At 40.0% G+C, this 124473-nt stretch overlaps 3 protein-coding genes and 1 non-coding gene across 4 annotated transcripts; 2 read left to right on the top strand and 2 right to left on the bottom strand.

The window, feature by feature from the left end:
- Nucleotides 1–12613: 12613 nt before the first annotated feature.
- On the bottom strand, nt 12614–110538 carry LOC131989222 (uncharacterized). The gene is made up of 5 exons (XM_059354412.1): nt 109948–110538; nt 109725–109794; nt 22686–22730; nt 13425–13548; nt 12614–12803 (listed from the first exon to the last, which is right to left on the bottom strand). The coding sequence occupies exons 1-5, from the start codon at nt 110242–110244 to the stop codon at nt 12614–12616; spliced, it is 726 nt and encodes a 241-aa protein (XP_059210395.1). The 5' UTR covers nt 110245–110538.
- Nucleotides 110539–114033: 3495 nt separating this feature from the next.
- Nucleotides 114034–116881, top strand: LOC131990054 (stabilizer of axonemal microtubules 1-like). The gene is made up of 4 exons (XM_059355442.1): nt 114034–114441; nt 114856–115011; nt 115369–115520; nt 115615–116881. Exons 1-4 carry the CDS (start codon nt 114386–114388, stop codon nt 116514–116516), a joined length of 1266 nt encoding a protein of 421 aa, XP_059211425.1. The 5' UTR covers nt 114034–114385; the 3' UTR covers nt 116517–116881.
- A 148-nt stretch (nt 116882–117029) lies between these two features.
- Nucleotides 117030–122918, bottom strand: larp7 (La ribonucleoprotein 7, transcriptional regulator). Its single transcript, XM_059355441.1, has 13 exons — nt 122757–122918; nt 121527–121741; nt 121311–121411; nt 121096–121179; nt 120768–120932; nt 120555–120657; nt 120157–120465; nt 119832–119985; nt 119564–119706; nt 118840–118952; nt 118188–118347; nt 117832–117923; nt 117030–117479 (listed from the first exon to the last, which is right to left on the bottom strand). The coding sequence occupies exons 2-13, from the start codon at nt 121726–121728 to the stop codon at nt 117402–117404; spliced, it is 1704 nt and encodes a 567-aa protein (XP_059211424.1). The 5' UTR covers nt 121729–121741; nt 122757–122918; the 3' UTR covers nt 117030–117401.
- Nucleotides 122919–123474: 556 nt separating this feature from the next.
- trnai-aau (transfer RNA isoleucine (anticodon AAU)) lies at nt 123475–123548 on the top strand. Its single transcript has one exon. It is a non-coding gene; the product is annotated as a tRNA-Ile (tRNA).
- The last annotated feature ends 925 nt before the right edge of the window (nt 123549–124473 follow it).

Here is a 124473-nt window from a genome sequence, read left to right on the forward strand (position 1 = left end):
TTTCGAATTCCCTTGTCAACAATGGTCGTGACAGATGTGATCTACTCATGAGAACTGAATAAAAGAAGAAAGCATCAGGCCTCCTCCTTGTGAAGAGGAGACAAGGGTTTATAGCTGCATGCTGACTTTAATCTGAATCCAGAAACATTGACATATTGTCAGCTACACATGGTTTAGAATGTTATCCTCAAAGAAAAGCACTGTAATGGGTTCCACTGACTATTTTTAATCATACTTTTGGGGTACATTACTGAGACATATACATTTTTATTTCATTGCACTGTCTTGTAGGCCTGTCAAACAAGGTCTTTGATAGTGATGAGTCTTTAACAGGCAAATAGCATATTGCAGTATGTCTAATGAGACATGAGTTTGCAAAACACCTCCCCTAAACAGTGCTCGTCCAGTCACAGCTTAGCAACCATAACTAAGCATGTCAGGCCTGTTCAGCTAAGGTGGGGGTCATAACCCAGTGTCTAGACCGCAGACGTAACATCTGCAAATTTGTCCACGAATTTCAAAAAAGGAAAACAGAACAAGGGCCGTCTTGCTTAAAAAATGACTCCGAATTTCATGCTGTAAATCTTTAGATAGAAGGGCGACCTAATATGTATGTACAGTGTAATGCATAAAAGAAAAGCTTGACAAGTTCACCCACTAACTATTAAATATAAATGTCTTTAGCTTCAATGCTAAGTCTGCAGAAGAACATGTAGAGACAGGTTGTGCAGTGATCACATATTCTCTTGTTTTATTTATGCAGCAGGTTTTCCTTCACCGTAAATAACAAACTATATAATGAACTGACACAAATATTTCTCAAGGACTGGCACATATGCATAAATGTGCACTGTAACAGATCAATCTTACTCCATTTTCAAACTTAAGATAAAAATCTGGCCTATCCAAACATGGCTTTGGTGCCATCCCTCTGGTTTTCCACAGATAATTCAAAAAGCATGGCTCATTAAGAATATGGCTTTCAAGGCTAACTGGTTAAATTCAACCCTGCAGCAGAACAGACTCTTACAATGCAGACAATAGCCATGCTGTGTGTAACTGGGATTGAAGAGCAAATATTTCGCAAGTTATTTACAACCTCAAACATCTTGAGGACAAAGAAGGAAAACAAGAACTGGATTATGGTCAGGGGGGAACAAACTACGTCCAGGCATGGTGCATGTGCAGACTGGCACTTGTGACTGCTTTATATCTTTTTTTGCTTTTACAATTATTTTTATACATGTGCCTGGGGAGACTACCAAGTTGACAACCTCACTGCCCACTGTGTGATTGAAATGTGTAAAAAAAAAAAAAAAAAAAAAGAAGAAGAAAAAAACATGTTATCTGACCATAGTTTGATCTTTCTCTTCAGAAGATGAGAGAAAGTGGAGAAAAGCTTGGCTAGGTGTGGGTTGCCTCTGCACTGATGTCTATGTGTCAGAATGATAATGACACGGCGGTTGACAGAGAATCCTAACCATTCACAGATTGCTTTGTTTTGCTTTTCTCCTCCAAAACGGATGTTGGTTATTTGGTGAAGAGCGCTGATGCTATGTATTTGCCTGCAGCAAGAAGACTGCAACTGTAGTAAACAAAAAGCCAGATATGAGGACAATCAGCAACAGCCGTCATAGGACACTGGCCAGAACCAGCATCTCCCCGACCACACCAAACACACAAAACATCCCGACCAAATAGAAGCCGAGGCATTTTCTGAATATCTATATGTGGAGTGGGTTACCAGTTCTGTGCACAGATGGCTTTAATACATTTAAGAGAGGAATAATACGTTCAGTTGAAGCCTCAGATTTGGCATGGATGTGATAAATCTAATGTATCACAAGTGAATTTCATTTTAAGGCTTCTGATTTCATGTGCAAACAGTCGACTGTGAAACACTTATTGTTCACATTGTTAAAGAGTCAAATCCTGGTAAGTATACATGATCACAGCGTCTTTGTTTTGGAAGAACATTGCAAATTGGTCAAATCCCACAACGTGAGAAATCCTGACCAAACTAGGGCAGTTCTTTTTTTGGTGAAATCTTAGGAATGTTTCCTCTCGCTGACCCGGGGATTGACCAACCTTTGCCTGACACCTGTAGCCAGTGCCATCCCTCAAAAAGACCACACACCTTCCTCTGTGATGCAGAGAGCCAGTAACTCCTGGTGATTATATCCCACCAGCGGAGCTCCAACGGTGGCCACACATTTGTTTGTCAAAACTGGTCAATTTATTATTTGTTGCTTGGTTAACCTTTGGTGTTTGGATGTGACCTTTGACCTTTAGGGCAGACAAATGGCTGACCCTGACATGTGGGGAGCAGGCAGAGGAAGTGTGTGGCTGTGAGGAAATTCTGCCGGCCATGTGGCAATTCTCTCACTGTCTTTGGCCGCAGCGGCTGAATGGATTTGATTTGAACTTTAAGTTTACCCTAGAATACATATACACACATTGTATAAGCTTGTAAACAAATAGTCAGTCTCTTAAATTATTCTAAATTTAAATCTGTTTAGGTTTGATGTAATCTGGCAGGCTGTGGTGTGTAGAGGACAGATTCTTGACATGCTGTGTTGTTTACATGTACCTCCATATGGGTTTAATAGCCTCTCTGCACACAGTCAATACCGGGCATGAAATGAGCTTTCAATTCCCAGCCTGATAGAGTCAAGGTCAGGCAGCACTTGTCCTGTTATGCCTTCATTTATTAAGGAAATCTTTCTAATACTGTTCCACTACATTTACTTACTAATCTAATGTGCAAAGTCAATATGCCATTCCGAAGAAGGTAATATAATTTGCTGGTGACCTCGACTGCTTTCATGCCCCTGTAGTCCTTCATATGTGACTGTTAATTTGTACCTGTTAGGGGACAATTCTGCTGTAATTGGAAGTTAATGAAATGCTTTCTCGGAGTGGACAGTTTATTTATTTACTCTATAAGACAAATAGGGCTTGGCTGGTGCCTGTTACAACTCTGTCAGCCACACTGCTGTTCCCAAATTGTAAATCATTTAACTGATAGAGACAGATGACTCCATTTCCGAGGTTAAAAGGGTACAAATTATGGGCGAAACCCAAGAAATTCTATCCAAACGGCGATAGTTTTCTCCAGTCAATTCGGCTAAAAAGAAAAGGTATTTCCTTTCTGCCTGTTTGCCGTGGTTGCAACTATTATGATTATACAATACTTTTTATATCATTAAAAATTAACTAAGGATATCACTGAGCTGCAAATGTAACCAAAGTGTGAAAAAAAACTCTGTCATCCACATCTCTGTGAACATGGCTGTCATTTGAGAAGTGCCCCTATCACTTTGAGACCGCTAATCAAATTTCGCACGGAAGGTCATTTGTATTGACTTCCAAATCATAAGAAATGTGGTGCTTTGACATGCAGAACTGGCCTGGAGGAGAGCTGACAAAGTTAATTGGACAAAACTAGTAACGTCTGGTTGGGCGCCAATACAGAATTGGGATCAGATCCACTTGGGAGATGGCTGGTGTTCTGGTGACGAGACAAACCTCTGTGTTGTCGTGTTGTCTGTTGTCGTGCTGTCTTCATGCTCCAACCTCTACATGCTCTCTGCCCTCATGGAAATCAATTACGGCCATTTAGAGTGACTTTCAATCTACTCTTGATGATGACAGCAGATACAGAGGAAGTAAAGAGTTTGTATGCATGTGCACATGTGACCCCCCAGTTAATGCAATCTACTTTAAACAAACCTGTGCACTCATAGTCTGCTTTTCAAAGAGGGCTCATTTTTTAACCATTATTTGAGAAAAATGAGGGCGCGCTTGCTGCTAGTTGGAGATAGAGTAATTCATTTCAGAGTCTGTCGAGCACGGAAAAGCACTCACATCATCATCATTTAGGAGCTGCACTTTTATAGAAATGTCAAACTACAGAGCTGGAAATGATTAAAGCTCTGAATATGCCATGTCACGTCGAGGATTGAAGTGAATCACGAGTAATTATAGAGACAGAGCTAGTTGGCTTTTGATTATAGCTGAGTTTGAGCAGATATCATCTGCTGATGGGCAAAAGCGTGTACTCATGTTCAATTTAAAGACAAGAGGTAAAGAAAAGGTCTTTGCAATTCATGAAGTATATCACCTCGGGGTATCTTGCACATTTGCCTGCCTATTCCTGAAGTAGAAATAAGCAGTGCTGAAATACTTGTTGTATTTGGCCAGATGGGATGAACACTATCCCAGGAATTTCATGCATTTCAAACCTTTTGCCCACAATTCTGCTGGGGGAGACACACGCAGTCACATTCATCTACTAATCACAAGAAGTCAGAGTAAACCGCATACCCGTGGTCCTTGGTCGCCTTGATCCCCCTGCAGAAGGCAAGAAAAAGAATTTGTCTTGAAATGCAAGGGTCGAACACACTCTGAACACACACAGACACAAAGACAGTGCTAATAATAAGCTCAGACTCGCACCGAAATCACTGAGGCATAATTCAGAACACATTGATAAAGAAAAATAATACAGGAACCCTCAACTATTCATTGTGGTTGAGAGTAAAATCACTTATGATAACATGGACTGACATGAATTGAGTATGAGAGAAAGAGAACGAGAAAGAGCAGTGGTGTGAGGTTTGGTGGGTTTGGTGAGGGGAGGGAAAACTGCATTGCCAGGCCAGATTTTATGCCCCAGAGATCTTTGGCGTTTCGCCTCCTCTGAGGGTAGAAAACATTTGGTTTCAAATCAACCTGTATTGTGAAGGCTGTTGGTTTATCACATTAGAGTGAAAGTGAACCAAAAGTACACTTTTGTTTGAAACAACTGAAGGAAAACCAAATGTTGGACACTGAATTATAACCTTAATCTGTCTGGAATCAGATAACTGAACACCCTTAAGCCATCTCATCTCTCGCTCGGCGCTCTCGTTGGCTGACTTACAATATAGCCGCAGGAGTAAAATGAGCCGAACGACTTATCACACATGGATGGGAATTTTTCTCAAACAAACTTCAATGTAATGCCTGAGTGATTTCAAATAAAACAGCTCTTGGAATTTTTGTAATTTTTCATTGGGCAGTCATTCCAAAACCGGATTTAACAGGGAAACAGTTGTGAATGGCCACGCTGATGCACGCTGTATTCTTCTTGGGTGGGAGGAATGCACACAGTTGTTTTTCATTTCATTAAACTGCAGATGAAACGGTTCACATGAGAGACATGAACGTGCATCTAATCAGCAGAACTGGGCTTTTTTCACGATTGTCATTCACTCGGCAATCATCTAAATCTGGTTTTGTAAGCCATGCTTATGGGTTTTATTTTATGCTTTGAGGGGCACCAAATAAGAGATCACACTGTTGATTCATTACGTTGGTCGGCGAAAACAACCAACGTCATTCCACACCCCACATTACTAGAAATCATCTGCTATCAAAGAGTGAGACTTGATGCAGATGACAACTGTGAAGTGCTTCTCTGTGTTTAACTTTAGCTCTGGTTAGCCCTCTCACGCTATTACATTTTATGTCTTGTATTTAACAGCAAAATAATCCTTTAAACATGATGGGATAATGTCCATGTTGTCGCTCAATTTGAAAATAAATACTTCATCTATTCATTAATGGCCAATAAAGCAGAACAGATCCCCTCGTATCATTTTTTTTAAGTATGCACTTGTCTCTATTGTATGTGAATAAAGGGACTCCATCAACTTTGGTGTGAAACAAGGGATGTCGTGGTTTTAGTCTTTCAAAGCAAAGCCATGGGCACACATTTGTCCCAGAGTCCTGCAGACTTATAAAGAGACAGTGTGGTTATTTTGCATGCTCCACTGCTGTTTTATGGAGGAATGCTCAGTGAGCCATTTAAGGACTCCAACTTGGGCTCTGGCTTTCAGTCATTACAGTTCTGTGCTGCGGATTTGTAAACGACAGGAGAATTTAAATATTCAGAATGACATGAATGTGAATTATGGCCGCAAATGCAAAATTACAGTCTATGGAGAAATTAACAGCGAGTAGCGTAAAAAGAAAGATGACCTCTAAAAATGTAAGCTGTGTCAGATATTTAGGACTAAAACATATTTGCTTTCTTACTGAGAATCTTGGGAAAAGATTGATGCCAATCTCATGTTAGTACAGTTCAAATTAATCTTACTATAAGACTGAAAAAACGATGGAAACAGCTAGTCTAGCTAGACAGATTTTGTTACCTTCGGACACAACCAGGCTAGCTATTTCCCTCTACTCCCACTTCTTATGCTAAGCTAAGCTAAGCTAACCAATACCTGGCTCTCCCATAGCATACAGACTTATTAACTAACTCTCAGCAAGAAAGTAAAAAAACATATTTCCAAAACTATTGCTTCATTACATTGATATATCTGACGAGACAAAAAGTATACTAATTCATAATCAAACTAAAGGTAAAATGACTCACCTTTTCACCCTTGGGACCTGGAGAGCCCTACGAAGAGAAAAGAAAACGGTTTGTTCAAACATTTATACAACACAGGGGACAAACTATGGTCCATCTCAGTTATTTGTAATTATTCAAACTTTGTTAATACACAGTACAAAACAATATGGTTACCAATCATGTCAGTCAATAAACAAACACAGCTGCTTGAACACCATGAACTTAGAGGGCAAAGGTGAAATCAAAAGATTAGCAAATTTTGTTTTGATGAAACTAACATTGTGTACTTTTTGACATCTCTGTGAGCATTTGATTAAAATGCCCTGTCACAGAGTGGGAACTGGTACCTTATGCATTGTAGATGGCAGGGCTTATACAAACATACAATTAAAACCAAAAACAGGCCCAAATCAAGACCATGTTTACTTAGAGGATCGAATCCAGCAATCTCAGACCAAGTATTGGCAAGCACATTGCAAAAATGTGCCCTGAACAAGAGGAACACTTTTTTTTTTCTTTTTACACAGCAGTTTTTGTGAGGCAGCTTTTGCATCCAACTTCTGTCAGTCAGCAGGCAGGGGCTCCTGGGTGGGCTCTGTAAAAGATCATGAGTGAAGTTCTGGATTTGACAATGATGTGTGCATCTATATGCTGGAGCCTAATGAGCTTGTGCTCAAAAACACTATTTTTAACATTTGAGTTGAAGGATGAGGCCCTGTGTGCTGGACTCTGTTTCTTCCTCTGAGGTCGCACTTTTAGAAATAACTGGTTTTGGAAAAAATCAGTATTAGATCAGTGTCAGCAGAGTGACTAACTGACCACCCGCTTAGCAACAATGTTTCTCAGCCTCTGCAGAAACCAAGAAAGATTGATGTATTATGTATATGGATGCTAATATACTTTTTCCTGCAAAAAAAAAAGTTAGAAGAAATTAATACCTGAGAACAGATCTGTATCTTCTATAATCAATCCCAGGCTTTTGGGAAATCGTGTATCTCTTCTATCTTCATCCTTTATTTTGAAACTGCCAAAATAAATTATCCTCAGTGCAGGTAAAAAGAACAAGTTGTTCAGCTGTCGAGGGTACAACTAATAGCTCTGCAGAGGCAACTTTTCCAAACTAATACCGGTCAAACATGGTTTGCTTCCAAAGATATCACATACACATAAGAACGTATGCTGACACTAATCCATAGATTGATGACATTAGTAGAAGACCTCAGTGTTCGGTCCATAGGCTCACACGAAAAGCCTCCAGTGACCCAGAATAGCAGACTTGCAGACACAGACAGGCTGCCACTGCACTGGCACATGAAATCACAATCTAAAACTGAAATGCTTCAGAGGTAGTCCAGCGGTTTTCCTCGGCCAATTTCTACCACACTGCTCCGGGGGAAGTGAGTTGTAGCCTGCTCAGTGCCTTTGGACATTATTTTTAATGCAAAGTTAACTATCCGTAGCTTTTTGTTTATGTATAGTCCTGCATGTGTTCCAAACTGGATCTGCACTGGGCCCAGTTTGCCTCGGTCATGAGGTTATGAACCTGTACAGCGTGCTCTGTGTAGTGCATCATTCCATTTCTTCAATATGAGACAACTGTGTTTGCTTGTTGAAGCAAACACAAGCTGATGGGAAAAGCAGCTCGAATACGAACACATCTAAGGAGGTGGTCCTGCTGCTTGCTTGTCTGCCCATACAAAGAGCCACAACACACTTGTAAACACAAAATGCGCCATTATTAAAACAATGTTTCCGATTGCAGTTCCCTGGGGGCGAATAATGGAGGCAACATATTGGAATCAAATGTGACTTTTACTTTAACAATGATGTAGATGCATTCCAGAGAGGCTGAATAAGTTTCCAGCGTGTTGCTGAAAATGGAAGGCAGCTAAAGAAAATCAGTGGAGGCTTTTTGTTGTGAAGGAAAATTGCCCTTGGACAATAGAGGGCTATTGACAAGCTGTTACAGCAAACACATGAATGGCTGTAACAAAGAAATACATAAATATACCCACTGCAGCTTGTTGCACAAGCCTGCTTAATGCACTGGCACTGACAAATACAAATAGTTGGCACACCAAATTACTGGGCTAAATGACTGGGCACCACAAGTTTGTGGAAAGAAATGAAAACTCTGCTTTATATGATTTAGCATTTCAATAAATCCAGATTGTTTCATGATAAGTACAGCAACATCGTGAAACTTGATCATATCCATGTTGAGCCTCCATAACAGAGCAAAAAAGCATGTCTATATTTTGTTTGTGAGGGAATAAACAAGGAAAATGGGTCACAGGTGTTCGATGGTTAGAAGTATCCCTTCTTCGACAATGCCATTCATTACTTGCATCTATTTATAACCATGTATCCATTACTTAGCAGTTACAAGTACCTAAGGATGGCAATCAGGAAGCTAAGTAATGCTATCATATCATGTTTTTTTTTTATCAGTCTAGGTGTTTAGGTGTTAATTGCAGTGTTGGAGTTTCAGGCCTTTTCTCAAATATAATGGAACTAGACTCATAGTGCCCAAAAAAATGAAAAAAAGAAATTTGAGTTATGAACAGTTTCATGTAGGAACTACTTTCTATCTTACATTACATTCTTTAACATTAGGTCAGTGTAAGGTCAAAGTCGACAAAAACAAAACATTGTATAGATTATAGAAATTAAAAATAGATATAAAAATTGTATAGTGTAGAATACTACAGAGTTGACAATACTCAGCATTAAACACACAACAGTGACTGACAATTAACAATCAATGACTGACAAAAACAGATTTCGAGGTAAACTGACCCTTTAAGCTTCATGTGACTAATTATATACTGTAAATTATAAATGTTATCTTTGTGAAACATAACAAGCAGATAAAAAACCTTGTGAAGTAGAATCCACAGCTTACTCTGCTAGATACTTCACAAGTTGAATGCTATTTTTTGACACACCTTAAACCATATCTTGCACAAAACCCTTGTTCATTTAGTTCCTCCATCTGCTCGTAAAGCATGTGGAAATGATTTCGCGGCACAGTCTGCACCTGCTCATTATACGGCCCATCATTTGCACATCACTTGGACAGACAGCACCCACTTGAGCTTTTCCAAAAGGTTTAAGCCAGTACAGTGAGGGTATTTTATAGAGACTATTAAACAGCTCTCCTGCAAAGACGATTTCAAAAGGGAGCAAACTGTACTACAGTAGAAGTGCAGCGGGTGTCTATTTGTTGAGCAGCTTTGTGGTTTCAGTCTGCCTTGTGCAAGGCTTCTAATCAGCACCTGTGTGTGCTTTTTAACATCTTTTTACTGCTTCTGCTCTGGCTCTTTTTCAAAGGCAACCCTCCAGCAGGTGCTCCACGGCTCATCAGGCTGCTTCTGTTGGATCAAACTTGATCACTGAGCTGTACTTTGTTGAACATCATTAACCCTTCATAGTGTGCTCAACAGCTTCATATTCACTGTAGACTGGATTCTTGAATGGCCACATGCACACCTCAAAAACTGTAAACTATTTCACAATGTTCTTGGAAAGAATATTTAAAGATTTGGGGAAATACCATTATTGATCTTGCAGAGAGTTGGATGAAAAGACTGATACCATCAACATGTGGTTTAGCAGCTTAGCAGGGCACAGTAAGTTCCATTAGCTGTCTCGTCGGTGCTCTTTGTCATGAAATAGTCCACACGACCACCCATTTTTTTTTTTCAACATGTCTTGTCAGGTCTCTATTGTTTTTGACTTAACTATTAAGACATGTTGATTGGTGAGCTCTAAAGGTCCTTGTTGGACTTTTGGACAGAGCCAGGCTAGCGCTTTTCTACTGTTATCAGTCTTTATGCTAAGCTAAGCTAATTGGCTATGTGCTGTCCTGATTCAATACTCATCTAATGGCCAGCAGAAAAAAAACAACTTTTTCCTAAAATGTCACGCTATTCTTTTAACAGATTTCTATAAAGGGGCTAAGAACATGTGTGTGTTTTGGAATCAGTTGTTAATTTTTACACACATTTTTAATGTTATTGTAGGGGCAAAAACATTTATTTCCCAGACAACCTTTTTAAAAGATTAGTCCCTTTAAGTGACTAGAAAATTACCAAATATGTCAGTCATATGTGTGGTGATGAACCGAATGCAGTTGCCCTAAAGCAGAAGCACTATATCCACTTATTGAAAATGACACATATCACGTTGATGGTAAGCCTCACATCTTCTGCTGTTTAACGCTGGGCATACTTATGTCAAACTTCCATCATGAGATGATTTGTAACAGAACATCCTGTGTGCATGATATTGTCGAGTTTATGGTGGACCACTGGATCAGGATTAAGCTTTTTTCGATCCATATACATGTCTAGCTTCTCATTCTCAGCCAAACCATGACCACTGTCTCCTGCAATGGCCTGAATGAGCTGTTGGTATGAAAAAAAAAAGAGGAAACCTCCTGCCACCTTTAAAAACAGAGTGGGGGAGAAATATGGAAAGGTCTGCAGGGAAATATAAAAAGGCAAAGAGAACGGAGGCCAAACCCGCAAGCAACATGAATATTGCCATTCAAATCTGACAATGTAAGTTACTTCACTTCATATTACAAGGAAAGAGTAAATGATGTTCAATAAAATGATCCTGGCACTGAGTTACAGTTCACATGTGGCTCCTACAATGATAATTATCAAGATGTGAAAATATTGCACAACCAGATTTCCATGTGTTCTTTGTTGGTCTGTCTTCAATTGTATGAAAGAATAAGCATCAGAGTTTAATTTTGATTTTATTTAATATCTTGTAAAGCTTCTGTTTTTGACCTGGGACACTTTTGATCATTAAATAAAAATAAAAACACCTAGATATGTCATATATCTTCTTATAAAAATTATGTGAAAACTTTTAAATTCATGGCAAAATCCTGTTGCTCAACTCAAATACTTTTTTAATTGTGAATGCAGGCCGAAGTTTGGCAGTTTGAGCAAATTTAACAATTTTTGCAATTCTTTATACTGCGTATGTGCATTTCAATGTCTCACTAATTGCTTATTTTTCACTAGTTTGCACTTAAAATTGTTCTGAACATGAAAGAAACCCTAAGGACAATTTGCAAAATGTAAAACCCAACTTATAAAGATATTGACTATATCTTAAAATCTAAAGATGTTGTGTAACTCCTTCCATGTGAATCTTTGTAATAATGTAATTAAGAAATATTAATTACAACACTATTACAATCAGAGGTAAGATGTAAGGTCCCTTCTGTCCGCCTAATTTCACACCGTCTCACATAATGAAGACACTGAAAATCCTTTCTTCACATTCTTACTCTTCTATAATTTGGTGAAACATGGTGGATGAAAGCATGACAGTGCCCATCTGACTGTGTAGCATGAGGCGAGGGGCTGGCTGGCGTCCATGGCTTTAGCTGTTGTTGACATGAGCAAAGTCATTCTCGTGGGTTTGGCTGCGAGCTGCTGGTTCAGTCTTGTGAAACAATCTACCTAATCCAACTAGATGCAAAAAGTCAGGAACAGGGGATCTGCATGTAACCTCCGGCTATATTAGTTTTCATCACAGTGACCTGTTAAACATATCTAGGTCCAGAAAATCAATCCATCAAACGGAGCTCATATCCTTATTGTAGGTCCTGGGCCAAGGGGGCTGGCAGCAGTTTCTGTAGCCCGAACTGCCGGCCACATGGATCCAATCATCTCACCCTGGAGCACTGGCATCTCTGAGAGCGCAGGCCAACAACTACCACTTTTACAACCTCTCCTTTACGGGCATACGGTTTTCTCACACAGCTACACAGTATTAATAAACATGTGTGTACACAGGAAGTTAAGCAAAGCAATCCTGCAGGCCCCAAGTGTCGTCGGGCCTGAGTGAGGCAAGAGGGGGGCAGGTGAGGAGTGCTGCTCACCACAAAAGCAACCCTGACTTACGCACGTCACACAGTAAAGTGATGCATCATGTTTGCCACACTCTGAAACTAAAAGTTCAAGCTCTCATAACAGTCTGGATTAAATTTAACCTGCCTGCCTTAAAGCACTACAAGGAACTTTTAACTGGTTTTGAAATGCCTCTATATGACCTACATAAGCAAACAAGTGAGAAGACTGGCTATTTCTATGTAGTTATTCTAAATTCATGTCATCGTGCCACTGGGTCCAATTCTGGAAAAATTCTGGCAGATTAAATCCTGCAGGTTCATCAGAAACTCCTCTAGCTCAGACTCCAGCAGGCCATTGACATGCAGTCGGGGCTCTGCAGGAAGCTGAGAGCTAGTCGCCCTGCAGCAGCTGCTTCTTCCCGGCCAGTGCTTCGCCTCACTGCTCTGCCTGCTTCATGGGAGTAACACCACCACCACTCTGTCACCACTCTGCTGGAGGCCCACCGCGTATTGCTGGGCCTCCTGGAGGAAAGGGAAACACAGAAGAACCAGAACCAGAACTGAGCAGGGCAGACTGTCAGACCCTGCTGCAGTAAAATGAGAGGTTTTCTAACGGTAGCTTGTTGCTTATGGACATATATGAAGGGTTTTAGACCTCATGGGCCACCAAACTTATACAAAATAAAAGCTTGTTGTAGTAGCTTTAATGGAACAATTTGGCAGATTAGGAAATATATTTGTGTGGTTGTCAATCATAAGCCTGTTTCCAAAAATACAGACCTCTTCTCTTAAAAAATACAATTACAAACAAATAATGCTGCATTCATTCTCTCCTAAACATTTTTGAAATCCTCCCTACTCAACCAAGTTCAGATATCCCATCTGGGTACACGCTATTTTTAATGCATTTAACGCATTATCAATTGCACCAATACAAGACTGGAAATAGTCTTAAGTCAACAGCAAGATGCACATTTAGCCATTTGCAGCCAAAGGCCTGCTGTGGACATAATTGGAAGTAAAATCTATTCAATTTCAAACATGTGCAAACCTGGAACAGAGTTAAAGCCATCCAGTTAAAACCTATATCTATATGTACACCTCCAACTGTTAGTTCTGCATGGGAATCCACAGTCATATTACCGTGGGCTTGGGGGGAAGGTTTTTTTTTCAAGGCAGGAAACTAATGGAGGACAGGGATGTGAGTAATCAGAGCAGAATGGGCAGGAACGGACGACCACAAGTGGCTGGTGCTCGTCGAGGGAATCTGGACGCAGAGGTTAGGCAGGGATAGGAAAACCACACTGGAAAACTGACTTGGGAATGGCATCTGGTTCCCATATACACAGTGTATCACAATTAGCCGGCATAAAATGACTTTAAAGTGTGTGTATGTGTTTGTGAGTGTGTGTGCGCTTGTTGGAATGTGTTGGATGTTCTTGCGGGACACTGTGAACTGAAGAAAGTGATAATGTGACTGCTTAGCATTTTGTGTTGTGTACATAGCGTTAAGATGCACGTCAAACATGGAGGAGATACTAATTTACAATCCTAGTCAGGGAATGTCTTATCATTCCTGAAGAGGGGGAAACTGCACAATACGTGAGCAAAATTCTGACTCACAAAATTCTTGTCCTGGATATGAAATGTTGAATAAGGGACAGCGTTCCAGTTGGAAAAGTATTCCTTTCACTTTTTCTGTTGATTCAATTAGAACCACATAGTGGCAGCTCTACATTTCACATCATTTGATGTTAGGAGTTGGAGGAAAATTCCTCTCCATCAAAAAGCTGTCAAGCTTTTTCTCAAACTGCGATCATCGCATTCATACAGTGCTAATTCTCCTACCACGCTAAGGTAATGACAGTCAGTTTCCCCTGTGAGCATTCAGCCTGCTCAGCCAGCCAGCATGCACTATTGACTGCTTCAAATCACTGTGAGTAAAGCTCACCGTTGGCCTGAGCGCTGCCTCTCGTCATTTGCTGACAGACAAGTGCTGCTGATGGGCACAGCATGAGCAGAGGACTGACATCTAAAAAGGTCAAACTCTTAATGTTGTCACATCCAGTGCCAGTAGGCCTCTTCAGGCACCACTGCCCTTATGAGCCCAAATAAACACTGTCATGTCAGATAGATCCACTTGCAGCTCTCGGTGAGCCTCTTCAGTGCCAAAGCCTCTGTGTGTCTCTGCTCCGATGTGAAACTGTTGAGAGGCATTTTATGTTCCAAATTCAAAACATGCAATATCGCAATAATTCTAAGTTAAAGGTCCAATGTTGTAATCAGTGAAATTTCCATATCTTGTTTTATTAATACAGCAGGTCAAGGTGCTATAAGACTTAACAGAGAAATGCACATACCACCTATTCAGAAACTGTGGTCACTGGATGTCACCCATCTGTTTATGGACTCCACTTTTGAAGCCCCAAGACTGGCATTTTTGGTATCAGTATCTTGGTTTTTTTGCAGCAAGCACAGAACAGATCGGAAGCCCATAGGATGAAATGTTTTTAGCCAACTCTCCTGCAAGATAGCTAGCTTGGCCAGCAAGGGGCATCTGTTATTCTAAATTAACATACTTCTAGTCCAACTGAGCTTTAAACATCATATTCTTAAGCAACCAAACTGTCAACACACGGTGTGTCATTTTCTCATAGACTTTCATAAAACCACACTTCTATTTGCAACAAATGGAGTTGCTCCCTGCTGGCCAAATACAGGTTAAGTGCACTTCACTTTTCAGGCGATCAATCAATGAGTGATCAAGTTTTACGGAAAATAGTGATGTAACAGCTATACTATTTATAGATAGAAAGTGCCATGACAGTCATTTCCTGGATGCAATGATGGTGCAGAGATGCTAACAGCACAGATGCAGAAGACCCGAAGATGGCAGTGTAACGTACTGCTGTAGGCTAATCCATCAGTAAACAGTAGAAGAAGTATTGCGCGAAAGAGAAAAAACAACAACAAAAAAGAGGCTGAATATCGGATAACTTTGGCCACACATGAGAGAAAATGGAGAGAAGTCTTCAGGAATTAGATTCAATTGGGCAACTTATAGTTGTTCTTTCATGTCAGCTCGTCTTGACCGGGAGAGCGGAAACAGCTGATCAGTCATGTGGGTTAAACCTCAAACTTTTATGCACATTTCTGAAGGTTTTATCAAATTTTAATGTTTCCATCAAGCTTTTCTCATGCAAATCTTCAAAATGCACATAGAAATTCATTGATGAAAACATGGCTAGTAAGAGAAAAATGCCGTTTTTTGAAAATCAAAGAATGTAAACATGTTCTAGTAGAAAACGAAATACAAGTTTGAACCTAAAAATGAGCATATGTCCCTTTTAACCCAAGATCGGAGCATGCAGGGCCTCCTCAAACTTTAACCAGAGTCTCACTTTAGATAAACTGGTGCCTTCTCCACTTCCATAGGGCAAAAGTGATCAAAGTCCAGCTGGAATATGTTTTATTAACAGGTGTGGAGCTGTGGTGCATAACAGATGAAGGATGAAGGGTTGAGGGCGCCCGGGCTCCTCTGCTTCACCTCCACATTGCCTCTAATCCCAGTAACACAGCTGCATAATTCATACGTTGTGACAGATCATCCTCAACCTGCGTCTCTGGAATCTCAGCTTGTGAAGCAGGGAGGTGGAAACTACTTGTCAAATACAGATACAGACGCAACCAGCTTTACTTAACTCGTTGTTAACATAACTGAACTCCTGCAAGAGCTTATGTGCTGCACTGTAACTGGCCTGGCCCGAGAGCCCAGTGTGGTGCAGAGGCATGCTGAAGTGGGTTTGATATTTCCAACATTGTATCATTTTCAAATAATTCCCCTTCCTTCTAACCAGAATTCAGAGTAGGCTAGTTTCTTTCTCTGTCTGTATAATTTTAATTTAGTATGGCATACAGTCTGTGCTAAAAAGTACAGTTGGTGGTGGTGTTAGTGGGTACTCCAGTGCAGCCTCAGGGATGGTGTTTTATGCTTGATTGGTGCTAAATGGTGTGCACACACAGTGGTTGGTGCTTGGGTTGATGTTTTGACATGGGCTGCCCTGTGAGAGCCGCAGAAAGATGAGAAAAGAAGATTAAAAAATGTGAAGCGAAGACGAGACTATTCCTGCTTTAGCTGTCATTTCACAGGCTTTGCTAACCTTTATGTACAGTAAAAAATGTTTCTCTAGCTTCATTGGCAAAAAGAAGGAAAATACTCTTTTTGCTAATGCTGCAGAAGTAAAAAATCACCTCAACCCCATATCTCCATTAATAGCTTTCCAATCTGTCTGGAAGACAAGATGAGATCTCCAACGAAACATCACTCGACGACTGACCCTGTGATGCCGTGCATAATTGACACAAAAGCCCTAGCAGTGGAAAAAAGGAAATGAAAACAAAGCAAATCACTTTTCCATGTCTAAACGCTGATCGCAAGCCGCCAATGAGGATCTTTCCTGATGAGTTTTGATTGAGGAGACCTATTTTCTCTTCTGTCTCGGTAACCGCAGGTCCCTGTCCATTCATCAGCGGGAGTAACGATTAAGTCACAGAGATCTGTAATGGCTTCAGCAGTGGTTGGTTTGTTTGGCTCAGAGGGCTGTGTACAATTTACACAGTGTTCCCAGAGTTATAGCGGGAGCTGTTGAATATTCATAGCGACGTGTCCCCTGCCATCCCCCGGGTGGGCATACCGAAAGAGAAACCACATGAGATCACTTACTACTGTCTCTTTTTTAAGAATTTGGCACAGGATTTTTTTATTTCGGAAACAGATTTGGTGACCATTGAATGAGTCATTGACAGATCGCTGCATTTTTTTTAAAGTTCTGTCTGTTTTTAGAAAATGCTGTCAGCCTTTAGGTTTTTCTGGTCTGTCTTGTAAATTATAGCCTTTTTTTTGCTTATTGGTTCTGCTTAAACCTGGTTGTTTTTCCTACAGTGACCCCTAGCAAACATTTACAGCACCTTCTGCTTCCTATAATGACTTCATCAGAGAGTGATTTGCTGGCCACAACTGGAACCTTGTCAGGTACTCACTGTTTGTGTGCTGGATTTACTATTCCTCACCAAAAGAAGCAATCCCCAAAGTACCCGAAAAAACAGTCACCCCATACACAGTTACTGGCAAATCCAACCTTTCAGAGACAACTTTTCTTGAGCTTCAGTTGGCTCGTGAGACATCTCACAGTAAGATTTTATTTGTCAGATGTATGGCCTGGGGAGAGAGTCTGAAAAGTGAGACCACCTGCACTTACTTACATCCCAGAACTCCAGGAGTGAGTGTCTGAGAAGGCTCTGAGGATTAACTTACAACTTTTACAGCTCAGTCGGCACACGCTATTATACCTATTCAATCACACTTGCCTCTGGACTATAAATAATTTTTTACAGCGCACACACATACAATGGCCGCTTGACCCGCTTATACAGCGAACTGTCACAATCTCTGGCGCTTATGTATGTATGGGTTTTTTTCCTCATCTTTGGGGAAACTCTGAAGTTTTCCATCTGTTAAAGGGAGTGAATCTGTGATCACCCGGCAGTGTAATGAGGTGAGATAATCTGTTCGGGTGCAGGGAGCTGGCCCAGATGGAAGCTGGTAGCAAGGATATTACAAACCAGACTTCCCAAATGACAGGGACAAGGGTCCCTATTAGGTGAAGGCAGCCATGAGGAGATATTTTTAATAATAGAGGCAGACAGTGTGGTACAACAGAGATTTCTGGTAGCAAATTTATCATAATCAAATGTCTTTTACATCAACTGGAAAAACAGACAGACTATTTTTTGTTTGATATACAGCTTTTAACATTCTTTTCCCCCCATCATGCGTAAAGGAATATTTCAACATTTAGGGAAATGTGTTTTTTTTGGCTGTATATCAAAGCAACTGCTTATCTTAGCTCTACATTAAGACTAGAAAACAAGAGGAAACAGCTAGTCTGGCTCCCTCCAATGATGATAAGCTTCACCTAGTACATCTAAGGCCCACTAATTAACAGATTTTATCTCATTTGGTTAATCCATACAAAATATGTAAAAACAACAATTTGTTCTTTTATGGGGGCTTGTATGGGCGGGTCACTGACAGCTTCATTATAACAACATGGTGCGGCTTAGCTTAATTTGTTTCCATTGTTTCCTGTTTTTATGCAATAAGCTAACCAGCTGCTGGCTATAGCTTCTTTGTGGTGTCGGAATAGGTGAAAAAATCAGTTGACAAATGGAAAAATTCATGTGAACATTCCCTTAAGTTGGAACAACAACAACATTTTGGTACACAATTCACTGTTGACGTTATATTAAGCAGAAACATGTCAGACTAAATTAATGTCGGGTTGATTATAAGAATCTTTTTTATTTATCATTTTAGGTATTGCACACTTCCATACTCCAGAAACTGGACCATTCAAGGACCATATTTAACATACAGACACGAGAATGATGTCCATCTTCTGATCTAACTCTCTGTAAGGAAACAAATCGGTAAAATAATGTCCCACCAAAATGGGACATTATTTTATGCAAATATTGCCTTTCATGTCTATTGTTCTTGATTTCCATCAGTGGAAAAAGTGTTAACTGCACTGGACCATGCAGTCTTGTTTTACTGTTGTAGTTTTTTACCTTCACATGGTTATCACAGTTGGAGAAGATGGAAAGCAGGCATACTTACAGGAGGTCCTGAAAGAGAAAGGAAAAAATACTTAGTGTGTTTTCAATCAGCGATCAAACAGACTTGAATCATCAATGTTCCATTAAAACCACACAACCAAATAACTAAGATTGGAAATCCGGCTCTTGCTCAGATTTTCTCTTTGGGAGGAACATTTTATAAAGATACATCTCTTCCATGATGCATTTACTGGCCATACAGAACACACACATTCTACTTTCGTATAACTACCAAATACCACCTGTATTTCTACCTATGGAAAGATTCTCATTGATTTTCCATGCAGTTGAGCCAACAATGGCCACCAGGCCTGTCGATCACATTTTAGATTTGTTAGTTGCTCTAATTTCACTACTACAAGGGGTCGCATGCTTGTAAACAAAATCCTCCCACGATTTTGTGAGGTGACACTCGTCTTTTCCCCAATTACTGCTGCACAAAGGACTGTGTGCCAATGCACTTCAGGGCCCTGCAAATCATTTGAGGTCTTAAGGTTCTTATTAAAAAGGTACCCAGCTGCTTTTACCCTTAAAAAAAGGGATTATTTTTTCTTTACAACTCCTATGTCCTTGAACTGTTCTTCTTCATGACCAGGGGAAAGTGCAAATCATTCCAGCAGCTGGAGCATTTAAGGAGCCGTGTGTTTGAGGCTCGCTGGGCTGCACTTCTGTAGCGTTGTTTTATGGATCGTTGAGTTACAGTAGACCACTTAGCTTTTAATAAACCTGCTCCACTGTGTGTTTTTTTAACATGTCCTGCTGCGTCGAATGAGTTGGTACAATGTTTTCAACTAGCAATTATGGAAAATCAAAGAAATGATGTGATAAAAATGTTCACTATGCTACAAAGCACATAATAGCCACCTAAAAGGTATAAGCCTTCACATTCTTAAATTTAATAGCCTTAGTTAGACCAAAAACATTATTTGCTGAAATATAATCCATATAAAATTAAACAGTCTGTGACATTATGTTTAATAATCCACCCTTAAAGCTCACTTTGAGTTTCATTTTCTGTTCTCCCTAACTTCTCCCTGTTACTGAACTAACTGGGCAGGTACTTAATTGTTGGTAACACCATGGTGAAAGTATTTATTATGCACCACCACGACATAAAGGTCAGATAATAGGTGCAATGGAGCATACAGTGTCACCTTTTATACTGAAATAACTCAGTTATTTGTTGCAAAGAAAGAGGTGCTTTCTTCATGCTTGACACTAATGCACCACTGTAAGGTTAAACTGCCCAACCGGCACAATTTCAGCATCAATTCCTCCTTTTGTGAATGCAGGTTCATCAGTAAAACGTGCTGATTATTCCCATGAGGAAAATATGGGAGGAAACTTCCAACACTTTCCAACATTGACCACCTGCTAGAACAGTGTGTGAGTGTGAGTTTTGCTGCTACAAAAACGTTTTCATCCTAAACTGTCATGCCACACTTTTCCTTTCCATATGTTCCCCGTAAACAAACGAGAGATCCTAATGAAGTATCCCATTCATTTTTAACACATAGGTAAATATCAGCGTGTCTTTTTCCTATTTGTTCTCTCTGTCAGCTGCAGCCAAGTCTGGGAAAAAGCTTCCCTCCGCCTTTGTAGATGAGTAAACTGCAAAACACCTCGCCATGAATTTGTGGGAAACTTGCTGCCACTTACTTACTTTTGGTTAAAGAGAAGCATGAATTAAATATGCTTCCCTTCTACATCCACCAGTGCTGAGAACTTAAAAGAGGGAAATTGGAATCGCAGAAGGCTTACAGTGCAGAATGCAGCACGCTGGAATTTTTCAGTCGTATAAATAATGTCCCCTAAATATGTTATTTTTTAGTGTTTCTCCTGTGAAACGGGTACACAGCACTTCACACTGGGCTCCAATAATGCAGCACAATGCCATCATATTTATTTGTTTTGAATGTTTCTGTGAATTTCTTTCACACAGAGTATTGCTTTTTATGCTTGCCAACATATCCAACCAGTAAATGTAGCAGAAATAACAGCTATAATTGCATGCTAATATGGAACATCACTTTAAGAGCATTTTAAATTTTAAAGTATATTCTCTGTGCAAACATTGCTTCTGCAAAACCATTAAATGCCATGAATGCTTTTGCAGAATGTGCACATATGCAGAGAACATGCAGATAAAACCTGGTGTGAACACAGGTGCTTCACCATAAAAAGGTGAGGTATTCTTTCAGGTCTGTCCAATCTGACAGCATACTTGAGCCATGTTTGGTACTATAATTTGGACTATTATACAGAATGGAAAAGCCTGTCATCCCAATTGTTCCATATTGTCTTCCCTGAATAGACCACTGTGCCTCTCCAGTCCAGACATTGTGAGTGGGTTATGATTGCTCGCTTGTTTCCAATTGATTTGTCAAGAGGAAGCCATTCACATTCTCCACATTTGCTCTGGCTGACCAGAGAAAAAAAAACTGTCGTTACACAATGGTGCCATTTGAAATACGCTGGCATGGTGGATGTTTATTGGAAAGTTAAGCGCTGTATAAACAAAGGCTGGCGGCATTTCAGATCTGCAGCCAACCAGAACATTAAACTGTTGTCTGTCATTTCTCTTTTTCCCATCCTCCTTGGCTTTCAAGTCTTACACTTGGTTATTTTAGTATTATGTTAATCAGAAAAAAAGGAAAGGCAGGGAGCCACACCACACTGATCCACATCTCAAGATACTGAACATGGCCACAACGGGATTAAAAATTCATTTGGCAAGATCAAAAAATGAGGGAAGTAATAGAAGCTTTGATAGTCAAATAACAGCTGATTGTCTTTGACTCCTGTGACTTTAAAAAAGTAGCGGCTGGATTTGGTGGTAGAACCAGCAGTGTTTTTTCTCCCCTCGCAGACAGTGTGTTTGTTTCTTAGGCTGTGAAACCAAACCGCTCCCTTATTACTCTACCTCACTTCAAATTGGGACCTTGCTTTGCCCTGTCTCTCTAATTTCTTTTTACAAGGGCAGTACTTTTGTTCCAATGGGTTGGCTGCGCTCTGCTGCACTGTGCTCTCTATGCAGGAACGCTGCCACACTCCAGAGCCCATTATCACTTTCACTATCAGGTGAACGGAGTGTGGATGCAGCTCTTAGCCAAGTACATGTTCTCGCTGTGAATTCAATTTGTGGTGACACGTCTGTGGGAGTGTCGCTGCATAACATGTCATTCTCCCAGATACTCGAGGCCTCGGCCGCGCCAAGTTTGTTGAGTCAGCTCAGGAGAGTGTGTGTGTGTGTGTGTGTGGGAGGAGGGAGGGGAGATTGGAGATCCTGAACGTATTACGACAACTTGTTGCTGAATTTGTGGAGGCAAACAACTATTAAATATGCTGAACTCAAGTGCATCATGTCTGGGATCGGCACAGGAGGGTTAAGAGTGTCTCAAAACTTAGACACGGACGTCATCAGCTTCAACACTTTGACTTTGTCTAACTGCACTGTCTCCCACTTTTACTGTAAGAATCTAGTGTTTCTATAGTGACCAAAGCTGAAACAATCCAAGTGAACACTGAAACCACCAGGCCACAAATTACACATCTATAACCTATTTTGGCCTCCAAAGATATACAGTGTACTTTTACATGATTGTAACTGCAGTATGATTTGCTGATGTCCTCCTGAATTATTCCTTGAATGTTTCTGGATTGAGACTTCAGTGATCTCTGGCCACACACACACACACACACACACACACACACAAATGTACATACCAGGTTCTCCATTGCGGCCTCTTCTTCCTCGCTTTCCCGGAGGTCCTGCAAGACAGAAGAATATAATACATTTTAGTCAGTAATTTGATTGTCTTTCTGTTTGTATAAGTTTCATTTTCTTCAAGTATTCTCACAGCCTAACCACCCTACAGCAGGATGAGGAAGAGCCACTGAAAAATATTGCCTTTGGACGACAAACACCTCAAAATCTCAAGGTTCATTAAGTATTTAGGCTCTATTTATACATAACCTGAGGTGGAAAAAAGGAAACACACACTGCGTTGCCACAAAAGTGTGTTTCATGCTGTCGTCCCTGTTCCTTTTTTTCATGTTTTTTCCCAGTTTTTCCTTTCAGCACGGATGCCCTGCTTTTTAATTTGTTTATCTAGACAGTGTTTTCCTGTTTACCATTTTCCTGTCAACACTATCAATCTACGAAAGCTCAGTCGGAGGAGTAAAACAATTACACGCTTTGCCAGGTTTTACATGTTGAGGACTTGACTGGGACGTATTGTATGCAGGTAATTCTCAGTTTGGAAACTGGGAGCATCTCTCCCAAATTGACCTCTTCCTTGCAGCAATACATTCAGTCTTTTCCCGAGGTTGGCAGCTGGAAACTATTTTTCAGGCATTGGCATTTGTTTGGTTTCTGCCCAAAATAGTGTTTGCATTCACAATTTAGTCAAAGGGTAAAGCTGTGACTTTCACACGAGCTGGAAATCAAAAGTTGAGCTCTTATGATTACACAGAATTACACAGCGACTCAGCTCAATTGAGGACCTGTCAACTTCCAATGCAATGGATATTATCTAGGAAGAAAAAATTGCTCTTTCCACTCAACATGAAAGAGTTTGTCAGGATCAAAAAGATTGGAAGTTAATGTAAGCAAGAAGAACAATCTTGCCTGTCTGGTTCTGCATCACAGAAAATATCCAGATCCAATTTCAAGCAGCAACAATACTGCGAACAGTTATTATGCAAATCGCTTTGAAGACTCGTTTGACCCTCACACTGTCAAAGAATAGCATTTGGTCGTGATGTTCGAACTACAAGATAATTACAGCAATGTAATGGTGTTGGTGAAAGTTTTTGAACAGACTGCGAAGCTCACCAATAATTGCCTGGGTGTCAAAAGTTGCTCCAAGTGATGATTGTGTGACACTGGGCTTTTCTTAGCAGCTGAAGAACAGGGCTAAAAGTACAACACAGCACCTCTGTGAATACACCCCTCTATAAAGCACTTCATACTGCGTGGGCGTGATGGATTATGCCCCCTCGAAAATGACACATTATAACTACTGATACTGGCTGTGATGTGGATTTGCAACAATTGCACACAACACTCATTATTCAGAAAAAATGATAGAATCAAAGTAATTCCTTATTTTATTAAGTTTCGCTTTAACAATATGCTGTGACTGAACTTGAGTTCCCTCTGCTAAACAGTTTTGCAGTGTATATGTCAAGGGCTTTAGTGGATCTGGTATGCTTTGCTGTTGTCAAGGTTGGGAGGAGTAATAAATATCGCCTTCTTGGTTCGGACTACAGAGCCTATTGTTTTATAATCCTCATAACTATAGGCAACACTCATAAACCTCAGCTTCACTACAACAGTGCATGTTTTGATGTAATATCCTCTCTGCACAATTTGATTCGTTGATGCCTTTATTTGTGGTGCAAAAATGAAAATTAAGCTGCTTTTTTTGCCATGTAATAATCATTACTCAGTACTCATGATGAACACAACAGTTTGAAAATAATCACACACCCCCAAAAAACCAACCCTGGTGTGTTAAGGCCTGCAGGAATGGAAACAAAACAAATGAAACAAATACAAATCACTGCCTTTAACGCAGTGTTTGGTTGATTAAGGATACTCCAGATGTGTTACTGGGGTGTAAAATGAAAGATCATGTTGCAACTCTGTATGATGCTTAGTCCTCAATTTGATCCCACTGTTTGGCTGCACTTCAGCCTCCAACTCTTCTCCTGTTGGACTGTTTCCAGGATCATGTCAAGCACTACCAGTGAAGGGTCCGGGCTCAGTTTAAAATATGTAACCACAGGTGGAGTTTGACTCTCACTTTACAATGGTTCACATTAACCCTCTATAGGTTTGTTTTTTAAACTTTTAAAAGAAACAGAAGGGGGTTTTACTGCACTTGGCAGTCACTTCATTATTGCTCACTTTGAAATGACACTTGACACCTCTGAGAGGAATATTTTGTGTGATGATACGACATCATCCTGACTTTGGTGGTATTTTCTTGACAGCTGCTGGGAAAACACTCCACACACATGGGAGTTGGTGGTCCAGATAAAATACCCAACATTATTTTCAGATATCATCATGATTCACAATATTCATCACAATATTTGTATTCTGATTACAGACTGTAAGGAAAGATTCCTTTACAAACCAACTGTACCAGTAACATTTTAAACGTTGTAGAAAGCATGCCAACAAAAACGCTATAACGATTCAGTTTATGAAACACAAGTGAAAGAATAACTTAGAGTCTATAAGGACCAGTCAAAAGGAGTTTTCAGATGTTTTTAATCAATTAAGATAAAAAAGAGACCAAGTATTGTGAGGCGTCTGGTCGTAAATAAAACGAATTGGACTCAAATCAGTCCTGAAGTGCTGAAGGATCGTAAGCTGCCTGTCAAGGCAAAACATCACTCTTGCTCAAAAACATTGCATTTGGCCTGCTTTTTTCTCACAGAATCCCAAGTACTGTCATGGAACAGTGGTTTCAGAAAAAAATGTGGCAGGGAATTTCATGATGAGGGTCAACAACTATGAACAATCTGTTGAAACCTTTTCAACCTTTTCAACAGCTTTTCAGTCTCAAAGTGAAATAAATCAAAGTGAACTTGATGTTCATTCAAATGTTTGGTCAGACGGAGTTTTTGGTCAGACAAATGAAAATGGCCCCTGTGGTGTTGGTATTGTGTTTTCACATTGTGTTATTGAGTGGCTTTTGTATTTTAGAAAGTAAACATCAGAAAGCCACTTTATAGCTCAGAACCAGAGAGAAAGGTATCAATATAAGTGGTCTTTGTCTCCACTCTTAGCTATGCTGGTGGGGTGGCTCTATGGGTGGCAATGTTGGTCATATGGTCCACCACTTTGGTCCTGATGGAAATTTTTCTACATCTACTAAAAGTCTGAAATTTTGTACAGACATTCATATTTAAAGTCCCCAGAGGATGAATCCTATCCGACTTCAGCGACCCCCTGACCTTTACTTTGCCGACACCACAATATTTAAATTTGTGGGTCAGACTGAAATTGGATGTATTACCATGGAATTTAGTAGATTCCAAATACCCTCAAAACCAATGACATTCCCATCAGCCTCAACTTTGTGTTCAGCAAATGTTAGCACGCAAACACTCTAACAAAAACAGTGAACATGGTAAACATTAGAACTTGCTAGCCAGCATGTTAGCTTTATCATTGTATGGATGTTAGCATTTTGATGCCAGCATTGAATTCACAGCTGTGCTTAAGTACAGCCTCATTAGCTGCTAGCATGGATGGAGACTCTTGGGGTCCTATCGTATACAGAGCATAATCCAGGTTGTGTAAGCAGCAAATGTTTGCAGTCAATTGTATGTCCATTGGTCATAAATTAGTTAAAGTCAAATTATGTTATGGTGGCATAAAGCAAATGGGCCATTGACCAATGAAAACCTGGTCTAAAGTCAATGGCACAGTATTTTCCAGCTATTTATAGGGCACCCAAAACAAACCTAGGATTAATTAAGAGCCTAAATACAACCAGTTAATCCTTGTGCCTCAATTTGCACCCAGATTATGAGCAGATTAACAAGCAAGTGGAGTTAGACACACCCTAAATGCAGTATAGATCGTTTAAAAAGGGCCAAAAACATAACTATGTGGCAACCCAAACTCAACAAAGGGAAAAAAAAGGGATTTCTGCTCTTCAAATGATGCTGAACTACACACTTATAAACTTTAAGGATAGTGAGGGTTTCAAGCAGTGACTTGGATGCAAAGTTGCAAAGCAGTGAATTTAAATGGCTACAGACAAAGTTCACCATCACCACAAACACATCACAATTCAAATTTGAAAATTAACCATTGAATATGACACAACTGCTCAAATACAATGAGCCTTAGACCATCTCAAACACATAAGATGGTAATGTGAATTACACCAGACTAGCTGTAAGAGCAGCACTTAACCATCATCACAATGCTTTCAAGTCTCATAATTTATTCCTATTCTGTATGTTATTTATGAACAGTAAAATAACATGTGATTTCTTACATTCCCACAGAATGTTTTGTCCAGAATAGTGATAGGCGTTGTCATTTTAATGTTACTTGGCAGAAAGAAATCCCATGTAATTGGCAGTATTGTGAAACATGTAATTTTTGAGCCATGGCCTGTATTGTTTTTGAGTATGTTTGCTCATGTTGTTCATTACAGCATTATTTGAAAGTTACGCATTGCTTGATATAATAAACTCCGTGTTTATACTTCATGCATTTGAGACACAATCGCATTTTACCACTACCCATCAACCATGAAATATTGATTGGCCCTGAACAGCTAACAGAACTGCACCTCTGTTCTATTTCTCTTTTTCCTCTGAATCAATCAGTTTCAAGTCAAGCAGCGCCGGACTGACTTATTTACAATACCAGCATTGTTTCAGAGCTTGGTATACATAATCAGACCACTCAATGTTTCTCTTACAAAGTAATACAGCTATTCCTCAGAATAAAAGTGAGGCCAAAAATAGCAAAGTGGGTACCAGCTCCAACCTCCAAAGTAAATCAGGTTTGAAAAGAACTGGCTTTAGACTTCTCTGCAAACCAAACTGCACCTTTCTGGGTGAAGTTTTCTTCATAATCACGTTGTTGTATTGTCAATATGATATGATGATCAAATAGTCACAACAAATAGACAGCAAAATGTCTTTTTGATGTCTGTTGTGTGAGGATTCAGATAATGGTGCATGTACCTGCATAATGCCCAAAATAGAAGGATTCATGACACTTTTTCCACAGTTAACTTTAAGACTATTTTCTCTTGCTGCCATGCTAAATTGTAAACAACCAGTCTATTTCATGGATATCAAAAGCTGACCTTACTGTTTATATATGAGTCATAAAAATACAGTTCCCAGCAAAGTGTTTGGGAGAAATGTCACACATTACAATACTTCCAATACCAGTGTTTTCAGAAACTGTCATGAAATTGTTTTGCTGGCGTCAATTTGACACCTTTGCAGAACATTTTAAGACCCAAATCATTCAGTCATTTTGGAGTAGGCCTAAGTTAGCCCTTTTCTTTTGTATGCAGTTCTATAAAAAAGACTTTCCTTTCAATTCCAAAAAGAAATGTATGACAATGGTCAGGTTCCATTGTGGCGTAAAAGTGATTTCTGCTTTACCGTTGTCTTGGTAAACAGTTCTATATTCTTAAAATGACGGCAAATCTCATCACTGTCTATGTCTAATTTATTATCTGTCTATATTACTGGGCCATCTCAAGATGGCTCCCATCTAGGCTCAGAACCTGGACCTTTGGTTGAGGCAAATGTTCGGAATATTAAAAAAAAAAAAAAAAAAAAAATGCTGATAATGATCAATGTCTTTACAAGCATTCCAAGGCTTTAGGAAGATTTAGTTGAAACAGACTTTAATATAGTCCATTTAATCCCACAACATGGATGGATGAGTTTATTAAGCCTGGCAACACTTGGGTATCCAGGTCAACGGAACTAAAGCTGCACAAAAGCTGGCTTTCTACCGTACAATCATTTGTTACTTTACAAGTACATTTTTGTGGCAACGTCTGGCAAAGAGGACAACAATTTCGATCCAAGATCCTTATTACTCTGCATGACAATGAATAAATCAATACATAAAATGCTAATTCATGGAACACTGGGCCCACTGTCCAAGGAGAAAAATGGAAATTGGACCACAATGTTGCAATCAGCCTCATCCGTAAATGTCACCGCTCTCGTCATCTGTGAGGGGATGTTGTCAAAATATGAATTGCAAAATCCAACAGCTAACACAGAAAGCCTTGCCAGCACAAAGACATTGGAATATGTGCACAATTTCAACAGAATTATGTAGAGAAAATATTCTCATAAAATGTTAAGTCTGCAATATTACTCCCTTCAAGAGCTCCTGGTAAAACCTGACAGACAAGATCGAAGATTACCATTACTAATAATTTGTGTTTCTCTTGCCTGAGTTCAGGTGTAAACAACTTTTTCTTGTCAGATGTACTATTACCTTGTCAGGTTAGAAAATACAGCACCCCTTTTTTGACACTGCTTTATATTTCAACCATTAATCAGTGTTGTTCATTTAACACTGATTAAAGTGAAGTCATAGTTAAACATTTCAATTCTGAAGTTCAGAGTCCCAGAAAATTTACTAGTTCATATTTTTTCTGTTTTGGTGGGGTTTTAATGAGCTGCTCTGTGACTTGTCAGATGCTTCAGCTTGTGTCATTTCCCATTGGTTGCCAATGTGGCTGAACGCCAACCAAATTTGACAATTTGCATAAAGATGTAGGATGTTTTCTATTGAAACACTTTCTATGAAGACTACATCTATAGTGCCAATTGCCAGTTGTGGTCGAAATCTGTCCCCCTGTCAACTAGGTTTTCCCTCCTGTTAAAATAATGTTTCCCTTAGTTGGTTACTTACTTGGTTGGGAATATGGTTTGGTTCAGATTTAGGGAGGGAGAAAACACACTTTGACTTACTTTAAGACAGTGCTAAGACATAACAATGTTCGTGTTGACATGCATTGTTAAATACAGATTGTTCACTTTCACTAAAAACTTGACCATGTTCAATGAACGGGCTCTTTTGGCACATTCATGGACAACTCTGCTTATCGTTCATCCATCATCTAACATCTGTCTCATTCAACCATTGCTTTTTGCCACTTCATTAATTTATCTATGACTTTTAACTAAGTTATCACTTTTCTGCTTGCTTGCTAACCAGAGGGTTGTCCAGGTGTTTCACCTGACTCCAATCATTTTTTCACTTATTCTCCACATTCCCTGAAGCAACTGCAGATGTACCCCCTGTGGTACACTTGGTTAGAAATCATTAATGTAGTTTATTATTCTCTTTTTGTAATAAAAAAAAAAGTTGTGTGCTCTGCTCTTAAATTAACTAATTTTGCACATGAATAGGTTATTGAACTACTCTACTGACCTCTGAGGGCTTTGAGGTTACAATAGTTCAACTGCATCTTGTGTCTCCAATTCAAAACTTAGATAACAGCACAACGAGATGAAGATCTGGACTGTGTCTCCACCAGATTTAAACTCTTCTTGAGGTCATCAGTCATGGGTATTGTTGAGAGAAATAGGAAAGTCCCTGTGAACTTGTGACCTGCCAAACTAGCTCCGGAAAGGAAGCCCTTCTAGTACTCCGTCTGACCTTCTGAACTACTTTTACTAATCCCTTTACTTCCTCAAACCCTTTCACATTTAAGAGAGATGAAGAGACAGAAAGCAAATGCAGGCACTTCAAATTACCATATTGTTCTCTAAATGTTAGTAGCATGACTGGTGGACTGCTGGTCCAAACTTAGTTCACTTGACCCTGTTGAGCTCTAAGTGCTTATTTACCATAAGAAAAGCTTACAATCTATTTAGTGACTGTCACAGTTTTGGAAAAAGGTCAACTAAAGGCTATTACAAAAGTACCAAGAGGCTGTTCCGACACAACCTTAGCCTCTGGTCTGATTTTCTTTTTTCCAAATATAAACATGAGATTTATGGATGTTTGCAATTCACTAAAAGCCAGCTTCACATTGTGTCAATGGAAGTTCAACTCCTGGAAATTAGAGTTAACTTTCCCCATTCCAGATATCTGATACAAGGAGCAGACTTCAGCACGGTTAGCATGTAATGTCAAGCAATTTCAAAGAGCAACCCTATTATCAACCTTGCTTAACAGTGGTGGTTCTTTAACTGCCTTTAAATAGGAGCCAAACTGTTGGGATTATTTTTCTTGTAAGCAAAAACTAAATTGTAGATTATAATACAGAATAGTATAATAGTTTGTTAAGATGTGCAAAGAGGGCTAAGATACAAGCCTAAAATCAAGACTTCTTTATGTTATAACAGACTTAGAGGGGTTTTTGGCAGCATGATATAAACACTAAATTCTGCAGAAGAATTCGTGGGCTATTTCAACTTTCCCAAGACACACATTTGAATCCCAACCTAACCTAGAAAAACAATGTTCTAAAGGATATTTCACATTATTCCCTGATCCTGTGGCATATATCTTCATTATCCTTATTTCCAACTGCACTTAACTCCAATGCTACCATATCCTGAATAAATATGATGATTATAGCCATTTCCCAAATAATTCTTCCCAATTACATTTAATCTGTTGCCCGGTAAAGAGACCATTGTGTCTGATTTTTACATTTCCTCATTGTACTCTTTTTGTGCACTTATTTTGCCACCACATAATATCTTATAGATTGGTTTTACACACACACACACACACACATACACACACTTTGTCTACCCAGTTTAAAAGCCAATTTTCCATTTTGTGAATAAAATACAACAGAGTCGTAACAGATTCCACAACTTTCTGGAAAAAAAATCTTTGTATTTACCTGTAACAAATGCTTGGTTTTATGCAGATTGACATGTGTTTACATTGCTACTCAAGAGAGTATGATTAGTTAGCTTGAAATTTACACTTTGATTTATACAACAGCCATAAAGCAAGACATCTCACTGATTAGGGGCTGAATTAAATCTAACGAACAGTCATGAGGGGTAATGAACAGTGACGCCTGCTCCGCATACTCTAATGAAACTCACTTCTGCAGTTTTCAATTACAAGACATCACAAGAGCACGGAGTTGTGATATACCCGGAGTCTGTGTCAGTGTTGTTATCATTATGTTAAAGTTAAAACTAATTCACAGAACCAACAGGACACTTGTTAATGTCAGATAGTCCCAAGACATCACCCAACAGGAATCTGAAACTAATTACACGAAGCAGAATTCATTACAACACAGAGAGCAGCAACTGATTAAAAAAAAAAAGTTAATGATGCATACTCTGTCCTTGCCTCTCTATGTGTGTACACTCAGTAGTGGTCAGAGGATGTTATCAAGTTGAAATGAATTCATTTCTCCACCCATCCTTGATAAATATGGCAATTCGCTGCCTGCATGTGTGAGTTTGTTGGTTTGGTCCTGCGCTGTGTTTGTCCAGATGCCAGTTATCACTTCATTAAACCACGAGTCAATCTATTACCATGCAAGGAATTTGTCTGTCCCTGCAGACTCCATTAACACTGCATCAGACAGATTGAAACTAGTATTAAAAAAGCATCTCTCTCCCCGCACCACCAGAGTAAAACAGACAGTGTTGCACTAATTGCAGACAATTTAACTGTTTTTGCACTTGAGAGTATCTGCATTGATTGAGTAGTTACAGTCCTGCAGTGGCTTTTTACACCTAAACAAAGACACACACCCACTCATACACTCCTAACACATAGTTTCTGGGTCTGAAAATCATTACAGAACAAGCTGCTATTTTCTGGTTCTTTGACAAAAACACACAGTCGTAGAAGACAAATGACATGAATACGACTATGGCTGGCAGGCACGAATGGATCATCTACGATTTTGCTCCGGTTCAGTGTCAAGGCTGGAACGCTCCTGAGGAGGAAGCAGGGCCTTTGAGAGAGCCTTTTCATCACCTTCAGAGATCAATGTGTTTTCCTCTGGCAACAGTCTGAGTGCTGGGATACTTGAGACCCACCCCGTGCGCTACACACTGCAATTATCCTCCCCGCAGTACTGACTGCGGTTGCGATGGAAGCAGAACACACTCCCTGATGAGGAGAGGTCAGTAATAAGCCAATCGATTGGCCAAGTCCCATCACTCTATGCTGTGAGTTATATTGGCACCGGCGGCCATCTTGACGGCTCTATCAGAAAGCTTCGCTGTAGACTGAGGAAATTTCACGTAACATAACCTACGCTCGCATGCGAGGGAGTGTAACTTTTGGCTAACACTCGAATCTTATCGAGATTTGTGAAAAATCATCAACAACAATTTCATGTCTTGAAAATGAAAAAGGGAAACACAAGGATGAGCCCAGCTTGGCTTGGCCGGGCTGAAATGTAATCCACAGTGGAAATGAATGGTTTCTTTTGAGTGATAACCAAGTTATATCTTGGCATATACTCATACATGCACAGCAGCTTAGGAATCCACCAGATAAATAAAAATTATTTAATTGTCAGGACAAACTGGTCATCTAAGCCAATCGTCTGGTCACCTTGCACTGAACTATATCGTCCAACACCTGTGCTCCAAGACTACTCGGTGTTAGAAGCATGTTAACAGAAACACCAGAAACCAATACCTTCAGGACTAAAGGTCTTAAAACAGGTGTGATTTTGTGGAATCTGTTTTGCACAAGCATCCACATTAAATACTGGGGAAGAGCCAAAACCAAGAGTTAATTAATCAACTCAAAAGGGAAAGCAACCTCAGCCTAAACTAGCAGACATTGATTGGCTGCAGTCAGTGACTGATTCAAGCTTCTGACCCGAGTACTCTGCTAGTCAATCAATATCCTTAATTAGGCCATGAAATACTCAGACTCAAATGGCAGCAAATAAACCGAGAGTGCTAAACTTAGTCACAAAAAGATAAATGGTGTAATTCGATCATTCAGTCTGCTAGAATCATGATTTATTCTTTTGAAAAGTGACTCGATGGCATCCAAGAACACTAAAGACACTGGGGACACATGGACGCGTGGCAAAATGACTCCTTCCTGGGGACCGGCCAGCAGATGCTTCTGAGGCTGACCTAGGGTGTGTTTGGTGAAAATTGTACCGAGCATACTGATGGCGACATGTGTAGTATCGCATAGTCCTGCGTGTGTGCCTTCTTCTGTATGTGCACTCGAGTGCTTGGGTTGCTGAAATATTTGCAAGAGCATTTCTGGTCACTGGAAGAAATTGTCAACCGGGATGCCAAAAGGCAAATGAGACATACAGTGCATGGTTAGCATCAAATGATCCCTCTCTTGTTCAAGTTCAAATGAAATACTTTATCTGTGTTTAAGGCTTCTGTGGCTATTGGATGTCACATTGAAATCATGTGTAACTCTATACCTGCTGCTAACGGATGACATGACTGCTGGCTGACCTTATCATCACCAGGGATGTGTGAGCCAGTATGTGCTGCGTGCGTATGTGTCTGTGGTGCGTGTGGGGATGGATTTAGAGACGCAGAAATATATAACATGGACCACAGGGCCCCAAACTGCTCAAGGACAGTCATTGCAGCTCCTCAACCAAGATGAAGTCAATGGAGCAAAGCCAACTGCGCTCAAGTCAAAAATGTTATTACACTCCTCAACTATTTTAATAGACTGGCACACAGTATTCTCCGCCTGAATAACTATCCCCTAACACTGTTGGTGCACCTAAAGTAACAAATCTTTAAATATTTGCATTATATCTGGTACTGCTTGGGGATTACGCTGAACAAATATCATGTGTTTTCAAACAGTATCATATACTTTCTTTTATCTCTGGGTATTTGACTTGTGTCACGCAATGCTTACATGCTGTAAATGTATATGTTTTCAATTCAAACAGAATATCATTGTGCAACATATTCCATGTTTTTAATATAACGGTTGCAATGGTCCTTTCCCCTGCACACACCCTGATGTTTAGATACATGGTTGCCCATGAAGTCGAAATAATTTTGTTTTCAGAGACAATCCTCTGTTAATTGTGATTTCATTTTCATTGTGACATGTTTGGAAGAGATTAATTAATTAAGTTTTGAGAAGATATGCACGTTATCTGTCGTGAATAAATCCTATTGTCACAATCAGTTCATGGAAAGAGGGAAAAAATATTTTAATTCCAACTTCATGAGCAACCGTGTCATTAAAATCTTATGAAATTAAAAGAGTTTGCCGAAATAAAAGAAAAGAAAGTTTGGTAACACTTTCTATGAAGACTACATCTATAGTGCATTATGAGCGCATTCATAGTGAATTATAATGCTCATTATAATCAATCATAATGCATTATGACTGCACTCATAAACACATATGAAGCTTCATGATGCACTATATCAACAGTTATAAATATAGCTTATAATGACTTATAAATCCAAGTGTCTTATGAGTGCTCTTGACTGGTTATAAACTACAATGCTATACTGCATTATAGATGCGTCTATATGAACCTCACTTTACTTAAAGCATACATTGATCATTTATTTATACTTATGGCATCCTATGAGTCCTTATAACAATTGATTGTTGAGGTGTGTGTATAGAGGGGTATGAGTAGTTGTAATGTATTATAAGCCTCTTCAGTCAGCCTGTAGTTCATAACCAGTCAAGAGCACTCATAAGACACTTGGATTTATAAGTCATTATAAGCTATATTTATAACTGTTGATATAGTGCATCATGAAGCTTTATATGTGTTTATGAATGCAGTCATAATGCATTATGATTGATTATAATGAGCATTATAATTCACTATGAATGCGCTCATAATGCACTATAGATGTAGTCTTCATAGAAAGTGTTACCGAAAGTTTTTTCACTTAAAGCTTGAGTATGAAATTTTCTGAAAAATTAAAAAAACAAAGAAAAAGTCAGAAATTGAAAATTCAGCCCTTCTTAGGTATTTCTTTCCTCTCCCCTCTATTTCCTAAGCCCCTCCCACCAGACGACCTCGGACACATGCATGGGCTTCATCCAGATTATGATTGTTATCCTGATGCTGTTATATAGTTGCAATTGAGAATTATTACTGTGCTTTTTTGCATATATTGTCAGACTCTCTTGTCTCTCTTGTCTCTCTTTTGGGTTGATTTACGGTGTAGGTAGAAATTGCCAATGCCAGTATTTTTTTTCTGCAGGATTTTCCACCATAGAATCAGTCTTTCACCATTAAAGGGATGTGCATGCAAAAAAACGCCCTCTCTATGAAATGACCTGTGACCTGTCATGAGATAGACTTTCTGAAGCCTGAACACAGAGCCAAGAAAAGGTGCCGAAGTCGAGTTTTCTCTCAGATTCTATTGAATTACAACGTGCTGACAGTTTACTATGAAATATTGCCCAATAATGCAAAATAAAATGAAATGTGGTATGTTGGCCTGCAGATATTGTTCCACTATTTGAGTGTCTCTGGGTAGTAGTGAATGAGTGAGGAAGTGATTTCAGACATAACATGTCCATCAACTCTGATTAAACCACACCCACATAGTGTGTGTTAGACTCTAAATAAATAATGACCAAGGATGTTTTTCTCTGGACTTTAACCCAAATTTTTTGCTTATTTAGTCATGAATATTTGATGTTATTTCAATCCAAGTATTCAGGGGCTTTTAAGCATTGTATTTAATGCACAAATAACATTTTATTCACTTCCATTATATCAGGGTTGAGGCAGACATACCAAAGTCAGACAAAAAATATCTGCATGGTAAGACACCACAAAAGCCTTTAGAAAGACACCTGATCTAAACTAATACTGTATACTGACATTGTTTTGAATTGGTCAGCTAATGTGGAATTTCACTGGGATTTCCATCCCCTTTGATCTGCCCTCTATGATTGTGAGTGCAATATTGTTTTTTCTCTACACTTAGCTATATTTTATCCCCACAGCTCTCAAGGGCTTCGCTTTCACTATCTTCCAAATTATCAGCCAGCCTTGGTGGTCCGAGGCTTGTGTTTACTTGAGCACTGCATGACCCATGTTGGATTATTCCTGCAACAGTTTGAGCACGCAAGCATGACGGGTACAGGCTCTTATGTCATAGATACCCTATCTTGTCAACAGCAGAGGAAAATGGATGATAGAGAGGCTGTGATGAGGAGGGGGGCGGAAGAGAAGCTGGGAAGGAGATCTCTGGATAGAATAGAGGGATGAAAGATTTAAGAGCAAAATGGAAAGCCGAGAGTCCTGCAGAGTGTTTTGAGTCTGCTGCGTGAAGTTGTTGAATTCACTGTTCATATAAAACTCAGTCGGGGCAGATGTTACGGTTGTTACACACCAGCAATGTACACTGGACATGAAATGACAGCAATGGGATCTTTTTATCATTTCAGATGAAAGAATGAGTAAGACTGAAGTAATTAAAGTCTGAAACAAGAATTTTATTAAAAATGAAAGTGCTCCACTGAACTCTTGGAAGTGCCCGCGCTGAGGACGAGTGCCAATTTAGCCCTCTGCTGGGCACGGGCTGAGAAAAATACAACCTCATTTTTCCATTCAGCACTCCAGAGAATCATAGAATAATGGTACAGTATGTCACATCAGCTGTGGTATTATCTGTACGTAGAAAGTCCAGCCTAAGAATGCAGTGAGGCTGCAGGACAGGAAGGTATACAGCTACCACAAACATCTGGATATAACCAATCATCAGTCTATTTACTAACCTATATAAAATGCACAGTTGGTGAAAGTGGTGGCATGTCTAAAACGCTTCACACATTATGTTTGTCATCATATAACAAATCCATAATAAAGATGACCTGACAACAGATGTCATGGCCTCCCTGGATGTCCTAACTTAAGTTAAAAACACCACAGATGAGCTCTGTGACAATGCAAAAAGCTGCAAGTGTCTCCCATCCCTTCATGTGTCCTGAGTGGAAACTAGAAGTGTCATTATTATGCTAGACTCATGGAGAGTCAGCCAGCCCCGAATGAATTCTTCCCAACCTATTAAACCACTCAAGGCGCAAGGCTCTCAGGGATGTGCATCTCTCCTCCAGTTTCCAAAAGACACCCCAGAACAACTAAATCAATTCAACACTGTTCCTAAAAAATATTGCAGACCAAAAAGTATGGTAATCTTGCCACTATGTTCTTGTAATGATGGCTTTTAAGAAAATATAGATAGATCAGGAGCACAAAACACGCAGGTACAGTGCAGTTTGAGTAGAAATTAATTGGGAAGGGAAGCCAAATTTCCCTTAAAAAAAACAAGACTCCGCTCTTTCTAAACTCCGTCAATGTTTCCTTTTAAAAAAAACACACAAACCACGGCACCTTCAGTTACTGTTGTGAGCCATTAATTTCCCTAAATGAGGGCAATTTTTGACAAAGCAATCACAGTTCCTAGCAGGACCTTCCTGCGGAGCTGAGTCATAGCCGACAACAAAAGGCTTTATATACACCTTGTTCATTTTTACTGCAGTACATGATGTAAAAGCAATTTTGCTGCATTCAGTCAGGGGAGCCTTATAAACAGGTATAAAAGTTAATTCACTTCTCTTAACTTGTTGATGAAACATTTATGCAGCAAATTGTTCCACGGAAATCCCACAATCCTACACACATTACTGCTCAGGCTACAAGTCAACTATAAAAACATTTACACTGAAAATATCACACCACCAGTTGTTTATCCAGTACTTTCCCTCTTTTCCTTCTTGGGGCAAAGCCGTTGATATTAAAGGAATAGTTCTACATTTATGCTGTTTCACTTTGTGAAGCTACAGCCTGTAGTCAGATAGCCAAGCTTAGCATAAAGACTGGAAATAAACAGACTGTTCTCATGAACACTTCTTAATTATTCCTCTGTAACAAAATGCACTTAATTTTGTAGCCATCACACAAAACTGTCTGTTGGCTGACTGTTTATCTAGCATACAGACCATAGACACATTAAGGGTGAGTGGGAGGGAAGGTGGATTGTACAAACCAGGGCTTTAACCCAGGAGGCCAGTACTTTAGACATGTTCCACGTCAGAAGCAACTGAGCCCAGCAATTCTGTAAGTAAGTAGTAGGGTTTTTTTTTTTACTAAAAAGACAAGTGAAAGACAAGTGGTTCACCTAAACTTAAGTAGTTCTGTGTCATAATCATACCAACATGTTTACATCAGCAAAACTGTTATCTTGTTGGATATCATATGAATCACTTACTAAGTTTTCCTAAGAAATCATACAAATTTGTTCTTGAAAATACATTAAATTAGACAAGAGACGGCTAGCCTGGCAGCTAGCAACCCAGCATCTCTTAAGTAATAATCTCACAAAATTTCATGAAAATAACTGTCTGTTAAGTTGCTATCTATTGCCAAATGAGGTAACATATTGGTGAATTAGCCTATGGCCCAGTGTTGAAAAGTACTGCAATATTATATTATATTATATTATATTATATATTTGCATTATTGGGAGCTGGGTGTCATTCCCAGAAAAATTCTGTATTAAGTTACTGCTCATGCAAACTGAACGTCTCTTACAGTTGCAACTTCACAATAAAGCATTTAACCTGTGAAACACAAGATGTCTTTCATTATAAAGTAGTCACAGGAAATGCAATGTTTGTCAGTGAGCTTGACCTTTCCAATCAGTTTGAAATATTGCTGTGAGTAATGGAACAAGTGGAGCAGCCAGGCTGAGCTGTTAGCTACAGGAAACAGGCTGTATACCTCCAGCTTCTCAGCAAAATTGCCAACCACTTTCGCTTTCGTTGTTTGAGGACTAATGGCCATTTATTTCCTGACCTCTTTATTAAAATGGCAATAGTTTGTTTTGCTGTGCCCAGTATTTTGGGACCTGGAGTATCAAAGTGTTTCCACCAGGGTGTCGTCAAATTGACCAGGACTGAAATCTTGTTGCCAGGCACAGTGATTGCCTCAAGTCTCTCCCGGTTTCCTGGAAATACGTGACAATGAGACCTCAGAAATAAGAAGAAATAGTGAAAATTCTAACCCAACAACATGTAGTTATTGTGTGATTAAACAAACAAGATGCCACATGTCACTTAATGAGTTGCAGAGGTGCTGGTAGGCAGATTGTTTTTTTTATCCTTTATCTTTGTAAAAACTTCACATTACAGAAGCTAAAGATGCCCTGACTGCTGCTTCACTGTGACTTTAACAGACAGATAAGAGAACTGTATCAATCTTTTATCTGATTCTCTGCAAGAAAAGGAATACATGTAAGTAAAACATCTGCAAACACCGTGAACCGCAGCGTCTGCTGCTTTCATGCTCTGAGAAACATCAAACACAGGGCGCACGCCACCATGCAAATATAATCCAAACATTTGGAAATCCTAATATGTGGAAAAACATTAGTGTAATTGTATTAACATAAATATTTGAGACTAAATAAGATTGTTTAATTTAAAAAATGTGATGGCATGTGTGAAGCCTGTGTTAAAAAAAAAAAAGAAAATCATGTGACACTCAAAGGCTGGGGGATATTTTTTTTGGTTTTTGTTGAACAAAGAGATGCCAGACATTGTAACACAATGCCACATGAGAAATAATTAGAGATTTTTCACGATCCCTTGAAGCTCCAAAGAAAAGACAACACAGAGTGTTTTGAAAGCATTCAGGCAAAGTACCTCTGCATCGTGTTTCCTCCGGGTGTGTCACTCAAACTGACCAAGTCAAAGGTTAAAGGAGGAGGAGGAGGGCTCATCCTCCTGGGACAATTTGTAATCCTGACCTGTAGTTTCAGGTGGTTGGAGGACCATGGCAAAGCTAGCAGTGGGGCCCGGCTCTTCATCAGTACACATTGTTCTTATTACAAGTTTGATCCTGAAGGGTTTTAGCAAAGAAACCGCAAATACCACCGTGCTAACAACTGGCCAACTCTTCAGCTCTAAGACATGGCATTGGCTGCCTTGGAATAAACATTTCCCCCTTTATATATAATACAAAGGTTTCCAGTAATCTGCTATATATATAGTATTTGTAAGCAGTTTTTATAAATATTTGAGCAAGTCTGTCTGTGATTTTACAGGAGTTTTGGGGGGAAATAATAAAATGCAGGTTTGTGACCAGAAAGCCGTCAATTTTAAACCCCCGACTGTTTGTGAAAATGTGTAGAGAAAGTTAATGAGTAACACTCTCCCCTCCCGCACTAACTAATTTCAAAGTTCCCTTCAGCGAAGCACTTAACCCACGACTACGCGAGTGGAGCTCCTCAGGAACCTGATAAAAGACTGTGGTTTTACTGGACAGCTCTGAGGTGAGGCCGCAATGCAGACAGATGCTGACAAAGAAAGAGCATGTTTGATTTTTCTCTGGATAAAATATATAAGCCTCCCTCCACAGTAAGGCAGTAGTTCTGCATTTGGAGAAACACACTGATGTGTTTCTTGCCAAGAGTTACATGAGAAGATCAATACCAATGTTTTCCCCCTTTTTCCACCATGTATGCTAAGCTAAGCTAACCAACAGAAAGCACATCAGTGTTTTTACCCAAACTGTTAAACTATTGCAAGAATTAGGAACAAGGTATAAACTGCCACAGTTACACTGCTTCATACCTGGTTACACAAATGTTTAAAGATGGCATGAAATACCATTTCCAAATGTTGAACTCCCATACTAACACATTTCCAGTAAAACAGGATGTTTGGACAGGACATCACGTAAGTAGGGAGGGCAAGGTGAACCATGGTAAACATGGAAAGTGACTCAAGAGTCCTGGAAAGGAGCCTGCATGGTAATTCAGAAGACGACCTGCATCCTCATATGATGCAGACTCCAGCTAATTCAGCAGGAAATGAAAGGAACCATTAGAGTGCAGTATGTAGCAGGATGAAAGAAAGAAGTCACTGTGGATTGTGAACTAGGTGTACATGAAGACACAGAAAAATCAACTAACATGAGAACAAGTAATTTTCACATAATTTGATCTTCAGTCTTGCAGTTCTCCTTTGTGTTGGGTTTTTAACCCTAAAACAACTAAAGCCACCAGTAAATGGCAGCATTTTAATGAGCTTGTGAATTTTAAAGACATTTTAAAGTTTGGGGTAGGGAGCACCTTATTTGGCACAGGGTTCAGCTGGCACTCGCACCGAACAGTCGGCCGTGCGCAAATGAGAGCCAGTGCAGAATCAAAGAGGTTATGAGAAATTTGCAGACGTTTTAAATTAAGCTGGACAATCATCTCCTCTTACATCTCCCGTAATGAGAGAGATTATAGGAGATCAAGCCTCTGAATCTATTCTGTTCCACCATAAATCATAAGAAGACATGCAAGATTCAATTAGTCCTGCTCGCTTAACCTTGGCAGCGCGGAAATTGCACACCAAACCAAATACCCTGAGCTCAGTATGAGAGGTATTTACAATAGAGATTTGAGGAGGAGGGCTGTACCCGTAAATGGCAAACAAACTAATAACCATGGCCGAAAAGAAAGGAGTCAAGATTGTTATTAGATAAACAGTGAACAAAACCAGCAGTGCGGCGGAGGATCTCTTGGTTAAATGGCTTATGAGCAGAACCTGGATGCTATTTTCAGGCCACCCATTTGTTCCAGTCCAAGCCAAAGTAGAAATCCTTCAGCATACAATGCGGCTATTGAGTTCCTGGATGAGGCGGTGATAAAATCTATTCTTATTTAGAGCTTGTGTGTGTCCACAAGTATCCAAGAAAGCATTCTGTTATGGATTACGTTCATGACATAATGAGCCGCTACACAAACAGAATATGAAAAAACACGAAAGCAAGTTGTTTTTCTACTTAAGCGGCTCATGAGCTGCATTTTTAATGCGCTGGTTCAATATTTTTTTAAGTCTTTCATGTCAGCAGAGCATTGAACATGTATGTGGCTGTCACCTTTCACAAAGACTCTGTTTAATCAAACTACAAAGCTTTTGGTTGATTCATTAAAAAGACAGAACTGGGCCAGAGATGATGACATTGAGGAAACTTCTGGGTTTGAAAAAGAAACTTTTTGGGTGGGGATCAGATTTGGTTTTCTGACCAAATAAAGTGACAAGTACTGTAACTGGCATTTCCTTTGAGTCCCCTGCAGTTTCAATTTCCAAATGTTAATGAAAATGGAATTAGACAGTAGCATATGCATGTTTCCTTATTTACAGTAGAGGACCACTGGAACATCAGCTAGACCACACACATGACATGCACGCACTTTCCATTCACAGAAAGTAAAAGGCCATTTGCTTTGAGCATTATAATAAAGAGGGACATCCTTTGAGATGCTATGATAACAGATGACTCTTTTCAATGTCTGCTCTTTGAAGCAGAGTAAAGAAAGGTTTTCTTTACTGCTTTAATCGTGTTCTATCTAAAAGTATGCCAATTCAACAAAATATAGACATAATTAGTATTGTTTAACGGAGATCAAATCCCCCAACTGTTAAGTAGATTCTAGTGCGGAGAAAGAAAACCCAAACTTGATCTTAATATTGGACACTCTTACAGGAAAGGAGTGGGCTTTCTCTCTGCGAACAGGGCACTGATTGTAGGTCTGCTGAAGTCAATTACTCGTTCGAGTGGCAGCATACTGTTCGCATTACAATTGCCATGTTATGCTGTTTATTGCTGCGTATGTTCCATGAGAACTTGTCACTGCCTTGCACTTGTGGGAAGCAGATGAAAGGCGAGTCAATGTGTTACTGTACTCCTAAAGAGAGGTTCAATTATTCGAAGCCTGCATGTGAAGATGTTCTGGTCCAAATTCAGCACCAAGCCATCCTTGACAATTCTCTCTGAAATCTGTCAGCCTCTGAAACGATGGGATGCTGCATCCATCTGCCTTCCAACATGGCCAGTTCTCACAGCACTCGTCATGCACAGCAACTGCTTGTGCATGAGCAGTGTTGTCATGTGCTGCTTGGTTAACTGCCTGTGATGTTTTACATATAACACCTACTCTGGCAGGCTGCGCTTTCCACAAGCTCCACTTTATCAATCATTACTGGGAAAGTGCCTGAGCGGAGGCCCTCAGCAGTCATTTTGGTGGATCATTTTGTGCGTACTAAGGCAGTTGTGATTTACGTAAACACTGAACATTTACAGATGGCCATTATTTAAAACAGGTGATGAGGATTTCAATCTAGTTGAACTTGAAGAATTATGGCATACAGAATTATGTACTGTACCAGAAAGAAAGAAATACTATACATAATTATATCCCAGTTTGTTTCTTTACTTCTTTTTTTATGGCCAGAATAAGGGTCAGAATAAACAAGCAACAAACAAGGGTTAATTGTTACAGGTTATTTTTCACTTGACTGAGAAATCTGCTGTCCCAAAGTCAGTTCATTTGCCTCCATACAAATAGTTTTAGTTTTAAGCAGTTATCAATTAACAAAAAGGTTAATTGTCATGGTAGCAATACATAGTTAAAGTTTCTAAAATCTCATTCCCAGGACATTTAAAAATGCTTACTTGTGCCTCAGCTCATAAATTCTCTCATTACCGGTCGCCTTTTTCTACAGTGCCCAATCAGTACTGAGCATGTGCAACTCTCCACAGGGATGATAAGGATGCAAAATTACTTATTCCTTTGCTCCTGTAATCATCCACTCCTGAAAAAGGAGTTTTCCCAGGCAAAGGGGTTACAAAAAATATAAATCTAGCTTGGAAAGTTGATGCTGAAATGATTTATGGTCAATCTTCTGTAATAGCCATTAGCCATATTTACAGTCTGTAATAATTATGTTATCACTATGGTCATTTTCATTGTTAGTGGCTGAAAAAAAATGAATTAGTGAGCTTTAGATGTGCTGGTACATTTTGTTACAGCTGGACAAAGACAGGCTGGCTCTTTCCCTGTTTCCAGTCTTATTGCTAAGCTAAGTTAGCAATCTGATTGCTGGACATATTTTAACAGATAGATGTGTTAGTAGCATCTGCCTATCTGCCCAACTCACCAGCAGAAAAGAAAAAAGCATATTTCCTGATATGTCTATTCCCTTAAAAGTAGAAATGCAATGAAATCTGGTAAAATCATCCATCATGTTTATACATGTTGCAGTTCTTAAAGCTTCCGGGCAGTTTTCTTATGCTCTATTTGTTTTGTGTTGCAATCCTGCTGTAGTTTAATTTGATGAGAAAATAATTAGATTAAGGTGTTATATAGAACCTGAAGGGATGACAACACCTTAATAACTTCTGCATGAATACTGGGAGTGCAACAATTTACCAAATCAAACTGCCGGGCTGGCTTAAAGCCTAAAATATAGCTGCATTGATTCAGACAGCTTGAATTACGACAAGGCTGGGAGGGAATCATGACTGAATGGATGCAGACGTTTCAGTATTGAACAATCCCAATATGACGGCCATAACTTGTTTTTTATCTTAGTGCCTAATCATGCCATTTACTACAAGTTGTCAACAGGCTCCTTTCAAATCAATAAACTTGTCCCTGACAGTGTTGTTGGTCCTTTGAATGCGTTTGTCAGGTTTCCCAGCACTCAACTAACAAATGCACACAAGCAATTAGGAGTGTTTCAAAGTCTAATATGGTCGTTGTTCTGATCAACGAATTATCACAACAGACAGGTAGAAAATCTCCAGGGAAGGCCCAAAGTTCCTCTAATTGACTTTGAAAACTTTCAGTGAAAATCCAGATTGCAGCACTCTGGGAGAGAGTCTCTGATTCCCCTTTTCACCTACAGACATGATTAGCAAACATGAGAGGTATCTCCATGTTCTTCCATGCTGCAGCTGTGGCCAGAACCCATTACTATAGCCACTGTATATATAAACATAGCAACAAGGAACTGTTCATTAAAAAGGGCTGGTTCTAAGAAAATAAGTCAATACATTGCCATTTGTTAAGTTACTGTTAACAATTAAGAGGCCATAACCAATCCATGGTCATTTGAATAAAACTATCTGCATGCTATTACATCCTATCACACCATATTGGTTAAATGTCATCATACATTAAATATATGCGGCACACTTTATTGACCCTATGGGGAAACGAGTCTTGAATTCTCACTACTGCTAATCCACCATATGTCTGCTCCATAACTGGTAGTTTCACTTCTCCCTGCAGCTTGAGCCACTATATTCAAAGGTTTTACCGTTTACAATAAAGCTTGGGAAACTTTGTGGAGCTTTGGCTTCTGCCCAAGAGAAAAGTTCTCTAATGCATGTACACAGTGGAAGCACAAGCCCCCCCGCTCCCAATACCCCAGTTACAGATGGTGAGACCCGGGCTTGTCGGGCTCCCCTGTGCCAAAGCTCTGCCAGGGAGGCCCCTTTGATAATGAGCCTTACACACAATTTACAGCCACACTACAATAATCCTGCAACAATGGTTTCCACATCATTTTTGATTGAATGGGCCTTTATGGGAAGGACCAGGCTTGGACCGGGCTAATAAGTGGGCCTTGGTGGGCTTTGCCAAGATTTACCTCATTGTGAATGTGACACAATGTATATATCACAATTCTTGACACAAGCACTTTGCTGATGAAGGTGCCTTTGTTTATTACATTTCATGTTTTGTCAATTTTGTCATTTAAAAAGGTATTATGTGTCATCTTTTATTATAAAAAAGTATTTTGTTTTCTTCTTCGATAAGAAGATCAATACCAGTCTCGTCAAACAGAACTTTGCTTGAAGTTGCGTCATTATTGTGAGGTTACCAAGGTGGATTTTGTTACCTTTGGGCAGGGCCAGGCTTGCTGTGTCCCTTTGTTTCCAGCTTTTTGCTAAGCCAAGCTAACTGCAGGCTGTAGTCATATACTGTATTTACCTGACAGACATGACAGTGGTAATGATCTTTTATCTCTCAGCAAAAAGGGAAAGAACACAATTTCCCAAATGCTGAATGTTTTAACTTTATAAAGTCTGTGATAAATGTACAACGTAATTTAGCCTGGTTCTGTGACCTCTGTGGCTCCCTTATTAACTGTCATATCTTATTTGTTTCATACATATACGAACCAAAGTGTAAAAATGAGGAGTTGCTTTTTTTTACAGGGATTATGTGCAAGACTTTTGGGGATTTTGTTACATTTGGACTGAGCCAAGCTACTACTTTTTTTTAGATTTTCAATCTTAAGGCTAAGCTAAGCTAACCAGCTGCTGGCTGAAGCCTTACATTTCTCAGATAAACATTAGAGTGCTATCAATCTCCTTATTTAACTGTTGGCAAGAAAGCAAATAAGAAAATTCCCCAGAAGGTTGAATTATTGCATTAAAACGGTTTGAATTCATGGCTCTGTTCCCAAATGTTCTGATGGATAACACAGACAATCCCAGCACAGACACTGAGATGGTTAACAGAAAGCCATGCAGCCCTATGGTTTCTCTGACATGGGGATAAATTTACCCAAAACTCCTCAATGTTAGTCTGTAGCTCCCTTTGCAGCGGTGGAACTGTAAAAGCTGTTTCAAAGCACACAATAGTGCAATTGTTCAGTGTTGTTGTACAATCAGTAAACAGCTCAGTTGTTATCCTGTCACATTACAAGACGTAGGACATGAGTGTGACGTTGCCAAAAGACATTACGCATGTGAAACTTTACCGCAGAGGGTAAGAGTACACCTCTGGCATGAAAAGCCCCTTCACCCGTTGTTGTTGTGTGATTTGTGGAGTGGGTAGCTGGGGTTAGATCATGGGCCCTGCTTTAGTTTGTGCCGGTGCCAGACGTATGATGCAAAGGAAAAAGAAGCGCGGGCAGAAGAAGGGTGTGGGAATTCAGAGCTCTACACAAGTCTCCAACCTTAGCAACCTGTCTTTACTCAATGTTCACCCCAACGGCAGACAGCAAGGTTGTGGAGTCAGTGTGGAGAGACAGCAGAGGATGTAAATGGATCTGTCTTTTATCACAGCAAAGTGGTGACCTCTTGGGAATGCTCTTCTTGTTCTTCGAGGGCCACTATATCAGACAAAGTATGAAGTATAACATTAAAATCTGAAATAGAAAATGACTACTTTGGAGGTATCTGACTGTAATTCTGAAATGAAAAACTGCTTTATTTGACTCATCGTATTTCCAAATAATGTCCTTTTTCAGTCATCAAGCCCTCTGATGACGCATTCATGAAAGCAGATGTCAGACTGCTGACATTTCCCATACCATAGACATTTCCCTTTACCCTCTAAATTTTCCCCCTGAAAATGCTTTGTTCCTGTCTTGTCCACTAATGGTTCAGCATATGCCGAATGTATAGACAGAAACCTCTCCAAGCGCCCTGCTTCTGGGGTAACTGAACAGCAGTGGGTGATGTCCTGAGTGTATTGAGGGGAAGTTGGAGACAGGTGCTTCCCATGGTGCAAAATGCAGAACACTGGGGACCTGGAGAGAGGTTAGATGCTTCAGACAAGGTCACGAGCTGTTTTGACTTCACCACTCTGCTTTTCTGAATTCTTTGTCAGGTGGTGACAGCTGCACATAAGCAAAAGGGGTTTGGACTTGGTTTCAAATCTCTCAGAGGCAGAGGGTGAAGGAACACAAACTATTCGACAGACCAGTCACACATGTGATCATAATTTTCACTCTTGTTCATTTTCTTGGTTTTTGTAAAGACCAATGTCTTCATCACTTTATTCCCATATATGTCAGATTCCTTTTCATTTCTCCTTCCTTTTGTTCCTTTGTTCCTACATTAAATTATAATTATAAGTTTTCTCTTGTCTGACTTTTAAGAGTATCTTTATTCTCTAACACAGACAGTTTCTGAACCATGGCAAAATTTAATGGAATTACTTGCTGCAGCTAGTAACATAATTATAGCTGACCTAATAAAATAGCAGGGAAAATGTTCTATTAGAACCAAAGCCCTTAGAAATTAATTAATACCCATTCTCTTGGCCTCTTTCACCCACCGTAACCAAAGGTTTGATTACTATGGGTTGATGTACAGCTAAGGTCACTTAAGTTTCATCAGGTCATATAGAAACATGCCTAATAAATTGCAATTCAAACTGCAAACTATAATAAACTAATAATATAATGTTGGTTTGCAGTATAGAGACAGAGTCAGAAACACAGTTATTTCCGGGCCTGGTAGACTGGCAGGTTTTTTGGGCCTATCAACTTTAAAAATAATAATAATAATAATAATAATAAATATATTTTTAATTTATTTTTTGGTTGACTGATTGCCTAATGGCCAATAAAACAGGTAGGCCCCTTCTGCTGTCAATCAATCAATCAATCACAGCCAGAAAATAAAAATGTATAAGAAACGCATAGAAGCCACAGAAAATTTATGAGGAAAAACAAACAAGCCTATCAGGCAGATCCTGCCAAATGCTAATTTACTGTTATCTGTGCCAGCGTGATCAGCTGTTAGTAGATTTGGAGGTGATAAACAGACTAGCAGTTACAGTGAAAGTTATGATGTTAGTGTGACAGTGTTAAATGTGCTAGTAGGACATTTCTGTCTCTGCAGGGTAGTTTACCCACCCAAAGGGATCTTTTTTGATATGTAAACATTTGTTTCTTGAGCATTTGTAGATCATGATTTTACAGTAAGCAATGGAGCTTCCACTGTGAAGGAAAGTTATCCATCCTGACATCCTGTGTTTGGATTGACACTCTGGGATGAGGGCTGTCTTATGTAGCCTACATGTAGTGTAGTGTAGAATGATGTGATTAGTATATCTACATGGTTAGGAGAGTGTTAAGATAGATGGTGAGTCAACAGTTGTGGTGGTCTGATCGGGGCAAAAATTGCAGGGGCTGATTTTTTGTCCCAGTCCAGACCTTTCCATGCCCCATTTTCACTAGAGAACACATACTTCAATATCTTACTTGAGCAAAGTTTGGAAGAAATCCAATTTCTATTGCTGGAAATGCTAAACCTGCCTTGACATTTCAATTCTCCTGGGTAATTGCTGTATTTTGTCTTAGCCTTTTGCAGAGATAAGGCATGATCCTTCCTGGCTAAGGTAATAACATGCCAAATCATCTATCCTTTCCAATGCAACAAAAGAGACCAAAACTTAAGATGACATTATATACCCAGGTTGTAGATTAGGCTTTTGACAGCAATGAATTTCAAGATGAAGCGGCTCTGAATGTCCTCTCTGGAGCACAATAAAGATGAGGTATTTTATTCTCTCCTTCCCAAATGCAAGGACTAAAGTGTCTGCTTCAACCAAACAGCACACTGGGGCAAAGGCATATTAACATAGACTTGCTTGTTTTGTCGATATTTTGGATATGAATATTTCAGTTTGGTCAAAAACCGAGCATGTACAGAGTTCATATTTACCCTCTACTTTGACTTTGACCTTATCACTTTTTTGGAAGTCTAGACCAAGCACAGCAAAGATGAAGTGGGAACATGGTAATAGTAAACCTTCCCCACTGTATGTGAAATGTTCTTTATGTTAGCCAGGCACTAGCCATGATGCAGCAGCAGCAGAAGCATGTGATCATTGCAGGAGATGATTATTGATCTCTGCATGCTAAAATCACACACATCCGTGACTTGGGGCAAACAGATCTCTTCCTGATGATGACGAATTGTAAAGACAGTTGCCATATAAAAATATATCTCAAAATTAGTTTTAAATTTATTTAGCTGAATATAAAGATTGCGTAAAAATTGTGAATGTGACTGTCTCTCCTGTGGTGTGACAAAAGCTATGGATCCCATACAGCCAGTATGAAAATAACATTGCAAAAAGGATTGTGTACAAATACAATAAACAGTTATGTTTACATCTATAAATCCAATATACAACATTACGATCAACAAGAGACCTGATTACAGTGCAGCAATATTAAAGCTCCACTCCAAACCAGCAACATCACCACAACAGGAAAATACAATCCAGCTTGTAGCTAAGCACAAACACAATCATTTAATTTTTACCCACTATGGAAACAATCATGAAGCATCATAATGCCAAAACAACTTATATGTAGCAGACATCAACACAAGAGGTCAAGCCAGATTTCCATACGTTCACAGCTATTTTATAAAACACCTTTTTTAAACTCAGTCAAACACTGTGGATAAAGGTGCAATATTAACACAGTCCATTTATCACACACCACAGACCACAAGTCTACATGTGAGGCATCACTAAAATCAAAATATCATTCATATTGTTCATTGTTTCTCGCTGTCGTCAAGCTACTTATACCCCTTCTCCACCAAGGCAGTTCCAGGGCCGGTTTGGAGCCGGTGAACCAGTTCTTCGTTTTTCGACAGTCAAAGAACCGGCTCTCAGCCAGGAAAACTGGTTTCAGATCGGCATAAACTCTTTACTCGTCTTGAACCACAAACTATTTATGTCAGGGGCTGTGGGCAGGATTATCTCGACCAGCAAGGCCAACTAAAACATGTATCATTCATTTGATTTAATTTATTTAAAGGCAATGGGATTGATAAGGGCTTGCATGAGTGGGTTAGCGCCAGCAGGCTAGTGTTAGCTTACAACAAAGTCTAATATTAACATCTTACGTTCGGTGTTAATAAGAACGTAATCGCCATCCACATCGATCCAGACGAGCTGAACAAATGTGTTGTACATGTGTTTGGGTGCCGATGTAGGCTCGCAAAGCCAGGAGCAACATTTGTAAAAAGACAATGTAGTTTGCCGTTGTTGATATCATAGTTGCGGAGAGTGGAGATGTTTCCAGACGTATACAGTGCCATAATGACATGGCTCTCGAGCCTGTTGAAAAGACAAACAGCTTCTGAGCTGGTTAGCAAGTTGAACACACTGCGAAACAGGATAATCCCTGATATTCACAGCAGCACAAGTGGCAAAGCTTAGTTTTGTGAAGTAGTGGTTCTTTAAATTTCAGTAGAATAAATCCTTAAGATCAAGTCACTGCAGTCAAGTCCCACCTGTGGCTACAGACAATAGGAAGCTGAAATAAACTACCAATTTTAAAGGATAGGATGGATACATCAGGGAGTAAATAAGGCCATGTGAGACTTTAACTGCATAACTTGCAGGCTGAACATGATATAGAAACAAACCCAGAATATAAACATACAAACAAATTAATCAAACCTATGCAGTGCAGCCAAGAATGTAGAAGAATATTTACTACCTGCTCCATCAAATGCAATAGTAACATGCAACAAATCCGCCTGGGGCTTTTTGGAGCTTTTTGAGATCACAAAACTTTTCCAAGACTGAGAAATATTCACCATAAAGGAACCTAGAGACCTTTTTTTTTCAAATGTTTTAAAATATAAAAAAAAAAAAAAGAGGAGCAGAAACCAGACCGACCTTTGTCAGTTGATCTTAAATGTAACCGTATATTAGCTTAGAGATCATTTAAATAATGTCTGGCAAATGTTGATTGCCAGCAGAGATTAAGGCTGTTCCGTCTACTGTACAGGAAGCTAATTAGTGTTGTTGTGTTAACACTGATATTGCAGGCTTGATTAAATCCAGGCATAAGTATTCATATCGATTACAGTGAGGGAAAACCACCAAAGACGCTCTCTCACATTTGGACCAGCAACCTCTGCCTTTCATCAGAATTACTAATGCAGAGAAATAAGAGGAAATGAGGCAGCGTTTTTAACAGTGATGATTGGGAAGTCGGTGCAGAAGAGAACATAGTTGTCTTTGTTCAAAGCCGTGCGTATGCTTCAAATTACAGCTTTGCTTTGATTACACAAAAAAAGTTTTGGCATTTAAAGAGCACTTTTTCATTGAGACCTTTCATGAACCAGATGCTTCAAAAAGGGAAGAGACAACATACTGAAAGTGCAGTAATCCCAAAAACTGTTATTACTGTTATGTAAATGGTCATTGGGGCAATAATTGTTTGTTTGTTTACCATATGTGATAGAAAAGCTTGAGCGCTCCCTGAGCCTGCCGCCCACAACAAACGTGAGATGGGGGATTTGAGAGGAGCAGCCCTCAGAGGGGAAAAATCATTACCAACCCGTGTCAGCCTCCAGAAAGAAGGGGACGGGTAAACAAGGGGGTCAGAGGGGATGCTGATTAGCCAGAGTGGATAAGTAGGGCCTTCTGCTGAGAGGACGATACTGCTGATGACATGAATGATGGGTGAAAGGAGGGTAGGAAGGAGAGAAGAAGGAAAGGCTAACATAGAAAGGATAAAAGTGGGTTTTTCAGGTTTTCAGCAACACAGAGAGACAGAATTCTTAACGGTACATATTCATCATAACAAAGCCTTAACTCTTACTAATTACTCTGAAACAGCCGATCTGATTTCCCAAAGTACACCATGGTGATGTTGCTAAGAACACAATAATGTGGCTGAATTTGTCTCCCCCTTTTTACTCAGATACAGACAGAAACACACACAGAGGCAGGCAGAGAGCGAACAAGAGCAGACTTGCTATAAATCTGGACAGAGCACTAAAGAGACAGCAGACAGAGGAAACAGGTCTGATAAAGCACCACATTAATGACCATTTCCCTCTGAAAAGCAAACTAATTTGCTAATTACAACCTCCTGTAGCCGCTTACTTTTCCTTTTCCTGAAGAGCTACTCCGGTAATTTCACTTCACCTGCCCTTTTAAAAGTGCACCATCTACTTTGTTTACATTGTACTGGGAATAGCAGACTAAAAAACATTATTGCATTCTTAGAAAACCGCTGCTAAAAGGCAAGCGGTTAAATAAGTACCCCATTTCCACGAATTTTTTACAATCTAACAAAAAGCCCCACAATGTTATTCTAGAAATCAGTGTAAACGAGCAGCTTTCAACAGCCGAAGTTTGCCCAATTCAACACAAACCATCTCAGTTTATGCACAAACCAGGTCATGGACCAGGAATAACAAGATGTGTTCACATATTTGTTGAATTCACATCGAGCAACATGCACATTTTTTGAGCAGAGATAAGCCAGACCTTATTTATTGCTTCATAAAGTATATCAAAGGTTCTGCAAACACATTTGAAACCAGACAGGTGAACCCAAACAAGGTCAATTGTGCAAAAGATCCTAATTTGCTCACTGCTCCAACGTGATAATTGCGGCAAAGAAAAATGTTATTATACTGTGAGGCCGTGTAGTGCACACTGAGGTGCACTGAATAATTGCAGGCAACGCGTACTCACACACCAATAACAGTCAAGGAACTGTAGTAGTTAATTGGACTGCTGACGTGTGTTTGCTTTGCAAAGTGAGAAGGGGATTGGGAAATTATCGACAGGCAGGTCTGCTGGAGTGCACATTGCCCTTGAGCACTCAGTTCCTGGCCCAGGGACTGCACGGGTGTCTACTTGCAATTCAGGGTAGTTTGCAGATCGTTAAGGTAATAGTCTAGAGTAACTATACATCGTATGGACAAGTGAGAGGAAACGTGAATATATCTGTCTGTACAAATGGTAACTGGGACCAAATGGAAAAGGTTACATTCCACACTTAAGTTTCCAAGGACGTAGAGGTATTCCAGCTTACTGCATAAGAATTCACCTCATCAGCACGGGAGAGACTGAACATAAATTACCTAAATTGTAGATTACCTGTTGATGTGAAGATGTGAACTGGATGTGAACTATACATAGTAAAATCTACCCATGGTAGGCTCTTGGAAGAAATGTTTAACTGTATGTTTTTCATGCTGTCATCAGTGTGGATGTTGCCCTTGGCTCAGTTTACTATCAATTACTTGGCTCTAACCCAGGAAGAAACTGCCAAAAACCATAGATTGTGACATCACCAATAGGTTTGTGAAGCGCCATTGTCTTAGCCTTACTATAATATAAACAGGTTAAAAGTCACCCCCTGTATAGTTGTCATGTAGGGGGAAACAAGTTATAGCCAGCCTCAAGTGGCCATTCTAGGACCGTTGGCTTTTTTTTTTTCAATTCAGTTTTTCAATTTCCCAAAAACCTGTCAGCTGACAAACTGTGTCAATCTATCTTGGTTAGCTGGAATGTCAGATCATTTTACACTTGATTTGAGACCATAAACGTTTTATAAAGCATAATTAAATTACCCATTCATTACAAAGCAATCAAGTCAGAAAATCCCATGCAGACAGAAATGAAAGGCCTACAACAAAATAACACCAATACTGTCCTTGAGATGTTGTAAAAGTCAACACGGTGACTTTGACAAACACAACACACATGTTTTCATCCACATACTTCTTTGGCACATTCTCTTACTTTGAGTATCTGGTAATCTCCTGCTACACCCAGCAGCCGTCTGTACATTCCTACTCGTTGGACTATGACCTTGGATTGTTTGCAGGTTACACTTTCTACAATTACCAAATAAGTGGGCTATTGTTAACCTGATTGACATTAGCAGCAGGGAGCCAGGTTGGGTACGTAACCCTCAAATGACACTGTGGTGACTTTTGTGACCCCTCGACAGGCTGCAACAATTATTCTTACATTCAGTCAACTCCAAACAAGGTAGAACATTAAAGCAAGGCGATATCCTAAAAGGTAGGGGCTTATTGCATTAATGTGCCTGAGGCATGCAATAAACATGTAAATATATGTGCCAAGTATATGTAATATGCCCCCTGCATGCATATTAGACAGGAGTCTGTAGTTGAACACCCATGAAAACAGTCAGGAGCATTTTCACAAAGTTTCCTAAAAGAAGAAATGCTGAGCTGAATAAAATGCAACTGAGATCAGACAGGCAAGCAGGATTGGGGAAATGTGTTTGACATAAGAGGCAAGCAAGCTTTGACCCTTTTTTAAATCAGACTGCTGATGCATAAAAAAGATATGCACTGGGAGGTGGCAGCAAGCAACAAAAAATTCCAACTCAGGACTCCTATATGGTTTGCAAAGCAGGTTCTTGTCTTGGGTGACAAGTTCCACCTCACACATTTAAAGACTGAGGAAGGGATGTGTATACAAAGTCGATGGAAAACACAAATAGCGAGGAAGAAGAATTCCCTCGAGTTGAAAATGTTGCAACTTGAGCGTGAAAATTCAGTGATGCAGTAAAGCAAAAGCTGATCAGCTTTGGGATTTGCACCATGCACTGGATGGAAATGTGGGACAAACTAATAGTCAAAGTGTGTTCCTTTCTAAATGGTGTGCCTCCACTTTTTTATTATTGTATAGAAGAGTAAGCAGCATTCAAATGCACAATAAAGGAAGAAAGCTGAGGTAAAAAAAAAAAAAAAAGGTTCATCTTGTCACATCTGTCGGATGTAAATGTCTTTTTGGCCTACACAGCCAGAGGAAATGCACGTCTTGATAAAAAATATTAAAAGAAGAGTACAAGCCAACACATTTTCTAGCAATTACCGACAACATATTGTTTGAATTTGTGTGTCAAACAAAAATTATTTTTTGATTATTTTCCATTATCAGTATTTCCCCACATAGCACAATGCTGGGTATAACAAATCACCCTGGCTTGTATTTTTACTACCACAAAGTGCAACAAGTCACGACTTCTATCTGAAAATTGTTCAGATTTGTATGTAATGCTATTACCCAACACTCCCTCGTTGTCACCCGTTGGGTTCTACAGCTCACGCCAAAGATATTAGACATTTATGTGTGTGAGAGAGTGAGAGACGGATCCAAGTTTCCATCTCCTACTTGACAGTATCACTCAAGCTTGCTGGACCTTTTGGTGACTTTACAGCAGTGATTTTCAAAAAAACATATTTGCTGAATTTTAATTGGCGCCTTGCTGAAATGTTGCAGTCTGGGGGTGGGACAGTTTTTGAAGCGGCTGCTGGTACAAGTCATTAGAAGCCACATTTTAAACTCAGCACCATTACCATTTTATTTTCCCTGTCAAGATTTATAATAAAATTAATTTTGAGAAGTGTAATTGCTGGACAGTACCCTGCATGGCTGTTGACTCTGGCCACAGAGTCAGAAATAATTGACATGCTCAACGTTGACTATTTATTTGAGCTGAGGGGTGGCCAGAGCGCCTCGTGCCAAGGCCCACCTCTGGCATCCCAACCTCCACATCTGGGCTTGATTCATCAAGGTATTTGCACCGAAGTGCAACAATGTGCAAACAAGCACGATGAACAAAAGGCTCCCAAGAAAATGCTTTGCATGATGCATGGTCTGCATGAAATAAATAAACAAACCAAATGGGGATACAACAAGGCAATTTAGGGTCCTATTTTTAAATCCAGATGCTTGTGGCCTCAAAAACCAAGCCTTTAATGAGACTCGATGACAAGAGATGGAACAGGGTCAATTTGTGCTTTTGATTCACCAAAGCTTTGGCTCTTACTCTACTCCAACACAGGAGGGGGAATGGGGGCAGTTCCAAGTTAACAAACTTTTTGGAGCAATTTTTGCAGCCCTTTTTTTCATTTAATAATTACACACTCTTTAGGTTCCACAGAAAGTCCTATCATCCATATGCTGTATCAGTGGTGACCATTAATGTCAAAGACACTATATGTCAGCTGATAATTTTAACAGCCTGAACTGTCACATATACATCCACACTATTGCATCATGATAAACGCTAATACTCCTGTGTTCGGTCAAAGTTGTAGGTTCATTATTTTTCTGTCATTTTCATGAGGAGATGGAGAACATTTCATGGGCCACTGCAGAACTCTAACTGTAGTATACTGGAAAAAATGTATTAGAGAAACCATAATACCCTCAGATAGAAAATCTTAAATCATATTGTCACTCTCCAGTGACTGAAGACTGCTTAAGGAGCATTCTATGGAACAATAAATCTTTACATTTCATGCCTCTATGGCTTGGTCTCGGGTTGGAATAAATCACGTGTCACATCTTGAAGTAGATTTTCCCCTGACCTTATCAGGGGATATTATTATTTTGCATTAATATAATCTTGCATCCGGCAATTGCAACAAGTGGCTTTAACCAAGCAATGATTGAACACCAGTTTCCTGAACCCTTAAAGATAAATTTGAAGAAAATTATCATCAACTCTACTTTAAAACCTGAACATCTGTAAAAAATCATATCCAGTGTCTCTTGGATGGCTCAGTGTGCCTGTTTTTTTCCATCATTATTTCATTATGAGAGGGATGAAGGTCTCTTCTCTTCTTGAATACAGTATAATTATTGCTGATGAAATGAAATGCTTTGCTGTCACAAGACTTTTACTTCTTTGACATGTTTTGGCATTTAGAAGAAGGGGTGGGGTCTCTGGGATGTTACAAGAGGAGACCACACAGAAAAGTGTGAAGGTAGAGTTTATGAGGCAAAGCAGAGAGGATTGATTTGCAGGCAAGCAACTAAGATTCATCAGGAATATATGCAAAATATAAACATGTGGTCTCTGGACAACAATGGAGCTTGGCAATGAAGCCCCAGCAACATTCAAACTAATTTTTAAAAAGTGAACAGGTTTATTCACTTGACTTACTCACTTGATTACCTTAAAAATAAGTACTGCTCAACAAAATGGAATTTTTTATTAACAGACTGAGGGATGATTTTAGCCCCCGTGGAGCCCAGCAGATGCTGTCTGCAGACTTAGGGGACTGGGCCTCCAGGCTAATTGTATAGCCTGAGTAAAATGCACAAGGCTATAGTGTCTGCCACTGACACTTAGCACATGCGATACCAGCCATGAGTGCCAACTGAAAGCCTTGCACTGCTGTGGGCCATGCAGCCCAGCACAAGAATGAACAGGCAGTACCAGCATCAAGCTGTTCACTGACAGACCAATGCTATTTGGCTGTTAACAGGTCCCCAGCTGGTGTCTGCTGTGTGCTGTATGTGTTAGCCTGGTAGCATGCCACTGTTTTGGTCTGCGGATGTTCACGAGCATGTGTGCAGCATGGATGTTGGCATGAAAGCGCCAGAGGCCCCCCGAACACAAGCTGCCACCAGAATAAAGAGGCAACGGCGAGCATTTATTTAGACAGCTTGTGTCTACGACAGGCGGAATGCAGACCACAAGCTCCAGGGCTGAAGTGACTGAGAGGGCTCGTTTGTCCACAAAAAGCCCTGCGCAGGGATTGGGTTACGGCTAGATTAGAGTCTGGGACTGGTAGCAGCTTTGCCACTTTGCTGGTGGGGTTTTTCATGGTCTGATGCAGCTTTTACTTGTGAAGGTACATGAAATGCACAAATTGATCCCTGGATAGAAAACAAATATGGTAACATGTTTGCGTAATTCTCACCGTCTTATTAGAGTTATTAGACAGATCTCTGGCTTTTGATTTCTCCGGATATATGTCTGTGGCAAGCTGACACTTTTAAAAAATGGATTACAGCATGATTTTAGCACACGGAGAAAATGAAGTTGGGAAAGCCACTGAAGCGTGTCTCCAGCAAGAGTACTTGCTTTCTCATCTCCAAGCGGGAATGGATGCTGGGAATGGGTGGTGGGAATGCCTGCGGTTTTGGTTATCTTCCCAAAACCTCCTTGGGTCACCAGTATCATTTAATGAATCACTTGGGGTGGCTTCAAATAAGAGCAGACGGGTCCTTGATGGCACCCCACTGAACTGGCTCCCCACCACTGATAATAGACCCCACCGCAGTCATGGACCCTAAATGAAAGGCTGTCGATGATTCGCAATTTTCCCAATAATCATTTTACACCCTATATTTGTCTCATTATCTTTTCTGTAGTTTATCAGCATGGTCACTGCAGTAATTCACATAAGCACTACTTTTCTTATTTGCTCAGCTAAACAAAGAAACACAGAGCCAACCTCTCATCTTTTCTGACAAAAAGCTTTAAAGTGACATTTCCTGGAACAGAAGACTGGCAAGCTGTGAAACCCAGAAAAAGTACAAAATGGAAGAATTCATGAAGCAACTTCACAAGATGGACATGTTTGAGCTTCACTGCATGGTGGGAATAATTTACAAGTCAATTAGAAGGGGACGTTCCACCAAAACAATATTCTTAGCAGACAATTAATGTCAGAGCGTCTCGCTGCCAACAGAACCGTGACAGCTCTTCCTAATGAGCAGTTTATTCAAAACGCAATTAATTGACCACAAGAGGTGAAGACGGCTTCACTTTAATAAAATCAGTATTTACTCAAATGATAGAGTATATCAGTCAGGCAAGATGTAACATCCTAAAATAAAACCTGCTGACAGGTCCGTGGTGGACGCAAACAATTATCCTTCAACGTACCTTGTTTTTGCAAGCATGCCACATAAAAATGACTTTAAAACATGATAGCCTTTGTTCTGGAGGTGGCCAATTTGCTGACAGTGAGAAATGAGTGAAAGATCTCTTCCTTCTACAGTAGTGTTTCCAAGTTTGGAGATGGTTCCAATTTTGGGTGATACATTTTATATACAAAGACAGGAGTGGTAGATGGGAACATTGTGTGTTCTGTCTGTGACAGGAACAAAACAGTAAAACAGCAAGAAAATGGCGGGTTGCATCTGTCACAGGAAATTGTTTACTGTTTCCAAACTATAGCAAAATGATACCAGTTTTCACTATATTTAAAGACCACTAATTTACTTATTTTCTCTATGGAATTTGGTTGATGGTTTGATGAGATCTGATTTCCACTATGGTACACCATTGGACTTACATAACAGTAAGAATATATCAAAGCCATTCTCTGGACTGTTGGCAGTGACTATCAAAGTGCTATCATTACTCTGTGACACTGGGGATTCACTGTAAGGTCCTATTCATTAATCTTGTCTGGTACTGGACCACAGTTATTTCCCTGCCTCTCGCATTCTTGCCAGGGGTATTTCATTAATGCTATACAATTTTTCTGGGAAGATGCTTCAATGGTAACAAAAAGGGAAAGCAAGCAAGCAAGATCATCTACAGTGGCTTTTCTCATCAAGATGAGCATTCCAATCATCAGGAATTTTGGGCGGCGGATTCTTTCTAATCATCGTCAGTTGGATTAATGCGAGGTGACAAAGCCCATCAGTTTGAACCTTTGCCCGTCTGCATGACTGCCCCTGCCTGGCAAATTGTATTGCTGCTAATGAGTCAGAGCAAGCCCAAACCCAAGATAAAAAGGGAGAGATAAATTATACTGGGCAAAAGGATTTCTTTCTGACATAGCTTCTTTTTTTGACCAAAACATGATATTTGTGGGCCAAGTTAAGCAGAACATCCTGAAGGAAGACAGCCTATGTGCAATATTGGAATGTAAAGTGTTGTAGTTTAAAGTGCCATAATGCAGGTCAGCTGCTGTTTTTCTGACATTGCGGAAGAAACGATAAACAAAAATGTATACAATAGGCTTTTCATGTCATTTGAACAATATATTTCACCCTGCCATAACCAATTAAATCTTTTAATTATCACAACTAATGGGAAGTTCAGCTACACAGAAGTAGTCCTACAGCATTGGCCGTTTATATTAATTCTGACACCAGATATTTCTGTGAAGGTACTTAATAGAAACAACTTCTCTTCCAATACTCTGTAATTTAGTGGTCATTTCAAAAAGCTTTCATAAGGAGAACTTAACTACAACAGTTTTTTCTTCACTGATTTGCTAGAACTGGCACTGTTTCCCCGCTGGTTTCAATTGGCTTAGCTTGATATGTGGGTGCTGACAATGCCAGAATTAATGACTCCAACTTCACCCATATTACCCTGTCATATGTCAACTATAAGTGGTTTCAGGCACAGAGAGAAGCCCTATAGGAAATAAGGACATGCCTGTGCTGGAGTTGGGATAGCAGGGTTGTGATTAGATGAGCTGAGGCACAGCCAGCTGCAGTCTGTCTGCCTGCCACCTATCCCAACAAGTCTCTGCTAGACAGAGAGGAAGAAGACGGTCCTCGTGTTCCTGCTCTTTGGAGCGGTCGCTTTTGCCTGCTGTCACTGCTTACCTAATGGAGTGGGACAGGGGCACAACAGCCAGGCAGACATTGCAGATTGGACTATGTGAGTAGGGGGAAATACAACCAGCAGGAGTTCCCACCTAGCCGTCACCCGTCTCAGGATCCAATTAAGAGATCATGAGGGGAAAAAAGGCATACTGGCAGCAGGAGATGACAGCTTTGTTAATATGCTCCAGCTTAATGTTTGGAGTCATTAAGCTTGATGCAAGCTGTTTACTCACAATCTCCAGGTCTCCAGGTCAGGCTGTGTGTGTGTGTGTGTGTGTGTGTGTGTGTGTGTGTGTGTGTGTGTGTGTGTGTGTGTGTGTGTGTATTTGACATCTCAGTTTTTATGATGGTGATTTTTAACCAAGAAACTGGAATGTGTCCGAGACAGAAAAAAAAGTTATTTGTGATACAATGAATCACATCAATAATTAATTAATTAATTAATTATCATTATCCAAACTGGGGTCATGGGGGACTGAAGCCATTGGGCAAGAGGCATGGCTTGATTAAGTAATTTATTGACTAAAATCACCAGATGATGTTTCTCTGGATACAGTTTCTTAAATGTGAAGATTAATTACTTTTCTCATTTTGAACATTATGTGGTTTGAATGGGTTTGGCCTGTTTGTTGGACAGATGTTAGACAGATATATTGAATTGATCTTGACATGAAAGCAAAATAGGCATATTTCCTAAAATGTTGGAACTATTCCTTGAAAAAATGCTACACCTTGACAACATATAAAATCCTTAAAAAACATCCTCATACCTCAACAACAGAATAGGTTGTTTGTCAATGACTTCTAAAACGACAATATTTAAATGATAATGTGAAATGGTTGCATTTTTAGACATGTGACTGTGATGGTCGTGGTTAACATTATGAAATGGGAACTACTTGGTGTTTAGGGAACAGAACTGCTGTAGTTCTACCACTACTAAGGTTTAAATAAGTATGTTAAAATAACAATGTCATATGCATTAACATTGTAAAGTTAAAATAACTCAACTGTGATTTTTTTGTCGCACACTTACACTTCTGCGCAAAGATCCTGTGTATGTTTGACCCACCCAACCACGTCAACCTCATTTTGTGGACTTTGTCTGCCTTTATACAACATCACCTGACTTCCTTCTTTGCTCCTGTCATGTCATATTTTGTTATTATTTTTAAGTGGTGAGTTGAAGAAGTAAAGAAATGTAAAACTAGGATATTATCATGTTGCTGCTCTCTCCTTTTCTGTAGTCCTTAGTCTGTATAGCTTATACTGCTCTATTTTGCTACACCAACAACTCTTACAAACCACAATCCTGAATTCATGTCAGCATGAGAAAAACCTTGCGGAGATTATTCATTGCTTTTTCAGGGCACAACTTGGAGAATTTATTTGTGCACGTACCTGACCTGGCAGGAGGTAAAAAAGCAATTCTGACGGTGCATTACTGTATGTGGTCGTATGGCAAGTAAACAATTAGCAGCGTAACCTCTTTTTCTCTGAATAATCCATGAAAGCAATTGGCTTTGAGACATTCATTAAAACATGTTTTCCCCTGAACTGCTTCCAATACAACATATCCGAGGGGACAGAGGGAATACTAATGACCGCATTTATGATTGTCTTTACATTAACCACAGCAAGCCCTGCGTTTATTTCAGCAAGGGAGAAAATGATGTCCTGACAAGGGGGGTAAACTAATGAAACATTAATGGAGATAAAGGTTAACTGTTCTTCTCTGAGGGACTTTTGATGACTTATTCATTTGGCATACAGAACAGGCTGACATGGTGTGTCCCTTTGAAGGAGAAAGGGAAGCAGTTTTGTTCCTTGAAGATGCATCAGACAGTAATTAGCAGATGAACAAAAGTGCCCTTAAGACATATGTCATGAAAAAACTGTGGAGCCGGGTGGCATTTTGTTCTTTATGAATGGGGTGCAGGAGCTAATTAACCAGACACATATTTTCCTCCTAGCTAGTAATTCAAATGATTTACCACCCACCAAAGTCACATCTGTCACATCTACATGCCTGCTAATGTGTAGAAATTATCCTTATTAAGTATATAGTCTGTGTATGTTGTGTTATCATATTGCTGCAGTACTATGGAATGGAATAACAACATAGCTAAGCTCAAAAAAATATTCATGCCCTTTAATGTACTGTTAATTTGCTGATTGTAGATCAAATACAGCATGTGATCGTCAAATACACTCGTAAATCCCTCCTTCATCATCTTAAAAATAACCTCTCCCAGGAAGACACCTGACACGACAACTGTGTTTGATGGCAGGCCGTGGTATGCTGAAAGCTGGTCCAGCATGGGAGAGCAGCCAGCGCCGCCTCCCATTTCAAAGCCAAAGGAGCCGATGGCCCGTTGTACTCATCGAGGCTATTTGAGAGAGTTGACCTCCGACCCCATCACCCACACCCTGATCACGTCCCGCTGTGCGTGCTTTCAAGTGCTCGACCCTCTAACCCTTGCACCGTGCCCTCGGCTTTAAGTGCGAAACATGTATCGATTACCCAATTCCTCAGCTGAGCATCACTGCTGCTCTGGAGTTCTCTAAGAAGCAATATTGGATTGCAACTTTATCTCACTAACAACATACTGTACATATCTGCATTTTCAAAACACTGAGATCATGTTGGTCTTCGTGTCCAAAATATTGAGGTAATATTGGTCATCATAAACCATCTTAGGTTTCTATCTTAAATCCCCTGTCTGCAGAGATTCAGAGGTTGTTTTAACCTTGGCCTCATTGCTCCAGTTATTTTCCCTCTGGCCTCACTAGCAAATGCATTAGTCAGTGGGTGCCAGGCATAGCTTTCTATGCCAGTGGTATGACTTGCCTAGCTGCATAGGGCACCCTCACTGGCCCTCCTCCTCAACAATTTACTGTTACATGAGCGTAATGAAGGCCCCAGCCCAACAGGTGGCATTATTTATAGTGAGCTAGATAACGAAGGGGAGCAGGAATGAAACAGGGAGAGGTCTTGATAGAAAGTGGGAGAGGTAAGATGTACAAGTAATCAAGAGGGGAGCAAATAGATGTGAAAGTCAGGCAGGGAAACAGACAAAGAGAACATTGTAGGAAAGATGACTGACAAGAGGAAAGGATGTGGTGGCGTGAGGTAGGGGAGCTTTGAGGAGCAGGCAACATGAGGTGAAGAAAGTTTAAATCAGGGAAGAGGCATGCTGGTGACTGTGCACAGATCGTCCCTGCCCATAGCTCTGTCTGCTAATTACTCTAACCAAACACAAATTACCCATTGCTTTAACATGTGCAAGTGCCCGACATTCAACAATCTACTTGTCTATTTCATAAGTTTGGAAGGATCTATCTTGGGTAGCCATCCAGCACAGTAACCTGGATATTTCAACCTTAATGAGGGCATATCTCAGCAAAATTGTTTTAAAAAATATCACAAGTAGGGATAACAAGCATTATACTTATCCACACTGTAATCACTATATTAAGCAGATTGATGAGATTTTATTTTGATTGCCCCAGTTGGTTCTGTTTGCTGCCTCAGATGCCTGCCAGAACCCGGCAACAAAGTCCACGGGATTAGAAGTCTTTGGAATTAATCCCTTGTCTCTCTCGTCAGCACTGAAGCAAACCTCATCCCAAATATTGTCATTGCTGTTTCTCAACTTGACTTTGCAGCCAAGTTTTTCTCTCCCTACCCCCTTCCCTGTAGAGCTAAATTAGATATACAGGACCTTATCACATAGCAAAGTGAACCACTGCAAAAGAAATATGTGCAAAGTTTGAGGGGAATTGAATATAAGTGAATCTCTGCTTGCCATTTCAGTGTTGTTGCACAAATCAGGTCTTTTATTTGAGAAAACATTCCTGCACTGTGGGGGGACGCAAACTGAGAGTTTGGTTGCACACTATGCTTCGCCTAGTTTGTTCTCTGGTTGAAAACTGGGGTGCAAATTGCCGGTTACACAACACAGAGATACAGAACACAAGAGCTTTAGGGGGACTTAGACTCTTCGTCACTGCTATGAGAACACAAGGACTGAGAGCGTGCGGGTATTTAACACTGACAGGGGGAAAAACATTAAGGTCTGTGGAATTCTGACCACTTCAAAGCCTTATTTAGTGTCCCACCAGGGACTTACTAGGCTTTGATCTGAAATAATGTGTTTATTTGCATTACATATTAATTTACATAATAGCTGTGCACTGCAAGATGCTAGCTCAGCTTTCTGCTACGTTTCACGAATGGGAGCAGGCTGCAAAAGTTCCACATCTGAGCAACAACTTCTTATTATGTCAAGCATATTTCGTTTGATTTGTCATGCAAACATTGTTTTACATTTTTAAAAAATACTTGCATTGGGATGATAGCATAGTTTACAAGTGGAATTAAGTAATTTGACATACCTGAAGTCATTCAAGGCAATCCGAGACAATCAGTGGGTTTTCCAGCCAAAGGGGACAAAGAGAAAAAGAACACAGTTAGTATTTTTACATGGTTGAGTAAACTTATTTCAAGGTGAAGCAACTTTGACATCACTTTAAAGTTGACTTCAGTGTACAACAAAATGTCAGTTAAACATATTCGCAACATTCTTCAGCTGTCAAGTTCAAGTGCGTGTAAGAACACATTGGCCTTTTACAAGATGCTATTTGAAGCAACTGGTCTAAAAACACTCTGAGTCAAAACTATATCTTCTCAGATCCATTTCCAAAGAGAGAAAGAGAGGATTCAGCAGAGCTAATGGAAAAAAAACATGACTTCATCTTTGACCATTGTTCATCTCTTGTTTTTATTCGTTCCCTTCAATTTATCACATTTTGACATTTTCTGTCATAACAGATAAGGACTATGAGTGTGCCAAGTTAAATATCTGGTTTCTTGTCGCTGCAATATGCATATGCAAACACTTGAAAGGGAGGAGCAGAGGCAAGTGCTGGGGTGTCGACTTTGGGATATATTACCTGACTGAAAAAACTATCCAGATGGATTTGTTGACACTTTTTTTTTTTACTTGCTGGCAAAGCCTTGTCGCCGTGCTGTTGACAGCGTGCATAGATACATGGGATATTGACTAAACGCATACAATACCACAATCCCATCTGATGAGTGCCAGACATACACGGAGGGCACAGACAGTGTTTTACACATTGAAATTTTCTCTCTGTTCAGCTCAGGAGAAACAGTTTGCTCTCAGCCGATTCCTGCTGGTACAGAGTCAACAGCTAGACTGTATGTTTCTGCTCATTACCTGCCTCACACTGTGAGTGCGAGAGGTGTGTGCAGGTCCTCACATCGGTTTCTCTGCTCCTCTTCCCTTGAGCATTTGCTCATTCTGTGCTCTTATGTCTCATTTTGAAATTATTCTGCCCTATTTATCCCTAATTGTTTTGTCTTTGTACCTTTGTTCTAACAAACCAAGCATGCTGGCAATAAATGATTAGCCAAAGTATTTCCTCAGATCACTGCATTTTCAGTGGGCTGAGCAAGCTGATCGATCTTTATACTGCTGTGCCTTCGTGAATCTATGGCTGTCTGCGGACGCCAGCTGTCTACACACTGATCTAGAATCTATACATGCTATTCTATGCATGAAGGGGATTAAGACTGTTAATTCTCTGTCAGTCGGTCGTTAGAGATTGGTATAGCATTAGAACCACTGCGGGTAATATTGGCAAGTGGTATTAAAAATGAAACCATTTACTGCACTGCTGTACTTGAAATATCTAAGCAATCTGTTGGATTTATTCTATCTGTCTATGTTCATACTCCTGTGCATTGATACATTTTTTACATTCACTGCCAAAAATATGTGAGTAAATTCATTCATTAAAGGGAATACACTATTACAATTTCACTTTTTAATTGCTTGTGCACATACATTTGGGTATCCAAAGTGTGAGTGCCTACCAACCTACAAACTAAATAAAAAACAACCCATTCAGTTTTTTTCAGCTTTTCAAAAGCTGCAATTTGTAATTACTGGCCAAATGCTCAAAAAAATATGGGATAGTAATTTACCTGATTTATAAAATGCAGCATTGACGCTCATCAAGATTATAGTTATACACACAATAAACCTCACAATGTCCTCAAAAATGTATAGCAAATTCTCCAAACTAAAAATGAAGACACCCAAACTTACATTCTACGTTTAAGAAACTGTTGCGATGGACAGGTCACAAGAGAGTCTTGTCTCCAGCCCAGCCCAGCACAGAGGAGGACATGGATGCAATGCACCCATGTGTCAGGTGTGGGCATGATGCGTCCTGCTACCTCCATTGCTAAGCCAGTCGTATGTTTGAATGCAGTCTGGTCTTCGATATCACTATAACGCAGCAGTTGGTTATCTGCAGTGTCATGTCGCCCAGCTTGTTGACAAGAGAGCAACCGCTGGTGAGAAAGAGGCAGACCAGCAAGTCTACTCTTAGCCTATAGTCTGGACCCTGTCTTGCCTGCCTTACTTCTGCATATAATGTCCCCTTTAAACAAAATGTCATCCATAGAAACAAAATTAATTGCGTCCTTTCTCGTAACTTCGGTGTTCTTTAGTAGGTCTATTTGAGTATCTTTGGCCCCATGTTTCCTGAACTTGCAACCCTCTTCCATTAATAATATGCTGGTAAATTTCAGTGAACCATGCTTTACATTAAACAGCAATCTGAGTAGTCATTCGTGACATTTAAAGTTTTACACAGTAAAGAAAGATATAGAGGTATTGCATGTAAAATTTAAAGAAATAGATCAAATTTCAGTCCTGTGTTTAGATTTACGGGTTGGGGTCAGATGAGTTATGCTTTCAGTGGGCATTTACAGTAAAGAAAAAGCAAGCACTTTTCAATTTAGCACAGACCCAACTAACTGCTGAGGTACTTTTGCTTTACATAAGTGTTTACACATTTCACATAAAGTTCAACTGTGCCAGATGCCTTTAAGAAGTACCATAAATCCCATGTTTGGATTCCTAATATTTTCTCGTGTTTATGACTAGTAAACCTGCCTCACTCTGGATTTGCTAAGGAGGCTGCCGCTTTTTCCAAGCTCCAGGGTGCAAGTGGCTCTGCACTCCATCCCTATTTAGTTTTGAGGTGGTTTGTGGTGAGCTGCCAGGTCAAAGCCCGACTTTGACCTGATTTTTTCCTGGTTCTTTGTCTTACTCATGTGAGGCATGGGATCCAAGAACCCAACGAATGCCGAAAACACTGATTAAATGCACAATGTTAAGCAGAGTTGGAGTTTAAAAGCATCATTATACTATGTGAGCTTGTTTGTGCTAGCTGGAGCCTGCCAAGGTTGTAATATTTCATATTTTCAAGAGTCTTTGGATTTCTCAATGCAGAGTTCAAGCACACATTCAAATTCATGACTTAACTTACAAGATGCACGACTTTGTCCTTTAATTTAATGTGTGAGTGCAATGCAAATTCCTGAATATGCAGACATCCCATAGGACATCAACCTGTTTTAAATACGAAAATCCTAACCTACGCAATTCACTGCAATTCAGTTTAGTTTCAGAATTTAGCACAGACACACTGCTCTCTATGGAGTTAATTATGACACTTTTCAGCAGATGACTACCACAGAGATTGGATTTGATCGTGGCTGTCAACTTCCTTTCCAGATTCAGAGAAAGTGATAACATATATTAAAAACTGATGAATGAAAATCCTGTTCTCGCTTTCAAATAAATTCACAGGCCTTCCTTGGACCAAGTTGTAACACGTGTTGAAACTGCCTGAGTCTCATGCTTGAGCAACAAGCTCTCCACGCTAAGAGGACTTTCATCATGCTTTGGTGACAGAGCCAGTAATTGGAGTGCCCTCTGCCTTTAAGCACAAACCCACATGCTGCAGCTACAGTGTACTACTTTGATTCTCATCCCTTCATTACGCACAGACCCGCCCACCATGGGTTAAATCTGTGGGTGCTGAAAAGTCATCTGCCATGATCAGTGGGGGAACTTGTGACAGGAGTACATCCTCTGTGGCGGTTATAGCTTCACTGCTCCAGAATCCCAGTTATCTGAACTGGGGTTGGCCATCTGAGCAGTTAAGGACAGGGTAAACAGGAGGAGTGGCTGGGTTAAACATGTCTTCTCTTCTCTGTACCACTTTGGTGGGCCCTTTCGTTTCCCCTTTTGATATTTTCATAAATCAGCAGCAAGCAGTGTGGATGGGATAGAGAGGGAGAGAGAGATCAAGTCAGAGAGTTTGGGACACCCGGGAGGGGAACAGCTGTCTTTGAGATTGCTCCAATGTGTGAGCGCAAGAGAAAGAATCCTTTTGTTTCCACGCGGTTTGCCGCTTCACCGCGGACCTTTCATCTGCACGGTGCAGACAAAGGCCCCATGCATCACGGATGAGGCAAAACCTCAGGAAGCGCGTGCAGGAGGAGTAATGAGTAGGGAGAGAGAAAGCATAAACATGTTCCAGGAAGTGAAACTGCGTGTACGCGGGGAGAGAAGTGGTTTAAGTAATGTTGATGCTGGACAGTGGTCTCAAGAAGACACCAATGAATGGCTAACCATCTCTCAGGGTATGGTCGCAATGTGAGCAGTTTCTCAATTAATTACAGTTAGATTAGCACATGTGAGAATGGCTAATTATTTTCATGCTTTGTAGGAACAGGAATCACAGCAAGACTAACTTATCTGATGGAGATACTTTTGCTTTTAAGATTGAGTGGTTCTTAGTTTGTGTTTCTAGAAGCATCCTTCATTCTTCATCCCTTTGTTTCCTCATCACATAAAATCCTGTTATACTCAAGAACAGCTGTGGAAAAGGGAAGTATCGAAGCCAAAAGAAAAGGTTTACCACTAAAAATAGATTAGATTACATGTGAAACTGCATTCCCCCCCATATTGTTGTTGTTTTATACAAAGCCCCACCACTGCAGATAGAGTTACCCACTCTACCGTTGTCAATGTTCTGGATGAGAAAGTATACTATCCATTGTCTCTGTTTGACCACAAATGCCGAAGGGTACTTCTGCAACTTTTATGAGCCATGCAGTGCTATTAGTCATAAAATTTGTAGTGTACCTACATGGTTGCCATGCATTTTACAAGTAATTGGCAGGTTTTATTTTAAAGTTAAGATTCTAACTTCTTATAACTGTTTCTGAACACAGGACATACAATATGAGCCTGGAGGGTGATTTGTGTGAGCCAAATACATGCACATTTTTAATTGAATTTCGTTCTTAATTCATATAAACTGACAATTAGATAAATTCAAGCTCCTGCATATAAAAAGATTCAAGCTTTTTCATTTTGGCAAAAAGATAATATGACGCATCAGATATATTTTATGTGGTGGTTGGCTGTTATGTTGATTACAACATGATTTCAATTTCAAGCTCTACTTTCTTCCAGCGGTTTGTTATGCATTTTTTGTCATGATGGGCAAGATGTTGATTTCCAACAACACATGGTTAAAAGTACTTTACTCATCAACGGAGGGGGAGTGAGGCAGCCAGATGTTCGCTGCTGTCTTGGTTGTTGAGGATGAGTCTTTTAAGTACAGACCATCAATGTGCCTTAAAACTAGCCTGTGGCACAGCAGCCCAAGTTTTCCTTACAGATTGTAAGTGAAGGGAAACCAGATGAGAGGGTGAGAGATAGCTATATAATAATAATCGTTTTTCTGAATAGATTCAAGCAGAAATGCTGTCTTTAAGTTGTACACACATAATTGCATCACACACACAAGGAATGATGCCTACGCACAAGGATCATCCATCAGATCATCCATCTGTGGCTGGTATTGTTAAACCTTCTGTGTGTGTGTGTGTGTGTGTGTGTGCGTGTGCGTGGCATCATGGCAAATGTGGTCCTGGTGACACATACTACAACGGGAACTACTAAAGAAGTAGATTTGAGTACCTTGCCAGATGTTTAGATTTCTGCCTGTCTATGAACAGATCTTGTCACCGCAATAGCAATCACATTACAAGATGCAGTTGGGATTTTTTTACGTGTGTAGTTGAGATTAAAAATGAAGGTTGAGTAAAGACCCCACACACACACACTTTATGCCCCTGACCCAATTCGGCGTTGCGGCTTGTGCTATCCAACAAGGCTGTTCACATGAACTGTTCTGGTATCCTAGGACAGTGATTCCCAACAGGGGGGGCCCGACCCCCCAAGGGGGTGCCAAAGATCCACGGGGGGTCGCGAAGCCCTCTTGATTTTAAGGGATGTAATAAATCTAATGTGTTAAATATAGATGAGTCAGCATTTAATTCATTAGTGGGACAAAAACAACTAAATAAGGGCTACATTAAATGTTTATTCATTTATTTAGATAGAAAAATCACTATAGAAAAAAAAAAAAAAAAGGCTATATCGCGAGAATACACAAATAAACGTACATGTGTAACATCCCTCCTGCAATATACACAGGTAACCTCAACAAGCAGTAACCTCACCTAGTGGTAACCTCACCAAGCGGTAACCTCACCAAGCGGTAACCTCACCTAGCGGTAACCTCACCAAGCGGTAACCTCACCAAGCGGTAACCTCACCTAGCGGTAACCTCACCAAGCGGTAACCTCACCTAGCGGTAACCTCACCAAGCGGTAACCTCACCAAGCGGTAACCTCACCAAGCGATAACCTCACCTAGCGGTAACCTCACCAAGCGGTAACCTCAACAAGCGGTAACCTCACCTAGCTGAAAATGGCGAAGCGTCAGGGAGACGAAAATGCTCAATATCTCAAAAAGAAAAAGAGAGGGTACCATGAAAGTCACATTGAGTTCGGCTTCATAGAAGCAATGGACAATGGGGGGGTTGCCAAAGTTCACAATGGTAAAAATGTGGGTCCCTCAAGAAAAAGGTTGGGAACCACTGTCCTAGGAAATGTTGTCCATTTGTGTTACATTCAGAGCATATCAATAAGGTTGAGTGGGAGGGGATGTGGATTGCACAAACCCAGGGCTTTCATCAAGGAGAACAACATTAGTCTCTGGTTGTAAACTCACCAACTACCCATGTTCTAGGTCACTAAGCCTAGCCATGTTATTTTTTCCTAGCCTAAAAAAAAATGTTTGTTGCCTAACTATAACTAGTTTAGTAGTTTACAGATCACAGATTACAGAGCAGCAATCTTTTATACAATATCTTGCAAACTGCATTGAAAACATTTTTGTAAGAAATCATATAAACTTGTTAATGAGAACACATTGTTTCGCCACAACATGGTCTCTAGTTTCACCCTGACCTTTAATTTTCAAAACACAATATTTATTTCACATTTAAATTACTCAACATGTCAAATAAAAAAATATGTAAATATTTCCACTACAGACAAGTTTCCCTGCAAGGTTTTGAGACATACTTGAAACACTTGGATAGCAGAATGCCTCTGCACTGAAATGCTTTTGTAAGAAAATCCCCTGCTCCAAGAATTATTGTTTATTATCTTTCTACTGCTCTTGTCAAGCATCCACTTGTGTGGCTCTTGGTGCCTTCTGGTTTTGTCAAAATACACAAATGTCTTCAAGAAAACCTTGGAAAGTGGCGTCCTTCATCTTCTGAATAAAGAAGACTGCAGAATGTTGACACTTTTTTAGTTTTCAAGAAAGCAAAGTTTATGGTAGGCTCCCCAAGTCTATCTTCCTTCTTGCAAATGAGCTCCCAGTAGAGCAGTGAATGTGTTTGTGATGTGCTACATTATTGTGAGTAAGTAAAGTTTATTTAGTATAGCATCTTTCACACAGAGCAAGGCCACAAAGTGCCTCTGAAGACTGAAAAATGTTTTAAACAGTAATATATATATATATATATATATACATATATATATATATATATATATACACACATATATATATATATATACACATATATATATATATATATATATATATATATATATACAGGGCCTTTTAGCTTCTCTCAGGTCATAAGTTTGCATTTTCAGCCCACAAATTCCTAATTTATTAACCTAATTTCCAGCTACTCAACTACTTTGAGGGGAAAATTTATTTTTTTTTAAATAAATTCACTGTACGCTACCTGCCCAGCACAAAACAGCAGACAATAAAGTTAGCGACTACAATTAAACTAGCATATAATTTATCTCTAGCTGCTAAAGAGCCACATATCTGGTGAAGAATTTCTCATTTAAAATGCCCAGAAACCTGATAAACACTAATTTAGCTCTGTGTCTTCTATTTTCTTGAAAATATGCAATTGTTTGCCAACACATTCACAGTAACCACTACTTAAGGTGCTAATGCTTCAATGTTGTCTTTACAGCCTGTTAGCTTTTTAACTGCTCGGCTCATGCAGCTTTTAAATTGAACATTAACAAAGAAAATGCATTTTGGTAAATATACTTATTCATTGACTTACCAGAAGTAGGTTGAGGAAGACGGATATCGAGTTCCTATCCCTTTGCGTTTAGTAAAAAAAGTCTTCAAGTGTGCAGTCAGCCTAGCTTGGCACAAGCAGCTAATTGTAAGCTAAGGTAAATGGCTAGCTAGCTCCAAGCTCGGGGAAAAAAAAACACCTTCTACACCTTTAAACAGCCCTAACATGTTGTACCTAGTTAGCTAGCAAAATAGCCATAAGTACATAAAGTCAACTTGTTTCAGTTAATTGTAAAGCTGACAACTTAACCCTCTGGAGTCCATCTATTTATTGAAAATACACGTTGTTGTTTTTTACAGTAATAACTTTTTTATAAATATTATATGTAGTGCAGTGTGCCATTTATGTTTCTAGACCATTTTTAAAATGTGAATTTTCTTTCTACAATGAAAACTATTCCTATTTTAATGTACATGCAAATAGACTGTTTTGTAGTTTTATTATTTATTATTTTGTCTGCTGTTTTTGTGTGTATTAATGGTAAAAAAAAAAAAAAAAAAAAAAAAATGGTATTTTCAGTTCCTGGCCGCTTTATACTTTATTAGTTAAAATAAAATTTAAAATCTGACTGATATCCAAGTTTGTGTCGAGAAAAAGGAGCCATGCACATGCTAAACAGAGACAGAAATTAATGCATAGGAAGTTGACAAATTTGAACTAAAATCTCCTGGACTTTAGAGGTTTAAACTAGCACTCAAATGAGCACAGGTGTTGGTGATTAAATAAATGTGTAAGCTAACCGCTCGTTAAGTGTCCATTTTTATCTCGACATGTGTTCAATAAAGAGCATACAGTGTGTAAATAAGGCCACTTTGGAGAACCTGCGGCTAGGTTAGCTGTTCCCAACTGCTCTCAGTCTTTGTGCGAAGCTAAGCTAGCCCCATCTCTGTAATGAATGTAGTTGAAATAACTGATTTTCTCACATAACTCACACTAAAAAGCCAACAAGCATATGTCCTCAAATATGAGTAATAACTTGAAGGTATTGACATGTAGAGAGTATAAATTACACAAGCCTAATAATATAAATGAATATGCTCTTCCCTGAGGGTGCACTTGCAATAAATGTTTCCATTATATTTCACTTGGGTGGCAGATATTGGTTTTTATACGGTAACGTCATAATCATCACAGTTAATCACAGGAGACACGCTGCTACCTACTCCTGTGGAAAACTGTTACATGAGCACAGGGCATTCAAGGACTTGGCTGATACTGGCTTCGGTCTCCTTTCTTCTACTTCACAAGGCAAAGGAGCATCACAGTAAGAAAACTGGCAGTAAAAAGGGAAGGAAATGAGACATATACTGTAATGTTCTTGCCAAGATAGTTCAGGAAAGATACTGAAACTTCCCCTGGCAAGTGAAATAAATCCAGCTTAATTATGTAGTTCATAAAGGGCAATAGTCGCTGAAGACCTCGTATTCGCTAATAACTAGCGTGAATTATGGTCCCTATAAATAACTGAAATTCAAAAGAAAGTCACAGCCCTGACAAGTCATTTCTACTCCAGGGATGCAAGGGAATTCAGCATCTTGTCACCCAGCTTTATCCATTTCTCTCAGCTGCAAACATTTCGGTTTCTAAACAAAATGAAATGCAGTCATGCTGAGCTTTTCAATAAATACTCAGAAATATATAGAGGAAATAATGCGCTCTCTGTGAGTACACTGGCTGAGGAAATTGGATGGCGTGTGTGTTTGTGGAAGGATTGCTAATGATTTCCCTTTTTGATTTATCAGTTTTTTGGGCCCACAAGGCACTACTTATTCAAGTTAGGTCTCATAGGAGACCGCAAAATGTCTTAATGCAAACAGTTTACTTAAAAGTAAAATGTAAAGCAGATCCAATTTGGAATTTTTAAGAAACTCTTTTTGGCTTTATTTTCATGTATTAGTCATGAGGGGTGGTAGGTTGATAAGGTCAAATACTTCTGTTTCGCTGCAGTTGGCAGAGTGTACTGGCATGAATGAACCAGGGATAGTTTGGCTAGTTTTCCTTTCTCTGCACACTAAAACACCCATTATCAAAGTTGAGAACCACATTTTTACCAGCCCAATTTTTTTATTTCACAACATTATGGCTTCCTTAATTTAGATGGTAAAACATGTTGCCAGAGTCAGAGCCTGCTTATATCAGCTAGTTCAATACAGAGGATGTGGGTTAGCTAAAATAAAAAATAACACATTTGGCTTAACATAGTTGGATAAACATCCGTATCCAAAACCTTCAAGCCAAAGCCATTACCTTGAAATGTAGGGCTGCAACTAATAATGATTTTCTTTATTTGATCATTCTTTTAGTTTATGAAAAGAATTCTCACCAAGGTGATGACATTTGATTTACTGTAATATTAAACAGAGGACAAAAGAGCAGTAAATAACATTTGAGAAGCTTGACCTAGTAAATGTTTGGCATTTGTGCATGAAAAATGACTGAAACAGTCTAATGATTATCAAATAATTACAGATTCATTTTCCTGACAGTCAGACTAATTGTTTCATTCTACTTGACTGATATTTTGTGGAGTTGCTGCAGGAATGTCAATTATTTCAAGTAACCTGACACAAAATCATTTTTAAGCACTTTTGTTTAAACAGTGGTGACAGAACTATTCAAAATTCAAAACTATACAAAATCTACAAGAAGAGGGGACTACAAGCTATAGTTAAATGAACTATAGACACACACAGGTGAAGCTTATGAATGACTGTCTTTGTAATGGTGACAACAACCTTCTGTCATTCACAGATATATGGTTAGAGCTGTCTGCGCTCCAGACGTGTGTTCACAACACACACTAAACTAGAGGGCTGGGTCAGCTGTCGGTTCAGACATGGCACCTCAACCATAAAATATAGCACATCCCCTTGTCTGTCACTGGCATAACAACGTCTGGGTTGGCACATGGGAACCTTGACAGTCATCTGCACTCACTCTCACCATCTGTCCACTACATGTCACTAGTGAAAGGTGCTGCAAACGGACACAATAGCAGTATAAAAGCATGTAAGAAAGAAACATGCTCTCATCGATATTTTGATCTTTTAAAATCTGGCTTAATGAAACTCAATTTAAGAAGATATTTGGATGACCTAATTCATGTAATGTACGGATCTTTCTATCTGTATTGGTATTTGTCCTTCGGGCAACAGGATCAACAAACTATGTCCGGATTTATTTTGGTATGTATAATGATGGTACGGAGGATTAAGAATTTAATATGACACTAAATAACAGGTGTGAATACTAGCTGACTCAGCCACTGAAGCATCTTCCCAGATCTATTCCAATGCTCTACCCTCTGATCTAGATCCAGCAGCAGCGCTTGAAGAGTAAATACATGCTGCAAACATAGTCAACGTAACAGAATCACTTCGACATAAATCAAACGAGGCAGTTCTCCTGAGGTCTCATAGCCGTTAGTGTCAGCAGTGGCAGTGATGAAAAAGATCAGGAGCTCTGATATCCTGAAGCCGGGCAGAGTGACATGCTCAGTTGACACATGTTTGTGACCTGGGCTCAGTTGTGACACTTGTGAGTAATGGGCCTGTCTTGTGAGTTTGGGTAATTCAGAGCGAGGTGGTAAGTACAAGATAAGTTCACACTGGGGAGATTTTGTGTCCGTTTGATGGCCTTTCTCGTGGGGTAGCGCAGAATTTTTTCGGAGTGAATGGATCTTTTGAAACAACTGCTCCAATGTGAGATTTAAAACATGCTGGGATGAGCCCCCTGAGCCCCATATGAGCAGCGGTTAAGGCAACAAAAGGACGTCAAAACAGCAAGGTAATATATGTGGTTGTAAGGAAAAATGTGTCTGTGCTTACGAACAGGCTATGTGGTAAGCAACTGGCAGTTGAGGCCTGATGTTGACAACTTTGAGGAGTCTGAAATTGAAAACCATGTCAGTCAATCCCACACTTGGCCTGAGGGTTGATGGCTGGAAGTGGTGGTGGCTTGTTGCTTTATTTTCCTTTCAAAAGGACCTTTTTCCTGAATGTGTTCATTGAACCAAGAGTAAAGGGATTTCTGTGCCTCTTATGGGGCCATTTCAGGCCAGATGCACTTTTAGCATCTTGCAAAATCCTATAGGATCATGGGCCTCACACATAGAGGACTAGAGCACTTGCATAAGCCCAAATGAAACATGACTTGTGATACCATTCTACATTACCTTATGGTACTAGCATTCTGAGTCACACAGTCTTGAGAAATGCTCTGAAAATAGGGAGTCTCATTTGGGGAGATTTCAACTGGACAAGCAATGTGGCTCTTCCATTAATTGCCTCATTTACCGTGTGACACAAGACAAACTAGTTAAAGGCCTTCTGTGCTGCCCTGAGTCAATCAGGCAATTTCAATGTACTCAGTCAAACAGGGGCTAATTTCCTCACCATTAATCACAGCAGCCCTTTCACTGACAGATGGGAAGACTCTTACTGATCATGGAGATTAATGTGACTGCCCGTGCATTTCCACAAGTTCAGTGGTGTTCTCCAGTGGATGCAGCCAGCTCAAACTATGGTCCACTTTCTAAGTTTTCCTTTTCTCAGGTTACACTGACTGCTGCATGGCAAATCATACAACAATGGATCATGTACCAACTATGCAATGAACTTTAAATACAAGGTTGACAGGCAGGGCTAAAAGCAGAAATCTAACATCATAATATGGCCTAAAACGGCACTGCTCACTGATAATCTTGAAATGTAAAAGTAGCTATATTTTCCTTGGTCTCCAGAAGGCTCCTTAATATGCCTGAGGAAATCAAAACACACCTCAGATATTGCTAAATTACATTAAACTAGAGCAAATAAAGTAAACTATATCACTTTTTTGCAACTTGTTTGAGTGCCAACAAAAACTTCTGTTGGAGCCAAATTTGGCCCACAGGCCCCTCTTTGGGCAGCCTTAGTCTCAACATAAAATAATGTATTGCCAAACTAGACAGTCAAAAACTCCCTCCTCTGAGAACGGCGAGCCAAAAGAGTGTAGTGACCATGATGGCTGATATTGACCTGGTTGTGTTTGCTCTCCCTGGAAATGAATGGCTGGACTCCTGACTAGGGGTTCAGCGCCAGACATTTCAAACAGAGAGTGGAGTTACCAGCTGCTCTCGTACCTCAACGACAACCATCTCCCCCTGCAAAGACATACACCAAATCTCAACTTCCCTATCAAATCCACCCCTTGCTTACACACACACACACACACACACACACACAACACTTGATACCGTGAGCTGCAAATACAGTGGATCAGGCCAGACACAAATAACTCCACCAAAGTTTCATGTGATTCCAACAGACCCCTAAGTCCACAGTGACCACTTGTTCGCTCTCAGCAGCATCTCCAGATGACAGGATTTGAGACAGACGGTCTCACAACGGTTGTGACGCCTCTTTAAGGGTCGGGTCCACTTTCAATCTGACAATATGCCTTGATAGCAGTTTAATCCCCAACTTACATTTAGCCTTCTCATGGTTACAGTACAACCAGTTTTTCATAGCCTGTAGAAAACTGGGGAAAGTGCAGCTGAAGATGTCAAAATTCACTCAGAAATCTACACTGAAAGGGGGTGTTTTTAGACAGAATGGCAATGCTGGTGAAGGACAATTACATTCCTGATTCCAAAAAAGGTTGGGATGCTGTGTAAAGCATAAATAAAACAGAATGCATCAAATTCAGGAAAACAAAAAAACAAAAAGTTTCAAAAAGACAAACAACCAAAAGTTTCCCAGGTTGACCTTTAGATGTAGGTTGCAAAAGATTGTAAATCATTGTATTCTGTTTTCATGACATTTTTCAGTGACCCAACTTTTTTTGTTATTGGGGTTGTATACTGTTTGAAAGTTTAACAAGTGTAAGATTCTACTGCCATGCTCACAGCTCTCTGAGGCTGTACTTAAGAACAGTGCTTTAAGCTAAGTGCTACCGTTAGTAGGCCAACAAGCTCATAATGACAATGCTAACATGCTGATGGTCAGCAAGTTTATTCTACCATCATAGTTTAGCATCTTAACATTTGCTAATTAGCACTAATTTCATGTTTTTCAGCTATTTAGTCATAAACCAAAGTATTGACATAAAGATGGCACTAAAGGAAAATTCAGGGGAACACCATAGTCATTGGGATTTATCTGCTGGAGACCATGAATGTCTAAACGAAAAGCTAATCCATACCAGCAGTTGTTTGATATTTTAGTCCAGACCAAAATGGTGGACCAATCAACTGACAGACTAACATTGCTATCCATGCATGGATAAAAACATCACAATTGTAACAGCTTGTCATTCGAGGTAACTGCACTGAGATACTGTGAGAGATTGAAGTGCTGGCACCGGAGCAAACTGCCGTTTGTAATGACAGGCCCTCACAAAGGCCTCCCGTCGCGAGTCAACAAACATGCTGTCTCATGAAGATGACAAGGCCCCCATCAAACACATCCATACACAAAGGGATCTTTGGGATGCTGACAATGTTGGCCTTTCATTAAACGGGAATGGATGCTTCAAAAGTCCACCCAGCGCACACCCCCACTGGACCCCAGGCCCGAACTCGTTGCCATGGCACTAAAAATACAAACCAAGCAATGCACAAGAGGGCCATCATAAAGCCATTGACCAGAATGAAAATCAAAGAAAAAATAATTTAGTTAACTCTGGTTAAAATGAATGTGATGTTCAAGGGGTTATGTAGGAAATGCTGCATGAAAAGGAGAGGGCAATACAAGTGAAGATGCAGAAGAAAGGCAAAAGATCATGAAACAAGAAAACAGTTCACTTGCAATTTTGCTGTTTAATTTCAAGCTCTATTAACTACAAGCTAATGGAAGAGTCAACCAGGAAGTCTAAAAATCACAAAATGTTTGCTTCTTGGTCCACCAAGTTTATTTCCCACAAAAGTTATTAGTTTTCACATATTCAGGGTCAATATGTCAGTGTGCAGGCAGACTGCGTGTTCAGCTGGCAACCTCATTATTTTCCATGTTCAATAAAGCTTTCCACACATCTATTGTGAAAGCAGCAGCTACTGGAGTGTTTGGTAAAGACCCAATGCAACAATCACGTACACAAGAGAACCAACATAACAACACACATAGTACAAACTAAAAAACAAAGAAAGAAATATGGTTTTTCAAAGTTCTAAAACCCCTTGGGCGTCTTTAAAGGTGTATTATATTCAAAACTCCATCCATCATGGTTTATATTTATTTTGCATACACACATTTTCCAGCATTTTATGGGGCATCTCTTTCCACGGGCGGACTACCTTTGATTTGTGGCTTTTCTTAACCTAGGCATAGTATCAATGCTTAACTCCCCTCCGTCAGGGCTTTTCACTGCAGCTGAACATCGGGTTGTGCCAGAGACACAATACTCTCCTCAGGGCTTGGGCTTGAGCTCACTGTTGGCAGGGATTTGGTTTTGGACACTTTAACCTGCCAGAAAATCTGGGTGGGCAGCTGGTAGTAACCTGAGCTCCATCTGATCAACGCCAAGTTCTAACTCGGTGCTGTCCCTGGGGCACAATTTCTAACCTTACAGCCTGGTGCCTGACCATACCACGACTGTCTACGTTTTAAAATGCCACACAAAGACCGCATTGAGTACCTAATGAAAATGTGACACTAGAATGTGTTTCTCTTTCAATTAGAACAACCAGCACTTTCTGGAGTTACATTGGTGTTTTCAGATTAAACAAGTTTATAAGGGTCTTTGCGTAATCAGGGGAAAAGAAAGAAGTGGAAGTTTTGGTGGTCAAAAAGACCAACATATTTATGCTTACAGAAATTAATTCCATCGTGCTCCGAAAGCAGATAATGAGCAAGTCAAGTGTGACCCGTACATTTCTCAGCAGCATCCTCTTCGTCTCTCTTTAATTGGCTCAGAAAGCCCTTAGACATATCATTAAGATGGACAGGTTACTCTTACCATCGATCTTGAATGAAAGAACCACCTATGTTAGATTTTCTTTCTTGGGCAAGACTTAAAAGAAGATTGGAGGAGTGAGCGATGAGGCATCCCTGATCCAGCTTTTACTTAGTCATTACCCTCTGAGACTCTTTCCCTCACTCAGAGTATCATCTATGTGAACACTGGCATCTCAGTGAGACTGGTTTTAAAGTATTTGAATTTGTGAAGTTGTAAGAACTTATCTAATATAACCTATAACTATTTGCCAAACATCCAATGTACAGCACTGAAAAGTTTGTCAATTAAATTTGCTACAGCTACATTTAGGCTAAACAAGCTGCCGAAATTAGGTTTGTTCTTGGTGATTGGGCTTAGCATTAAAAAATAGGGCAAGGAGCTCAGACATCCGGAAAGAGTTCAGAGTAGCTTCTTCTTTGAAAGGAACCAGTTGAGGGGGTTCAAGCCTGGTAAGGGAGCCTGCTGGGCGCCACCCGTTATAGGAAGTCCAGGCACGTCTAACTCGTAGGAGGCACCTGGGTCGGCCAACAACATGCTGGGGGGGATATATATCGCATCTGGCCGAGGAACGCCTTGGGGTCTGCTCGAAAATGTTGTTGGGGAGAGGGACGTCTGGAATACCTTACTTAGTCTGCTGCCCGTGCGACCCAGCCACGGATAAGCGGATGAAAAGGGATGGATGAATGTACAATGGCTAGTAATGACCTGACAATTTAATTAAATAATTTGACATTTTGGGAAATTCTCTGTAAAAAGCAAAATAGAATGAGTTGTAAATGAACCCATTTGTAGAGCAGATGAAACAAAAAAAAATTGTTATTTGTTGACTTTAGATGTGCTAGTAGACTTAAACTTAGTAACCATCAGACAGCATGAGGCGAGTAGCAAAACCGTCTCCCAGCTGTAGCTTCATATTAATGGACAGATTCAAGAGTAGTATTGATCTTTTCATCAAGTAAGTTATTTTGCGGATGTTAAACTTTTTCTTGAAGTTTCTTACACAAATGTAACATCAGTTTATTTGTGTTTCAACTGACACATTTTGTTAAAAAACAGAGGCTGTATGTACTGTATATCATCAATGCTGGCTGGCAGCAGCGTACAGTATGAGGTAGTGTTCTGAGAAAGGGTGGAGGTATTCAAGGGTGCAATGTAGTCATAGACAGCGGGCACTTTCTCTCCAGTTGCCTTTGGTATACAACTTTAAATCCAAGCACAACCCCAAGCTGGTTCAAGAGTCAGAGCGTAGCTTTGTCCAGTCTCGGAGCACCAGTGTTTATAGACAGGACTGACTAATACCATCGGCGTCGATCTTATGTCACGATGACGAAAGGCTGAGACTTTGTTTATAACTATCCTGCCAGATTGATCTGACCTTGTTTACAATGTGCTTAGAGCTCCCTAAGGAAAAATTTAAAACCCCTTCCTGAAAAAAAAAATCAATATTTGCATAACACAACATGCTTAACCTGGGGATTTAATGGTATGATTTGCAAGCTGGACCAGAATAAGGACCTATATTTCTCTGGTTCACAGTTGACAGCTTGTATTGGTGATATAATGTGCATTTGTTGTGTCTAGAGCAAATTGGTAAACAAGCACTTTTTTTTATTTGTGGATTAAACACATGTGTTTGTCCCTTTAAACCAGAGGTCATATACCTGCCAGCCAACTGTCAACAGCTGCAATTTGTTGTAAACTACCAGGAGATTGATTTGGCAGTCGTGCACAGCTGAGACACGGAACCAGCTTTCAATTATTAGAGCACGATGTTAAGTAACTGACAAACAGTATGACTGCTGCTGTGGAGAGTGCAGCTGTTAAGTGCATTGAGTCATGTAAATAAAGCAACAGTAGTAGCATTGGTGTGCAGCTACGAGCACCCATGGGGAAAATCATTCTGCGAAGTGACCATATTGGGAGAAAAAAACTGTCAAATGAAGATTAATATAGAAATGGAAAAAATATTGAAGCAGACTTCAAATGTGAGCTAAATAATAACAAAAATATTTGACTTTTTGGTAAGTTGTAAAATTTACATCTTCTGCATCATGTGCTTTTGACTACAAATAGTAAATAAAATATTCAACAGGCATTTTAATCATTTAAAGAATATAAGTTTTTGTTCCATTGTTCAGATAAAGTTTCTTGGAATAAAGCATTGTGCTGTATCGTATGTAACAATGAAAAAAAATGTTTTCTTGATGTATTCATGAACATAAATCAGGCATTGCTTTATTTATTAAATGCATACATGAACTAATGTCTATTTGATATTTGACATAATTGTCAGCCAATTTAATCAGATCGCAGCTTACCTTGGATAACCCAATGATCATGTGAAATGTTATGAAATATTGGGCTGTAATTCATACTCAACGCTTGCAGACAGGACTGTAGTATCAAAAAGTAGGGGTCTAAAAAAGGAAAGGTACACAGCTACTGTTATGGCTATCATGTTCACAGCTGTCCACGCCTTGTTGGCAGACATAACCCTTCCCTCCCCCATCTGAAAACTTAATAGCAGCTTTCTCAAGGCACCTTATAGAGTTTAAAAACTCATCATTTATAAAGGTTAGCACAACAAGATTTGCAATTATTTTGCAAAAAAAGACATGTCATCCTTGTAAATGTTCAACAGGCCTACATATGAGAAGAAAGCCTTTATTAACCTCGTATAACTAGGCTTGAAACCCAATTTGTCATGTGGTGTTTTTCACCTCAACTTCAATTATAAACAGAAGTGTTATTTGACCTTGCACACAATGACTTTATTAAGGGTGAATGAAAGGACAAAATCAGGTTCTGAGTAATTGTACTGCTCTAACTAGGCAGGTAATCTTCCTGCCAGAATAAATCAATGACTGCCCTCATTAGACAAAACCCACCTGCCTGCGATGAAAGCATCTGAAAACTGAACAGCAGGTGTGTACTCTCTGTACCGTTCCATGAAATTGCTCCTTTAACACCTTGGAGGTTATTTCCTAATCCTCGAAGCGAAAAAGCCTGCATTTCAATTCAGTGTGTGAAATTGAATGTGAGAAATTCAACTATGTATGTCACAAACTTGGTCCCGAAAGGATGTTTCTTTTCACAGGCAGATGAAAATACCTACATTGCTGGGAGATATTTGTTTGGGAACACAGAAAACTACAGGGGATGCATTGGCAAACCGATTCTAGCTCAGTCCCAACCATTTCGGCATTGAGCCCAGTTGTTGTGGACTTTGGAGGGAGCCAAAGTGGGAACAGGTGCATGGCACTTTTTACTGTGGATGCCTGCTGCAGTGTGCAACTGAAAGCACGCTTTAAGCTAAACACAACAAAGGTACATGAGAGACTAATTTCAAGGAGGTGCGAGACGATGCCTGTGATAAACAGTTACTCTGCATGTGTTCGACGCATCAATCATCCCAATACATTTGGGATTCGAGCGAAAAGGGGGAATCAGCTGTCAGCATGAGTGTTGATCCTCAAATTCCAATAGCAGGTGTTGCTGAATGACCCAGTATCCAGGGTTTTGTGGTTCTTTACCATATGGCATGTCCCCACACGGAAATGAGCATGTTGTACACATGTACAGCTGTCGCAAATGGGGACGGATACAGAAATACCCTTGCTTAATTTAGGGAACCAATGCAGACGTTCTGCACAACAGGTTTCCTATTGATCTCTCCCATTATCACCAATATTCCCAGTTGGCATTGCAGGGGATGGATTTGCACAAAGTCATCCTCTGGGGATCCTTCATATAATCAACATACCTATTATAGGCCTAGAAGCTTTGGTACGTTATGGCCTTTCCGGTTAGTCTTTCCTGTTAGCCTGGCGCTAGTAACAAGAACCTGATTAGTACATTCCCGGGTTACAGTCGAGTTCTCAGTGCAAAGCTAGACACCATCAGTAAGCCTATTTACATGTTCTTAAAACTCTAGTATTACACTTCACTACATCAGATATACAAAGCAGCTGCCTCACTGCAAAATTTAACATGGGCCATACAGTGGGGAAGCTGAGGACTCTGGGGTTTGAGTGTGTGGGTTCAACAAACAAAAGAAGTATTGATTACACCACACTGGGTTGTTTCTCCCTGAAGGTTGCTAATAGTTCCCACATTGTAAACATTTCACCACAAGCCTTCATTCAAGGCGATGTTTCCCAGAAGAAGGGGCAACCGTTGGCACCCATCAATCCCATGGTACAAGAGTGTGTTTTGGCCTGACGGTGCTGGTAACTTAAGAGCGAGAGGAGGAGGATGGAAGGGGGACGGCTGGACTGCTGAGGAGGAAGAGAATCCATGTCCCTGCAGCTACAAGGCACAGCACATGAACTGGTTCCACAAGATTTACAAAATGTGTTGGAGGCCAAGGTTTGTACCACATTCACAAAAGAAAATATGCTCAAAGAAGGCAAACGCTCCATTTTGGTTTGGGGCAAAAAACTAAATAACACTTCATCTTCTACAACCCATGACACTTATGTCTCTTGGCATTTCTTGACGGAGACAGAAACACTGGCATCTCGTAGTCGTTTGCTTGTTTAAGGCCATTTGAAGAAACTATATATTGTGTGCACCAGCCAGAACAATTCAAAATGGACAACGCTAGTTTATTCAATCCAGTCCTAAAGGTACAAATTTGACATTGGTGTTTATTGAAATTACCTGGTGTGCAGAGTTGACCGGGGTTATTTTCAGGATTTAAAGCAAGCTGGAGATTAATGTCCTACCTCACTTTGCCACCTCACCAACACTCCAAGAAATGTAAAGGTTGGATTGCAGGGCATGTATCTCATTCACCAAACCTTGGAATAGTGACTACAGCATGTGGGTTCTTTCTAGTAACTTGGACGCATTCATGGTCAATCGTCTCTTAACAAGCACAGGAATTTTATAACTCTGTGTTTTACGCTACACAGTGTGGATACATCTTCTATTCAGTGCATCACAATGAAGATACTGCAAATAGTATTGTGAAGATTTCTTTCAGCACCATCTCTCTGGGATTTAAGCATCGCAACAGATGGGCAGAAATCTCATGTTTCTCCCCCCCGTTACTATTTTAGTCTCAAGTGTTGTTCTGCTGCCTGCCTCACAATTCTGACGAGAGCTCTCTAAGGTCAAAGGCCTTGTCCACTCTGAGGGCACCAGACCATAAACAAGTGAGAAGCCATATCCCAACTTCCCCTTCTGTTTGTCAGTGCTGACGTCAGAGTGTGGTATCTGTGGCATCTCCAAAGAGCCTTGAGTATTTGGAAAGGTGGCGATTGATAGATGAGCTTGGGGAGTCATCAAACTTGGCTCGAGTCGTCTGTCTCTGAGCCTCGCCTGTGCCAAACAATAGAGTCTGCCTGTCTGCCTGCTCACCCACCCGCCTGCATGTCCAGGCTTTGGCAAATCTTGTCAATGCTGAGTGGCTGATGTGATGGCACGGCGCTGTATACAAGTGAGTGGTGACCTAAGGTCAGTGCAACCTGGAGCTCAGCCATCAGACTGCATTCATGTTGCATAAGTCCCAAATTTTCCACCTCAGTACAAATTTTAAAAAATGAATGCTTTACTGAATAAAGTATACTAAATTAATCAATATTTACAGCAAATTCTGTATGAATAATCAATATTAATGCTAAATCACTGAAACAGATTTTGGGGTAGCAGCATTTTAGGGTAGACCTGTAGTACTGTTATTTAAATTGACCCAAAAGGACATAAAAATTGATGATCCACACCAAATCTTCAATAGCTGCCAAAACTCACAAGACACTTGCGAAGACCTGGGTATTAATCACTCCATGCTGTTTCAGGACGGTGAAAGAAAACACCCAGACAGTATCCTGTAGCCAGTGGAGTAGAACCTCCAAGGATATGGAGATTAGGCCCCTTGCTTTGGGGCGGCAAAAAAAAATTACCATGACATAAAAATCATTTGAAAAATCCTTAGAGAAAACAGAACATGATCCTGCCAGATTAGGGCAGGAACCAGTTTAGCCAGTGCAAAAGTTGAGGTGGCACACAAGTCCTAATTGAGGCTGTCAGGCTTTGCCAAAGCCACTTTGATATGGATCACTGCACAGCTGCATGGTGAGCAGACTGTCAAAATGTCCTGAGCGAGCACAGGCATGATTGTTTAAGTATGAGATGGACTGGAATATCTACACAGGATAGAGTGAGGATTAAATTCTCCAAGGTGTTATATAAACTCAATCTCTAGTTTCACAGGGACACAAATAAAAAGTGCTAAACAAGCAAGGGGTTGTTGGGTTTAAATGCATCTGAGCAGTGGGTGCTTTGAGCATGTTATGACACAAGTAAGTGATGAGTCATTATTGGATTTTACAGCAAGTATTAGGCTTGACTGATGACACTACATCCAGCAAAGCAGGACAAATGGAGGAACCAAGCCATGCTGTAACATGGGCAATATTATGCACAATATGGTAGCCATATCCCATTGACACCCCTTGAGGGTAAACACAGACAAAGAACAGAAGGAACACACAAGCCAGCCTTTTCGGCCCCCCTCCCTCTCTCTCCGTCATCTGTTTTCTGTTTCGCTGGCGCTGCCTTGGCTAAACAGCAGCAGCCGGGACAGGCCTTGCGGCGGAGCTCCAACACTCTCACCTTCTCTAATCCCCCCCCCCAGCACAGCCACCCTGGAGGTGCTGCAGACATGCACCTGTCTGTGGGGATTCAGTCAGTCTCGTCCATGCATCAGACCCCTAAACCATGATTCAATCTCTTCACAAAGCACGGGAGGGGAAGTGTCCTGTTCAAACAGAATTATTCATGGATACAACCTCTGAGCAATGTATACAAGAATGAAATGGCTTTTGTTCATATGGCTGTAATGACTTGCTTTGTTGATTAATCAGTCTTTTTATTTTCTTCAAATAATCAGTTAATTTAGTCTACATTTTCAACTTACGTTTATATAACAAAGACTATAGGAGCAAAGCCAACACTATTGAAGATAGAATGAGAGAGTGTTTGGCATTTTTACTTGATACATTATGTTACATTATGCAATTGACTCATTATTGCAATCCTTCATCATCCTGTCTGAGTTTTTTTCTAATGACCCACTTGCTGTACATTATCCTGCTTATTACACAGCAACTTATGAAATGAATACATCATTATACACAAAAAACTAACATAAAAATATATTTTGTCTATTTAAAAATGACCTTATTGCTTCAGTTTAAAAAAGTGTCAGATTCAAAGGTTATAACTGCAGACAGCACATGATTGAAATGTTCTGCTTCCTAACACTAACTGTCAAAGTTGTTTTTTTAATGTCTGTTAACACTGCAATAGCCCACACGGTGGTGCATTTATTATTTATTTCAAGTCTTGTCGACCTTCTGTCAATAAAACTCTCTTGCTTCTTCTGCACTATTTTTGTGTTCTCTATAACTTTCTTTTCTTTGGGACAGTTTTGTGCTCTTCATATATATTAAAATTATTAGAAAAATATATGATGTTTTTTTCTTTAACTTTAGCTGACATTAAATTGCTGTTGAGAAATAACAGATCTTAAAATTCTATAAATAACCAATCAGAATCAAGTGTCATAGTTAATATAAAGTTAGCCTGTGGAGTTACTGACCACTAGTCAGTGGTATGGAGCAATGTTTTTATAAGTAGCTCATATGTCCATCTGTGTGTGAGTAGTAATGTGCCAACAAAGGCAGTAAAGAAGAAGAGTGCTAACAAGTAAACATCACTGTAAACAATATCAGCTTTCCAACATTGTTTGGCATTGTTTTTTATGAGGAAGTAAATGCCTTCAATATGTTTGTAACATCTTTGAAAAAAAGCAATGAATCTAAATAAAACTTCCATGAGGGACTTTTATTATTATTTTATTTTTACTATTGGTTATCAAAACTGTGACATCTTTATTGTCTGTTAATTAACTCATAAAATAACATGTCACGATCACTCTGATGAACTCAACATGAACAATTATAGTTTATAAGAGAGACGTTGCACTTCTTGCTCTGATAATAATAGTATCTAATACATGTCTGGCGTTTTAAAGACAACTTTTTACAGCTGGACTACATTCCAAGGATGAGCAGTGGGCTTGTGTCAGCTTAGCAGACATCTACCCCCACCACCACCTAACTTTAAGGAAAAGGTGTTAATCCTCCATCTTGGCAGCCACATAGAAACATTGGACATGTGCCACACTAATCCTCCATTTAATGATTGGTAAAGCTCGCACTGTTATTCAGAGAGATCTAGTATTCTTCTCAAATTCAAATGGGATACATAACTGTATGCCTATAAAACAATACTTGCTAGATTAAATTTAAGTGGCTGACAAACCTTATCTTGACTAAATCCGGAAATTACACACTGGATTGTATTAAAACTTGAAGTGTATGGTGCAGCCCATTTACACCATATAAAGTTAACTTAATTATAACAAAACAACAAGCTAGAGTGAAGGAGCATGAAAATAAGACTTCCAGCTTGCAAATAAAAAATAAAAATCTGTGAACCACAGTTGGAGGCCTCGTAACCATCAGCTAAGGAAGCTTCTGGCTCACTATTATTTCTAAGTGTCATTTCTTTCCTGAACAGAGCCTCTGTTGTTTTCAGTGACATGCGTGGTGCGCCGCATTCACTTAATGAAGCATGCTGACTTCCTTACTCCCCAGTGTGACTGCACGGCCTCTCAGAAGACTGTGGAGTGTGAGGAGGAAGGAAGGAGGCTATAAAAGGACACTAAAAAAGACTGCAACGCAGGAGAGTCGGGCAAGCGGTGCCCTGCTTGGCTTGTTTATCACCAACTCCCGCTAATGTGGAACCTTAAAAAGCTCAAGTGTGGCTGATTTGCTTCGCATGCAAGAAGGTGTGTGAAAGCCAATGTGGCACAAATTTTAAACTGGACCTCGCTGTGTCTCACCAAGTGTTAACCAAAGTCTGTGACTCATGTGGTCTGTTCACAATTGCATAATGGCTTTTGAGAACCTGTTTACTTTAGGAACCTGTGTGCTGCTACATTTTTCAAAATTCTGTCTCACTGGTGTCTCAAGAGGTAACTACCAACAAATCTGTGCCTCCTTTAGTAAATGTACAGAAGCTGCCACACTGCAACTGGGGTTGTGTAAACTGGGGGAAAAAATCCTCTGAGAAGGTCTGTGATAGAGTCAAGACACAGGCTTGTATTGGTGCCCCGTGAGAGGATGGTTTCAATGAGCAGACAGGAGCACGAGCAGCAGACCACATGAGAGATCTGTGATGGAATCCCCTCTGCACACACTGAAAATCAAAGCAAAGCCATGTAAGTGTTTTTCCACACACTTTCAAGAGACAGGGAGGGAGGGATGGACCCAGACACCATTGCAGTCTGGACTCCTGTGAATGTCTTGGAAGTCAAATATGTGCTCTGTGTACAAAAACTGAGAAATGTGTTTCCTCCGCAAATGTTACGCCAATGATATGATTAAAGATAGACTTCACTGACATTTCACCTTGCAGAACACTTGTGTGAATTAGTTAGACTGGATTGAAGTCACAGAAAAACTAACTAACTGATCGCAGCAGCAGTAAACCGGCAACTCCTGTGTCCTGCAAGGTAAAATTACTGTTTTTGTCAAAGGAGTCTGGTGGCTTTGGAGAGAGCGAAGCTGTTAAAATATTCTAATATCATATATAATTATTATTAGTAGTATATATTATAAAATAGCATACATTTAAACTGGGTACTACTAAATACCTCATACAACCCCATATCAGAAACTGTGCCCTTAACTGAAAGTTCAGCTGACCTGGAATAGGTCAACTATAGCAAACAAGGTCTAATTCCTACAAACGAGGTGTAGCAACTAAACAACCCTAAAGACCATAACTTATTCTGACTTATTTTAAAGTTTTGGCATCATTTTAATGCCAGAGAGCAAAACATACAGCAGGTCAGAAAGTCAGACCTCTGGGTTTCATCTTTCAAGTTACACATCATCATTTGAGCCATTGTTCATGGAACATATTGCCTGGATCCACTTTAGATGTTCTGTTCACTACAGTTTTCATGAGACAAGTAGGTGAAAATGTGGTTGAATTCATGCCACTGCCAGAACATTCAAATTACGGTGAAGGGGAAACACACGTTTTATGTTTTAAACTCATAGCCAATAGAGAGTTTATGCTAACTGCACAAAATATGGCAAGTGTGTAATAGCAGTGCAACTGCTGTATACAGGATCCCCGACATGTCCTGGATTCCTGGACAAGCTTGCTTCTGTACAGCCTGGTTTTTGATACAAAAACAGGGCTCGCTTTGATACCAAGTGCAAATATTGACTTCTGCTGGACGATTTGACTGCGGGCTGGGGTTGAAGAGACGCAGACCTCCCCTGCTCCCAGGCCTGCTCCCCACACCTGCTGTGGTTGGCGGCCTTTATTTACACCAGCACCAGTTGGAAATGTCAGTATGAGGCGCAGGCAAGCCCGAGGTGCATAGGGCTCTTAGGTACACACATAGACACCAACACACACTCTTCTCTGTTTCATCTCCAGCCCAGGGTTTTGGAGGGTCTGACAGGGGCCGCTTTCTTGGTCAGATCTAGGAGCCTTGCCAAAAGCCTGTCTAACCTGAGCTTGAATTTCTAAACGCACACACCTCCACACACAACAGCCAAACAAGCTACAAGACCCAGCTGACATATGCAATATTTCAAGACATCAATATTGGGCAGAACCTGACCTGCTTCATCTCTGCAGCAGTTTAGAGTTTCAGGGGCTTCTAATGGATGTGCTGAGTGCAGGTAAAGTCTCAGCAAGCGAGACAATACCAAACATTAAAAGTCACACTGGTGTATGAGCGCACACACTGGAGAGAAAAAAAACACACTAACACATGGAAAATTATTCAGGATGAAACCTTTGCAGGACTTTGACATTTTGTCACAGCAGATAACACAGTGTACCATTTACCATCATCAAAGCACGTTATACAGTGAACTCTCAGAGGGCCTGCTATTTTCATGAACCATTTAATGTGGCCTCCAAAGACATTTATATAATTTATCATTCTGAAGCGTAACAGCAAACCCCTTTGCAGAGAGCATGCTAAAAACCCTGTTTATTTCCTGTTTTCCCCTCCAACTTTGAAGCAAAAAAAAATCCAAATAAATCTTTTTTTTTCCAAGGCCTGTTTGAGGAGGGATTCAGTGACCTGGACCTTCTCATGGGGGATCCATATCAGCAGCGCACACACAGGCTGCTCGCCTTAAAACAAAGTGGGTTTTTTCCCACCAGTATGTTTCTGTGTTTGTCATTGCTTTTTAATTTTGGGCACTTTTTTGTCTTGCCCAGTCGATGAATTAAGTCAACGCTGTAGCCCCCAAACAGCTTGTTTCCCCTGCGCCTCACATTGCAACTGCAGAGAGCCTTTGAGCAGGATAAAGAGGCAATTGGATGGAGTAGAGGAGGGGCCGCGTTGGTTGAGGAAGGATAAATGTCTCTGTGAGTCACAGATTGCTTGTAAAAGACAGCTTTGCTCCTGAAATCAAACAGCTAGACAGGTCTTCTATACAGTAACAAAGGAGAGAGAAAGGATTTTTGAGCAGATAACTGCCATCAATTAGAGAATATTTTTGCAATGGCTTGTTCTGAGCCATCATTGCAAGCGTGGGGAGATCTCATTTAAAGAGTGCAGAAAGGGGAAAAAAAAATCCTGGCAGCCCAAGTGCAGACAGCAGCACAAAGAGGCGATTTGAGTGAACAATTATTAGGCCGCACCAGACTTGACTGGTTTGTGTGCGCACATGGGAAATTCTTTAGCACATGGCAATTAAACACGGGTGGGTTGGGAAGGGCCTTGAACATGACCCAATTTTGACATCAAGAGGTGGCAAGCAGTGCCTTGATGATGTTTTGGTGACTTTTGCGTAACCTGTTTTACAAGCAATTTGCCTCATTTTCAGAGTTATTACCCTTCACTTTGGCCTCTGTAGTGTGGATGTAAAACTCTGTGCTAAAACAACAGGGATGCACATAATCCTCTTTTTCCCCAACTCTAATTTTATTGTTATTTTTGAAACACAATTAGTGGGTTGATTGTACAGGAACAGATTTTTTTTAACACATGTAATAGATTACATCTTATCAGCACATTTACTATAGATTGTCCCTTATCCATTTGTTCATATTATAGTTTAGGGTTGGGAGATGTCTACTTACTGGCATATGATGATACACAGTGATACATTACGACTGATGATGATATCGTTGTAGGGACAGTTAAAACGCTGCTTGACTGAGTATGATAATAGAAGGCTTTGATTGGATAAACATTTGTATTAGTTTAAACAATTTCACTTTTACTTTGGAGAGCTTAAACTTGATTTTGAGAAGTAGTAAAAGCCCGTAGTGTATACCTTCAATTGCACTCACAAAATCATTCTAAACACTTGATAAATAAGAATTGTTGTCTCCAGTGACAGAGATCAGGAAGGGTTTGTCAGCCAAATCCAGTACTAGCCCTAAAGAATTGGTTTGCTTGCAGTCAAAACGATTTTAAAGAAAAATTGATCCTGTGCCATTAATTTGTCTTTGTCAAATCGACAGTATTGTCGAAAGCCAGTGCAAATAACTTCTATTCCAACTATTTTCATTTTCTCTTTAGCCTCCTCCAGGACTGGTTTTGACCCTTTGTATAAGTTTTAAAAAAATGAAATCACAAGCTTAACATCAACCGAAACTTAGGATAAGATGAAATAATAAACTAATTATGTCCTCAGATTTGTCAGATTGAAATTTGTCCTACTTGGAGCACAATTTATACATCACAAATTGACTGCTCCGACACCAGATCTGGCCAGGCATTAGCAGTCTTGGTGCGAATGAGGGAAGTCGTTTCTCCACTTCCTCGTGTGTTGACTTTGGCCAGCACATGCTAATCTGAGAACAGGCCCAGAGGGGAGCAGTCTACCTGGAGCAGAGTGTCAGCAAACTATAAAGAGAGAAATGTAGTACCAATCCATTTTTCTTCTCTTGTAGACCCTTGAACGTTGCCCCTTTGCACTTGCAGAGCATCTTAGCCTCTTAGACTGCTATTTTTACAAACCAGCATGTAACCACAAATTTTTTTTTTTTTTTTAAATATGAAAAATATTGAACCACTGATCTCCATCCAGTTCACTACATAATAACCAAAAGCACACAGGCTTTGCAGGCTAAATCCAAACTAATGCATTCAGCCTGCTAGTATAAACATTATGCCCAATGCAGCAGGGCAGTTTGCAACCTAAAACTCTGCAGCTCTGACCTCTGTCAGCACTGCACCCTGCCTCAGGCGGCACCTCTCAGAGGTAGCTTCATATCCGGACCACTGACTTTGTCTTCCCTTGCCACCACCAAGAGGCCACAGCCACATACGCCGGTGAACCCAACACAGAGATTTTAAAGTGTGGTGATGAATTTCAGTCAAGCCAAAAGAAGTTGCTGAATGAACTTTACAATGCTCTCTCCTTGATATCCAATTCAGCACTGATTTGCTAAATAAACATTTTATTCAACTTAGCAGCATTGTCCTGAACTGCAACAGGATCTTGGGCTGGCAAGATGTAGATTTATGGGTACGACATTCACAAGCATGAGCGCCTTACCTCCTATGGGACTCTGTATTTCTTTGGTTTAAATCTTGAGTTGCACTGAGTTATGTCATCTTATTCCCTGTTCTCACCCAGAAGAAACCTACACCCTCATATTATTGGGACCTGACATTTGCAGTAATGCAGATACTTTGCCAGCTCCTGCCAGCTGACCTCCACCTCAAAAAGTGACTCCAAGTTCACAAGTGGGATAGCCAATAGTGCGTAAATGACTGCTTTAAGAATAACAAGTACACGACCAAGTCTATTACGCTGGGGATCTAACTGCAAACCCACACGTGTGCAAGACTTTCCCCTCTCATTTATTATATTACATGAAAGGAAAAAGCATGTTGAAGCTGACAGCGAATGCATGCTGAGGCTGAAATCCAATAGTCAATTTGGGTGTATGTATGTTTATGAAATGTTTTATATTCCTTAAAATGATATTACACATGCATTTGGCACTATCAGAAAAACAAACTAATCTGGTCACCATCTTACCCTGGGCACAAAATACTGTGGCAAACTACTGCCATGTCATGTCACATTTAATCAGATTAAATGTACGTCATGTAAACTCATGTCTCTTCTCCATAATTTTTTCCTATGGCTATTAAAAAAACAAGACTTTAATGCTCAACCGCAGTGGCAGAGAGAATGCTGGAAAGGTAATTTGTTTTCAAGGTCAAGGGCATGGTGATGGATTCCTACTCATCTTTTGCTGTTTAGCACTGAGAAAGAGATAATCTCATTCTGAACCACTTCAAATCAGTCATGCTGACACTCTGTATTATCTGCTAAGAAGGAAAGATCACCTACAACCATTTTATTTCAGAGATTGACAATAAGCGATAACCTTGACTATACACCTTTAGATTAAGTTATAATCACCCAGTGGCAGTGTCTTTACAGTCAGTCCTTTTTCCAACCAAATCTCACGTTGCTGCAGCTGCAGCTTCAGACTATCCATTCATTTGCACACAACCAGTGAAAACACTTTGGGGGCATACTTATAAGACAATAAACATTTACAGTGCATTAACAATTTAAGGAGCAGGGATGGCTCCAATTAACAACTGACTTTGCACCATTTATCTTTGTCCATCACAAGGTGCCATATGGCCAATATCGAAGCATATTAGCATAGCTAAGTGATTCACAACTAGAAGTACTTGTACTAGAGGGGGTACATCTACTGGTGCCAGGGTGTACTTGGAAATATTGTGGAGTAGCTCAACTAATTAAAATGTATTAATTATGATTTCATTAAAACAATAGATCAGCTGTAACACCTGAACATTAGATGTTGCCGTTATGCAAGAGTGTTAAACCAGCTAGCAAACACAGAAGTTTAAACAAGTAGCAAAAAGTTTAAAATAAAAGGTAAAATAATAGTAAGTAATGACTTCATGAATAAATGTTAGAAATATATGGCTTATAGTAATGACTTAACATTAATAAATGGTTTAAATTGTTTGCTAAAAGTAATAAAGATTGCAATAGTTAGCTTGAGTAATGGAAACACAGTTGAAATTGTTAGCCAAGTCATGGATAAACGGTTGAAATTGTTAGCTAAATAATGGATAAACGGTTGAAATACCTCAAAGTAATTACTTAAAACTTTTTTAAACTACACATAACTGTTTAATCAGTTTAACCATTAATGGATACATGATTTGTTAGCTAAAAGTAATGGATAAATTGTTGCAAGAGGTAAATGGATAGCGAAAAGCTATGGATAAGCAGTTTAAATAATTAGCTTAAAGTAATGGGTAAGTGGTTGAAATACTGAGCTAAAAATAACTGTTGAAATAAATGAATAAACAATTAGCCCAAAAAATAATGGATGAGCACTTGAAATTAGTAAACTATTAGCTAAAAGTAATGGATTAACAGCTGGACTTGTTAGCTAAAAGAAAGAAACATCTGAATAATTTAGCTTTATTTCAATTAGTAGCAGTCCAACCAACCAAAATATCAACAGTTCATTGCATGAAAGAAAATTACGACATTCACTTTAATATATCCAATGGTATTATACATTTGTAACATAAATTGACGAAGACGAGAACATCCAAATATAGGATGTTATGAGCCTACACTTCAACACTTGCAGTCAGGAATATGCATAGCATTTCCAGCATGTGTTGAATTTATCCGGTACATGCTCTACCTGAAGCATCCTGCAGCTCACACAGCAGGTATTAAGTGCAATGCTCTGTGTGAAATGAATGGCACTTCCAGCTCAAGCTAACATACCAACACTGCCGATGTTGTTGAGAAGTTAACTTTGTCGCCCCCCCCCGAGATGTGAAGCTGCTTGAGATAGTCGCTCGGCTCATGGGAGGTGGCTCATTAACCTGGATCCAGACAAAGCCTTGCAGGACGCCATGTTGACTGGTAGAGAATCAAAAAGGTTATTCGATGGAGGGCAGCTGATTGTGACGTATTTGTTTCGGAGTATTATCGACATTACATCACATTCATTTTGCAGACGATTTTGCTCCCAAAGACTTTTTTCCCCGGTAACAACGGATACCCTTCTCTACTACACTGTCAGCTATGTGCTATAAGCTAAACATAAATTTAAGGTTGAAAAAGAACAGACATGATACAAACTTTCCCAACTGTGCTTTTCCTTAACTTTGTGTGTGAGGACAGTTGGAAAAAAATGTCCATTGCTGAGCTAGAACCAATATAAAAGCAAGTAATCTGTAAATAACCACAGTAGTGAATTTGGGCCATGCCCTAGGAAATATATTAATATAAATTAATGTATTTATGTAAACACTAGAATGTAGAACACTTTAATGGCAACTTTACTGACTTTGTGTGTGTGTGTGTGTATCATTTGGATAAATGATCATTATACTGTTAGTTTGCAAGGAAAATCTATAAAATATGTATGAGGTATTCTGATTTAAAATCTCATAACATTTCTACTCAGTATGCGTAATTCATTAAAACCTAACACACACTAATGCATGACTGCACACACACAACTCATCACCCTCACAGTGAACAGCATGAATCCAGATGAATGGCATTATCAACTGAGGTAATCTTTCTTCAACAGTGTGCACTGAAACTTAAATCTAAACCAGGAGAAGTATTTAAATACTTGTGAATATTTTTTCGTATAAACACTGCACTAATTTGATTTTAGCATAAAGACCTTACACTGCCTCAACTGACCATTACTGTTGCCTGTCAAGATTACAGGTTTAGCACTGCACATACTGCATATCATTTAGAATAGTAATGGTAGCAGATACACCATTTGAAATTCATAATATTTGAGAAATTGGGTTTTTGATTTTACACAGACGCAATGTGTTCTTCGTATCTCTAGTGGGTGACCATCAGTTGTTGATGGCAGATTTTATCAGCTCTATAGTAGAAAACTACCATGGTATGTTTCACCTTCGCAGGAAAAAAAGCTTTTAAAATGTGGATTAACTGATGTGTTCGGGAAGTTCCCGTCTTGAACATTTGTTTTTCAAATGTAATGCACAAAATAATGCAGTTAACAATATAATCCTTGTTTTTCAAAGTTATGCTACAATAGCTAATGACCGGTCACTCATAAGGTCATCCTGCCCTATCATACATTTTTTTATTGTCTATTTTACTCTAAATGACACGGTGATTTACCAAATGAACATCATGATGTATGAAGACTTTAAACTTAAAATTGACACCCTGAACTTGTTATGAGAACATTTGCTGAAGTAATCAATCAATCAATCAATCAGAAATACTGTCATCTTACTATTGACTTGTTTACTAAAAGACTTCTTTTTGCAACCAGTGGAGTCACGTCCTGCTGGCCATTAGATAAAATGCAGGTTTATGGCACTTAAGCATTGGCTTCAGCTCTGCCTTCTTCTAATAGCATCTTGTAGGATTCCACCACTCTCAAAGGAAAACAACCAATCAGAGAGTCAAACGCAGAGACACTTCTGCCTTGTTAAAACAATCCAGCCAAAAAAACCCTATAAAAAATAAAATATGCTTCTGAAAAACATTTGAGGGAAGAAATAGGCAATGCAGTAACAAAAACGTAATTCATATTTGATCAGTGCTGCCTAGTCTGACAGTCAGTGACACTGTCTTAGAGCCTCCTCGGCTGTGATTGGTTGTTTTCCTTATACTAGGTGCTCTTGCAAATGCAGGAGCACTAGAGGACTGGATTTTTTTCACTCATTATCTGTCTCATGCAGCAACTACTGTCAGGATATAGTGACAGTTTGAGCAAATATGACAAAAAAACTTTTTTACAAAAGTTACCTACTGAACCTTTAAGTCATAGTTGACAAACACTCCTTCTTATCTATTCATAACAATTTTATTCTTAGAAAAGAAAACACAACCCTCTTGAGTTTTGAAATATTGAATATCACAAAGAAATCCAAACCTTGACAGGCCTGCAGTGAGTAGTTACTGTTGCTAGGCTATGATTGTACAATCACTGTTAGGGGAAAGGGTCAATTATTTCATGAATCAGTGTCTCCTACTCCCACTTTTACCATACAAATGCATGCCTAATCTCACATAACCATAATCTTTGCCACTTATAGTATAAAAAAGGCCCAAGTATGTTAATTTATGAAAAATTCTCATAATTCAAAACTAGCCCACAGAAGAACAGCAATAAAGTATGCAGACAGAAGTTCACATAAGTTATTATACCACAGTGTCCCAAACTAGTACCTTCATGTCAGACTAGAAATGAGACAAACCTATTTTCAGGCAGCCGTACGACGCACCAGCACAGTTTATCAAGCTGTCGAAAATTACAATTTAACCAGCTGTCTAGCCTGCTTGGACCATATCAAATGACCGCTCAATTAAATTAAAGTGCATAGGGTTGTCTGTCCCACCGCTGGGTTTTCCAGGCCTTAACTGTGGCTTACACAGCTGTTTCTACCCTCCTCTTCATCAGATACAAGGGGAGGGGCCCCTGAAAGCAAGACTGTCTGTACTACGAGCAGACCAAGAGGCAACTCTCTGCATATCGATCCATCTTTACTGACACAGATGCATTACGTGCATATACATTCCCAGGTACGTTTAACTGGCAAGTTGCCACTTCCCCGGGCACTGTATTGTTTGTTTGAGCCAAATTATTTAATTGCACATTCTAGATTAATTGCATGCTAAAGGGGAAAGAAAAAAAGTATTCATAAATATCAAGGAAAAATACCATTACATAAGCCTTAATTAGAAAACCACAATCCACACCATTTTTAACATCACAGCCTGCTGAGAAAATTGAGAATGAATGGCTTCAATCTATGTATTTCATGCGCTCGCCCCATCTTAATTTAGAAAATAAAATTAACCAAACCATAATATCATCAAAAACCTTTGCCACTGGTGATAGATCATGTTACAAAAGCTGCAGTGAGGGACTGTCACGCATGGCTGCATGCTACTGTGGTACTGGCGTCTCTACTGTAAATGTGTGTGTGAGAGAGGGATGATCCGCCAGTGTGCATATTTTGTGATACAGTTGTGTCCACGGGTGTGCAACAGCGTGTTTGTGAGTGCACATAGGCTCAAATGTTTGCTCGGTGTGTTTATTACCCTCTCAGATCTGAGCATGACTCATATTTCATGTCAAATTTAGCACAGCTTTGAGAAGGAAGAGCCGGCTGGCAAAGTACAAGTCCCCTGGTGAGTGGTGGTGAGGAGGGGGGCATCGAACAACAAGGTCTCAAGCAAGACATTCTTGTATCCTAAAGTGAACATGGAAGGGGACAGCGAAAGGGGGGAAAGCAAGAGGGTCCCCTTAACTGCTAAACATACTGGACATCCACTGGTGTTTGGCCCAGTGGACAGGAAACACCAACTGTCTGATCCAACCGTTTGGAACGTTTGGTTTTCTTTGAGTTCAACCTCTTGGTGGCGCCCCGGGGGAGTCTGGGAGCATACATCATCTGGCCAGCCGCTGGGCAAACCCTGCTTGCCTCCATCACTTTTTCCACTTTGAGAAATCGCCTCAGTCCCTGCTGACTTTGGATAGCTTGAGGGATTGCTTGCTTGTTTTTGCTGAGACTTAATGGTATGAAAATTGAAAAGAGGGCACCCCAAAATGTTAGCTTCCACAAATGTTCTGGAAGGACTGCAAATAAATGCTCCAATAACATAACTGCCAATGCTGCCTTAGGTGAAGACTGATATATCTTGCTTTAAACCCTGGATAATAAACAAAAGGCAATAAAATATCAGGAGAATTCTTTAAGGAGGTGGACTTGTGGTTAGGGACTGGTGAGGAGGATCAATGAAAATATCATTAAGACTTTCTCTAAAACATGAAATATTAGGCTCCACCCATTTCCCAATAAAACAAAAAATAATTTCCATATAGTCCTTTGCATGTTTCGGACCAAAAATTAAGCTAAACTGTTTTTGGACTTAAGAACTGAACATAATATGAAACAGCTCAAAGCTAATTCTTCCCTCAGTCTGTGGACTAAGAGTTAATGATGCTTACACATATAAAATAAACAGACTTAACAAACATCGCCCTTGCATTGTTTTCAAAATTAAAGCCATCTTTTTGGGGATGCCCATAAATGATGGCAAGACCATATTAACCATTGTTTGCATGTCAGGCGCACATTGGCAAAATTACAGCTTCCTGTTGTGTCCCTATGCTATATTTTTCTTTTTTTTTTAGGGGGCACACCAGCCTGTTTTATTTGTAGTGCCTGTTTCTATTAGGCTGATGGAGTACAGAGCAGCAGCATCTGTGCCCCTAACCCCCCATCCTCCATGTCTGCTCAGGCTGAGAGGCCCGGGGCACAAAGCCACAGGCAGTGGGGAGGGAGGGGTGTAGGAGAGCATGTGGAGAGAGCCTCGGGGGTTCCTAGTTCTCTCTGTTTGTCTGGAGCCCAGAATTTCCATGACACGGGTGAACGCTGGCATCGCCGTGCTTTACTGGTGATGTGAAATTGATGACAGACACTGGAAAATCATTCTTACATTTAAAACCAATGAAATAAGAATTGTTCACGGAGACAGGCATTTGAGGCTTAATTGCGTTCTAAATCAGAGAGCATGTACAATGTAGTTTTTTTTGACATTTTGCTTGCATGCCAGTAAGGCCTCACCAATAGGAAATACTGAGGATTTATCAGAAGTTCCGTAATCAGGGGACTTTCAATAAGACAGGCAGATAAAAGAAATTAAAGGTTCACTGTGGAGTCTGCTTGTAAACAAAAAGTGATCTTTGAATTTGGCATTCTTTAAAAAAGTATAATGCAGGTTTCTGTGTGTTAAACAAAAGACATTACAAAAATGGTCGAAACAACACAGAAAAAAGCAAATATAGCAAGGCAAGACAATAACCAGAAAAAAACTTGTTCTAAAACAAGAGTGAATATGATTTGACTTTTGTTGAACCAGGGAGGAGGGGCCCAGTTTGAATTTTGTGTTTACAAACAGTAAGCAATTATTCCTGCATATCATGCCTATAAGCATTTAAAATCCTACATATTTTTCTTTGATGCTCACCAGCTAACACCAGCAGCTCAGTGTAATAATGTCAAACTATTGGCAGCAATATGTGTCACATCCATGCATGAGATTAAACAGGGACCCACTCAGAAAGACAGCTCCACAGCACTGCTAGAGGTGAAAAACTTCATAGGAACCTTTATGATGAGACATACTTTTCAGTGGCCACTGCAGTCACAGAGAAATCACCATACTGAACAGTAGAGCAGCTGTTCCACAAGGGTGTCACATACGCAAAGGTCCTCCTTGTCTGTTAAAGTCTCTGAATATTGGTGGGTCGGGGGCCGTGGGCTCGGGAAGGGAAAGGGTGAACTTAAGCCATCACAAAGGAGACTTCAGTAGGAGGATGACTGGAACTTTGAATCCAGTGTCAGGGGGCAGCCTGTGGATGAGGCAGAGTTTGTGAGCCGGCTTTTGTGGAGGATTTGCCACCCAGCTCTGACAGAGGAGCAGTGGACCCTGGGAGAAGGAGCATCAAAGGGAGCTGAGAGCAGTGATTCCCCTCCTGCACAGAGGTTACAGGGCAATGAAAGGATGGGCAACGTTGTATCGCCCCAACCGAAATGCCCTTTGAAAGTGCACCGGCCAGTGATTTTTCTTTATTATTTTCCTCAATATTTAAACAACAAATTTCCTGCACACTGGACAAAAGACACCATCTACATGAGCAAACAACAAAATGTAAAGAGCCAGACCTTCCCTCAAACATCATGCCTGAGTAGATACATAGAGGGTATTTAAATACAGCACATCCAATCAAGGAAAACCATTCAACTCGTGTGACATCCACAAAGAGCGCATTGAAGCACTATCTTAAAGGCACAAAACCTCACTGGAATAACTCTACTCCACCTCTAGCATTGTGCAACGTTATGTTTTGATCATGCAGAAAGTGCAATGAACCCTAAAGGGAAAACATCAATTCTCTATTTTTGGAGCAAATGCAAAACGGAAGACAATTATTTCATTCATCTATGGGGCGTGCCGTTATGTTGTGGTGATGGAAACCCCTTCATTTAACTCCAAGTAGTATCCGTGGAAGCAGCCAAGACAGGATCTCCAAGCTTCCTATTTTATTCCACACAAAATGACGATTGGAGGATCACCGCCAGGAAATGTTCAAGGACACATGAGACGAACCATTAGGCACGAGTGTTTCGATTCTCCTCCATTCCTTTGGCCCTGTCCCCCTTCACCCAGCCTGAGGTACTTCAGTCTCCAGTGGAGTGCTGTTGTGACATCGCTCATATAAAAATCATGTCATCTCCTCTCCATTCAGAGTGTCCCCTCAGGTTAATGTATAGTAAAAGGGAGAAAAAGTGTGCCACCCTTTCAAACCCCACAGTGATTACCAGTGCTTTCAGCTGGCATGCCTCATCATCTCCCATAAAAACCTGCTGTGTCAAAGGTATAAAGAGACCATCTGTGCTATTTCCAGCATCCTGCCCTTTATAATAAACCTTGTGTGAGAGTTGAAAATTAGAGCGAATGCACCACTTCTGATGATTCACTGTGATAAATCACGTCATGTTCATTTATTGGGACTGATGTAAAATCTGAGCTGAATGAGGCGAGCTTTTCATGCATAAAACGATCGCTGCAAGATGTTATTCACTGAGTAGAGTACATTACATTATGCTCATGATTTACATGTAAATGCCCTTTTAAACAATTTAGCAGCAATCAAAATCATAATTGCCCATTCGCCGTTGCCTCCAGACAAGGCTTCCCAGGCTCCATCTTTCCTCTCCGGCCTTCGTCACTCACAAAGGGAGCCTAACCTGACTCAACTAACCAGAAGCAGCTGGCCACAGTGGCTACCTGGAAGTCTGCTTAGCTTTACCTAGCACTCAGTAATTACATGGCCATTAGGGCACCTCCCAGCACCAAACCACACAGAGGGCTAAATTCAAAAGCTGTCAGTGATTAATTACCAGTTGCCCACTGAGTTGAGGATATCTGAAGGGATTGGCACAACTGTAACTGTATCAGGCCGTTGGGATTACACACTTTGTGAGGCGGAAAGGGGGAGTGGAGCCCAGCTTGGCCACAAGGAGCTGAAAAGGAGTGATTAGCTTTTGAATATTGTGGGCTGTGTGTGTGTAGGTTTGCTTCTGCTGAAGTGAATCAAATCTGGACTTAACAAAGCAAGCCAAAAGATATTGCTGCATCTGCTTCTGGTTTCATTTTGAAAATCATAAGACATAACAGCCAGCTGACAGGACCCCCTGCTGCCCCCATGCCTGTGACAACCAGCAGCGTTGGGTGTTTAGTGGGGAAAAACAAAGTCCCGCACATTACAAGTTGTATGTTTTCTCAGGAGCACTTTGGCCGGTGTTTAGCTGCCAGGCTTTTTGAAGCGTTAACTTCAAGAAATGCTGCAGAGTGGGAAAGGGGAAATAGGGGAGGGGGGTATTGAGGTGTATGGGTGAATAAACAGGGAAAGAGCAAAGCCCCTGTGCTTGCTGACTGCACATTTTATTATAGTCCCACTAAACAACAGGCCCTGCTTGGAATGCAGATCCTAGGGGAGGAGAAGGTACACAAAAAAAGAAAAAATTAAGTGCCAGCCAATGCTGAAACAATTAATAGAAGGAGACTTGCTTTGCAGTGTGGCACACTGAGTGGGTGTGACTTCAGACATTTCACACCAACTTGGTTTGACGGGTTTGCTTTTCCCCTTAGACCCAAGGCAATTTACACCAAATGCATGGTGTAAAAACCTTGGTGCAGTCCAGAAAAACTGATGATGGTTCACCATGAAAATGTGGCATTGGCGGCTACTTAAAGGAGTACTCCACAATTGTAGCACAGCACTTCTAGAAAGTCATTGGACTAACAAATGTGTTAATAAAAAAATATTAATCAAAATATATGCAGCAAAATACAAAAACCTTTCATTTATTCCACACATTTTGCTTTAAAAACCTTGCGGGTTACATTACCCAGAGAGCAACTCGAACACAACAGGTACTTTAGACTTTATTGTCCTAGAGAGAGATTTGTTTTCACAGCCAGTAGAAAAGAAAAGACACACAGTCTCAGTGATTGCTAGCAGCAGCTAATGAACCCTCAATGCAACGCTCAAGCATAGACTTTATACAACATGGACAGTCTTCATGTGTTTCTGAAGAGCCATTGTAAAGCTTAATGTGGTGGGTCTGTCTGTCGCCATCTTGGCAGGCCTAACTCCGCCTTAATCCCAGGTAATCCAAAAAAATGGGCAAGGAGTTGGAGCGGGGCAAAGCTGAAGTGGGTTCAATGCAGCAGCTAGCCACTTGAGATGGCACCCACCTGTCACTCTATTGGCAGTGCCCTTAATTCTGCGTTACTTTATGCCTTAATATAATTCAAATGGGTGAGTTATTTATAAATTCACCTCCCTAACAGTTGTCATGAATGGGAAAACTAGCTATAGGGAACGAGACAGGTTTCGTACCAAGCTGTAAACATGTTTATTTCTGCTGTAAAGTTGAGCATTTTAACATTGGAATCTATTGGGATTGACTCGCTTTTGGAGCCAGCCTCAAGTGGCCATTTGTGGAAATGCAGCTGTTGGCACTTCAGTGTTGGTTTCATTTTTCAGCCCCGGAGGTTGCCACTTATTTCCAACTCCCTGTAACTATTTCGGTTATGAGGTACTGATAAACTGAGATTTGGTCTTGGTGATGATGATGCTAGATGAAAAATTAAAGTATCATCAAAGTTGCTACTAATTATCCTGAGATAATCAAATATTTAGTACTAGTTTAGAGATATTTCATAAAAAACTAAAAATATATATCACCCTTCATGGTGGCGTAATGGGAAAAAGTCAGATGATCACCTCTATCAGCTGGATTGACTTTCTGGCTGTAATGAATATCTGAAACAAATTCAATAAAATGTCAGCATGCTGTTGGTGTGAGAAAAGTCAGGGGATCACTAGAGTCAGCTGCATTCATCCTCTGAGCAAGTTCATCGCCTTCCATCTAATGATTATTGAGATATTTCAGTCTGGACTAAAAAGGTGCGGTGCCCGACCAACATTACCATCCCTAGAGCCATTACGTTAGCCAAAAACCATCTCAGGTCCAGACCCAATCACAGCTAAGTGTGAAAATGCTTTTAGCCACTCAGAAGCTAATAACTGAGTGCTAAATGACAGCAATACCAGACACTGTTAGAATGACAAATGGCACCAGAAAACGAGAATTACCTTTTGTTAAGCAAGAATTACATCAGCCTGAATGAAATATACTTTAAGCTCATGACAGACTTTCTATGATAAAGATGGTACAAACTTCCTATGATTCAAAAACAACCTATAAAATATCCTGAAGCTATGGACCATTGCTCTGTCTTTGCAACCACTCCATCTTCTTTGACAGCAATAAAGTGAAGACTGTGAAAAGCACATTACAGCCCTCCCCTTAAAGAAAAAAAGAAGCCACATCTGAGCCACGGGCTGTCTCCGAGACAGAAGAGAGGATAAATATTGAGTGAACCCATTCAGCATTCATATAAAGATATTTGGCCTGGAAAAGTCCACTCCAAATCACTAACAAGTCTGCTAGAAGTTGCATGGACGTTATGATATTAAATACACTACAGATTCTTCAAAGTATACTGATGATATATGTGTTTTTATGTAACCATAGTTTAAAAAAACTACGGGACAAGTACGAGACATGTAAAAATGTAATCACATCGGAGAGTGCCAGTTTCCAGCATGGAGCTCGGTGCCGCCTTGGTTTTAGCGTCGTCGTGCTTCATTTGATGTGAAATGTTTTCATTGTTTTATTTCTGCCCTTTACAGAGATGTGGTGGTGGAAAATAAATAGAAGACATATGATTGGGATTGAGAACAGAGAGCAGCATGATTGTGAGAGTCTCATTATGGTTAATACTTCCAGTACTTGTGGCTCATTAATTCAGGCATTTCCACTCAGCAAATGACTCATTTGCAATTGATAAACCACTTGTGAAAACTAAAAAATGTGGTCATGCATGTCTTGTTTCTTCTTTCACCTATGTCTGATTATGATAATTAGCATTTTATTTTGTTGCTGTGTGTATGTGGTTTTCATTCCTAGTGCCTTTTCTTATTTCTCAGTTTGTACATCCTCGGTTCCTTTCCTTGCCTCCTCTCCTCACATTTTAGTCCCTCCAACCTGAGATGAGAGTGAAGGAGGGAAGGAAGGAAGAGACAGGAGGAGAGAGAAGCCAGGGTAGCGGGTATTTCACAAAGTGAGACATCAGTGCTTCAGGGCCGTCACTTTAAAGAGTTGCACTGCTGTCGTGGTTCATGTCCAGCTGTGGGTGTCATGGGTGCTGAAAAGACTTCTGCACAGGATACACCTGTGCATCCTAACTCATAGCTCTTCCAGAAAGCTTCCCCATGAGATGCATTTTAAGAATTAAGACATCCTTCAAGATTGATTTCACAGGCAAGCGTACGGAGGAGAGAGGGACAAGGACACAAAAAATAGACAAACAAGAAAAGTTTATCCCCGCCCCCATAGCAGAGAGGTCAAGGTCAACACCAGAACAGTCCCTGGCTTTAGTAAGGATCCAAGCATCCTGTTCAAGGACACATCAAGCCTGCAGCACAGATGCTTTCCGACACCTGGGTTGTCCATCTGAAAATCCAAGGCTACTCTGCACAATGTCACACTTATGACCTTTCCAGAGAGGTCAGCCACAGTTTGTTCACACTTACTGTATGACATTCCCAGCTGAGCCTCTGATGTGGACAGATGCATCAAACTTCAAGAAGTTGTTAAAACATGTCAGTTTCCTGCAGCACGCAGTCTAGCCAGCGGTGCAGCAGTGTTACACAGACAGCAATCTGCCATTCAGAACAGTTCACATGTGCCTCGCTGACAGCACATATAAAAAGGCAAAATACTACACTTCATTCAGATTTCAACATCTCTTTTAAACAAACTGGAATCCCATTTGACCAAACTTTGGTATTCTAAAAACTGATGATTGTCAGTGACCTTGTAGAGATTTCTTAAGATTTCAAATAAATTCTCATATGTTATGTGTGTGCTATGAAAACCACATTTTCACAGGACAGCAACAAAAAAGGTATACTATTCATGAGCTATAAGAAAAACCTCCCTGCTTTTAGCTCTGTACCAATGCATTTTCAGATGATCCAGTTTCTAAGTGGTTTATTTAGCATAATTAGTGGTTAGTTTTCTCATCCCATTAAAGAACACTTAATCCTTCAGTTTATCCAAGAAAATTAAACTCATTCAAATTAAAGATACATTTATTCAAAGACTATATGCTATGCCTGGACACTAGATTGGAAAAAATACTATAAAATACATTAAATTGAGATTCAAGACCTTAATCTCTTGTGTATAACAGATGGAAAATATTCTTTATTGACTCATTGAAAATTTTAACTGCACAGCCATCTGAATTTAACAGTAGAATTGGATACTAGTTTATGAGGTGGCAAATCATGTTGTCAGAAAACATATACAGGGTTATTTTATATATTTACATTTATTTTCAGTTCATTCTTACTGGAGCTGTCAATCACTACTTGAGGAGCAGTATTGTGATATATAAAATAATGCACACTGGCAGTGTAATTTAAAAGTCAGGAAAATGTGATGCAAAAGCTCAAAATGTGCAGCATTCCCTCCAACATCCTCGAGCAACATCTCCCACACTGATGCACTGACTAACCAAACCTTGACTTCATCCTAAAATGATCAGAATGCTGACCCGCACTGAAGAAATAAATGTTTCCATCTACTGGTAGGAAATGTGAATTTCAACATTTCTTTTCCAAGTGGACAAGTGAGCAGACAGCATCACAAGTCAAACAACCTCTCAGCACTTCTATGTATAGGCCGCTGTTAAATACCTCTCTTTCTGTTAAGTGTAATGGCCAGTCAGCTGTCTGCAGCCGTCACAGCAGACCTCCCCAAACTATCAACACTTTCCAGGCAAACTGTTAAGTGTCATCGGTCAGTGATATAAACTAAGGACCTGTTCAAAAAAGCGTCCATTCATTCTTACATAAACTGAGTCAAATCCAGAGTCTCACACACCAGCAGACAGTCGCATGTCCACAATGCATTGAGGAAAAAGTAGTTTTATTTACCTGGAGGACAGTTGCATTCAGATGATGCTTGTCTGGCAGTCCGAATCTTCACAAAATGTTCATAGGAGCGCTGAAATGTTGAAAGAATGCCATTTTCATTTAAAAAATAAATAAATAAATAAAATAAATGAGCGTTTGCAGGATTTTCTGAATTTGTGTTAGTCCAAGTGCAATTAAGCGGGCAAAAACAATTAACAAGAGCAAGTGCAAGAGCCAATCTTACCTGAGAGAGCAGCTCATCCACTCTTTGTTCAATCAATGAATTCAAATCATCCATGGAGTAGCCAGGAGCACGGATAAAGGTGTGCTCGTCATTCCCACTCTCCAAATCCAGAACCCGGTTCTTAATATTAGCTGTGTTAATGCTCAGAAGAATGCAAAAGGCGATGGACGCCACTGAGCATAAAGACGAGATTATGTTTACCACTGTTGTGCGGTAATGTTGTCGCTTCTGAGGCGCCACTTCTTTCTCCATTTTTTCCACGCACTTAGATGCTCCTTTTGCCTCCGCGGTTTCCATTTAACTACAACTACACGCGCTTGTTGGGAGCAAACTGCATCTGGCGCGGAGTCACGAATTTATGGCACACTGTTCTGCGTGTGCCTGCCTGCCTGCGACGCGGCGTTCACGTACAGTGACTTTGGTGGTGACAGCGACAGATAGATGAGTAGAGCTCCCACTTCGCTCCAGCCAAAGCAAGTCAACCTGTACTGACGGCTCCTGCAAACTTGTTGCACCGAGCCCCTTGCACAGTAGTCTGCTGCAGAGGAAATTGCTATTATGCACAATAAAGTAGAAAGAGAGGCTGGGGAAAAGGCAGGCAGCGCGCATGGAGTGGAGACAGCATTACCACTCGGAGCTTTTCCACGGCGCAGGCATGCTCCCCCTCATTATGGCAACAACACGCCTCCAATCTGTCCCCTCTGATTAACATAATTTATTGACCCGCTCCTTTTGCGCTCTTACAGTCGAGCACAATTACCATTAGTTGACATGTAGTGCAGTTATATTGTATTCCTGTCGGAGCTCCAATGGAACGCTGCGTAAAGAGGCAATTAGTTGCATTTTGTAAGTGTATGTTTACTGTTAGGGCACTGCAACACAGCAAACATAATAAATCATTCATGGAATCATCGCTTTGTTTAAAATTTACGAAAAGATTGCCTGCATTTAATGCATGCCGATGTTAACACGTTATTTTTTTGGGTAGGGCGCTGCGTAAAAACGCACGAAAATCCTAAAAGCACTCTTTTTAAGGTTTGGTGGATAGAAGCACTGACGTAAATTGTGCAAACGTGAGGTAAAGCACATCTTATTGATTGCTTGTGTTCCCAGACACCATGCAGAGAGAGAGAGCTACAGTGCCCTGCAGCGCTCAAGCAGTTTGTGTCCCTTCTGTACGTTTGATGCCTTGAATTCTGATATCATGTTGGTTAAGATATCTATTGTGTGGATTTGGTTAACACTGCACATAATGTTCACAAATCATCATGGGGTCGTGACATAATGCTGGCAGAAACAGGAAAATAGGGGTAAAAAAAAACAACCTTGAAAGATGGTTTTACATGCTACCAATCTAAAATAACGACAGAAAAATAAATCTAAATGTTTTTACATTTTACATCATCTTCAATCCACAGCCATGTCTGAGTGGCACGATGATAACCTCATATTTACCAGGCTTGCATACGCATCAGTACAAGTGTTCTCCTGTCAATGCATCAACACTAAAGGCTGCTATTTCAATTTCATGTGCAGACAGGCTCCTAATTTCAGCAAGTTTTGAGTGATATTTAATGCACAGCAATATCAGCATCTGCCTTTCTACGCTGTTCACCCATTTCAAGATGCCAAGATGTATTTTGAGCAACACTGAATAGAGAAGTCATTTTTCGTATGCAGTCAGAAATACTTAATGGGGAACGACTTCAAATATCCATAAACCTCCCCAGACTCCTGACTTCTTATTCGAGGTTCCTCGTTCCAGCCTTTTTGCATTTTAATGTGTGTCAGTGAAAAAAGATCTTCACTCCAAATCACTCAGAGAGAATGAATGATATGAGCGGAGGACCGACACAGAAGCTGCAATGTACTGCTGTGGACTGGGGCAGCAGCAAGTCATGTTTAAAACACATATAAAAGACCCCCTCCTTTTAACTGTACATGGTGGAACAAAAGCTGTTATCTATGTCAGTTTTCTGCAAGGTAAAATTACTTTTTTATGCCAATGGAGTCTGGTGCCTGAAATAAAACAGGGCTGTCTGGCGGCAAGGTAAAGTAGCCAAAATATCCTAATATAGTGTACTTAAACTGATTAAACTATTGATTTTTTTTAATGTGGCTAAAACCCGCTTTGCTGCTGCACTTCCATGTCAGTACTCCTGCCTGCTTCCTCCAATTGGGCATGTGCTGACTGCCATCTACTGTAGGTAATACACTCATTATGGATAAGTACCTCATACAAACCCAATTTCAAATAAATCTGAACTGTCCCTTTCAGTTCAAAACAGTTCTCTCAGATGGGCCAAGTTTAGCCTAGCATTTCTGGTTTTCCAGGCGAGGCCCTGTTTATTAAGAAAATGCTATATCTAAAATCAGACATCATCTCTCTGGCATGCAATCTGGAACCAAATTAAACAGCTGCTACTACGAGGCGAAGAGATGTTGTAACGTCCAGAGGAAGAATATGTCAACAGAAGTACACACATCCATTCTTTTTGCACAGTGCCAGAAGCAAATCAACATAAAGCACTCCAAAAGCACTTTATATCCATTAGCTGACAGTGGCAGAAAGACGTGAAGTTGTTTTGTTACATGATCGGCAGACTGGAGCGCAAAACCTATACCTAAAATGCTTTACATAATGATGGAAAATCATAAAGGTTTGGAGATGGTTAATGCACACAGGTGATTGTAATCATTTTCCTTGATTAGGCCTCTTTGGGTGAAAGAATGCATGATTGATATCTCCCACTTTGCTGTTAGGGCGGGACAACTTTCCCTCTTATAATTCTTATTGGTTGAATGAGTCCTCCCATCTTCAACCTGCTAAGGTCTAATCAGCCAGAATAAGTGAAAACACCTGTGTTGGTATGCAAAGCCTTTACTTAAGCCCAAAGATGGCCAGTACTTGTCTTTCAATTTCATTACGTAAACTGTTTAAATGTGACTACATGACTAATGTGCCTTTGAAATATAGTACTTTAAAAAGTCATTACTCCATTCATTCAGCTACGGTTGTTACTAATCAAATCATCAGTTAATTCATTAACAGGGCTGTTGTATCGGAATTTCTCCCGCAACTGAAAATCTCATGTTCTAAATGCTGCATGTGAGATATTTCCAGCAAAGCAGCAACACAAGTCTATAACAAATATGCCACATTATGACTAAGGATTGTGAGTACCATATATCAGGAGTCTAATGTCTGTCAGAAAATATCAGGATGACCACCTTTAGCCAATATTACCTTAGATATCATGTAGAAATATGGAATGCCAAAGTACACATTATCAAAAGTTTACTATCTACTATTAACTATACAAAAGAGGCCTATGTTCTTGATATTTTCTATCTCTTTTTTTTTTTTTTTAAACATTAAAAAGTAATTTATTTTCCTTGTATTTATAGGCTACACTTTCGGTCAATCATCTTTTATGTATATTGTCGTACATTGAGTAGAGATTCATTGTATAGAGCATATGGCTTCCCTCCCGCCATATCTATATAATTTGTCTTGGTTTTATGCTGTTGTAGAGGTTTTGTGCAAATTAAAAAAAACAATTTACAGCTGTGGTCGAAACCCATAAAATATACCACTCAACTATATTTCAAATGTGACGCCAGAGTAATACTTTATTGTTCTCTATTCAATATTTTTTTATTTCTTAAATGTTGGTGCCAAAGAAAAGACTATAGTAAAACAGTTAGAATCTAGTGTGGACCTAATGGTCTTCTTTATCTGTGCGTCCATCAATGTGTTTCTAAAGCCTTTAACGCCATCTAGTGGACAAAAACAGAACTGCCCTCGAAGATTCCATATTCGATCATTAATTATTTTGTGAGTGGCGGAATCTCCATGACTACATCCGTGTGCAAAAGCGGTAGTTCACAAGGTCACAGTTTCTGTGTGTGTGTGTGTGTGTGTGTGTGTGTGTGCGTGTCCGTTTATATGCTGTCTTTTTTTTCTTTTTTTGGACACGACTACAAAGTGACAGATGGGGTCCTGCGACAAAGTCACGTTGCAAATGCCCAACTGCATTTTGCAAATTCAGCATATTAAAAAAAGAATGTATAAAAAAGAAAAGAAAAAAAAATAATCTAATGTTGGTGGAGCGCTCTGCATCCTTTTCAAAAGTGGCCCATCCACTTTGTGTAATATTACTACGGGAGGTTTGGAATCCTCTTTACGCGCCCAAAAGCGCATCATCACGGGCAGCGTCCTCGCCTTGACAACCAGCCTGCATCACGGAGTAATCCACTGGTGTTTATTTTTAGAAGCTCTCGGCCGCTGTGTGCTACTCTCGTTCAACACACACCCCATGCTCCTGCGGTCAATAATTCATATGCTGTAGGCCTGCTGCACGGAGTCACAGAGCAGGCTGCAACAACTCACAGCCACAGGACGCCCGAAAGCACCGGGTGCACCGCCTCACGAGCGATGCACCCCAAAACCATGAGGCAGCAAAACGGCACCCAACCAGCCACATCCATGAGGTAATGGGATCTATTTATAACGCTTTATTTATGGAAACATTTGATTCTTTTGATGGGCTTTCATGAAGAAAACAAAACATACTAGCTTGTAACCTGCTTGTATTTTTTCAAATTTTACATTTTAAATGGAATTATCTGACCTGCAGTTGCAGGATATGTCAGTTAGTCTGCAAAAATGTGTGGTCATGCTTACTCTTGCAGGGGTTTTATGCTGATTTCATGAATTGTGCATCTTGTCATTAATCAAAATTGTACAAGCTTAAAACAAACTATATATGCTTTTTAATTATATGTGTAGAAAGGTCCAAAAACAGGGATCAAATTTCGAAAGCACTTAAAATGTTGAATATGTTGTATTTAAACCTTGTTTCTTTTATACTTAATGTATTTTTATGAATTTGCCTTGATGTCCAGGAAGCAGTCCGGTTTTCAGACACGGGCCTCCATGACCACAGAGTACCAGCAGAGGTTTCTTCCCCCACACTGCTCCAAAGCTGTGGTCACAAGCTTGACACAGAAAGACCCTTACCATTCACTGAAGGGGACCAGTGCTGACATGGCTACTTTTAGGTAAGATCTTCCTCCGTACCTTAAGCTGGTATAAGTTGCTCCCATCTTTGAGGACTGGTGTTTCTGGTAAGTGACGCAGAATGATGCTTCCCCACTTTTGAGCTCCATTTGTCCATGATGTATTGCAGCTGACTCTCGATCAATCTGGGCACCACATGTCTAGGCTGCTCCAGGTGAGGTGGTGGACAACATTCTGGGAAATGTACTGTATTGTGTTGTATTTTTTCTAGCAATAAGGTCAGCACGACAGAGTACACACATACTTTTAGAGGTTGGAAGTGTTTGAAACCTCACCTGTAAATAAACACATTTCTGAAGCAAAAATTGGAAAATCTCAAACAAAATAATTTGTTTCAGATCATTCTATGTGACACACAAATGGATAAAACATCCACCTAAGGCCCAACAGCCATTTGTGCCACCTCAAAACCACCGGAGATGCAGCAGTGATCAACACAATCCTGAACGCTTTGTAGCATCCCAGGTGGACTACACGTCAGTGTACAAAAGTAAGCCATTAGAATATCAGTAGAGTCTTACATTGCAGAAATATAAAACAACAAATATGTCCCGATTCAAACCCTCTCTGTCTCTTATTTGCAGACGATTTCCAAGCATGGAAAGCAAACAAGCGGCAGCCTTTTAAGCTGTCTGACAGCTTGAAAGTCAACCAAGGATTAGTTGTCCCAAACAGAATTTATAAAGAAGGTCGCTCCCAGAAAAATTCTGTTCAAGTTCCAGCTAATTCTAAACCAGTCCCACAGGAGGAAGGACCACATCCTATTGAAAGCGTCACCAGCTACAGATCTGATTACATCACCCATCCAGTGCAGCCCAGGACGCTGACAAAGAAGCCTGCGTACCAAACCAAAGGTCTGACATTACAGGCAGCTGTGTCTTTGAAGCCAAAAGCGGCTTGGGACATACACCAAGAACCCCTGGACGAAGCCAGTCAGCTCTTTCAGGAATTCAAGGCCTGGTCCCTTGACAACAAGTTCCTCGGCCAAAGCAAAGCCAAAGAATCCGGTCCAGCAGCAGATCACGATGACTTCCTCTCCACAACACATGCAGACTACACAGCACACAAGTGCCAGCGCACCAAGCCAATCCTGCCATCTATGCAAACCAGAGAGAGGGAGAAAGGTGAGGAGCCCTTTTCTAAGACTACTACCATGAGGGAGGACTACAAAGGCTGGCACACACCACAACGCCTCCCCATAGTCCCCAAAGACGAGATGGACTGGCCCAAGAAACCCACCTTCTCACTGGGCACTCCTCATAAAGCAGTCTGTAATTCCACCTGTAATGCCATGAAGACACCTCAATGTCCGGCTCAGAATGGAGAATCTTCTGGCTTAGAATGTGTCTGCCCTGGGACTGAAGAGTACAGGATGTACTGGACCAGCTCCAGGGACAGAGGGGTGACTTGGGCCGATGGTGGAACTTGTGAGGAGCCCTCTCAGGGTCACGAAATAATCAGCTGCGTGGTTTCTAGCAGAAGCTAAGCTTCCCTAGAGACCAGGGTGAAGACGAGATGTGAAGCTGCCACACATGACCTCAGGTAGTTTCTACCTTCACACAAATAAAAGCCATGAACAGTACTGAGATTATGCAATGGCAGCTATTTTTATACGATAAAGCATCTCACTGATACTCCACAGCACTTCTCATTTTGAGTGTTATGTAACCTACTTAACTGAAATCATGTTCCATTTGTGAAACAGAGCTTCAGAGTTAGACTGCTTAATGTGGTCTTTCACAGCAATTAATGAATGGTGTGTAAATGAAACATTTTTGCAAGTGAAACATCTGGCAGCCAGTAACTTTGGGGCTGTGTTAGACTTCCCAACTGGGGTAAATGCTCCATCTAAACTTAAATAACCTTTAGTGATAACAGAGTACCGGTACTTGAATGTTGATGTCCATTATACCTGTTATGAAAAGCATTTATTTCTATCACACAAACTCTATAAAAAGCACAACTGTGTTAAACATACCAAACAATTAATACTGTAATATCAAATTATGACATTTTATTAAAAATAGGGGGAAAAAAGGCTAATAACCTCAAAAGGAAATGCCACGACAACCACTTGTCCATGTCGTAACTGGGAGCACTTTCAAATCATTCATATATACAACTCATATACAGAAGCTTTCTAAAAAAATTGTTTTTTTTAAAAGCTGTCAATTAAAAAAAAAAAGCAATGTTGCCAAACTGTGTATGCATAACATGATTCAGTGTTAACTTGGGCGTCTCCAGTGCAACAAAAAAATGAGGGGACATTTTCACTAATTTACATTTCAAGTTCCATTCAGTTCTCTATCATGTGACATAGTGTACACACGACTGTATGGTTGTCAAAAATGAGTTTTCAGCACGGCAGCTGTCAGTCTTCTTGGAAACGGATGTGCTTATTAGCCTCCTTGGCCCGGGCAAGGATGATTTTTTCGGCTTTGGATATGAGCTAAAAGTGTGACAAGAAAATGAGAAATTAGATGTGATAGCAAAGAATCAAAGACAGGAGAGACACAGCTTGAACTGTAGTGATGTTATGTGACTGTGTGTGTGCATTACTCCAGGTATTAGTCCATATCCAAAAATGGATCAGATTCAGGATAAGCTGCTTAAATGTGTTTTTTTCCTGCACTCTCAACATAACCATATGACAGAGTGTATCTACAGTACAATGTTATTTGATTTCTCATAATTTTGCTGAGAGCTGAGACAATTTACTGTCAACAGCCTCTTGTTATACATATTTATAAATATACTTATTTATCCTTGTTTTTCTATTTCTATTTGAAGTGTGATCTCACCTTCTCTGTACCCCGCTTCTTTTCCCTTGGACGATTCAATTTGACTTGGCGGTCCACTAGGATCTTCTGCCAGTACCTTTGTTCGTGGTCACCTTAAAAAAAAGCAATGTATCGAGATTTATCATGTTAATATTATTTCTTATGACTCAACAATTCTTAGGAAACTTTTTGAAAAGCACAGAACTTGAGACGAGCTAATGGGCGCTGCTGCTGTCCCAATAAATTATTTTCGCCTTCATCAATAATGAAACCCAGCTCAGTCGTCCACGTCCTGTCCTCGACTGGAGAGGATTAGAGCTGCATATCGGCTGTGCACAAATAGTCCTGCCTTGAAATAAGGAATTAAAATATCATACCTGTGAGAATCTCGAGTTTCCAGCTGTGTTCTTTCTGTAACTCTGCTCTAGCGTCACTAACGGCTTTAGCGTCCTCTGGGGTGTGAAAGCGGATGTGACCCTCAGCATCTCCTTCCAAGGTATCAATATACGCCACTGGAGATATTTTGCATAGAGAATCCTACACACAAAAAATCCATAAACAAGCACAAATAAAACACTTGTTATTAGTCTTACAGATCAATGTGTATTGAGATTTAATTCTCTTGTTTCTCACTTGGTAATGGTTAATCTTTGTTAATATTAACTTTGTTTTGAATCAGGAACATACAGCAATTTATTATCTGTAATAAGCGGATGCTTTTTGTTCCCCATTACTGCATTACAGCACCTCATTAACTATTTTACTTTAAATCAACAGGAGTCAAATTCTTTCACTCTTTGATTTTATCCTCTTACACCATCACAAAAACATATTTAAATTATCAAGAGAGGATTTCAGAATGTGTGTGTCAAAACAAAATTTATGTCAGCTTCCAAGGGTCATTGAAATTCATTTAAAAAAGAAAGGAAAATGTGCATTTTGGATCGAGCATGAGAACATGAACAGAAGCTTGGGTCGTATTTTTTTTTTTGTAATGCACATACAGATGATAATCATTGTGCACTGTACCTTGATGAACTTCCTTGCTGGTAGCGGCTTGTTGTCTGTAATCTTCATGATGACACCACTGGTAAACTGAGGGCCTTGGTTAGTGGCTTTCTCACTTTTGATAGTTTTCTCAGCTAGAAGAGAGAAACCCACAAACCAACATTATTGCATTAAACAGAACTGAAAAACTACTGCACATATTTTTAACCAACAGCTGTGAACCTCTCTCGCTTGCTTAAAAAGATGGTAATTAGTACAAGTAACTCGTTATCATTCAGATCGATTTGATGTTTTTTGGAGTAATACTATGGTGTCAATATGTTTGAGAGGGCAGCTCTGACTTCACGTCATTTTCACTGAATCACTCTTATTGCACTGAAATGTATCAGATATGTGACATTACTGAAATACTTTTTTTTTTTTAAGAAAGGAAATGTATCCATTTCTACAAGACACTTGGATTTTGCTAAATAAATTCCACTTTCATTTTATGAATAAACTTGGAAATTTTAGCATTCACTCTTTGTTTCATATCATCACAACTTCTTGTTTTTTCATCACATGGTGGGACTATAAAACAAAAAGAAGAAGCCCTGCTTATTTGTGATTTTGTTTCTGTGGTTTTAAGTGCTATTTTTAGCAATATCTACTGTGTATGTAACTCCTCTCAGCACCCCAATTTTAACAAACTGCAGTTAGTCTATCTGAGCTGGAATCTCTAGGATTAGTTGAAGACAAGACTCACTGTTCCCATCTTGAGGATCGTTGTCTGTCTCCATTACCCTCTTTTGCTCCCTGTGATCAATCTTATTAATGCACTTCTTCAGAGACTTCATGCTGCGCTTCTGCAACGTCAGATACTCGTCCTTCAGCTCAAGCCATTCCTTCCTTCATGTGGACAAAAGGGGAACAAAGACATCCATCAGTGTGTTGGCGTCATTTTACTTCTGAAAGGGGTTTTCACTCATTACATCATTCTTCAACACATGACGAAAAAGGATGTAGGATCTTACTTTGAAAGAACCCGGAGTGGGATGACTTCATCTCCGATTTTTAGTTTCTCCTTGTGTTTCTTGTTTCTCTTCCTCTTAGCTTTTACTGTTGAATCATCTCTGTTTTCTTTCCCTTCCTCAACACCCTTCTCTGTGTCACTTTTAGCAGGTGGATCTAAAAGGGGAATAACACAGTTAACACAGTAACTAACTTGTGACGTACAACTCTGGTTGCTTCATGTTTTTCTTTAAGATTTTGAAAGAGAAAGCAAAGACCATGGAAGAGTTAAAAGAAAAGATATTTGTATGTGTGGATTATGTCAAAGCAGATACTGTAGTTACTCACCAATATCTGTTTCATCTTTCTCCTTCTGTCCAGCTTCACTTTCACTCGTCTTCCTTATCTTCGATGGTAGTTCACTTTCAGACCCCTCTGCTGTGTGTGACCGTCGTCTTTTCTTCTCTGACAGTTTGCCAGGTGTCTTCAGGGTGCCAGCAACCTCTAACTCAAAATCGCCTGCTGCTGAGCGCCTCCTCTTTTGCTCAGACGGCTCTGCTTCCATCACCTGCTCTTTTTCTTCCTCTGCAGTTGTCTGTAACGTGGCAACTTCTTTCTTTTTCTTCTTCTTTCGCTTCTTCTTCTCCTCTTCTTCCCCTGTAGTACCAATGAATGTATGTCAGGCATGTTTATAGGTGGCAGAGCAGAGCAGTGATGTAACAAGAATGCATTTCAATTAAATGTACCTGATGGTGGATTGTCGGCTGTCAGAGGGATGGTTTTCCCACTTTTCGTCTTGGGAAAAATCCCTGGCTTCCTGGGAGCATCTTCAGGAGGATTGTTGAGCATCTGTTCTCAAAGATAAGTTTTATATAAGTGTCCTTCCTTCCAAAGAAAAACACTGGGCTGACTGAATTATAGACATTTCATGAAATGGGTCAATATCAATAACTGATCACCTCAATGGCTTTGTGTGCTTGTTCTTCTGTCTCAAATTCTATGAAAGCAAAACCCTTGGCGTCGCCGGTAGACTTGTATCTTGGGATGCTGATATAAACCACATTCCCGCATTTGGTGAACACTCTCTCTATCCAGCTGTGCGTCACATCCTTGGGCAAAAGTTCCTTGGAAAAAAAGGGAAACAATGATCCAAACATAGTCCTTATTCTGACAGGCATACAATGTTTAATAACCAGCAAATGAGCATGCAAGTCACAGAAAAGAGCTCAATCTAAGATGCATTTGCTATTCTACAATCAAAACATTAAGAACAGAAATTCTATTTACCACATAGACTGTACGGCTGTCGACATCATTTGGTATGTCTCCCAGTGGGTTCTGACGCCTTATTTTATTTCCCTCTAGGTTAACCTGAAGGAAAATTTAATTATATGTGTGTTCATGGTGTTCATTGTCTTTGGTGTGGAGCCATTTCAAATCTGTCAGAATATAAAAGCATTCTTTGAAAGAAATTATTAAAAAAGTAATACTCATCACAGTACCTCAACTACAGATGAATTTTTCACCGCTCTTGCAATCAACTTGGTATCAGTTGTTAGTTTCTTCATTCGATTGAAGCTCGCCAACACAGATATATCCACATCTAAAGACAAATAATACATTTAGTTCACATTTTAGGACAAAATCAAATGTCTTCATAACATTATTGGATGGCTGTTACTGTATATAGTGTGTTATTGATATTGATAGCCTCTTACATCCATCGTCTGACTCATCCATGAGTTTTTTGAGAAAGCGGTCCTTGTGAAGATTGACATCTCCGAACCAGAACTCCACTTGCTTTTTCACATCACCCAGCAGCTGTTTGACACGGGACCTCTTCTTTTTTTCCGTCTCCTTGTTCTTACTGCTGGGTTCTTCTGTACCAGCGTCAACAGCCCCCCTCTCTGTATCAATCATCTTGTGGGTGAGACTGCAACACAGGTCACAACATAAAACAGTACAGTAAATATGCTGAACTATGCCCTTTATGTGTACTTTCATATAAAGGCTCCATGGACTGGGTCACACTATGTGAAGTGGTGTTCATATATTATGTCCTTATGTCACAATTCGTCACCCTGTTAAAATAATCGCCTAACTCATTTTTTTCAAGTTTTGCAGGAAACACAAAAAACTTCACCAAAAGTGTAACATATGACATTTATTGATCATTTCACTCAAAAAGGATGTAACAAAGGACAAGAATCATGACAAGAACAAGTATCATGCATTAATGTTACTTCAAAGTGTAATTAATGTTCATGACACATCCCATGTCATGTTTATGACACGCTCATGTCTTTCTTATGTAGACACCTTCAAAACAAAGTGTTACCATATCTTACTTAGGTCACAAAGGCATGTTCAAAAAATTGCCTAAGTCACATTTTATTTTGACTTAGGCATAATAAATCCGCTTAAGGCACACACTTGATATAGGCCATTATCTTAAAGGGGTAAAATCACATGATCTGATCAACTGAGGATGGAGGCGATTTTACCATAGGTGGCCGGCGTCATGAGGAGATGATTTAGGCAAAAAACAACAACAATTTTGACAAAAAATGACTTAGGCGATTATTTTAACAGTGTGACGAATTGTTGAGCTCTCCATGAGAAGCAGCTTCGCCCTGTATGCAGAATCCACAAGTCAATGGTGAACACGCCCCTTGACTAGTAACAACACATTCATAAAATCAGCTCTAATTACCGTAGCTAAACCCCCGTTAGCTTCACATTTAGTCTCTCTTAACGACGGGGTCTGATTAGCTAGCCAATTATGTGTTAACTTAGCTATCGCTACCGATAGCAAGCAGTTGTTGGAAGTTAGTATGTAGATTCGCGGGTAGTGACATTTAAAAATGTTGCCGTCATGCACACTGTACTTCAAAATCCACAGACCCTTAACTTAAAATTGAATTGGCATTGTAATTTACAGAACTCACCCAATTTCAGATGGGAAAAGCGTCAGGTTTGACCCGCTGCGTACACAAAATAACAGAAAATGGGTTAGCCTGCAGGCTAACTAAGTGAACGGCACTAGTTCGTTGATGTCGCAGAATAAAATCGTCATATCAGAGTCAGGGTAAGATACTTCCGGTAGCTTATTCCAAAATAAAACGAAAAAAAACAGCTGTATGCGTTTGGTGTTTCAACATTTTATTGACAAGTGTAAGTATTAATAAATCTTACACGGTACACTTTGTTTATATGAAACACAGTACTACAAATAGCAATGTTACACTTTGTGCATAATACAAAATTAAAATAAATAGAAAACAAATCAATATCACAAAAATGTCTCCATAAATTAACGAATTTAAAACGGAATTGGAAAAAGCAAATTTGGTAACTTTTGTGTGACAGTGAAAAACAGTTTCGCTTGCATGTGACATAGTTGGTGCTTTTATTTTGGAGAACACATCCGAGCTCTTTCACAGTGACGTTGAGCTAAAATATTCTCAGACGTACTTTTATTTTATTTTTAAGCGTGTGTCTTATGTGTTCTATTTTCGTCTTAGACTTTGGGTGTTAAAGGGATGAACGAGCGATAAATACTGGGACCTTTAAATGTTAATTATTTCAGAGGCAGCGTCCTACACAGTAGAGGAGAGTACTGTAATGTTAACAGTCGTATATCTGCATGGGCCCGGAGTACCACGTGGCCGGTTAGCTCAGTTGGTTAGAGCGTGGTGCTAATAACGCCAAGGTCGCGGGTTCGATCCCCGTACGGGCCATTGACATTTTTTACCACTTCTAAAAACACACAGATAGAGCATTTGTTCACCCATGGAGGCAATGAGTTATTCAGTCTGTAGCTCTCTCTAATAACCACACAATCAGTTTGTTTCACACAGTTTCACACAACATCAATAAACACATATTTGACCTACATATTTTCTAGCTTATAACTTGAGGCAAGTGACGTCCTCCCTATAGTCTGTCAGAGGTTCAAAATGCTCTCAAACTTTTTGAGCCTCTTGCACATGTCGTCTTCAGTGCAGCTCTCAATTCTGTGCCTGATGAGCTGTGCGAGTTGCTTGTAGAAGGTCTTAGCCCACCGGGCTTCTAAGCAGTGCACTGATATGTTGCACACTTTGTGGAGCACGATCACTAACTTCTCATTGCTGCTGACCTCACACCTTTTGAAGACCCATTCTCCCCACGCTTCCCACATATCGTCATCTGTGAAGCTCACAGTTATGCTTTCTTGAGCGCAAAAGGACTCTGGATCTGTCTCAGTCAGGTCATTCCATATGGCTCTGTAGGAAAAGGGAATCAACAGAAACTTTAGAAAAGTATGGATTAGAATTATTTTTAAAAATTCTATTATAATTATTATCAAAACTCACACAACTCTTTCCAGCGGATTTGGGGTCAAGTCACTGAGTGACAGCAGTCCTTTGTAACTCACTCGGTTTCCCTCCATCCTGTAAAAGCATCAAGGTAACTTGTACTGAACCATGTTTTAAATGTTTAAATACATGTGAATAAATCAGCAAACCACCATATGACAATATATTCAGCCTCTTTACCCACAAAGTAACATGCATATTTGAAAGGCTAAATTAAAATATTTGACTGCACTTAGTTCTCCAATAAAATGTTGTTGTTTTTTCACACGCTAGGGCCAAACTCTAGCTCAGCTACAATGTCTTTCCT

The sequence above is a fragment of the Centropristis striata genome, chromosome 17, assembly GCF_030273125.1.
Source record: "Centropristis striata isolate RG_2023a ecotype Rhode Island chromosome 17, C.striata_1.0, whole genome shotgun sequence".
NCBI classification, from domain to species: domain Eukaryota; kingdom Metazoa; phylum Chordata; class Actinopteri; order Perciformes; family Serranidae; genus Centropristis; species Centropristis striata.

Excerpts from the sequence above, each read along its gene's own strand:
- LOC131989222 (XM_059354412.1), bottom strand. The coding sequence starts at position 110,244 with ATGGAAACCGCGGAGGCAAAAGGAGCATCTAAGTGCGTGGAAAAAATG. Across the intron at positions 109,795-109,947 it reads TGGATGAGCTGCTCTCTCAG|CGCTCCTATGAACATTTTGT; the intron begins GTAAGATTGGCT and ends TCAACATTTCAG. Across the intron at positions 22,731-109,724 it reads TGAATGCAACTGTCCTCCAG|GACCTCCGGGAAAGCGAGGA; the intron begins GTAAATAAAACT and ends TCTGTCTTGCAG.
- LOC131990054 (XM_059355442.1), top strand. The coding sequence starts at position 114,386 with ATGCACCCCAAAACCATGAGGCAGCAAAACGGCACCCAACCAGCCACA. Across the intron at positions 114,442-114,855 it reads CAACCAGCCACATCCATGAG|GAAGCAGTCCGGTTTTCAGA; the intron begins GTAATGGGATCT and ends CTTGATGTCCAG. Across the intron at positions 115,012-115,368 it reads GCTGACATGGCTACTTTTAG|ATCATTCTATGTGACACACA; the intron begins GTAAGATCTTCC and ends AATTTGTTTCAG.
- larp7 (XM_059355441.1), bottom strand. The coding sequence starts at position 121,728 with ATGATTGATACAGAGAGGGGGGCTGTTGACGCTGGTACAGAAGAACCC. Across the intron at positions 120,658-120,767 it reads AAGCACACAAAGCCATTGAG|ATGCTCAACAATCCTCCTGA; the intron begins GTGATCAGTTAT and ends CTTTGAGAACAG. Across the intron at positions 119,986-120,156 it reads GAAAGATGAAACAGATATTG|ATCCACCTGCTAAAAGTGAC; the intron begins GTGAGTAACTAC and ends TTCCCCTTTTAG.